Source organism: Danio aesculapii, chromosome 20, assembly GCF_903798145.1.
Source record: "Danio aesculapii chromosome 20, fDanAes4.1, whole genome shotgun sequence".
Classification (NCBI taxonomy): Eukaryota; Metazoa; Chordata; class Actinopteri; order Cypriniformes; family Danionidae; genus Danio; species Danio aesculapii.
The window spans coordinates 20,768,094-20,912,272 of record NC_079454.1 but is presented as its reverse complement, the minus strand read 5'-3'; the positions used below and the strand labels follow the sequence as shown (position 1 = coordinate 20,912,272).

At 35.2% G+C, this 144,179-nt stretch overlaps 3 protein-coding genes across 5 annotated transcripts; 1 reads left to right on the top strand and 2 right to left on the bottom strand.

The window, feature by feature from the left end:
* The first annotated feature begins 60,902 nt into the window (after positions 1-60,902).
* On the top strand, positions 60,903-98,151 carry ptk2bb (protein tyrosine kinase 2 beta, b). 2 transcript variants are annotated; one of them, XM_056480831.1, is made up of 31 exons: positions 60,903-61,043; positions 65,285-65,528; positions 69,061-69,239; positions 70,628-70,715; positions 70,796-70,875; positions 70,995-71,057; positions 71,173-71,227; positions 73,057-73,197; positions 74,018-74,092; positions 74,182-74,283; positions 74,549-74,678; positions 74,960-74,999; positions 76,851-76,879; positions 76,966-77,013; positions 77,136-77,230; positions 77,438-77,519; positions 77,923-78,023; positions 78,752-78,867; positions 81,686-81,786; positions 81,989-82,078; positions 84,340-84,544; positions 87,640-87,748; positions 87,846-87,905; positions 89,495-89,617; positions 90,373-90,522; positions 90,614-90,649; positions 91,578-91,602; positions 91,754-91,800; positions 91,921-92,055; positions 95,221-95,301; positions 95,431-98,151. In XM_056480831.1, exons 2-31 carry the CDS (start codon positions 65,337-65,339, stop codon positions 95,665-95,667), a joined length of 3,015 nt encoding a protein of 1,004 aa, XP_056336806.1. In that variant the 5' UTR covers positions 60,903-61,043; positions 65,285-65,336; the 3' UTR covers positions 95,668-98,151. The 2 variants fall into 2 exon arrangements, with proteins under 2 accessions (XP_056336806.1, XP_056336807.1); XM_056480832.1 differs by lacking the exon at positions 60,903-61,043 and adding an exon at positions 61,452-61,615.
* Positions 98,152-98,747: 596 nt separating this feature from the next.
* chrna2b (cholinergic receptor, nicotinic, alpha 2b (neuronal)) lies at positions 98,748-121,242 on the bottom strand. 2 transcript variants are annotated; one of them, XM_056445266.1, is made up of 6 exons: positions 120,182-121,242; positions 107,246-107,397; positions 105,276-105,320; positions 104,993-105,102; positions 101,583-102,741; positions 98,748-100,986 (listed from the first exon to the last, which is right to left on the bottom strand). In XM_056445266.1, exons 1-6 carry the CDS (start codon positions 120,249-120,251, stop codon positions 100,861-100,863), a joined length of 1,662 nt encoding a protein of 553 aa, XP_056301241.1. In that variant the 5' UTR covers positions 120,252-121,242; the 3' UTR covers positions 98,748-100,860. The 2 variants fall into 2 exon arrangements, with proteins under 2 accessions (XP_056301241.1, XP_056301242.1); XM_056445267.1 differs by having other exon boundaries at positions 120,191-121,242.
* A 1,979-nt stretch (positions 121,243-123,221) lies between these two features.
* On the bottom strand, positions 123,222-134,739 carry si:ch211-142k18.1 (uncharacterized). Its single transcript, XM_056445520.1, has 3 exons — positions 134,544-134,739; positions 127,734-128,374; positions 123,222-124,953 (listed from the first exon to the last, which is right to left on the bottom strand). The coding sequence occupies exons 2-3, from the start codon at positions 128,243-128,245 to the stop codon at positions 124,815-124,817; spliced, it is 651 nt and encodes a 216-aa protein (XP_056301495.1). The 5' UTR covers positions 128,246-128,374; positions 134,544-134,739; the 3' UTR covers positions 123,222-124,814.
* Between the last annotated feature and the right edge of the window lie 9,440 nt (positions 134,740-144,179).

The window sequence follows — 144,179 nt, the reverse complement described above, 5'->3', positions numbered from 1 at the left end:
TGCTACCACTGTATTGCTTTAAAATTCCTCTCCATTTTGTGATGACAATGCTTTTTTGGTGCTGTACAACAATAATTACTGTTTTAGGAGCATTACTGTAAGGAATAGGTTTTGAGCTAAGTGTAGACATTAATAAAACAATAAAACACAGTAGGTTCAACTTGGTCATGGAAAAGACATAAAAATTAACAATAATCAAAAGCCCTAGGAGGTTTGTGAAGGAGGGATACTGTATAATGGTTTCTGTAACCGCATCAGCAGTTACACTTTTTTGGCAAAAGGTTGCATGCAGGCTAGCCTCCCAGTGGCTTTGGCACACATTCTGAGAGCTACTACTGTACACCATCTGACAAATTTATTTATGATTTCAAATTGCATTATGGTACTGTTGAAAATGTAACTAAATTAGCAGTTTAACATAGTGATATATATTCCCGTCTTTTATACTGTAGTTTGAAAGAATATATTGTTTAACCCCCCTTTAGACCCGGTTCCTTAACAATGGACATCACAAGTTTTGGATAAAGGATTTTTTTATCAAATATATCTGTCCATTAGGATGTTCAATGGGTTAAAAATTTGTTACTGAAATTAAATTGATTGACTTTATAATATATATATATATATATATATATATATATATATATATATATATATATATATATATATATATATATATATATATATATATATATATATGGTGTAATGAGAAAGATGAAGATGAAGTTTGTTATAAACAAGATGCAATCTATACAACAAAAACCTCAGAATTCAATGTTACAATGTTAATGTTTGTGATTTTGAAAATAAATTTCAAGATTATACCAGCAATCATGTATGTTTATTTTGTATTCTATATTGGTATAATGTTTGTGAAGTACAACTGTTCAGACAAATATATATACTTAAAAGGTATTGAATTTTTATTATTATAATTTGGTCTCATTTATAGGAGCCTCAAGAACTGTGAAAACATACTTTTTACATTTTTCAGAAACTTGGAACATAATTCAGGTCTGAAGGGTTTAAGTTGGGCATGTAAAGAACAGTACAAAAACCATGAACTGAGCTATCAGTACATTTTCTGATATTTGAATACACTAAAAAATGTTGGGTTACACACAATCAATTTTTGTTGGGACAACATGAAGGAACTAATTTAACTTATTAGTTTTTAGGCAGCATGGTGGCTTAGTGGTTATCACTGCTGCCTCACAGGAAGAAGGTCACTGGTTCAAGTCCTGGCTGTACCAATTGGCAATTTTGTATGGAGTTTGCATGTTCTCCCCGTGTTCGCATGGGTTTCCTCCAGGTGCTCCAGTTTCCCCCACAGTCCAAAGACATGTGGTTTAGGTGAATCGGATAAGCTAATTTTGTTATAGTGTTTGAGTGTGCGTGAATGAGTGTATATGGGTGATTCCCAATTCTGGATTGCAGCTGGAAGGGCATCCGCTGTGTAAAACAAATGCCGGAATAGGTGGCGTTTCATTCTGCTGTAGCGACCCCTGATAAATAAGGAACTAAGCCGAAGGAAAAAGGTGAATTTAAGTGGATTGTACATAGAAAAATTAGGTGGTCCCCAAAAAACTCAATGGAAAACTCATTTAGCTCATTTTAAATAAGTAGTTTGAACAAACAGCTAATGCCATTTTTTTTTTCAAGAAATAATCTGTAAAAGTACCTTTTTAAAGTGTAGATCTGAAATCTGAATGATTAACATCCCGCCTCCGTTTCTCTCACCTGCAGCATTGAGAGCAGGCCATTCCTCTGCATATCGACGGCAAATGTTTTAGCACAGCGAGCACAATTTCTCTGGTACAGTCAAACGATCCGCTTCTCCTCTGTTTTAAATGTAATCATTTAAATGGACCGTTTATTATTTACTTGCTGTTGTTCACTATCACAGAGATTTTAGTGACAGCAGTCTGCCAGCGATCAGAGCAGAGGAGTAGAGTGTGCAAGAGTGAGAATTTTGAGAACATTTGTGGGGAAAAAAGTTGAAATACGTCTTAGTTTGTGAACTTGTTTTTTTTTTATTAGTGAATTTCTTTTTTCAATTTTACATTAGGAAGGTTCCTTTAATATATATACAGTATATATATATATATATATATATATATATATATATATATATATATATACATATATGTGTGTGTGTGTGTGTGTGTGCACAATGTTTATTAAAATTTTAAATAACTGCTTGCTTATCGTATGTAGTTTCAAATAAAACTATAACTCTAGTCATTATTGCTTTTATTACTATTACAATTAATAATAATAATAAATAATAGTAATAATATCAATAATTGATATTAGAGGGATTTGTGAAGGATCATGTGACTGAAGAATGGAATAATGATCACTGGAATAAATGGTTAAATTAAGTTATAAACTACTTTTGAACAGTTATTTTTGTAGTATAATAACATTTTAGAAAATAATTGTACTATTTTTACTGTATTCTTGATCAAATAAATGCAGCCATGGTGAGCAGGAGAAGCATATTTAAAATTCCTACTAACCCCATGTTGACCAGTAGTGTGTGTATTATATATATATATATAATATATATATATATATATATATATATATATATATATATATATATATATATATATTATATTATATATTTATATATATACTTTTTAACATGAAGTTTATTTTTCAACAATGCTAGGGCCCCATGCCTGGAATAGCTTTGGGCCCCCAAATCACTACATCCACCTCTTACTGCACGTTTAAATGTACTCCAAAACATAACAAAACAACTGACACCTTGCAAATCCAAAGACATGACTCATGTGAAGGCAAAAGAAAGGCACAGATTCTAACCTCTGACTTCACAGAGTTATGTAAAAGTACAGTAAATCTGTGGGAGATGGGTTATTACTGCAAACATATAGCTATAACATATTAAAAGGTCTCAATCTTTCAGTAACTTTATTATTTCTCAATTTTATGAAATCACACATGCTGACTGGTTGCCCAGGCAACAGGGCACCTGCTGCCAACCAACAGTGCTGAATTTCTATAACTAACTTCTGCTTTAACCCCAGTCTCCCAAGAGAATCAGTGCAGGACTGCAAACCCAGAACATTTCCTTGCAGCTATTTTTAGGATTCTTGACAGGGGAGAGTCTAATCAATGAATGAGAATAGGAAAGAAAGGAAAGCCATAGACACAATTGACGGTTTATCACGTTTAAATCAAGAAAATGCATCAGTAAGCGCATTCCAATTTCCATTGGTGTCAAATCTTCATAAGGAACATGCAAAGACAGCATGAAACACTGAGTAAAATTGCATTAACACACAGGCTGACAGTACTGCAGGAGTAAGCGCTGAGGAAAGTACATTAGGAATAAAATATTGAATGGCCTTTGCCAATGTTTGTGCAGGGGGAATGTTTGTGTGGTCGTAATGTTGATTTACATGACAACTTGCAAAAACTCGCAAAGCTTGCAGCAAAAAGCGTGAGACCCGAGTAAAATGTAGGTGCATGTTTGCATATGTTGTAAAAAAGACTTTGAGGTGCTGCTAATAAACACTATTCAGTGGCATATTGGAAGAAAAATATTTCCAGTGTCTTGTCTGTCATATATTTTTAACTAATTGCCCAGTTCTTCCAGGACTGCATGCAATTACTTTCTTCTTTTGAAAGAAAAACAAATTAACTGTGTGAACAGTCTCCAGTTTTAACAAACAACCAAGAGAAGAAAAAGGACATTGTTTTTGTTCTCAAAGTTCATGTTTTTTTTTTTTGTTTGTTTATACAGTATGCAAAAAAGTAGCTTAATATCTCAGTATAGCACTTTTTACTTACACAGTTTTGTTACATTCTCAGCTAGCACATTAAGATTCCCAACAGTTAATATGACAGAATTTTTTGCTTAAAGGGCACCTATGATGAAAATCTTTTTGTAAGCTGTTTGAACAGAGCTGTGTGTAGGTATAGTGTGTCCACAGTCATATTGGGGTGATATAAACACGATAAGTGTCTTTTTTAAAATTTCCTGATGCTAAAATAGAATCCAAAACCCTCCCATTTTGAGGCCCACCACAACGTGTTGTAGGAATGCGGTTTCCCCACTCACCGAATTGTTTGACAGCCACGTATTAACATGTCTCCCTAGTAGCGCTTATAATCATATCAACAAGACAAAACGTGTGCAACCGGGATTAAAAGATCTGTTCAGCTCCCTGTGATCATCATCAAATGTGATGATGAGAGTTTTACAAGTTTAAAATGTGTTTAAAACAGTACCTGTTTGTAATGAATTTCAGCGATTTTACAGTTTTTATCAACACACAGCCACATGCCAGTACAACTATATAAGAAGACGCTACATAACCGATTTGTGGACATTAAATCAGGTTTATTTAGTACGGCAGTATACAGCATTGGAAATTAACATGTAGTCTGTCACATTTGCCGTGCAAAAACAGTGCAAAATCAAACACGTGCTCTGTGTGTGTGTATATCTGCTGTGTGGTGTGTGTGTGCGTGAACTTTGTAACGACTTTGCAGAAAGGCTTGAATTACCTTCACATCAAATAACCATTGGAAAAGTTCTTACTGTAGTGTTTCTCCCAACTTTAAATGAGATCTGCTTCATGTCTGTCACTGTGCTGTTTATCTGACGCAGCCGAGGTGGAGACTGAGGCACACTCTGACAGACACATGGAACGTGGGCAGGAAGAACTAACATTACACAGTACAGGCAACAAAAATAGCTACGATGTGTTCAGAGAAGAAAATTCTAATGTTCTGGAAGGTATAATAAAATAATCTGATGGGTGTTTTGAGCTGAAACTTTACAGACACATTCTGGAGACACAAAGGCTTATCTTAGTGGTAAAATATGTGCCCTTTAATGGAAATATATTATTAGTTTAGTAAGTTTATACATTGTAATACGTGTATAATATTATAAAGTTAAAAAGGTTAGATTACTTTTTAGTTTTCATATTACACATTACATTATCAATATTTTTCTGTAAATTATCCACCATTTTAACTCATTTTTACATCTGAATCATTAATGCTGTATGCACTGATTCAGTGATGTAATTTAGCAAATGCAATCCATATGGCTTATAGTTAGTTAATATAGCTATTTAAAAAATCACAACTAAAATGAACCTTTTGGGAATGTACAGAGAAAGTTATATTTAGGCTGTAAAAACAGTGACCTACAGTATCATAAGTCGATAGCTATTAGGGAATGTTCTGTATACTACAGTTTTTTATTATTTTTTTTATTTTTTAGGCCATTTAAAATTTCAACACTTGTGATAAAAAGTGATAACACTAAACACTTAAAATTATGGTCTATTTTTAGTTAAGTGGTTTATGAACAATGCAGAGCATTTAGTAACCATAGTTCAGCATTTACTAATGCATTATTAAAATGAAAATTCATGCTTGTTAACATTATTTAATGAACACACTGAGTTAACATAAACTAATAATGAACAACTTAAATGTTTATTAACTAATGGTAACATGAACGAATAAATGTTGTAATGTTTCAATCATTATTTATTTATGTTAGTAAATACAATAACTAACACTAATGGACTGGCAGCTATAGCTCTCTGCAACTCTCACATAGTCTCCCACAAAAGCTAAGCAGGGCTGTCCCCGGTCAGTATCTGGATGGGAAACCACACGGGAAAGCTAGGTTACTTCTGGAAGTGGTTACTGAGTCCAGCAGAGGGCACTCAACCATGATCTGTGTGGTTCCTAACGTCCCAGTGTTGATGGGGACTTGGAGACCTTCAATGGGTTGAACCCCGGCATCCTGGTCAAATTTACCCACTGACCTCTGACCATCATGGCCTCCTAAACATCCCCATATCATAATTGGCTTCATTACTCTGTTTCCGCTGGTGAGTGGTGTGGCACAATATGGCTGCCATCGTGTCCACCAGGTGCATGCTGCACACTGGTGGTGGATGAGGTGATTCCCCCGGAACATGCGTAAAGCTCTTTGAGTGTCCAGAAAAGTGCTATATAAATGAAGGGATTATTACTATTAATATAAAGTGTTACTCTAACAAAACAAGAACAAAAACAAAAACAAAAAAAGGGGAAGATTACATGTCTGTGGATGCTTTTTATATAAATAAATATTATTAAAGACATGAACAATAATTATCTTACAATAAAATGTGCTCATCATCCACCAGCCACATTTCAAACGTCCCCCAATAATGAAGCCTTTTCCCCTCTCAGCTACAGTCAAACTGGACAATAGCAAATCATATAGTTTCCTCCTTCATTTTTAAAGATGTCAATTCACCTTAAACTTTAATGATGTTTAATTGCAGTGGGGGAGTCTGGGCGCAGTCGTCTGTGAAAGTAATCACTCTGTTTTGATTGTCCCATTCGTTTACTCCTGGGAGAACAAACGGAATGCTGGGAAAGGTCAGGGTCCATTGCAGAGACCCCGACTGTGTTTTCAGTGAACGGATCAGCAGAATGAAAGAAAGTACTGTACATTTACTGGCTCAAGAAAATGAGGAGAGCTCAGTCAGGCTTAGCTTTTGAGATTATTCCATAATACTGACACCGCTGACTGACGGACTCCCCTCGGCTCCTGTCTCTGTGGTGAAAAAATAAAGAGAATGACGTTAGTAGCTTACAACAGAAATCTATTTTATTTTATTTTACTTATTTTTATATTTATTATTTTATTTATTTTTATTTAATTTAATTTTTCTTATCTCATTTTATTTTATTTATTTATTTTGTTTATTTTATTACATTTTATTTTGAGTTTTATTTTGTTTATTTTATTTCTGAATTACTTTTTTAATAACATCTACTTGAACAAGCTTAAAGATATTTAAAATATTAACTAATAAATATTGTTTAAAAGACATTGACCAATGTTTATTGTGAATAGCGTATGTATGTACAGTATGTGTGAATAGCAATGTATTGTGTGCAGCTCATAAAAAAGACAATTCATTCCACAACAAGAATATTTAATCTCACCTAAATTGTTTATATATATATTATATATATATATATATATATATATATATATATATATATATATATATATATATATATATATATATATATATTACAAAAACATATTTCTTTGGGTTACCTCTTGACCAGCACTTCAAAAATAAAGAAACAAACTACTACTAATTCTTATGAGTACATTATTTGTAAATTAAATGTTTTTTAAACATAATATCATTTATTTGTAATTATTTTAAACTGTCTAGCAACAAAGAGAAATTTTTTTAACTCAGCTTGAACACAACACAAAACGTACAGCACTTTGGAGGAAAAAATGTTAATCTGTTGCAAAATTCATGTGGATTCTTACATGTTGACTGAAACGACTGAATTTCTGTCTAAATATAATCTCACAACCAAAAGATTCCACACTTTTGTCTGCTAATATATCAATGTTTCCTCCAAAATAGCTGTACCATCCTATTGTAAAGTTACCATATACAGTAGGTTTTAATTTATATGAACTACAATGTACAAAAATATACAAAGGTTGTGATGTATTGGTATTGTTTAAAGCCGTAAATACTTAAATTAACTTTTGAACACACTCAAAACTTTTTGTTTTGACTTCCACTGAGACTCTGGTCTTAATTAAAACATTTTCATTTAATAATAGGGAGAGAAACTGGCACAAAAGGAGTAGAAAAACAGAACAAGTAATTGCCCTAAACTTGTCCAAGCTTGATATAATTACCTTGCGTAATTGCAGTGGTGTTGTTAAGGTGGTATTGAATGTCAACAACGAAGATGAAAGAGACGAATATGAACAGACATGCTGTCATCATTATCAAACCATTCAAATTCATTTCAAACAGCAGAGGTTTCACATGCGTGATGCACAACAATATAGCTAAATCAAAGATCTATTAGTGAACAACAGATTAATTTAAAACTTTGATCATGCCAGTTGTGAGGGATATGTGATGTATAAGTAAAAAATGTAACTTTCAATAAAAGAAAAGTGAGAGTTTGTCTCTTATATCTGATAAACATTAGAGTGATTTGAAGACATGATAATCCTTGGACAACAGAAAGATTTTTAATATTAAATCAAAAATAAACGAGTGACATACTTTTTTAATCACTAATATTAATTAATGCCTTAATTATAATAAATAACACCTTATTGCTTTATGGATTTGTGAATTCGAAACATAAATTTTTAAATTCCTACATAAAAAGAATCCTGATTTTTGACTGTTAATCGTAAAAAAATACACTGTTACTGATTCTAGAGAATTACAAATCATTTAACTTTAATTTGAACTGTATTTTACTGTAGGACAGTTATGCATATGTTACTGTATTTTAAAGTTGCATTGTGAATATTACTGTATATTTTACTTTAAATTATATACAATACTGCAAATGCACATACAGCACGGTTAATGGTGCTGTAAATATAAATACATGATTTTTACTGTAATTTTTCACAGTAAGTTAACGGCAGACGGCTGTACTACAGAACGACTACACTGTTTACGATTTTTTTAACGACAGTATTTAACTGTAATTAAACTGTATTTTACTGTAGGACAGTTTATGTGGTATGTTACTGTATTTTAAAGTTGCATAAATCATATATCACAAAATATGTTGTATATATGTCACAAAAACTGCCTTCTTTCATCTGAGAAATATTGCTAAGTTACGAAGTATGTTATCAATCTCAGAAAAGCTAGTCCATGCTTTTTATGACTTCTAGGCAGGATTACTGTAATGCTCTGTTTGCTGGTTGCTCAGCATCCTCTATTAACAAATTTCAGCTAGTACAAAAGCAGCTGCCAGAGTTCTTACCAGGTCTGGAAAATATGATCATATCACCCCAATTTTATCCTCCTTACACTGGCTGCCTGTTAAGTTTCATATTGATTTTATAATATTACTTCTAACCTATAAAGCTTTAAATAATCTAGCTCCTGTTTATCTAACCAACCTCCTGTCTCACTACAATCCAACCCGCTCTTTGAGATCTCAAAACTCAGGGCTTCTGGTAGTACCAAGAAAAGCAAAGTCGAGTAAAGGAGGTTGAGCCTTCTCATTTATGGCTCCTAAACTCTGGGGAATAGCCTTCCTGATAATGTCTGAGCTCAGACACACTCTCGCAGTTCAAACATTTTAGCAAAGCATACAATCAATGCATCACATAGCGGTATGATGCATGAATGTGCTCCACGCAGGTTTTTGCATCTCGTTAATATGCCCTATGAACAGCAGCTACGCTAATTATTCTCTTTATTCTCTATTTCCACCAGGGGATACTCATCCCGAGGCCCCCAGAGATTATGCAGTGCCACTGAAGACCTGTGAAAAGATGATCCCATGGTTCCACTTTCCCGGACCATGCTGTATTCTGAGCAGCTTCTGTGGTGGTCATAGAGGAGTAAGAGCATGCGTCTGATTCCTGTGAGACTCCAGGGACACGAGTCTTTACTGATGTCCAGCGTTCACCAGCCTCTGGCGTCTAGACTGCAGCTCTCCACAAGACATTTGGGCATAGGAGAAATGGTCGTGCCCAAGTGTGTCACGATTGTGGATCTGTCTGTTCCTCTTTGATGAGTCTGTGTGGGTGTGTTGTATGTATGTTGTTGTGTGAATCGCGTGGCTGTCAGTTGTGTTTACATGTCATCAGTCAAATTCAAGACTTCCTCTCTCACAGTTCTGCTCTGTTGGATCAACAGGACAACAAATGATGACACCAGTCAGGCCATTCAGGCCTTGGTCACGCAAGTTTCGGAGTTCACGACGCAAGTTCAGAGACTAGGTGCTGGATTTAGCTCCGATGCCACCCTGCAAGCCCCTCCAACCAATCCAAGGAGAGAATCTCACAGGGAACTTCACTCGCAACATTTGGTCTCACAGGCCTGCCTCTCCGCTTCTCCTGAGATGACGCCTCAGAAAAACAGATGAAGATCCCTGTTTTTCCTCTTTCCTTACCCATTGCTGTACACGCCCTTAGTGGTCTGTCTCTTCCTACCATTTCACTGGTCCCATAAAACTCATTACCTCCGGTAACCACACTGAACTTATTACATTTTTTTTAACAGAGACAATCGCCACCCCTGTGATCCTGGGGCACCCCTGGTCACTCTGGTCTTTCGCATTCATGGCCTCCCAATGGACGTGGTTTCTGACAGGGAGCCTCAGTTTATCTCTAAATTTTGGAGGGAATTCTGTTGCTTATTGGGGGCCACTGTTAGTCTTTCGTCTGGTTTTCATCCCCAGAGTAACGGTCAGACCGAGAGAGCCAATTAGGATCTTGAACGCACATTGCTATGTTTGGTTTCTCAGAATCCCTTCTCTTGGAGTCAGCAACTGACTTGTGGGTTGAGTACACACCATTCATTACCAGTGTCAGCTACGGGTCTCTCTCCGTTTCAGTGTAGTTTAGGTTACCAGCCACCAGTTTTTCCAAGTCTGGAATCTAAAGTCGCGGTTCCCTCTGTTCACGCCTTTGTCCAGAGGTGCCGCCACACTGGGAGCAGGGCCAGACAGACCCTCCTCCAGGTGGGTGTTCGCACCAAGGCTAAAGCTGATCGCCACCGGTTTCTAAGCCTCCCGTTTACTCTGTCGGTCAAAAAGTGTGGCTTTCTTCAAAGAACATTCCTCTCCGCACCGTTTGTAATAAGCTAGCTCCTAAAATTTATTGGCCCATTTATTGTCACTAAAATCATTAGTCCTGTGGCAATCCGCCTTAAATTACCTCTAGCGTACAGGAGAATTCATCCCATATTTCATGTATCTAAAGTAAAGCCCATTTTTCATACGGCAATTAATCCGCAATTAATCCGCATTGCCCAGTCCCCCCCCCCCCCATCTCATAGCTGAGGAGACTGCTTATTCGGTTAAGCGCTTCTGGACTCTAGATGGAGGGGACGAGGATTCCAGTACTTGGTGGACTGGGAAGGTTACAGTCCTGTAACTGTCAGTAAGAAAGTTTAACATCTTCTATTTTCTGTCTGAAACCTTTTATTTTATCACTGAAAAAATTTATAAAGTCATCCGAACTCATTTGTGGTGGGGGCATTGTGTTTCAAAGATGACTGATTGTATGTTAATTTAGCAATGGTGTTAGATATAAATCTAGGATTGTTATGATTTGTGGAGGTGCTCCGCCTTTATAATAATAATTCATCTTTTTACAGTACTGAGACAGTTGGGTTTAGGGTTGGGGTAGAGGTAGACGTTAATAAAATACAATTAATGGGAAGTTTAATAAATTATCTAAATAATTCTCATGTTAATCAGCTATACTAATAGTGGAGACTCCAGATCCAGATCTGTTTTTACATTACTGTGACGCTTGGGTTTAGGGTTAATTGTTGTTAACTTCTGGCCACAATCGTATCTGATCTAGCAACAACCCCCTTTTTCACTTTACTTGACTAAGCTTAGATATTGGCTTTTAATTATACATATTATACATATTAGTTAGAGTTTTTTTCTTCTGCTAAACACAAATTTATATATTTTAAAGAAATAGATGTCAGTGTGTCAGTAACTGGGAAGGTTACGGTCCTGAGGAGAGAAGTTGGGTTCCGGCTTGGGACATACTGGATCATTCTCTTATCGATGATTACAATCGCCAGGTAAGCTCGTCTGGGAATACCAGGAGGCGTTCCTAGGAGAAGGGGGTATTGTCACGATTGTGGATCTGTCTGTTCCTCTTTGATGAGTCTGTGTGGGTGTGTTTGTGTGTGTGTGTGTGTGTGTGTGTGCGTGTGTGTGTCTGTGCGTGTGTGTGTGTGTGTGTGTGTGTGTGTGTGAATCGCGTGGCTGTTAGTTGTGTTTACATGTCATCAGCTAGGTGGTCACATGAACGCCTTTCACCGGCACTTGCCGTTGCAGCGCATTACTGCGCCTTTATCTGTTTAGCGTTCCTATGTCACATTGTCAGTTCGTTGTCGTCACGTTTATGTCTGTGTTTTTGTCAGGCTCCCGTCGCTAAGTTGCTGGTGGTGAGTTGCTGAGTGAGCTTTGTGTCATTGGACTTTGGGTCTTCTCTGTTGACTGCTCCATGAACTCTTGTATTCTGTTTGATTCGATTGAGATATCCATCGACTGCTGGCTTCGCTTACCTGTCATCTTCTAGGGATCATCACACCACTGTTGTGCTCTGTTTGATTCCAATAAATCATCTGTTATACTTGCTATTGGGTTCCCTTGATTTCATGACACAACAGAGCCTGGTTTCTCTCTAGGTTTTTTTTTTTTCCTTCACTTGCACCTATTGGTGAAGTTTTGTTCCTCGCCACTGGCTTGCATAGTTCGGGACTTGTAGAGCTGTGCATCGATGGATTACTCTTCAGTGTTTGGACTCTCAGCAGTGAATATTCAAACACATGAACTGAACTAAACAGAACTGAACTTAAACTCTGAAGTTTCAATTCACTATACTTTTCTGTGTGAAGCTGCTTTGACACAATATATATCGTAAAGCGCTATACAAATAAAGATGAATTGAATTTAATTATACTTTAGACTTTAAAATTTATGGCCATTATTGAACATTTTAAAGACTAATGTATGCAGTTAATGTAACCAGGTTCAAACTTTACTAATTGACCAAATGTTTTTAGCAATGCTGCAAGAGCATCAATCTGTGATTTATCACACAGCTGAAGTACAGCAGTCATTTACTGTAAATGTTTTAAAGCACTTTTGAAATGTTCAACATAAAAGCTACTACCCAACAACATTATACAGCATGGAGGAGCCAGGATAAAATTTTTAAAATGCCAACTATGTTTATTTGATAGAAAAAAGTCATATTTGTAACGCCTGGGTTCACTTCAGGAAGGCACAGGATCCCACCAGTATTAACACTCCATAGAACACTCAGGAATGACATGGGGTGAAACAAGCATCAACGTAGAGAGAGAATACTGGAAAATGAATGACTAAACACAGGCCTCTATAAATACACTGGGGATGATGTGACTGATTACATACAGGGGTGAGACACAGGTGGAAATAATGAACATGGAATGGTGGGAAACAGAACAAAGGAGCACATAGAGAGGGTCACATGGTGAAAAACAAACATACATGGAAGACAGAGCCTGACAGTACCCCCCCCCCCCCCTTTAAAAGGCGAGTCCTTGCGCCTTAATAAAATGAAGGGTGAGAGGTGGTCAGGGAAGAGTCTGTGAGGGAGGGAGCATGAGATGAATTGGAAGGTGAGGAAAGGAGGTGGCAAGGCAGGAGTCACACGAGGGAGGAGGCGGGAAGGGAGGTAAAGCAGGAGAAGAAGGACCCAGGACACAGCCAGGAGGACACCCAGAATGGAGTCGACAGAAGGAGAAGCCATGGAGGAAGAGGAGTCGCCGACTCAGGGGTCAATTGTGGGAGATGCCGCAGCTGGAGGAGGAGCCCAAGGAGGAGATGGAGAGGCATAAGGTGAAGGTGACGTCGAGGTCCTAGAGGGCCGAGGTGGAGGGGACAGCTCAGCCGACCAAGCAATGACACAGGTCTGGATGCCTGCGGGTGGAGCCCGAGCGACAGAGGACTGAGGCGTAGCTGGAAGGAAGGAGCTCAACGGATCTGGCAGAATTGAGGAACGAGGCGCGGAGTCCACAGGTGGAGGCGGGGGCTATGACTGACAGAGGCGGAGCTGGGGGGACGAGGGAGCCTAGTGGAGCTGGTGGAACTGGTGGGCTGGCGGTCCACGGAGGAGATGAGGGAGGAGAGAGCTAACGTGGAGCCATTGAGTCGAAGGGCCGAGGCGGAGTCCATAGCTCGGAGGGTGGAGGAGGTGACGCCGGGCAACAACCTCTGGTCGGCGAAACAGGTAAGCAGGACCTCATGTAAACACTTACATGGAAGGACATAGAAGACTCAGGAATGACATGGGGTGAAACAAGCATCAACATAGAGAGAGAATACTGGAAAATGAATGCCTAAACACAGGGACTAAAAATACACTGGGGATGATGAGACTGATTACATACAGGGGTAAGACACAGGTGGAAATAATGAACATGATGGAATGGCGGGTAAACAGAACAAAGGAGCACATGGAGAGGGTCACAGGGTGAAAAACAAACATGCTGTACATGGAAGACAGGATCTGACAATTTGCAGGGCTTAAATGTGAGTAATTTTTTAAAATTTCCTCAAAGACCACAAACCTTTAGATAAATGACAACTAATTAATCTGTCGCCTATATTAAGTAAACACACTTTAAGATCATCTAACAATAATCCATTTTTTTCTGAAAAGTTAGATAAACTGAAATGTTTTTTTTTTATAATAAGCCAGTTATATAAAAATAGATCATGTCATGGAAGGAAACAGCAGCATGTCAACAACCCAAAGCTGCACAATTATCAACATATGGCTGGTGTCGCTTGAAGAACCGTTAATGACAGAAGATTTTTTTTTGTCTGCTTTACTAAACATGCCTCAGTAGCAACCTTTACAAAACTTTTCAGAGGAAGATCAATTTACAGCTCTATTTTTAACATGTCTCTGTCTTATGGATAGTAGATGCCTGACATTTTTAAACCAATTTTAAACCAGCGCTCATAATTCATGCTTCATATTTCAGCCATCATCTTGTCTTCTTAAGTCAGTCTCAGGACTAGCCACTTTGTGAAGGCAATGAATGTAATGCTGCGATGTGTTTTATTTTAGCTTGTCATGGCTTGACACTGTAGAGCCTTATGTTTAGAGAATGATGGAAAGCATCCTCACACCATCATCCATTTATACACCAGTGAAAAAAACAGATTACCCACTATTAAAATATTATTTGCAAATGTAAGCATTCATGGTAAAAACAAAGTGGGGTTCCACAAACTTCCTTTATGTTGTCCCAACACAAGTTAATTTAATCCTTTTTACACATTTAAGTGGATTGAACATAAAACAATAACGTTGTCCCCCCAAAAACTTAAGAGTTGTGTTATTTCAGCTAATTTAAGTGAAGTTTCGCAAACGAGATATGATTGATCGTCTCTCATCTGTAATCATTAGTAACCCAATCAGATCATTCCAAACTCACTATAAATAGCCCGACTAGCATTACTCCGTTATCTTCATTTTTTAAAGAATCCCCCCATTCACCCCATCTCCACCTTTCATCCTTTACCAAGGGGGAGCTCTCGAGAACTACCTGATCTCGTTCCCCCTCACATGTTCATTGACCAGGCAGGAGCCCAGGGCTCAATTACCTCCGAGCTCAGGGTTCTCCCAAACCTGCTATTATTACCAAGCATATCTAAGTGTAAACTCTTGAAATTAAGAAGTTTGAACAAGCAGCAAAGAGTTTTGGTGATGAAAATGCATGAAATGCATCATCTAAATGCAAACTAGCTTTAATAGGTATACCTTGTTAGTACCAGGTTGGATGTTGCCTTCAGACCTACCAATGTTATTTTACCCAAATAACGAAAATTAAATTATTAACACTTGACGATAACTAACGAGACGATAATTTTGACTGTTTTCAAATTTTGGAATTTAATAACTTTGTTTAAATAAAACCTGCAAATCTATAATACCCTGACGTTTCCTAAATTTCTGTATATATATAATTTTTGTAGCATTGTTATTTTATTTTAACTTACAAAACACAAAAGTTCAGAGTATTTTTACCTTGAACTACAGAATCATATCAGTCAAAATGGCCACATCAGTTTTAGTTTTAGGTGCTATTTCTCCTATGCCCCTGATAGGCGCACCTCTGTTGGCTAGGCTAGGATCTTTCTGCTTACATACACATAACTTTCTGATAGCAAAAAACACACATAACTTCAGATATGTCTTTCAAAACAACATACAGTGGGGGAATTAAGCATTCAAAATGTCGCTATTTTTTTCAGAAAACTTATTTGTAAATGTGCAATTTACTTGAAATTTTCATCAGATGTTGATAACGAACAAATAAATACATGTATGTAAAGAAACCAAATTGAATTAGTTTACAAATTAAGTTATGTGTAATACAATGAAATTACAGAGGAAAAAAGTATTGAACACATGAAGAAAGTGAGGTGTAGAAAGACAGTGAAAGCCCAGACAGCAGCTGAAATCTCTCAGTAATTATTCAGCAGCCCCCTGCCCTTCGTCACTGTAAATTAATATCAGCTGCTTCAGTACATCATCTACCTGCACATTACCAGGATGATAAAGATGAAACCAGGGTAGACATTTCAGCAAGAAAATGATCCTAAACACAGCCAAGAAAACTCTAAAATGTTTTCAGAGAAAGAAAATATAGTTGTAGAATGGCCCAGCTAATCACCTGACTTGTATCCAACAGAAAATACAAAATAAAGATCAGATTTGATAGAAGAGACCCACAAAACTATCATGATTTTTACACACTGTTCAAGTCTGGGAAAAAAAAATCACACCTGAGCAATGCATTCATTCTACATATGAGAGGTATCTTTAAGCTGCCTTTTATATAAAGTATTAAATACATTTCAGTAGTTCAGTACATTCTCCTTGTGTCGCTCCATTGTTATTACACATACAATTTTTTCAGATTTTTTGTTTTGTTTATATTTAAGGTTTTTTTTTTTATATCAAAATCTTGTTCAATCCCATGTCAACAGCATCTAGAAATATTATTTCACAGGAAAAAACAAGACATGTCGAATACTTTTCCCCCCCACTGTATTCAATGCAGTGAAAAAAAAACCTTGCTTGTGCAAATACAAATGTGAAAGTGAAGTGCGAAAGCTAAACCTTCGTAGGCGGTATAATAACTCATACGCATTTATATGCTGCATTGTCAAAAAGTTTGTATTTTTAAGGTAATGACTTTAAGGTAATGATACGAATATGAAAATTCTTATTATTCAAAGTTTCATTCTTTTACTGCAATAGAAGCTTTGAATGTAAATATGACATGACAATATGATGTCTTATTTGAAAATGGTCAGAATGACCACTATGGCCATCCTAGTAGTTCGAGAGTTCTTGTAGTTCCACTGTTAATTACAAACATGATATCTTCGTCCATCTTTAGAAAACAAATTAAGATATTTTAGATGAAATCCAAGAGCTCTCTCATCCTCCATAGACAGCAACAGTCCCAAGACATGCAAAGTCCAGAAAATCCAAAAACATTGCCAAAGGGATCTATGTGACTTCAGAGGATCAACTGTAATAATTTGAAACTCCAAGAACACTTTTATGTGCCAAAAAACTGCAAAATCATTTTTTCATTCGGTTTTGTCCCTTTATTAATGCAACGTTTACCATTGTCTTCTCTACCACATCATATCAAGGTGTGTGTTTTCTGCAGGCAATACGGTGATTGTGTGTTGCCACTGTTGACTTGAATGGCAATGTGTCGCATTGCCCTTAGTAAACATGCTCCCTGACGACATAGGTGAAAAAAGTCATATTTAGCATTTTTCTGGAGCTTCGTAAATGGAAAACAAAACACTAACAACTAATGCAAACATCCTCCCCTGCAAACATATGCACATCTCTCAATTTTTTCAAAGTGTAATTAAAGTCCAAGGTATGTATACAGTATGTCATACTGAATATTTAGTACCATTTTATACTGACTGGCTAAAAACAACACAGCTCTCCTTGTACAGTATAAGCCACTTGAATGCTTTTACCTGCGAGACTGATTTAATTATGCCCAGAGGGAAATGTGAGCGCTCTTGAGGACGGCCTTCATAGCTTGACTTCTGACAAGATAGTGAAAGAATTCATCCCTCCACTTCTAAAGCCACTCGAGCATGTCTTCTCTTTTTTTCCAGTGTGTTGAGATACCTAGGAAATCTGAAGGTGATCTGCAGGGGAATATAAATTGTGGGACACAGATAAGTATACATTGGCAGATGAGGCACGGTGGGTCTGCTGGCTTCTTACATTCCTGGGGGCTGTTACCTTCCCTGCTTTATTACCCTCTGGACAAAAAAAGAAAAAAAATGGGAGAAAAAAATCCAATAATAAGCCTTCTGCCAGAGCTCAGAGAAACTGCTTTACTCTTGCAGAAGAGCTGAGTTCATCCATGCAGGTGTTCACTTTTTTTAATACAGTTCAATTTTGAGTGTATCACTGTGCTGCTCTTGTTATATTTAGGAACAACAATTCTACATGGTTCCCTTGGTCTCGAGAGTAGACTGAACTGAAGGAGCGCAGACAGAAAACATTTTTATTTCTTCTGCTGTGAAAGGTCTGATGTGGTCTGAAAGAAGAAAGCAATGGGTCACTGACACTGCTGGTACTGTCACATGATTAAACAGGGGGAAACATATTTGAGTAATATTATTCGAGCATACTGCTGTGGCTGTTAGTGATATTGTTTTCATACAACAGTATAATACATAAATTGAAACAAAGTTTTAAAGCTATATGAATAAAATAGAGCAAATTCCATTGACTTTTATTTCAGTCGATTATAACAGCCCTAGATAAAGCGCACCACAGCATAGTGGTGTTTAACTCCAGAATTTTGCTCTTTAATCTGATGCTCCCTTTCTGCCATTTTGTTGAATTTACAGTTTGAGTAGTCATTAGGGATGTGACAAGATCTCGTATGATGAGATCTTGTGAGATTAAATCATGACGAGATTTCTCATCGAGGTGAAAAGTTGTCTCGTGAGTTGTGATGTAATGAATGAAACATGAGGGTGAATTAGCTCTGAAAATTACAGGCAGGATTTGATTTGAACTGCAAATCAAGTGGTTTGCACACACCTGGCAACCAAGGCTGAGCTCGGGAGTTGCGCATGTTGCCTGGTCGAGTGTGATGTAACCACTTTTTTTACCGGAGTTCAGCAGCTGCCGCGTACAACTGCAGCCACACACATTAACTGTGCTTCATATCCAAGTGATAGTATAGCACTAAAGATATGCTTAATTCCATTTGTTTTTATGACAATTGTGACTTTAAGATATGTGGAGTAGTCCTATTTCAGTGGCATTATTGAAGAGCTAAGTGCAGAGTAAAGACCGTAATTATACTATTACCGTCATGTAGTCTTTTATCTGCATTTTGCGACAGGATAGTCTATACACACGGCTGTTTGACAATATTCTCTGCACCCTACCGAGTCAAAGACCACAGACACATCTTTAAGCATGCGCTCACACTCACACACACACAGTGAACTTCTGGAGACTCGAGACACACACCTTCATCATCACCGAACACACATGTATGCTGTCTGCGTGCGGTATCAAATTACATTAAACAACTCAGAGCTCAGAGTTTGTGATGGAGGCATGAATGAAATCTTGCTTAATGAAAGTAAAACTGCTGAAACATTAACAATGAAATACCAATATTACACGAGTTTTAAGGTCTATTTGTGAAGGAGTTTGATTCCTTATGTGAAATTGTACAGGGGAGAAACCAGTCAGTACAGTTTATAGCTAAATATTTAGCAGTGTTTGCTTGTCCTTTTCTGCATAGAATTAATTAAAATAGAAAAAACATAAATAAAATAAAATATAAATAAAATACCATTTGTTGAATTATTTTTAAAAAGCACCTAATTTTTTTTTCAGTTGAATAAAATATATTTTTCATTAATATATTAGCCAATATTTAGCTAATATTTAAAATTCTATATAAAAAGAAACATCCATTCATGTAGGCTATTAGCAAATATTTTGCAGTGTTTACAGAATTCTTTAAAATAGAAGTTAAATAATCATTAGAAGTTGATTTTAAAAAAGCACCTAAGTAGTTTTGCAATTTGTGATTTTCATTTTCAGTTGAATAAAAAAACTATTTTCCATTTATATATTTCATTATTGAAGATTTTTTAAAACAACTGTAAAAATCTTGTCTCGTCTCAGTCTCGTGAACCCAACCACATGTCTCGTCTCGCCTTGTGGAGTAAGTGTCTCGTCACACCTCTATTAGGCATATTTTGAGTAGAGCTCTCACGGTTCGGTTACGATTATCATGCCATCGATTCGGTTCAATTCGATATTTCGGTGGCTTTCTGCTGTAAGTGCTAGTGAAAGACTTTCCAGAAACATACACACAGTGAAATGTTTAAGTAGTTGCCGTCTGTAGTGTTGTAAATACCCGTGCTCGCCTCCCTCGCGACAGAGCGCATGTGAGATAAATGACGTCAGTACATAATAACCGGTTATGATTATTACTCAATCGATACCGAATTGTCTGCATCACGGTGCACCGAAAGAAACAATTTTGACACCCCTAATTATGAGGCTTTTTCACGGCACAATTTTTTAATGTGAACTGAAAACTTTTAATGTTTTTTTTATTGCTGCTGAATATGCTCATTTTGAAAATGAAATTCCAATTGAAATTTTGGAAACTGTTGAAAAACGGATTTTGTGAAAATTGCTCTCCTATTACGTTCGGGTCTATACTGTACTACACAAACACTTGACAACTGTTGGACTTTTCCTAGTCCTCCCAAGTTAAAACATCAGTCAGAGGTTATAAAAATCAAGTTTAATCAATTTAATTAAGTAGATGAATAAAGCATACAGAGCTCTGGGTGTCTGAGAACAGCAGCACAACCCCCCCCCCCCCCCCTCCATATTTATCGTCACCTCTCTTCAGCCCCGCCAAGGTTTTCTCAACCAATTGTAGGCGACCTATCACAAGATGTAAAGTAGAACAGCTAATCTGCACAGAAGAATTTGCACACACATAGAGCACACAGAGGGAGCCTGCACCCCTCCCATCAGTGTTTCTTCTCCTAAACTCTTGCTAGTTGGAAAAAAACAAAAAACAAATACACTGTGAAAGACAATGTTACATTTTACTGAGAGAGAGTTCTCAGAATTTAACTTTTCCTTTATCAGTCACACGATGGCACAGCTGTTATGAAGCAAGGTTATATAGAGGTTAAGCACATGAGATTATATGAAGACAACACATCAGCATATGTTCATGTAATTACTTAGAAACAGAATTAAACTAGTAATGCAAGGATTAGTTTAATAATGCATAGGACAAAGTTAAATCATCAAAATTCCTTCAACCAAAACAGCACTAGTGCGTTTGTGCTTTTGAAGATACTGAGTGACATCGGCAGCATACGTAAGACAGCTGTCACCTTTCTTTCACCTGTAGGTGAACAGCTCCTCTAGGTGTGGCCATGGGCATTCATCCTCTGCTATTTCTTTGTCATTTCAGCATTCATCAGATTCATTATTGCTGTCTTGAATCTCCATATGTCAATCGATAACTTTGTGATTGTATGATGACGGTCAGCTCACGTAAATCTTGCAGTAGCCTGAACTTGTTTTTCTGTTCAAATAATGTACCAGCCTTTTTATTGGTCCGTTAAGATGAGATTTGTTTTTTATTGGCTACCGAAATGCTGGTCAGTGGTTGAAATAATAATTTAATTAGAGTTCTCTGTAATGAATTGTGATTTTAAAATAACAAAGTAAATTACTCAGCTTAATTTGTACTCAAGTACAAGTAAAATTACAGACTTAAATTATACTCATGAAAGTACAAATACCCAAGAAATGTACTTAATTACAGTAACGTGAGTAGTTCGTTATTCATTACCTCCACTACTGACAGTGACATTTAAAATATTGTGGTCTTGTCTCCTTGGAGCATTAGCTTTAGCTGTTACTCTTTTTTTGGCTAAAGGTTACTGGCTTGTCTTTTAACTTTTAGGCAGGTTTGTTGGAGTTTTGCAGGAAATTGGACTCTCAATCCCAAATGGCCCCCTAAATCCTTGTGGTCTTCCTCTGAGTTTGCACTTTCATGAAATTATTCCGCTATGACTCCTAAGAAATCTGCTGGGAGCTTGCCTCAGTGTGTGCAGATGTGCACCAAGGTTCATAGAGGCTACAAGGAGGTCAATCGCTAGCATAATTTAAGAATCCTGATATCAAATTTACTTATTTTTTTGTGAACTAAATGAACTCTTTTCTTGCCTTCTTTAAAAGATAATAGCCAGTTTAGGATTTATTTGATCAAATCATTCAAATATTTGTTAAGGTTAATTTGAGGAAAAAGACGCCAGGGTGCTCAAAGGGAAAGGATGCGAACTGACAGAAATACACAGTAGCTGTAAATACCCTGCTGCTTGTAAGTGAAGATGAATAATGAAACAAAGCATTATAATTCCTTCATTAATCATTCAAAAAAACTGGTTAACAAGCTTTATTTTCATTGTAAACTTGTTATGTGCAACAAGGATTCATTTTGGAAATTGAAACAAAAGAAATAAGACAACAAAAATGAAAGTACAAACATAAATAAATAAATAAATAAATAAATAAATAAATAAATAAAGCAGTGTTTAGCCTAAATATAGAGAGATCTTGTTATTTAAAGTGATAGCAATTTTGTAAATTTTCATTTACATTTTCTTTGTTGATTATTTTTTACTTTTTCATTTTATGCCTTAATTATTGTACGTAAATAATAAATGAATAATTAAATAGGGCTAAAGAATTATTTAATTTAATTATTAGCATTAATTTTAATTAGTGCAGATTTCTTTTATCATTTTATAACATTTTTGATAGGCTAGTTTAATGATTTCAATTTTATTTAAAAAATTTAAGTTAATTTTGCATATTTATTATGCACTCCCTTGAGGTCCGCTGGGGGTTCCTGGACCCCTGTTTGAAAACCCCATTAAAAAACCTAGGACCCTGATTAAAACTGTTTTGCTCACCATAAAATCACAACAATTGTTCTGTATTCATTTCTCCCCAAAGCATTTCTTATACATACAGTATACTCTCATGAGCTCTTGTTCCAATTAAACAAATCTAAAATCTCTTTAGTAATTAGATGCCTTTGGACCTCATACATGGAAATGCTTGGTTGGTTTTAAAAGCTACTACAGACAGCTGAGAAGACAGTGTTTTTGAGAGTATACCATCTGCTCATATGAATGAAATATCTTCTGAGCCATTAATAGCTTTTATTTGAGTTGTTTTGTGTAACTGTTCACAAACTGGAACTATGAAAATTTGAAATATTTAAAATATTCTGAGCTTCAGGTACTCTTACTTATATTCAGGTTACTTACAACTTTTGTAAAGAAAAATTATTTGCTAAATCTTTGAAAAAATATATCATTAATGTGTGGCACTATTTGTTTCTGCTGAAATAGCCTCTTGCATGGATTGGAAAAAGAGATGAGCCTGGTTCAGATGTGAGTTCAGATTCCCCATCACAGAAAGTGGAGCTGTCATGAGTATCATTTGATGAGACTGTGTGTGAGTGTGTGTGTGCGTGTGAGTGCATAGAAGCATGAATATACAGTAAGTCTGTGTAGAGACGTGCCTGCAGTATGTGATGAGGGTTGTTTTGTTGTGCAAGGGTTTCCAAGTGTTACACACTTTGGATCCCAGAGGGTTTCAGTGATGCCCCCGGCATGTTTTAATATCTGGGAAACAGAATTTTCTCCTCTACCCAAAGGATAACCTAATAAATCCATGTTTTATATATTCTGAGTTCAGCTTAAGACTTATGACTTATTTGTGGACACTGCCACACTGGTCACTGTTGTTACATGGGGGTCAAAGTCTGGCTAGTAGGAATGATCTTGTAAACCCCTGCTGATAGATGTCATAACTGCATCAAAGAGGTTATTTCTCCATTGATGATTCATACGTCAAACCATTCGTTCACAGAATAAAAAGGCCATTCATCGTTGTCTCCCTGCAAGTAAAGCTTTCTAAAAGAATAGATCATACAGCATACAAAGAATCCTATTTTTTACCTTGCTGTTGTATGTGTAATTTATCAAAGTATTTTTATTTAGGAAACTATTATTTCACTACATTTCAAAACAATAATTTGTACCTTTACATTTCATCAATCTAGCAGTGTAAAATGTTCTTCTCAAATATGTGAAAAATATTTAATAACTCACTGTAAAAATATCAGTTAATTAACAATTTCCATATTTTGTGATTTCCAGGTCTTTTCCATTGATTTATGGCTATGAATCGCATTATGGAACCTTGATCTCTGTTTTGTTGATTTCGATGTTGAAAATCCAACTGCAGTTTAACAAAGTGACATTTATTGACATTTTAGTGGCTTAAAAACTACATTTTCTTTGATAAATAATATAGAATGTCTGTAAAATAACAAAGCAGTACTTGCATACCATACACTGTTAACAATTTTTTTTGTAAACTACACAGTATTTAACAGAAATATGAACTGTATTTTACTGAAGGACAGTATGTTACTGTATTTTAAAGTTGCATTGTGAATATTACAGTAAATCTTACAGCAAAGATTTACAATACTGTAATTACATATGAGTAGGATAAATGGCGCTGTAAATTTAAATACAACATTTTTGCTGTAATTGATTTACAGTAAGTTAAAGGTGAACTGCTGTCAGTAAGTTACTGTAGATTTTACAGGAAATTATTAACAGTGTAATTTATATGACATGCATGCAGGCAAAATATGGCTTCAAACTATTAAACATTTCAATAAAAGTAACTTTTTCAAACTTTTCAACATCAAATGTTGTTGGCGCAAAGATCAAGCTCCCATAATGACATTCAAAAGTATAAATAAATGGAAATAAAAATTCCAAGATAGGCTCATTCTGAAAACGTAGCCCTATATGCGTTTCTGGAGATCGTGAGTTATGTAGCAAGAGATACGTATGGCTGCATTTTGTCTTTAAAACGAAAGCTACAAATGCGGTATGACGCCGTTTCTTTTCTCGCATACATGATCAGTTACCTGCATGTTGATAGCTTTTCCGCTGTTACCAGTTTGTTCGTTAGCTCGACACGTATGTTGATAGACTTGAGATGCAGAGCGGAGTTGACTGTGACAATGGGGTTCAAGTCTGGTGAAGAACAGTTCCAGAAAGCGGAGAATTTCAGAGTTTCCAGAAGAGAACTTCAGTTAATTGTGGATTGGACAGATCTGACTGGATCTGTTCCTGTGTTAGCAAGTTACTGATTTAAATGTGTTGGATGTAAGTTTTTGACTCTTCTAAAGCATAAAAATACCATAATATGTTTGCAGATATTTAAGAAACATGCCAAGTGAACATACTTGTTTATCTGAAAAACAATGCTGTCAGACATTCTGCTTTGAAAATGTTTGAAAATATTTTTTTTCTGTGCCGGAACACTGTCTTTGTTTTCAGTCTTTTAACCTGCCCAATGCCAGTTTAGCCAATTATATTTCAGCACCCTGAGTTGCCTTGGTGGAAAACCACGTATTTCATTCATTCATTCATTCAGAAAGGCTCTAAAAGCATGCGTGCGTGAACAAAATGCGACCTTCGGTGGACAGTAGCAGATTCAGACAGGAAGTTATTCATTGGCAAATGATTTAAATATTATGAGCGTAAACATTAAGTGAGCAGGTTACATTGTAACCGCATGTCCTAACACCACGCTTCATGACGAGATACGCAAGGATAAGCAAGCAAATTGGCTGTTGCACCAGACGAAACATGACAGAAATTTAAATACGGCCATTCATAAGCACAGACTATACACTAACTCACGAAATGGTAAGGTTTATAATCTATTTAATACATTTTAAACCTCTTTAACATTATTAAATGTACATGCTTAAACACTGATATGTGTTTAGTTCTAAAGTTCCATTTCAAATGGTTTATTCTGAGGTGAACTATCTGCTGTTGCTTTCAGTATATAGCAATAAATGTCATGTAAAATGGCATTCAAAGTCACATTGTTAGCATTTAACAGTGAATAAAACACATGAGGTTTACCTGAGGTGATCATTGTCATGTTGTTCACCTGTGAGTAATAGAAGCGGTTTCTAAAATATCAATTTAAGGTGTTTGTACGGACAAAAACTCCTTTTAATTTGGAAAATGTTCCTTCTATAGGTGCCGTTGCTTTTATTTAGAACACGGTTTAAATCACTCACTCCTGTTCTCAATCAGGCAACCGGCGCTTCCGTTTGTTTAGATCAATGAGTGCAATACCTAGTTCAACCACTGGGTCTCAAACTTACGTACTGTACCTTTAAATCAGTGGTTCTCAAACTGGGGGTCGCGACCCCTGCGGGGGTCGCAGAATAATTTCAAGGGGTCGCGAGAGTGATTTAAAAATTGTGTAATTTTCAGTGATTATAATAAATATTTTTCAGTATTACAAGTGAAAGCTAATATTTTCAGATTTTTTAAAAAAGATATTACTGATTCATAAAGTATTTAGGACACATTCAGGCAGAATGCATCTTTGTACTTGAAACGCAGCGCTCAGGAACAGTTAAAAACTTGTCATGTCAACTTGCCGCAATAAACAAAGCCTTCAACGCGTGCCCCGCCTTCGCGCTCTTCTTATTGACCCACTGCTCTAAGAACTGAACACGAATGATTGCTTAAAATCAGCTGTCAATCACTCAGTCAACGCCTCCTGTTTTCAGATGACATGAGCTACAACCGCGAAAATCTAAAGTTCTAAGGTGAGAATGAAAACAACACTGACAGATTTTGTCTTAGAAACACCTAAAGCTACAAATTATAGCACATCTGATTACTGATCATGTGCTGAATGTAAATCCACCATCTACACTTATTGAAGAGTGGATAAAAGACTTCCATTGGCTATGTCCGCTATGAAAATAACAAAAGCGTTAACTGTAAAGTGTGTGGGACGGAATTTTCAGGTAACAGTTTGCCACACCTACACATTTTAAGCACGAGAGTTTCTGTTTAATCCTTCATTTAATCACCAGTCGCTGTCAGCCGTGCAGCTATATGTAAAATTTAACACCACGTTCACCATCGCAAAAGGGCTTGCGCTGACTAAGATTAAACTAATATTGCAGCTCATGAAAAGAGCGGTATTGCTATTAAAATGACGTACAGTATGCAAATAATGAGGTATATGTCAAAAGCATCTGTGCAATGTCAGACACCAGGCGTGAGAACACAGCACAGTTATCGTTAACAGATTCATTAATAAATTCATGTCAAGCAGTGCGTGCAGGGCCGGTGAGCGGTCCGTTCGTGATATCTTTTGGTCACTCAATTATGTAATAAAAATGTATTTTCGTGTGATAACGGGATTTCATTGAGACATATTTTCTTCACGCATGCATATATATTTTTTTGCTTGTTAGTTTTGATTAGTGCAATATTAGTGCATTATTTCAAATGCAATAAATCTGTTTATAAAATTTGTAGTAAATGGTAATAATTATAATTGGTTGGTGCCACTAAATTTTAGCTGGTGCGCCTACATTTTTAAAGTTAGGAGCACCAGTACTACCAAGCAAAAATTTAAATTTCGAGCCCTGTAATGTATAGTAAATATAGTTAAAAAATTGTGATCAGCTTAAAAAAAAAACATTTTATTTGTTTGTATATGCTTTGGTAGTGGGGGGTCGCGAGTTCTTGACGATCTTACATTGGGGGTCGCTGGTTTAAAAGTTTGAGAACCACTGCTTTAAATGATTCATTTAAAGTGAATCTCCTGTTAATAAGTTAACTCATTGTTTCAAATAATCTGGCTTCAATAAATGATTTTACAAGCAGTGACATAAATTTTGTGGTTATTCATTTGGTCACTTTATTGTAAGGTAAAATTCTTGCTGTTGACAAACACTTAACTGTGACTTTTACTTCAATTGACTCCTATATTGTTTCTTATTAATAGTTATTAATGTAGTGAGGTTTATGTATTAGGATTAGGGATGTAAAATAAAATAAAAACTAAAATGCAATATCTTAATAATGTTATGAAGCGGACAGGAGACAGAGGTAAGGAAACGTTAGGGTGTTTATTGAATGACAACAAGGAGCACATGAAGGATAGCCAGGAGGATCAGGAATGATGTTGGGGTCTTTTCCTCCGTGGCTGGGTAACAGGAATACACGAGGATGGACAGCACACACCAGATACAGCTGACAGAGGATGACACAGACTTGGAAGGACTGGAAGACAGGACGATTCGGGAGGACCAGGAAGACTAGGAGGAATACAAAGAGAACAGGTAAGTAAATCGTTTGTTTAGCTGAGGATGACTACGCTGAGTGGTCGCTCAGTTGTCCGCTTTCGTCGAGACGAGCCCGGACAATGAGCGACTGGAGTGCTGTGCTTTTATCTGGTGCTCGTGAATGTGATGCAGCTGTGTGCTCATTAGAAGTCAGGTGATGGTGATCTTCGTGAGTGGGGGTCGTGAGAGCCTGACCAATCCATGACAGTACCCCCCTCCCCAGGGCCCGCTCCTGAGGGCCGACACCTCCGACGCCGTGGTGGTCTCCCTCTGCCTCTAGGCGCTGGGAACTCAGGGTGGCTCTCATGAAACTCCACCATGAGACTAGGATCGAGAATATCAGCTCTGGGAACCCATGTCCTTTCTTCGGGGCCGTACCCTTCCCAGTCCACCAGGTACTCCAACTGGCCACCACGACGTCGGGAACGCAAGATCTCCTTCACTGCGTAGACGGCTCCTTCTTCTAGGAGCAGTGGAGGAGGGGGTTCCTCTTCGTGGTCAGGCTCTGTGGAGGGAAGAACAGGATCGTGATAGGGTTTCAGGAGTGATACGTGGAATGTAGGGTGAATACGGTAGTGAGAGGGTAATTGTAGTTTGTAGGTGACGGGGTTAACCTGTTCCACGATGGTGAAGGGACCAACAAATCGGGGACTTAACTTGCGAGAGGGCAGTCGCATGCGTATGTCCCGGGTGGATAGCCACACCTTTTGTCCGGGTGTGTATCTGGGTTCTTCAGACCTTCTTCTATCGGCGGTTACCTTGCTTCGACGGACTGCCCTCTGCAGATGTTGATGAGCCTCGTCCCAGACTCTCTCGCTCTGCCTGAGTAGGGCGCTGGTCGGGCCATGGGACTGGAAGGAAGGGCCGAAGAAGAAACTGTGGAGGCGGAAGTGCTCGGTGCTGGTGGTGCGTTGGAAAGTGGAGCTGGTGGCTGTAGAATCCGCTTCAACTGGTCCACCAGCTCTTGAAAGTGATCGAGGGTGCTCATGTTGTCGTCGTTATGGGTCCGGGCTTCTGTTATGAAGCGGACAGGAGACAGAGGTAAGGAAACGTTAGGGTGTTTATTGAATGACAACAAGGAGCACATGAAGGATAGCCAGGAGGATCAGGAATGATGTTGGGGTCTTTTCCTCCGTGGCTGGGTAACAGGAATACACGAGGATGGACAGCACACACCAGATACAGCTGACAGAGGATGACACAGACTTGGAAGGACTGGAAGACAGGACGATTCGGGAGGACCAGGAAGACTAGGAGGAATACAAAGAGAACAGGTAAGTAAATCGTTTGTTTAGCTGAGGATGACTACGCTGAGTGGTCGCTCAGTTGTCCGCTTTCGTCGAGACGAGCCCGGACAATGAGCGACTGGAGTGCTGTGCTTTTATCTGGTGCTCGTGAATGTGATGCAGCTGTGTGCTCATTAGAAGTCAGGTGATGGTGATCTTCGTGAGTGGGGGTCGTGAGAGCCTGACCAATCCATGACAAATAACAGGTAATAGTTAATAGTAAGAATTGATACATTTTTGTAGAATAAAGTATATATTTATTTTTATTTATTATTTTCACTTGTTTGCACAATTGAAATAGCATTAATTATCAGTATGTTTTTAAGACAGTGACAAGTTTTGTTAATGCAATTAGACATATCAATTACACTCAATTGAATAAAGAAATCAATTGAGAAAAACTTTACCAGAGTAATATTTTATTAGGATGTCTGTACTTTTACTCGAGAGCTTGATTTGTGTAATTTGTCCAGTGCAGGAGAGAGCCGTCAGAATATATTGGCATGTGTATCCTGGCAATAACAGCTCAATGTGTGGCCTGATTGATGAGGCATGTCTGTGTGGTTCCTCTCTATTTACCTGCTTCAGTAAACAGAATTCCATCTTTATGGAGCCACTCACCCAGATGCAGAAAAAGCTTGCGTGTTCAGCTCCATTAAACGGACTCATCCCTTGAGTCAGATTTATCTGGCCCGGCACAGGAGGCACAAGTCAGTAAACCTCCAGTGGGACGAATGTGCTTGAGTTGTGTCATATCTGATCTAGAAAAGTCAGCAAATGGTAGTTAGGTAAGACCTAGGTTTAAGTTTTATTCAACTAATGATTTCAATTTGAAATTGCTCTGATTGAGGGATTCAATTCAATTCATATTCATTTCTATAGCACTTTTACAATATAGATTGTGTTAAAGCAGCTTAACATAGAAGTTGAAAAGCTGAAAGTCCAAACACTGAAGAGAAAATCCATAAATGCGCAGCTCTACAAGTACCAAACCAAACAAGCCAGTGGCGTGTGAGTAACCTGGATTCAGTCAGAGGGATCATGAACTGAGAAATTAAGTCTTTTTATTATTTGATATCATATAAGAGGTCATCACTGTAAAGTAATCAGGACTCAAAACATTCTAATTAGTCTGAAGCCATTCTGCCAAAACCACAGGTTGTGGAATGACCCATTTTATGACATACTGTAAAAGGCAGTCTAAACTCCGCCTTCATAGAAGATCAATACTGCTTCTACAGTACATTACTTCCTTTTAGGCTCCACCCACCAATTATTGCATATACACAGAAACCAAATGATGAATATGCTCTAGGAATGCCTACAAACTTTTTAGTTATTATAAGTATTATAAGAATTTTCTCCTTTTTTAACTGAATTTTACCACAGATTTATTTACAAAAAAGAATATTATTTGAGGATTACAGTAAGAGTATGTTGTACTGACTATATTGGACCCGACAGAAATTTTCCGCCATACAATTATTTGTTTTTAATGGGTATTATTATTTTGTTATAACAGATAATTTCCTTTTGTATTTTAACCTAATTGAAGCACGTAAGCTGTCAAACATGTATAACACATAGAAGGTAACAAATATGGAAATCTGACATAAGGCAATATATGAAAATCACATATACGATTAATTTTCATGTTTCACATTTATGAAAATGTTACATATATATATATATATATATATATATATATACACATATATATATATATATATATATATATATATATATATATATATATATATATATACATATATATATATATATACATATATATATATATATATATATATATATATATATATATATATATATATATATATATATATATATATATATATATATATATATATTGTTGTGACCTTAAGACCCTGTATATATAATGTACATATATGCAACATATATTTCAAAAAATTGCAATAACTTTTATGCCTCTGGATTTCCCTTTTGAGACTATTGGCCCTGCAACTCACCCAAAAGTCTCTTTAAGGAAAGTCATTTCACTAGGTGGCCATCTTTGAAACGCCTCTCGGGCAGTATGCTCTGGCATTGAGCTTAAATAGGGAAACATCAAATTCTCCAAAACTACAGTACTTGCCTAGCTTACAATTACATTTATATTACGAATAACGAATAAAATTAAACAACAACTGTCTCTTTAGTTTCATTTCTAAACGATAGCTGATTGGCTCCTGTACTAGAAGGCGGGGCTGTATTCGCCATATTGACAGTTAGGCACGTCTTGTGTATTCTATAATCTTTGCTCGCCCCCGGATAAGCAGATGAAGCAGGATGAATGTTCAAATATATTAACTATATATAGTTGAAGTCAAAATTATTAGCCTCCCTTTGATTTTTTTTTTTTTCTTATTTTTTAAATATTTTCCAAACTATGTTTAACAGAGCAAGGGAATTTTCACAGTATGTCTAATAATATTTTTTCTTCTGGAGAAAGTCTTTTTTGTTTTATTTCGGCTAGAATAAAAGCAGTTTTACATTTTTTTAAATCCATTTTAAGGTCAAAATTATTAGCCCCTTTAAGCTATTTGTTTCCCCGATAGTCTACAGTACAAACCATCGTTATACAATAACTTGCCTAATTACCCTAACCTGCCTAGTTAACCTAATAAACCGAGTTAAGCCTTTTAATGTCACTTTAAGCTGTAAGTGTCTTGAAAAACATCTAGTCAAATATTATTTATTGTCATCATGACAAAGCTAAAATAAATCAGTTATTAGAAACTAAAAAACTATTATATAAAAATAATAAAACTATTATATTTAGAAATGTGTTGAAAAGATCTTCACTCTGTTAAACAGAAATTGGGGGAAAAATAAACAGGGGGCTAATAATTCTGACTTCAACTGTATACATAATATCTGTCCTTTTTAACTTTCAAAGAATTTTATATGCAAAAACTTTTCCAATCGACCAGTCGACTTTCACTTCCAAATCGTACCCTAAGTACGTTTCTGGAGACCGTGAATTATGTAGCCAGAGGAACATATGGCTGCATTTCATTTTTAAAATGAATGCTATAGTTGGGTTGTATGATATCATTCCTTTTCGTGCTTAACAGCTGACCGCTTACTTCCATATGGATGGCTTTTCCACTGTCTCCCATTTGTCCAGTGGCTTGCCGCGTATGTCGGTGGACTTGAGACGTGAAGTGATGTTGACCACAACGACGGGGTTCGAGTATGGCAAAAAACAGTTCCAGAAAGCAGATAAGACAAAAACAAAAGACAAAAAATTAAATAAACAAATAAATATCAGGGTGAGAATGTGGTAAAATCAAAAAATGTGGTAAAAATCTGGCAGCTGCAAGGACTTTTCTTTTTCTGGATTGCTTTTCAAAACACCGTCAGTTGGGTTTAGAGAAGTGGGAAGGCGGGGCAATCAGTACTTTTGAAAACCCTATCAGTTGGGTTTAGGAAAGCAGAAGGGTGGGTCAGTCGATCAGTCAGTCAGTCAGTTAGTCGACAGCGGCCTCTGGTGGATTTACACAAGAACAGCAGGTGTGATGGGCACTCAAGATAGAAATTTGAGATCTCAAAAATATACACAGCAGCCTCTGGTGGATTCAAGAAAAAAAAAAAAAAAAAAAAAAAAAAAATCTCTTGGGACATATTTGGTGCTCTCCAGAGAGGGTACATAATCAGAATGAGCCAGGGTTCATAATTTGCCATATACAGTAACAGTATGTTCCGATGAAAGAGTCAAAACAAATACATTTAAAAACAGTTCACAATCACTTTAAAGCTGAATATTGTAAAAAAATTGTTAGTGACACTGCAGTTAAAAAATATTTTTCTTGAATGATTCATTCGTCATTTAGTGTACACAAACTGTAGTGTACAGTATGTTTCTTTTGGATTTTCTACTGGTTTGGGGTAATATAATTACATAAATCAGAATATTGTAATCCATAGTTGTTGTGTGGGTCACACAGTTTTGGGGTGTACAGCATTTATTAATCATAGTACAACATGTACTAATGCATTATTAAAATCCAAAGCCTAACTAGAAAGTATATACTACAGTACTTTTCTTAGGCTATTAAAAAAAGGTTACACTTTAAAATAATGGTTCATTAGTTAATGTATTTACTCTGAACAACAATAAATGATTATGAACAATCCGCTGTGTAAAACATATGCTGGATAAATTGGTGGTTCATTCCGCTGTGGTGACCCCAGATTAATATAGGGACTATAATCTGAAAAGAAAATGAATGAATGAACAATAACAAAGATGACTATATACTGTAATAAATGCATTATTTATTGTTTGTCCATGTTAATAAACACTTTATATAACAATAACTAATGGAACCTTATTATAAAGTGTTACCGTTTTTATAGGATAACATTAAATTCAAGTATCTTAAAATATAGTAGAGTTTAAAATTTGAACTTAGGAACTTTACATTTATTAAATTTGATGATATTTCACTGTTTTAAAAATTGTTAAAAGAGAGTTTAACAATCAACCAAATGCTTATAAAATCCACAGAACTACAGTATTGGTGTACAGCTTTCCTTTTTTAAACAACCAGAATAAAAGGTGTTATATTCAAGCATCATTTACAAGCTCTCTTTGCTTCATGCAGGTTTAATGCCACTGAACAATTAACTCATCTCGTGCAATCCAGTTGAAATGTTGATATGCCTGGCTAGTGTTAATGAGCCACAGTGCACTGTACTGCATTTTAAAGAGCAACACATTTACACTGAGCCCAATTTCTGATGACACAGTGTGTGTGAGTCTCTTTGCAGTGATGAATTATGAACCTAAGCCTGGCACAATATGTTTCTGGGATAATGCTGAATAGCATGATGAAGCCTCTGGAAACAATGGCGACATCCTGAAGGTAAACAGAATAAAGATGGATGGCTCATTACATGCCGTTTCTTCAGATTTTCATCCCTCTATTCAGTTGATATATTTGTTTGAAGCTGCTTACTTGGTAGTTGGTAAGTTTTGAGTTATTTTTTTATTTTACATTTTTCCATTGCTGTCCTCAATTCAGCCTCTCATATGAAATGAACGTTCTGCAGTTGTTTCACTTTCACATTCATTTCTATGGCAGATACAGTATATTTACAATAACCAATTACACTGGGTTTGACCATTTGTTGAAATTAATAATTTTAGAATTGCATATACATATATTTGGGTCTGGAATAATAGAGCTTCAATATAAAACAAAACATAGAGCAAAAAATTTGCAAAATGTATATATTTTTTATTAATTTACTTATTTAAGCAGGTCCCATTAAGATACATATTCTACCAGGGAGTCCTGGTCAGGACAGGCAGCCTGGTCAAGACAGGACAGTTATAAAAAAATACATATCACAACACATAGACACACACAAAAATAATTTGAACCATAATAATTTGTTAAAACATGTTCACTGATATAAAAAGACAGTCTTTTAAATATTTTTTAAATATAGCGATAGATGGTACAGATTCCATATGTAGTATATCTTGAAGCTCATTCCATACATATGGAGAATGCAGATCGACCAAACTCTGTATAAAAAGGCATCTTAGGTAATAGAGTATATCTGCTGATCTGGTAATACATGTATTTAAGCAGTACACCAACAAACTTTGGTATATATAGTGTAGTAATTTACCAACTAACGCTTTAAAACTAAAAATGGACATGTTGTCTCCTTGATTATATTAAAGTACATTCTGTCATTTTATATAAATTACTGTGATGTGTGTGTGTTTGTGTGTGTGCCCTTGAACCAGTGACAAATCATAAGGCACTATGATAAACAATATCCATTTAAAAACATACACATGAAGTATGTCTCCATATTGATTCTTTTCTGCACAAACATAATAAAAAAAAAAACTGGAATATGGGGGTTGGGGTTGATTCGCCTAGTTAATAATAATAATAATTCCTTACATTTATATAGCGCTTTTTTAGACACTCAAAGCGCTTTATACATTGGCGGAATCTCCTCATCCACCACCAGTGTGCAGCATCTACCTTGATGACATGATGGCAGCCATATTGCGCCAGACCGCACACCAGCTGTCTTGTGAAGATAAGACAGAAAGATGAAGCCAATTATGATATGGGATGGTTAGGAGGCCATGATGGATAGAGGCCAGTGGGCAAATTTGGCCAGGATTCCTGGGTTAAACCCCTACTCTTTTTCGTAGGACATCCTGGGATTTATAACGACCACAGAGAGTCGGGACCTCGGTTTAATGTCTCATCTGAAAGTCGGCGCTCACTAAGCAGTATAGAATCCCCTTCACTATCCTGGTTAACACTGATAGCAAATCTAGAGGAACGATAGACACCGTAAGTGTTCAAAGGACACTTCTCTAGTAAAATAGGTGTTTGTATCTAGATAGCCTAAAAGAAAAGTCAAAATAGATGCATAGTTTGTATAGTCTGACCTAGAGTAACCTCTGAAATAGCTAATCAGGAAATAGTGTAGGTCAGAAAATAAACATCCGTCAATCACTGGAAACGTAAACATGTTTTGTTAATAAATTCAATGTAATTTAAATAGATACATAAATGTGATTCACTACAGCATGCATTACACAACATTAACAAGAATAGACCCCCCCTCCACACACAACGAAAATCATTTGCACTCTGCTACCACTGTATTGCTTTAAAATTCCTCTCCATTTTGTGATGACAATGCTTTTTTTGGTGCTGTACAACAATAATTACTGTTTTAGGAGCATTACTGTAAGGAATAGGTTTTGAGCTAAGTGTAGACATTAATAAAACAATAAAACACAGTAGGTTCAACTTGGTCATGGAAAAGACATAAAAATTAACAATAATCAAAAGCCCTAGGAGGTTTGTGAAGGAGGGATACTGTATAATGGTTTCTGTAACCGCATCAGCAGTTACACTTTTTTGGCAAAAGGTTGCATGCAGGCTAGCCTCCCAGTGGCTTTGGCACACATTCTGAGAGCTACTACTGTACACCATCTGACAAATTTATTTATGATTTCAAATTGCATTATGGTACTGTTGAAAATGTAACTAAATTAGCAGTTTAACATAGTGATATATATTCCCGTCTTTTATACTGTAGTTTGAAAGAATATATTGTTTAACCCCTTTAGACCCGGTGTCCTTAACAATGGACATCACAAGTTTTGGATAAAGGATTTTTTTATCAAATATATCTGTCCATTAGGATGTTCAATGGGTTAAAAATTTGTTACTGAAATTAAATTGATTGACTTTATAATATATATATATATATATATATATATATATATATATATATATATATATATATATATATATATATATATATATATATATATATATATATATATATGGTGTAATGAGAAAGATGAAGATGAAGTTTGTTATAAACAAGATGCAATCTATACAACAAAAACCTCAGAATTCAATGTTACAATGTTAATGTTTGTGATTTTGAAAATAAATTTCAAGATTATACCAGCAATCATGTATGTTTATTTTGTATTCTATATTGGTATAATGTTTGTGAAGTACAACTGTTCAGACAAATATATATATACTTAAAGGGTGTTGAATTTTTATTATTATAATTTGGTCTCATTTATAGGAGCCTCAAGAACTGTGAAAACATACTTTTTACATTTTTCAGAAACTTGGAACATAATTCAGGTCTGAAGGGTTTAAGTTGGGCATGTAAAGAACAGTACAAAAACCATGAACTGAGCTATCAGTACATTTTCTGATATTTGAATACACTAAAAAATGTTGGGTTACACACAATCAATTTTTGTTGGGACAACATGAAGGAACTAATTTAACTTATTAGTTTTTAGGCAGCATGGTGGCTTAGTGGTTATCACTGCTGCCTCACAGGAAGAAGGTCACTGGTTCAAGTCCTGGCTGTACCAATTGGCAATTTTGTATGGAGTTTGCATGTTCTCCCCGTGTTCGCATGGGTTTCCTCCAGGTGCTCCAGTTTCCCCCACAGTCCAAAGACATGTGGTTTAGGTGAATCGGATAAGCTAATTTTGTTATAGTGTTTGAGTGTGCGTGAATGAGTGTATATGGGTGATTCCCAATTCTGGATTGCAGCTGGAAGGGCATCCGCTGTGTAAAACAAATGCCGGAATAGGTGGCGTTTCATTCTGCTGTAGCGACCCCTGATAAATAAGGAACTAAGCCGAAGGAAAAAGGTGAATTTAAGTGGATTGTACATAGAAAAATTAGGTGGTCCCCAAAAAACTCAATGGAAAACTCATTTAGCTCATTTTAAATAAGTAGTTTGAACAAACAGCTAATGCCATTTTTTTTTTCAAGAAATAATCTGTAAAAGTACCTTTTTTAAAGTGTAGATCTGAAATCTGAATGATTAACATCCCGCCTCCGTTTCTCTCACCTGCAGCATTGAGAGCAGGCCATTCCTCTGCATATCGACGGCAAATGTTTTAGCACAGCGAGCACAATTTCTCTGGTACAGTCAAACGATCCGCTTCTCCTCTGTTTTAAATGTAATCATTTAAATGGACCGTTTATTATTTACTTGCTGTTGTTCACTATCACAGAGATTTTAGTGACAGCAGTCTGCCAGCGATCAGAGCAGAGGAGTAGAGTGTGCAAGAGTGAGAATTTTGAGAACATTTGTGGGGAAAAAAGTTGAAATACGTCTTAGTTTGTGAACTTGTTTTTTTTTTATTAGTGAATTTCTTTTTTTCAATTTTACATTAGGAAGGTTCCTTTAAATATATATACAGTATATATATATATATATATATATATATATATATATATATATATATATATATACATATATGTGTGTGTGTGTGTGTGTGTGCACAATGTTTATTAAAATTTTAAATAACTGCTTGCTTATCGTATGTAGTTTCAAATAAAACTATAACTCTAGTCATTATTGCTTTTATTACTATTACAATTAATAATAATAATAATAATAATAGTAATAATATCAATAATTGATATTAGAGGGATTTGTGAAGGATCATGTGACTGAAGAATGGAATAATGATCACTGGAATAAATGGTTAAATTAAGTTATAAACTACTTTTGAACAGTTATTTTTGTAGTATAATAACATTTTAGAAAATAATTGTACTATTTTTACTGTATTCTTGATCAAATAAATGCAGCCATGGTGAGCAGGAGAAGCATATTTAAAATTCCTACTAACCCCATGTTGACCAGTAGTGTGTGTATATATATATATATATATATATATATATATATATATATATATATATATATATATATATATATATATATATATATATATATATATATATATATTTATATATATACTTTTTAACATGAAGTTTATTTTTCAACAATGCTAGGGCCCCATGCCTGGAATAGCTTTGGGCCCCCAAATCACTACATCCACCTCTTACTGCACGTTTAAATGTACTCCAAAACATAACAAAACAACTGACACCTTGCAAATCCAAAGACATGACTCATGTGAAGGCAAAAGAAAGGCACAGATTCTAACCTCTGACTTCACAGAGTTATGTAAAAGTACAGTAAATCTGTGGGAGATGGGTTATTACTGCAAACATATAGCTATAACATATTAAAAGGTCTCAATCTTTCAGTAACTTTATTATTTCTCAATTTTATGAAATCACACATGCTGACTGGTTGCCCAGGCAACAGGGCACCTGCTGCCAACCAACAGTGCTGAATTTCTATAACTAACTTCTGCTTTAACCCCAGTCTCCCAAGAGAATCAGTGCAGGACTGCAAACCCAGAACATTTCCTTGCAGCTATTTTTAGGATTCTTGACAGGGGAGAGTCTAATCAATGAATGAGAATAGGAAAGAAAGGAAAGCCATAGACACAATTGACGGTTTATCACGTTTAAATCAAGAAAATGCATCAGTAAGCGCATTCCAATTTCCATTGGTGTCAAATCTTCATAAGGAACATGCAAAGACAGCATGAAACACTGAGTAAAATTGCATTAACACACAGGCTGACAGTACTGCAGGAGTAAGCGCTGAGGAAAGTACATTAGGAATAAAATATTGAATGGCCTTTGCCAATGTTTGTGCAGGGGGAATGTTTGTGTGGTCGTAATGTTGATTTACATGACAACTTGCAAAAACTCGCAAAGCTTGCAGCAAAAAGCGTGAGACCCGAGTAAAATGTAGGTGCATGTTTGCATATGTTGTAAAAAAGACTTTGAGGTGCTGCTAATAAACACTATTCAGTGGCATATTGGAAGAAAAATATTTCCAGTGTCTTGTCTGTCATATATTTTTAACTAATTGCCCAGTTCTTCCAGGACTGCATGCAATTACTTTCTTCTTTTGAAAGAAAAACAAATTAACTGTGTGAACAGTCTCCAGTTTTAACAAACAACCAGAAGAAAAAGGACATTGTTTTTGTTCTCAAAGTTCATGTTTTTTTTTTTTTTTGTTTGTTTATACAGTATGCAAAAAAGTAGCTTAATATCTCAGTATAGCACTTTTTACTTACACAGTTTTGTTACATTCTCAGCTAGCACATTAAGATTCCCAACAGTTAATATGACAGAATTTTTTGCTTAAAGGGCACCTATGATGAAAATCTTTTTGTAAGCTGTTTGAACAGAGCTGTGTGTAGGTATAGTGTGTCCACAGTCATATTGGGGTGATATAAACACGATAAGTGTCTTTTTTAAAATTTCCTGATGCTAAAATAGAATCCAAAACCCTCCCATTTTGAGGCCCACCACAACGTGTTGTAGGAATGCGGTTTCCCCACTCACCGAATTGTTTGACAGCCACGTATTAACATGTCTCCCTAGTAGCGCTTATAATCATATCAACAAGACAAAACGTGTGCAACCGGGATTAAAAGATCTGTTCAGCTCCCTGTGATCATCATCAAATGTGATGATGAGAGTTTTACAAGTTTAAAATGTGTTTAAAACAGTACCTGTTTGTAATGAATTTCAGCGATTTTACAGTTTTTATCACCACAGCCACATGCCAGTACAACTATATAAGAAGACGCTACATAACCGATTTGTGGACATTAAATCAGGTTTATTTAGTACGGCAGTATACAGCATTGGAAATTAACATGTAGTCTGTCACATTTGCCGTGCAAAAACAGTGCAAAATCAAACACGTGCTCTGTGTGTGTGTATATCTGCTGTGTGTGTGTGTGTGCGTGAACTTTGTAACGACTTTGCAGAAAGGCTTGAATTACCTTCACATCAAATAACCATTGGAAAAGTTCTTACTGTAGTGTTTCTCCCAAACTTTAAATGAGATCTGCTTCATGTCTGTCACTGTGCTGTTTATCTGACGCAGCCGAGGTGGAGACTGAGGCACACTCTGACAGACACATGGGAACGGTGGGCAGGAAGAACTAACATTACACAGGTACAGGCAACAAAAATAGCTACGATGTGTTCAGAGAAGAAAATTCTAATGTTCTGGAAGGTATAATAAATAATCTGATGGGTGTTTTGAGCTGAAACTTTACAGACACATTCTGGAGACACAAAGGCTTATCTTAGTGGTAAAATATGTGCCCTTTAATGGAAATATATTATTAGTTTAGTAAGTTTATACATTGTAATACGTGTATAATATTATAAAGTTAAAAAGGTTAGATTACTTTTTAGTTTTCATATTACACATTACATTATCAATATTTTTTCTGTAAATTATCCACCATTTTAACTCATTTTTACATCTGAATCATTAATTGCTGTATGCACTGATTTCAGTGATGTAATTTAGCAAATGCAATCCATATGGCTTATAGTTAGTTAATATAGCTATTTAAAAAATCACAACTAAAATGAACCTTTTGGGAATGTACAGAGAAAGTTATATTTAGGCTGTAAAAACAGTGACCTACAGTATCATAAGTCGATAGCTATTAGGGAATGTTCTGTATACTACAGTTTTTTATTATTTTTTTTATTTTTTAGGCCATTTAAAATTCAACACTTGTGATAAAAAGTGATAACACTTTAAAATTATGGTCTATTTTTAGTTAAGTGGTTTATGAACAATGCAGCATTTAGTAACCATAGTTCAGCATTTACTAATGCATTATTAAAATGAAAATTCATGCTTGTTAACATTATTTAATGCACACTGAGTTAACATAAACTAATAATGAACAACTTAAATGTTTATTAACTAATGGTAACATGAACGAATAAATGTTGTAATGTTTCAATCATTATTTATTTATGTTAGTAAATACAATAACTAACACTAATGGACTGGCAGCTATAGCTCTCTGCAACTCTCACATAGTCTCCCACAAAAGCTAAGCAGGGCTGTCCCCGGTCAGTATCTGGATGGGAAACCACACGGGAAAGCTAGGTTACTTCTGGAAGTGGTGTTACTGAGTCCAGCAGAGGGCACTCAACCATGATCTGTGTGGTTCCTAACGTCCCAGTGTGTTGATGGGGACTTGGAGACCTTCAATGGGTTGAACCCCGGCATCCTGGTCAAATTTACCCACTGACCTCTGACCATCATGGCCTCCTAAACATCCCCATATCATAATTGGCTTCATTACTCTGTTTCCGCTGGTGAGTGGTGTGGCACAATATGGCTGCCATCGTGTCATCCAGGTGCATGCTGCACACTGGTGGTGGATGAGGTGATTCCCCCGGAACATGCGTAAAGCTCTTTGAGTGTCCAGAAAAGTGCTATATAAATGAAGGGATTATTACTATTAATATAAAGTGTTACTAACAAAACAAGAACAAAAACAAAACAAAAAAAAGGGGAAGATTACATGTCTGTGGATGCTTTTTATATAAATAAATATTATTAAAGACATGAACAATAATTATCTTACAATAAAATGTGCTCATCATCCACCAGCCACATTTCAAACGTCCCCAATAATGAAGCCTTTTCCCCCTCTCAGCTACAGTCAAACTGGACAATAGCAAATCAATATAGTTTCCTCCTTCATTTTTAAAGATGTCAATTCACCTTAAACTTTAATGATGTTTAATTGCAGTGGGGGAGTCTGGGCGCAGTCGTCTGTGAAAGTAATCACTCTGTTTTGATTGTGTCCCATTCGTTTACTCCTGGGAGAACAAACGGAATGCTGGGAAAGGTCAGGGTCCATTGCAGAGACCCCGACTGTGTTTTCAGTGAACGGATCAGCAGAATGAAAGAAAGTACTGTACATTTACTGGCTCAAGAAAATGAGGAGAGCTCAGTCAGGCTTAGCTTTTGAGATTATTCCATAATACTGACCCGCTGACTGACGGACTCCCCTCGGCTCCTGTCTCTGTGGTGAAAAAATAAAGAGAATGACGTTAGTAGCTTACAACAGAAATCTATTTTATTTTATTTTACTTATTTTTATATTTATTATTTTATTTATTTTTATTTAATTTAATTTTTTCTTATCTCATTTTATTTTATTTATTTATTTTGTTTATTTTATTACATTTTATTTTGAGTTTTATTTTGTTTATTTTATTTCTGAATTACTTTTTTAATAACATCTACTTGAACAAGCTTAAAGATATTTAAAATATTAACTAATAAATATTGTTTAAAAGACATTGACCAATGTTTATTGTGAATAGCGTATGTATGTACAGTATGTGTGAATAGCAATGTATTGTGTGCAGCTCATAAAAAAGACAATTCATTCCACAACAAGAATATTTAATCTCACCTAAATTGTTTATATATATATATATATATATATATATATATATATATATATATATATATATATATATATATATATATATATATATATATATATATTACAAAAACATATTTCTTTGGGTTACCTCTTGACCAGCACTTCAAAAATAAAGAAACAAACTACTACTAAGTTCTTATGAGTACATTATATTTGTAAATTAAATGTTTTTTAAACATAATATCATTTATTTGTAATTATTTTAAACTGTCTAGCAACAAAGAGAACATTTTTTTTAACTCAGCTTGAACACAACACAAAACGTACAGCACTTTGGAGGAAAAAAATGTTAATCTGTTGCAAAATTCATGTGGATTCTTACATGTTGACTGAAACGACTGAATTTCTGTCTAAATATAATCTCACAACCAAAAGATTCCACACTTTTGTCTGCTAATATATCAATGTTTCCTCCAAAATAGCTGTACCATCCTATTGTAAAGTTACCATATACAGTAGGTTTTAATTTATATGAACTACAATGTACAAAAATACAAAAGGTTGTGATGTATTGGTATTGTTTAAAGCCGTAAATACTTAAATTAACTTTTGAACACACTCAAACTTTTTGTTTTGACTTCCACTGAGACTCTGGTCTTAATTAAAAACATTTTCATTTAATAATAGGGAGAGAAACTGGCACAAAAGGAGTAGAAAAACAGAACAAGTAATTGCCCTAAACTTGTCCAAGCTTGATATAATTACCTTGCGTAATTGCAGTGGTGTTGTTAAGGTGGTATTGAATGTCAAGGCAACGAAGAATGAAAGAGACGAATATGAACAGACATGCTGTCATCATTATCAAACCATTCAAATTCATTTCAAACAGCAGAGGTTTCACATGCGTGATGCACAACAATATAGCTAAATCAAAGATCTATTAGTGAACAACAGATTAATTTAAAACTTTGATCATGCCAGTTGTGAGGGATATGTGATGTATAAGTAAAAAATGTAACTTTCAATAAAAGAAAAGTGAGAGTTTGTCTCTTATATCTGATAAACATTAGAGTGATTTGAAGACATGATAATCCTTGGACAACAGAAAGATTTTTAATATTAAATCAAAAATAAATACGAGTGACATACTTTTTTAATCACTAATATTAATTAATGCCTTAATTATAATAAATAACACCTTATTGCTTTATGGATTTGTGAATTCGAAACATAAATTTTTAAATTCCTACATAAAAAGAAATCCTGATTTTTGACTGTTAATCGTAAAAAAATACACTGTTACTGATTCTAGAGAATTACAAATCATTTAACTTTAATTTGAACTGTATTTTACTGTAGGACAGTTATGCAGTATGTTACTGTATTTTAAAGTTGCATTGTGAATATTACTGTATATTTTACTTTAAATATATACAATACTGCAAATGCACATACAGCACGGTTAATGGTGCTGTAAATATAAATACATGATTTTTACTGTAATTTATTCACAGTAAGTTAACGGCAGACGGCTGTACTACAGAACGACTACACTGTTTACGATTTTTTTAACGACAGTATTTAACTGTAATTTAAACTGTATTTTACTGTAGGACAGTTATGTGGTATGTTACTGTATTTTAAAGTTGCATTGTGAATATTACAGTTATATTTTACTTTAAAGATATACAATACTGCTTATACACATAAAGCATGGTTAATGGTGCTGTAAAGGTAAATACAGGATTTTAGTTGTGATTTATTCACAATAAGTTAATGGCAGATTGCACTACATTACAACTACACTGTTTATGTTTTTTATGATAGTATTTCACTGTAATTTGAACTGTATTTTACTGTAGGACAGTTACGTCGTATGTTACTATATTTTAAAGTTGATATGTGAATATTACTGTATATTTTACTTTAAATATATACACTACTGGTTATCTATATATAGCATGGTAAATGGTACTGTAAATGTAAATACAAGATTTTTGCTGTTATTTATTCAGAGTAAGTTAATGGCAGACGGCTGCACTACAACTAGACTTAACTATTTTTGTAAATTACACAGTATTTACCTGTGAGGTTAACTGTATTTTACCGAAGGACTGTTATGCGGTATGTTACTGTATTTTAAAGTTGCATTATGAATATTACTGTATATTTTACATTAAAGATATACACTACTGTTATTATATATACAGCACGATAAATGGTGCTGTAAATGTAAATACAAGATTTTTGCTGTAATTTATTAACGGTAAGTTGATGGCAGACAGCTGCACTATAGTACAACTACACTGTTAACGATTTTTTTAAATGACAGTATTTAACTGTAATGTATATACAGCATGGTATATAAAGCTGTAAGTGTAAATACAGGATTTTTGCTGTAATTTTATTTACAGTAAGTTAATGGCAGACGGCTGCACTACAACTACACTGTTAGCGATTTTTGTAAATTACACAGTATTGAACTGTAATGTGAACTGTATTTTGCTGTTGGACAGTTATACAGTATGTTACTGTATTTTAAAGTTGCATTGTGAATATTACTGTGAATTTTACTTTAAAGCATTTTAGTCCTTATAGCCTAAATGGGCTGGAGTGTGGAACATTATTATAAAGAATTCACCCTCTATTAACATCACACAACATTAACAATTAAACAGACATTTACTTAGGCATCTCATTACCGCATTGTATATTTTAATATGATCCAATCCATTATGCAGCAGTGTTTAAAGTGTAAGATTTCTTATCACCATTTCTCCTAATTGCTCCAATAACAGACATGCCCTTTCTCTTTCATAAGCAGCTCAATATATTAATGCATGCGCTACAGTTTCTGCTGATCCGCATGCTGTATGCTGCAACTCCCACAGTCATGCTTGTTCTTTCTATATAGGGAAAAATTTAGAGCTGTGTGCCCAAATCTTGTAATGATCGTGTCTTCTCTTCTATTACCGAGATTCTCTCTTTCACCCCAGCTTGATTTTGAAAATGATAAAGATGTCTTTTTCTCTCCTTATTTCAAAGTTCTTGCCAGATTCTTTTTATAGCTCTTCAGATTGTGGCTTTAACAGTGTCTTTACTCAGTGAAATGCATAGGGTGAATCTGAGCACATCACTGCATTCCCTGGCTGATGTTCTCCATCCACTTTATGGCTAATTAAATTGCTACCGTGTATGATGAGTGTACTGTAAACCTCTACTTGGCTTAAAGGGCATTTTTAAGCAAATTTAAGTTGAATATGTGGAGCAATTACAGCAGCGGAAACTCAACCTGCTTTGGGATCTAAGTGCTATTTAACCATTCAGTCCTCTGATGTTACTATATTTGTACCATTATCCATTTCTCACATCTACTGAAATAATAATGGCAAAGGAAATATCAAAGGGAAAACTTCTGACACTGTATAGAGTTGACAATTTTATTAGCTCTCCACTGAAATTGTAATCATTATTTCTAAAGTTATGTTTAACGCGGTAAGGCAACTTTCATCATATTTTTCATAGTTTTTTCTATTTTATATATATATATATATATATATATATATATATATATATATATATATATATATATATATATATATATATATATATATATATATATATATATGTATGAAAAAAAAATTAAGGTATTAGCCCCCTTAAGAAATTATATATATTTTTCTCAATTGGATAACAACTGTTGGACAATGACTTGTCTAATTAACCTTACTTGCCCAGTTAACCTAATTAACTTAAGCATTACAACATAAGCTGTATACTAGTATCTTGAAAAACAATAGTAAAATATTACATACTGTGACTTTTATATACTGGGACTGAAACTTTGGGACTTGTGGTGCTGCACATCTTTGAACTTGCTCTTCAGTGTTTGGACTTTCAGCAGTGAAAATGAAACCACACTGAACTGAACTGAACCAAACTTGAACTCTGAAAACTGGACTGACACAGTTTCAATTTACTAAAACTTCTAGGTTGAGCTGCTTGGACACAATCTACATTGTAAAAGCACTATAGAAATAAACATGAATTGAACGGAATACTGTCATCTATTTTAAAAAAATGGGTTAAAAATAAGTCTCTCTGTTAAAAGTCCCTTGAGAAATATGTGACGTTCACAGGAGGGCTAATCTTTTGCCTTTAACACTCATTATTACTTAACACTCATTAACACACTTATTATTTTTTTTAATTCCTGCAATCCACCCAAAACATTTAACATTATCTAACTCTTATTTCCATCAGTTTACAAATAACTTTTGAACTTTGCAAGCAACAGGAAAGTATTTTTGAGCTTGTGTTTATGTTTACAATATCTTAAACAGAAATCATTTAAAATATATTTAATTCACATTTTATTTTATGCTTAAAAAAAGTCCCTTATCTATCAGGGATCGCCACAGCAGAGTGACCCGCCCATATTCCAACATATGTTACACAGCGGATGCCCTTCCAGCCTCAACCCAGTACGGCCAATTTGGTTAATTCAATTCACCTGTACCGCATGTCTTTGGACTGTGGGGGAAACTGGAGCACCCGGAGGAAACCCACACAAACACGGGGAGAACATGCAAACTCCACACAGAAATGCCAACTGGCCCAGCCGGGACTCGAACATGCGACCTTCCTACTGTGAGCAATGTTTCGACTGAGGCAACAGTGATAACCACTGTGCCACTATGCCACCTAATGCAGAATATATACTTTATAATTACTAATAAACAGGTAATATTTTAGCAATATGCAGGTAATAAGCCACTAATTAATATTCAGAATGGTTACTTAAACTAAAGTTTTACTAATATTTCTTCTGTTAAATGTACTTCACGCACATTGAGAAGAATTGCTTTGACAGAAGGAAGTGAATGCGATGATCTAAAAATTATAGTAGTTGACCAAAGGATAAAAATTATATTGTGAATTACTCTAATGCCCATAGGTGCAAAACAAAAGGTTTATTTACATGTAAATAATAAGTATATAATAAAAGTGTTATTAGGTGTAGCTTTGTATGATTACATTTAAATCATTGAGGCCACATGAACTGTTCTGATCATGTTTTTCTGAACTTTAAATGTCTCTGGACCGTTGATGTCTATGGAGAACAGAATAGTTCTTGGATTTCATCTAAAATATCTAAATTTGTGTTCAGAAGATGAACAAAAGTCTAATGGGATTCGAACAACATGAGGGTGAGTAATGATACAAAAATGTTCTTTTTGTGATGAGCTAATCCTATAAAGGGGAATGATGCAAAAAATACACTCATACTCAAATACACTCGGGGTCACTTAATCAACAGATGTCTTAATCAACCGGTGACTTAATCAACAGATGTCATGTTATAGTTAAACACTGTTGAGTGATTCACTGAGAGACTCTGCGCTCGCTGCCTGTAATGTTAACTTACATTATGCTAGCTCTCTATACTCGGCCCGTTCTTAATTTTGATTCTGTAAAATGTCCAAGAAACACAGCGAAAATGCACCTAATTAAGTCTCAACCTTTATTACAGCTCATGACAGACATTTCTCAAAGAGGGAATAACAGAAATCTTGCCCGAGACAGTGCGTGTGGAGCTCGAGTGCCCAGCAGGCGCGCCGTTGTGATCGATGACTATCGCTTGTTTATTAATGCCTGTGACAGCAGTGACGTAATTTTGACAGTGAAGTGTCGCTGTTTGATTCGTACTCCTAATCAGGACTTCATGTCCATGGAGAAACTGTAATTCGTGTGTGTAAAGTACACCCATCATAAATTTATCAGTCATATACAAACAGACAAAGAAAATGTCGTATCTGTGTCTGTTCTAATCGCAGGTTTTGAAATTGAACCCTCGTAAAATTAGGAGTACGTTCCGTTTTCCTTTACGATTTTATAATTACGGATGCGTGAATTTTATTTACGCACGAAATATTTATGACAGCGATTTTATTCCATAGTTACTACACCCATACACAGCGCTGAAGTCCAGCATCTTCAGATTGGCTTTAGTCTTGACTAGTGCGGTTGAATGACATTTGTCCTGGGAGCACACAAATATGTCGGCGGTATTGACGCATAATCAGGGACCGTATGCGATATCTATTGTATATATATATATATATATATATATATATATATATATATATATATATATATATATATATATATATATATATATATATATATTTATGAATTTTAATATTTCACTCCTCCTGTCTGAAATCAAACTGTGCATCTATGTGTGCCTACATCTAAAGCAGGGACTTGTAACTAGTTTGATACACATTTTGAACATTTGAAACTGGCTTAAAAGATCTCAAAGACACAGGAAGAAATATATTTAAAAGAATTTACAACTATCCCCGGTCTCCTCTAGTTTTATTTTATGTACTGCGCTTCAGTTTGGTTAGTTATTTTTTTAAACATACTTTATAATTACCGTATTCTTACTGTATAAAGTATCTGGCACCATACAGCTCAGGGTAAGAAATTCAGAGAAGTAGACTTTACTGAGAACTTTGCCAGCAGATACACACACTTGGGCCCTTGTGTTATGGAGGGAGGAGCATTCAGTGCTGATACACATCAGTGCATTTCAGGTCCCCAGTGTGTATGTGTGCGTCTCAAGGCATGACTGAGTCTCTCAGCCATATTCCTTCTATAGTCTCTGAATCCTCTGTCCCAGAAGTCCCACTACTGTCTAATCCATCCAGGCAGACACCAGAACATTGAGAAATAAAACTGTTTTATATCTCAGAACTGACTCGGTAGGGATCGAGGTTTGCCAAATGTTTGTTTAGCCTTTGTCTATGTGAAAACTGCTTGGGGCAGGACAGTTTCCTGCATGCCTTGCTTCAAATTCAAGTAAGGGTCAGTCTGTTTCTTCTAGATATCTTTTTCCGCATATAAAATACTAGTAAAAGTTGTTCATCTGTCAATCTCTGTGTGTTTTTTTTAGCCCATGCTAGCAGCCAAATACTATAGTAAGTTAGAGTAAATGCTTTTTGAACCATATAATAGTAAAGTGTATTATGCTGTATATACAGTGATGTATTTATTTACAACTCTTTGCTAATGAGTGCTTGGGTATGAACTATGGGTAACTGATACTGTAATAAATACTGTAGTATACTTTAGTTTATACACAGTAAACTGTGATGAATTGTAGTTTATGCAGTAGTGTTAGAAAACCTATTTTACTTTATACTAGTTTACTTGCTGAACAGTCACTATAGAATTTCCACAACAGATTAATTCAAGTAATTGTTCAAATACTATACAGTAGATTACTAAAAATACTATAGTATTTTTTTCATGTGGGTTGTGTTAGCAATTTGTCAAGAATGAGTTTAAGGTGCAGTACAGAAACACATATAATCTGTTATGAGGGAAAATGGGCTTCACCCTGTGTCTTGTTTTTGTTAACATTAATGTGGCCCGATGTGTTAAATCAACTGTGCTTTTTGGTGTGAACTGTCTGTCTATAAGCATCACTGATGATGGGAGCATGTCAGCTAACATTTTGCCCCTACACTCATAACAAATAGCAAGACTGCCAAATGTGGGGTCTACATTTTCCATTTTATTCATGTTTGGTGTTATGTGCTGAGTGGTGACCATGTGCTGGAGTTTGTGGCAAAGTGTTATACTGAGGTGTGCAGATACAATTCAGCTTTAAATAGAAGTCCTGAGCTCATCATAATGAAAAAGAGTTTAAAATATAAATTTAGACACGGTCCTACACAACTTTAGTGTCTGGAAATAATAAGAAAGAAGTTATTTTAAATAGTTATATGTTATAATATGATCATACAGCCTGATCTCACGAGAAAACGTAAATATTTTACGTTTTGTCAGTTTAGTGGCTAATTCGTACGAGTTCAGTCGTACGAAATTGTACGATTTTAAAAAGGAGGCGTGGCACCTAACCCCACCCCTAAACCCAACCGTCATTGGGGGATGAGCAAATCGTATGAAAATGTATTAATTAGATCGTACGAATTCATACGAATTAGCCACTGAATCAAAAAGTTACGAATTGCCATGAGATTGTGTTGGATCATACCTGTCAACTCTCCTGTTTTTCCCGGGATTATACCGTATTTCTATCCTGCTATCATGCTGTAAAGGTATTTTCCCATATTTCTCCTGTATTTTTAAGCTTTCTATGAAGGGTTGCAATAAACATTAAAGAGCCGATTCTCCATATATGCAACCCATACTGCCAAAGCATCAGGAGACGGCCCTTGCTCTTAAATGTGAATTTGTTCTGTGCTTTCGCTTTGTTTAGGCATAAAAGCATTTTAAAAATTAAATAGAAAAATGGAGGGATCCCTATCTTTCCATTACAGGCGCCATTGCCCCTCCAACGCAATCCTCAAAACAGTCAAGTAGCGGTGCGTGACTGTCAGCTGACACACTCCATAGTGATAAATACACACTGTTTCCCAAATGGATTCTGTCCACACGATTTGAATCGAAGCGAAAGTCTGGGTTTTGTGTGCATGTCGACCTTGGTGTTTTTTTGCTAATTAAAACAAATTTTGTGCTAAATGAGCATAAAAGGTTAGAACAGCAATCAAATGCTTTCATTATAATGTTAAATCTGTGCATGTTATTTATTGTAATCAAATGAAAATCTAAATGAGAGATTCATTTATTGCTCATTGCTGTTTCTTTATAATAGCGATAAATTTTAATAGGCTAAACTGTTTGCAAATTTATTTGCAGCTTTTTTTAATGTATACTATTTATTCTATCCTTTGTGAGTAATAATAATAATAATAATAATAATAATAATAATAATAATAATAATAAAACATAGTACTGACCTTTTGCCTGTTTATTTACAATCAAACAGCTCCAGATGAACATATCTAGTAATTTGTGTTTTTTAATATTTATTTATTCATTTTTGGGTGGGGGGTGGGCTGGGGTTATGGGCATATCAATGCATATGAAATAGTTCAAAAGAAAGGTTTCATGATATATTTTTGCTCACAAAGGCTGCATTTATTTGATTATAAATACAGTGATATTTTGAAATATCACTGCCACGTAAAGCATTTTCTTTCTATTTAAATATAATTTAATAAGAATATTTATTTTCTTAATGAAGCTGAATAGTTTTGTTTAATCATTCAAAAATAATTATAAATTGCTGACTTTTTGCTTAAAAGAAATTATCATCTTCATAAATATCATTTATTCATGTATTCATTTAATATAAATTATTTTCAACATTATTATATATTTTCGTTCTTAAAAATATCAGAGGAAAGAGTGATACTGTTAATTTAGGTTTTGTAACACAAAACCAAAACATTATGTTAATATTTCACACTATTCCCATATTTATTTTATTTATGATAAAATAAATGCACTTTTTTAAAAACATTTCTTTTAATATTTTCACATATTACAACATTTTTTTCTTTTTTGTGACTTCTTTAAGTACCTCAAAGTTTAATAAAAAGGAAGTAAAAAAAGAATTTAAATGAAGAGTTAAATGACGTTTAATTTGTTTACAAGCATGGTTCTTTATTTATTAGTAATTATTTAGATTTAATAATTTTGCTACACTGCATAGTTTTTTATACATTTATTTTATTTATTTATTATCAGTAAAGCATAATGTTAAATTGTTGCACAACATAATTAACGTTCTAATAAATATTTTTTGACAAGTTAATTACTGAGAGTTTTACACGCAACAACACAGCTGGCAGATGTGAGCTCTCATTAATCCATTGATGCTTGACATTTAAGTGCACGTGTGTGTCTGTTTGTATGTGTGTGTGTGTGCGTGATCTTAAGCTTGATGTCACTGTAATAAAGCCTAATTTAATTATGACACAGGCGACCCAGCACAGCCCTCTCTGCCCTCAGCGGTGCAGCGTGAAGCACCAATAATAGTGGCTCTGCTCTTTTATAAGCAGGAAAGCAGTAATTGGGGTGTCATGAGCCACAGGTGAGACGTCCTCCCACATGTGTCTCTTTGAGAAATGATCTGGTGTGTGAAGAGATCAGCTACCTGACCCTAATTAAAAGAGCTTACCGTTTGTTGCGAAACGGTACATGGATTGCTTACACATACAGTATCTAATGCATTTACATTTTTGCATTTGGCAGATGTTTTCATCCACATTGACTTAAATTGCATTAAAGGTATACATTTCATCAGTTCTTGCTTGAACCCACAATGATGAATATGCATTGTGTGCATGTGTCTCAACATTTCAACAATTTACCACACGAGGTCACTGCACTGTAAAAAACAACAACAACTAATATATATATATATATATATATATATATATATATATATATATATATATATATATATATATATATATATATATATATATATATATAATATAATATATGTGTCCTGATTAGCAGTAAGTATCCTTACTATATATGGTGAATAAATATAAACAAATATAAAAATAAAATATAAATAAATGTAAACTGAGTTTAATTTCTTGCATGAGTCTTCACTTTTTTCCCTACTACGGTTCTTTTTAATTATTTTCTCATCAGTTTTGTATTAGAGTTTAATTGTATATCTAATGTTGACAAGCAAGGTTTATTGCATTACTTTTTTATTATAAAATTTTGGAAACCACGGCTGCCATTTTTTTTACCATAATTATTTCAGAATTAGCTTTTACAGCATTCTACTGTATATGAATTTGTCCTAAATGGAGCTATATGAAATTTTGACGATGAACATATACAATGCTCAGCAAAATTACACCCCTCACAAATCTATTTTGTAAATTTATATTTTAATAGGCAGCTATACAATATTATATTTGTCCATATACATTAGATTAGTCAGTAATGACGCCAAATCTGGAGCTTATCTAACAAAATAACTTACGATGATGGTCCAAAAACTAGTACACCCAAATTTATATGTTATAGAAAAATATTAAAAACTAATTTTAAAAAGAGAAAAAATCAAGAGAAGCAAAAAATGGAAAGATTTAGTTGAAATTTTGTAGGCTGTAATTTTTATTTTATTTTTTTTTGCAACATTTTGCTTGAATTTAATTGTATTATCTTTCAATTTCTAAATATGTTTGGTGACTAAAATATTATTTTATTAAATATATCTGTTTAATAAATCTGTTTTTAAATGCACCAGAATACATTGCCTATGTATGTATATAAAAAAAATATGTGTATGTGTATGTGTGTGTGTGTGTGTGTGTGTGTGTGTGTGTGTGTGTGTGTGTGTGTGTGTGTGTGTGCGTGTTTGTGTGTGTGTGTGTGTGTGTATGTATGAAACAAAACAAACAAAAGTTACAGAAAAATCTGTTTCCTGATTAACAGTAACTATACCTACTATATATGGTGATTAAATATAAACAAATATTAAAAAACATTAAAAATGTATAAACTCAATATAAGTTTAATTCCTTGCATTCAACTCCAAGTTCAACTCCAAGTCTTCACTTTTTTCCTTTTTTCCTACTACGGTTTTTTTTAATTATTTTCTCATCAGTTTTGTACATTAGAGTTTAATGTTATATCTAATGTTAACAGCTAATGTTTATTGCATTACTTTTTTTACTGTCAAATTTTGGAAACCACAGCTGCCACTTTTTACCATAATTACTTCAGAATTAGCTTTTACAGCATTCTATATGAATTTGTCCTAAAAGGAGCTAAGATATTTTGTCGATGAATATGTATACGCATACATATTGGGCACTGACGAATGAAAATGAAAGTTATTTAAGATATTTAATTTGTTTATTTTGTTGGGTAATAATTCTGTTGTTTTGTTAAAAATAAATACAGTATTTTTCAATTTTAAATATATTATATGCCATTTATTATAGAATTATATATTTATTATATAAATTATATATACCAGATTTAACTACATTAGAATAAATAGAATACTGTAGCATGTTTTTTTCTTCATAGCATGTGCAAAAGATCTCTCAATTATTTACATTGTAAAAATTGTGAAATAGTAACTGTCACAGGACTAACGATTCACTGCTCAAACGTCCCAGATAACAGTGAACATTATCAGAACATTCTGTAATGTTTCCTAAAAGTTTTACTAAAATACTGTTTTGGAAAATTGTTGCAACGTTGATAGAAAATGTTTTTAGAACATAATGAAATGAAGTTGGAATCTTCCAACAATGTTTTAAATAACTAAATAAATAAATAATTTTTAATTCTGAGAACACTAATACAACACGAGACTGTAATGGTAGGAAAACATTTTGAATAACATTATTATAACCAAAACATAATGCTAATGCATCGTCTAAAAACTGTGTGCTTTGAATGTTCTAAGAACAGTCAAATAATAATGTTTTATAACTTAATGGAAACGTCTAGGGAACATTTTTAGAACCTAAAATTGTTAGCTGCATAACCTCCCGTCTGTGAACAACACTGAATTAAAATTCACTCATAAATGTGAGATTTCTGAACAGATATACAAAATAATACATATGAACTCGTTTTATAACAATGCAAAAACAGCTGATTTAGAAATAAACAGATTTTGACAAAATACCTGTGAAAAATCATATCTACATTATACTGTACATTATGCCCTATTGTACAGCAAAAGTGTTATTCACCGTAAACCTTAAAGTGACGCTATACTCTCAGAAATATAGGTATGCGAGCTGTCACTGGGGTGGTACCTTTTCAAAAGGTACACATTTGTACTTGATGGTTCCATATTGGTACCTCAAAAGTATATATTAGTACCTACAAGTAATACCCTTTCATACCCTTGAGGTATTAAAGTGGACCTTTAAGGTACAAATTTTTGTAAAGGTACCAGTGACAGCTCGCATACCTTTATTTCTGAGAGCGTATAGACGCTATGACTGTAGCACACTGCATGCATATAAAATACTGAAAAGGAGTAAAGGCTCCTGTATGTCTTTAATTGTCTTTTACGCCATACCACTTGAGAAAGAGCTTGTTTGCATAGATAAATGACCACTCAACCTCTTTCTGTCAATGCAGAGACAGGATGACAGCAAAAAGAGCAATAGGTGTGACCATCATTATAATGAGCATTTAAATGTGTCCCATTAGGCTAAAGCCTCTCAGTTGGAACTCTTCTTGGTTGAATTACTGGAGAACAGGCCGCCAATGCAAAACCTCTGATGCAGGAATGGCTCTATTTTTATAGCCATTATATCCAACTTTTTTTGCACGTGACATGTTTGAAACTACAGCTTGCATTTCCATTTTTGGCATCTAAAGCAAAATATATGCAACCACTGATGCCCATAGGAAAAACAATACTATGGAGTTCAATGGTTACGAGTTTCCAGCATTCTTCAAAGTATTGTGTTCAACCAAAGAGAGAAACTCAAACAGGTTTGGAACAAGTGAAGGGTGAAGAAATAAGGACAGAATTTTTAGTTTTGGGGGAAACTTTATCCTTTCTCTCCTCCTTTAGAGAGATTATTTTCTCTTTATATTCCCTACAGTACAGTAATATTCAACATTTGTCTGTTATATTGCTGCCAAAATACGTCTTTGGAGTTTTTAGGGTTGTTCATGTTCTGTTGAAGTAATTTGTTAATTTCAATATTTTTTTATATTTGATCTATGAACTGTGAAGAGCATACTGATGGAAGTTACGGAAGTGCGGATCATTTAAAGACAGTGCTAAGTATAATCAGTTACAAAAGTAATTACTGTAATTAATGTACATTTCCACTTAAAAAGTGAAGTAAGTTAATTTTAGGTAATTTAAGTTTACGTATTGTACTTACTCTATATATTGTAGCAGTTCTGTATAAATAATGATGGTATTTTTGTGGTCATTGAAATATTTTCAGAATAAATAAAGTTGAAGTTGAAGAAATTATTAAACCCCCTTTGAATTTTTTTTCTTTTTAAAATTTTTCTTAAATGATGCTTAACAGAGCAAGGACATTTTCACAGTATGTCTGATAATATTTTTTCTTCTGGAGAAAGTCTTATTTGTTTTATTTCGGCTAGAATAAAAGCAGGTTTAGATTTTTTAAAAGCCATTTTAAGGTCATAATTATTAGCCTCTTTAAGCTATATATTTTTTTTTCGATAGTCTTCAGAACAAACCATCATAATACAATAAGTTGCATAATTACTTTAACCTGCCTAGTTAACCTAATGAAGCTAGTTAAGCTGTTAAAATGTCGCTTTAAGCTGTATAGAAGTATCTTGAAAAATATCTAGTAAAAAAATATTTACTGTCATCATGGCAAAGATAAAATAAATCAGTTATTAGAAATGAGTTATAAAAACTATTATGTTTATAAATGTGTTGAAAAAATTTTCTCTCCTTTATTGGGGGAAAAAATAAACAGAGGGGCTAATAATTCAACTGTATATGTTACCAAAAAAGATTACATTTGTCTGACAATTTAATTTGCTTAATGACGATGTATTATGTGTTCATATATTTCTGAAATATGATGCCATTGCTTTGAAATGTTTAATGTTTTGATGCATAATGTTCTTTTCTCTTTTTAGTTTAGTGTAAAATTTATTGTCCGTTCTGCTTGGCATAGAAAGGAAATTTGTCTTTAACACTGGATTCAAGACAGCAACTGCATACAACAATCTCACAATAACAACATTCATCAAGACAAAAACCTAAGTTAAAACTTTAAAACCCAAATAAGCCCCATACATATTACTGCACATCATTCTTGACAACCACCCCATTCACATCAAACAGCGATCCGATTTAAGACAACAACTGCAATTGGGATACATGACTTTTTATAAACATTTCTTCTAGCTCTAGGAATTTTAAAGCAGCGTCCTGATGGGAACACTTCAAAAACAGAGTAAAGGTTTTCCATTAAGGAGTCAAATAGAATCTGCAGTGAATGTTGTTTGTGACCAGTAATCTTATTTGCCTGATTGATAATTTGTGATAATTTCTTCTTCTGTTTAAGTGTTGTGTTAACCATGAAACAATATTAAATGTAAGAACACTCTCTATCAATGATCTATATGTCATGTTTAAAGTCTGTGTACTAACATTAAAACTTCTCAACTTGCGGAGGAGACTTAGACGCTGACTTGCCTTATTTTAAACAGCCTGTACATTCAAAATTAAAAATCATATCAAAATTCAGTTTATTGTCAACAATTGTGTCTAAATACTTCAAATTTGAGACCTTCTCTACTATTTGTCCATTTATGATGACTGGTTTATAAAATGTAGTATCTACTGCTCTTGTTTGACTTCCCAGACATAGCTCGCTTGTTTTTCCAATTTTAAGATGTATTGAACTTTTGCCAAACCAATCTGTGATACTATTAATATATTTAAAATTATTTTATTTTTTTTATGTGAATTTTTATTTTGTGGAGCAATTCTGCTTGTTAAATGAAAATATTGTTTGTTGTAAAAATGCAATATTGCAATACAAATTTTGACACAAATTTAAAGAGTTTATATTATGATATATACATTTACATGGGTTTTAATTAGTATCGCTTTTAAATAATTAAGTAAATAAATTACTTTTAAACATACTGTAGTATTTGTAAAGTCATTTAAATAAAATTATGTTGTAGTAATTACGCATCATGGTGGCACAGTGGGTAGCACGATCGCCTCACAGCAAGAAGATCGCTGGTTCAAGCCCCGGCTGGGCCAGTTGGCATTTCTGTGTGGAGTTTGCATGTTCTCCCCGTGTTCGCATGGGTTTTCTCCGGGTGCTCTGGTTATCCCCACAGTCCAAGGACATGCACTTAAGGTGAATTGAATAAACTAAATTGGCCGTAGTGTTTGAGTGTGTGAATGCAAGAGTGTATGGGTGTTTCCCAGTGTTGGGTTGCGGCTGGAAGGGCATCTGCTGCTATAAAACATATGCTGGATAAGTTGGCGGTTTATTCCGCTGTGGTGACTCCTGCCCTGATTAATAAAGGGACTAAGCCAAAAAGAAAATGAATGAATGAATGTAGTAATGATTTACTTTTTGAAGTAACTTACCCAACAATGCTTGCATAGATATTTTTTAAAATTTTAAAAAGCTGAAATTTATGACCTAAAAATCATAAAGCGGTCTGAAAGTGAGGTAAAACGAGTCTACTCTTGATGTGCGTGTCTGCACTGTGATTCTTCTGCACATTAAACAGTCTGATTATTAATGTGTGATCAGTGTAACTTCCATCTGCCCACACTGGTTCATTCATCCTGAAGGGGTCAAGCTGTCAGAACAAAGTTTGAGATCTTTGCTGTGTCTGTGACCAGGAAATCAACCACATTGCCATTTTCTAGACACTGCACATAGAATTATGTTCAGTTGTTTTGCAGTGGCTGATGGTGACTCTAGTTTTCACTCTTTCGCTGTTTTTCAATGTTCCTGTGAATATACTGCCATCTGCTGAGGCTGACAGTTTTTCGCTCAAGTAAGAAATCCAAGTGCAATTTTTTTTATTGAGCTTTTGTGGTGTGCATATATTCCAGGAATAAACTAATATTACATAACTCCGCTGTCTTTTAGATGCCAAAACCTCCAAAACATAAGTCTGTGGGCAATCCCGAACCTAAAACATAAAAACCATGCTATAGTTTCTTGAGTTTACACATGAACTCATGTGACTTATGTTGTGGTTAAAGTTAATTAATGATTAGTGCAATAAAGTAATGTTTAGTTTACATATTAATACATCATTATTCATGTACTGTTATTGTAAAAGGTTACAGTTTCTTATAGAAAATAACTAATTGATACTGTGATCATATTTGGACAATGCTTACATTCATTAATTTTATTTTCAGCTTAGTCCCTTTATTAATCTGGGGCCGCCACAGTGGAGTGAATCACCAAATGAATCGGGAAACATTCATACACCACGGACAATTTAGCCTTCCCAGTTCACCCGGAGGAAACCCACACAAACTCCACACAGAAATGCCAACTGACCCAGCCGATGCTCGAACCACCAACTTCTTGCTGTGAGGCAACAGCACTACCTACTGCGCTACTGCATCACCCACAATGCTTACTTTTTTATAAATTTTCCCATTGTAATATTTATTCATTTATTATGAAACAGATAGTTTACTTAAAAAAAGGTGAAATATGTCCACATTTACTGAACTCTCCTTGTTTTTTTGAGTTTCTTTTTTAGGATTTACTGAAATATATATATATATATATATATATATATATATATATATATATATATATATATATATATATATAGTTTGAAAAAAAGAAGAAGCTGGAAACCTGTTACCACTTACTTCCATATAGTATTTATTTATTTATTTATTTATTTATTTATTACTATGGACAATGACTATCAGTATCCAACATTCTTTAAAATATTTTCCTTTGTGTTTAATGAAAAAAATAAATAAACTCATAAAGGGTTGGAACCACAAGAGGTGGAGTAAATGGAATATATTTTCCTTTTTGGGTGCTGTTTTTTGTTATTTATTTTATATTTTCTGTAATCATTTTAGTCTATTTTTTGTATTACAAATTGTATAATAATATTTCGTTTTGTTCAACCTTTTAAAATTACAGTATGCTACTACTACTATTAATAGTATTGTTAGTAATAATGGTAAGGTTAAATCTAATCTTTTGCATTATTTCATATGTAAAAGTTTACAAAGTAAATAAACTAGCCTAACGAAAATATTTTACAGGCAAGTAATTTTATTTGCGTTAAAAAGGCTATAGTGTGTTTCTATTCTTGACCACTAGATGGCAGCGGTGTCTAATTCAAATGAAATAAAATGATTCACAAGTGAAGGTGACAGTACTGTAAAATGTTTGAGGAAAATATTCCCGCGGAAAAAGACGACTTTATTTATTAGAAATAAGACAGTGACAGTTGTGAGGTGCAGTGCTTTTGTTGTTGTTGTTTTTACTCCTACCTAAAATATGCTCCAGAATGTAACGACTTTTGAAAACTGAGGGGAGTTTGAAATCAAATTTAAGAAGAACGAGTTATTAACAAAGTGTTTTCTCCCACTACTACTTTCTGCATTTGTGGCTGTCAGGATAGGAGTAGGAAGTGCAGTAAAGCGCAGGGAGTGGCTTTAAACCCCCTCTCCATCTACCTGACTCTCAGAGCTGGACTTTGACTGGGGAACTTAAAGGAAATAGGAAAACACCAGGAGCACAGCATTGCAAGGTTAGTAAACGACTCAAACACAGGGTTGGCGGCAGTAGCAAAACTACACACTAGCTGCTCAGCCTATCTTACAAAAAAAAAAAAAAAAGTCACATTAACAAGTCGATAAGCCTAAATATGCTAGTTGTTCGCTCATTATAATCACACAAGATGCTATGTATATTAGAGAACAATTTCCGGAGTTTCGTAATGTATTGACAAACACATACTTGGTTATTAACTGTGTTTTACACTTATTTGTGAATGTTACAGTGTGTGGTGTGTTGTGGAGGGCAAGTCTGTGCAGGTACACGTACGTGCACGCGCATTCCAGTGTCTTCACCGAGCGTGTAGATATTATTATTTTGTCCACGCAACACGCTTTCTAGGATTTGATAGTTCTGTCCGCCTCTGTTTGGTGTTTGTTTTGTCTTCAGGATGGTTTCTGGTTGTCAGTTTCTTAAGTAGTTCAGCCTGTGATAGGCGTTAACCCAACGCAATACTTCATTTGGCCTGTTTGGTGTTAGGAGGATTAAGTTTCTGGAAACTTCATACAGTTATGACCTATAATTAAAGCCTAGCAGTATATACAGGTAGGTGTATTATACTTAATACGAAGAGTAGCGTTTAGTAAGTGCTACATTTATCTTTGTTAGAGAACTTTAGAAAAAATAAAACTATTTTAAATAGTAAAACTATTTACATTCTAAAACGAATAAGATTGTCCACTGCATTTACATGTTTTAGTCTTGTTTTTACTGTCAGCTTTTTGGAATGATAAAGGTCTTTTTCAACATTAACAACAGTATAAGAACCATTAATAATTCGTGGTTAATAGTTAGATTGAGAATGATTTCTGAAGACACTTGTGGCACTGAAGGCTGGAGTAATGAAGAAATAGTAGCTTTTCCATCAGTACCTAATTGTAAACCTTCAACTGCCCCACCAAGAAATACATTTTGGATAGAATTTCTTAACTCCTAATGTCACTAGTTAACACACTCAATGCATTTTTTCAACACATACCATACTTCCTAAAGTTTCACCCTCTACCAAATGGTTGATATGTCGGTTTATGGAAAAGGACTGGAATTAATACATATACTATGAAAAATCTGAAAATATGCAGTGTAAGACCATTTTATTTAAAAACATAATCAAAATAAAACATTATTAAATAAATCATGTTTATTTTTTAAGTATGCCATAAAATATTTCAGATTCTCATTTAACATGTTTTCATGTTTTGTTTTTTGTTTTGTTTTTTGCAATAAAACCAAAATCAAGTGTAGTAGTGCAACAGGATTATGTTTAAATAATTTCTTGTAAACCAACAAAGCTGTGTGTGTAAACCATTATTTAAAACACATATTCTTTAAATGACTTTAACAGTCATTATTTAAAACAGTCAAAAAATGGTCAACAATTTGGTAAAGCAGGCAGTTAAAGAGTTAAAACTGTATTTAAATAAAACTCTTATTTATTTGAAAAAAAAAAATAACAATATAAATGTTTTACTGCATTTTGATTGGGATTTGTGAGCAGAAGAGACTTCAAAATGTAATTCCAAAACGTTGACAACCAGTGTATTAATATAATAGTATATTTTATTAAAGTGTCCTGGGCTTGCTTTCTGCCCTCAGTCAAGGAAAGTGTGCTTCATTATGTAAACAACAAGTAAAACATACTGTAGGCTATATATGAAGTACTGTATATAATACAGCAAAAAATAAGTAAAACATGTATTCAAAATTTATCACTTAGCAAAAACTAAAATTCAAAAACATAAAATAGGAAAAACATTATGATTTTTTAAAATATGCAGTTTTAAAGTAACATTTAAAGATATAAATTTTCCATGTTCTGAAAATATTTTCATTTGGGCTTCTCCCTTCATATGGGCTAGATCTGTTTTCAGTGTCTTCTTTAGCTCCGAGCTAGTGTTAGCTTGTAAAAACTATTACTGTACCTCCAGAGGTCAAATCCCACATACTTGTTATCCGTTAGCTTAACCATTTCAGAACAACTAGTCAAGTCATTCTGGTTGCTACATTGCTACTTTAACCTAATTTAACTAAACAAACTTTTAAAACAACGTCCACTTAACTCAGAAACTTCTGTTTAATAGTCACTTAGAAACAAAGACCTGAAACCAAAAAAGCTGACACCTTTTTTTGCCATTCATGATTATTTAAACAGTAGCACTAGGAATTATGATTCATATTATTATTTATTATTATTATTATTATTATTATTATTATTATTATTGCAAAGAAACTGTCATAGTACAAAACTGGTTTAGTTTCATGTACACAAATACAGGTAGCGTGACAGTCTTGCTTGAATGAGTTAAAAAAAGACATGTATCCTTCTAGGAATTCATTGCCTCAGGGCAACAAAACAGCAAGACAGGCTGTAAAAGAGAAACATGCTCACATACATGCACAAACCTCCTATAAACTAGCATCTTGCAGTTCTTTGGATTTTAAGTCAAACACTGAAACTGCAAGACACTCTACTGCAAATCAGTCATTTATAATGTATCAGCATTTCAGGAAATACAGTCACATGGGTGTGAGGACAGGCTTGTGATCAAACAAAGTGTATACTTTAGTCTAATGGATAATTTAGTTGTAAGTGGATGTACAGTAAAATGATGTTTTAGGAAGCAAGTGAATGGAGTATGTGAAGGTTTTTTTATTTTTATAAATTGGATTATGTTTAATAAGGATATGCAGTGTATGGGTGTGAAATCAATTATCTGAGGTGTTTAATTGATTCAAAAAACATTTTTATACAGTACTTTTTACTTTTCATACACATTTATGTGTACATACAATAAGCAAAGAATATTTCTGCATTAATCTAATTCTTACTTAACATTGTTAGAGTGATAGTTTGCCTAGAAATGAACATTTTATCATCATACTCTCCATCATCAAGATGACAAAAATAAAGGAAATAATGAGTTGAAGCAGTGATGAATAAAGGTAGCACGTTATATGGAAGTAGTTTGGCTATCAGAAGTATGACAAGGAGCAGATTAAAACGATCTGTAAAGTATGTCAATGGTTTGTGAAAACCAAGTCTGGCAACACAACCAACCTATTTAATCACCTACAAATGTATAACACCCCCCCCCCAATCAAAACAAAACCTTGACAGTTTTGGTTGTATTTTTATTGTTTATATTTTGCACATTTAATTTACCTCCTAACGCCAGATTAATCTTTTAAAAATGTATTTTACCATTTGTTTTAATTTAAGGCCAAATGTGTAATCTGTTTTTAAACAATATTTTAAATAGTAATTTATTGAACCCTCTAATTATTGTTGCATCAGTTGGGAGGAGGACTTTTAAAGCTGGAAGCATTACCAACTTATATAGAAATTTATCGTTATTGTTTAATATGGAAAAATAATTATCGACTTTGCATTTTTGCCATATCGCCCAGCCTTATACGGAAGTCAATGACTTTTTCCAACATTCTTTAAAAAATCTTCTTTTGTGTTTAACAGTTAAAAAAAGAGAAACTTATACAGTTTTGAAACAAGTGGAGGGAGTGATGACAATTTAAAATTTGGGTGAATTATCCCTTTAAATAAGTACAAAAAAGTATTAATAATTAATAACATGAACAGTTATATTTAATATTTTGAAAATCAGAATTAATGTAGCATTTTCTTTTTTAGTGTTTTATTTTAAAATCACTTAAAAATCGTTTAATTTTCATAAATCAAAAGTGTTATATGGGTCAAAAATAAAGAGGATGTCGGATTGTTTTTCATGGATCAAATTAATAAATATGTAATACAGCTTTAATACACTCTCACCCCCACCCAATATGTGTCCAATGAGTAAAATAGAGCTAATTCACTGTATAATTCACTGTCATTTTAATTAACCATCCCTGTGTTGGGTTGTGGCTAGAAGGGCGTAAAACATATGCTGGATAAGTTGGCGGTTCTTTCTGCTGTGGCCACCATAGAAAACGAATAAATGAATGTATACTGTACCACTATCCTTTAAACCACTACTGTTTACCCATTTGTTAGTAATTGAAAATGTAATGTAAATGTATTATGATCATGCTTGCTTAAGAAGACATTGTATGTATTTTAAATCAATGTTGATTGCAGTTTTCAAAAATGGGATCCTTCTATCCATATACAGTGTCATGAATTACAGTAAAAAAGCTTTAGCACATGTCATGAATGCTTCAACTAACTCCAAACCCTGTTCTTGTTTTCCAAACTACCAGATGAGATGACTGTGTAATGGTGTGTGGATTTCTCTGAGGACGTTTCTAGGACATGGCAAGTGATGCAAGCACCCTCTCCTGGAAGGTACCCGCTCAGGACTGGGATGGGGGCATCAAAAGCCCCGACCTGGGTCCTGTTGGAGACGGCGGCCCTGTGAAGATCATCAAAGTGTGCTTCAGTAGCAGCAACAACCTCAGCAAGAACTTCAAATTGGTCAAATGTGACAGCTCATGGCAGATCAAGGTACTGGGCGCATTCTGCACACTGTTGGCAACATTTTTCATGTTCTCAAAAGAAAGTATTTCATGCAGAATATGCAACACACACATATACAGCTGATGAAAAAGAGACCACTTTAACCTTTGTGTGTATTTACTGGATTAACAGTTATATTATAAATATTTGAAATCTTTTTAATATTTTGAACAATTGTCATCAGTTGAATCATTGAATCATTTTTATTTTAAATTTGGAAGAAAAAATATATATATAAAAATTATGTCCTTATACTGGTGACGCGGTGGTGCAGTAGGTAGTGCTGTCGCCTCACAGCAAGAAGGTTGCTGGTTCGAGCCTCGGCTGGGTCAGTTGGCGTTTCTATTTCTGGCTATGACAGGACACCTGTTCTAGAGGCACTCCGGCCTGTAGGAATGAGGGGTCGTTCCAAGGGCTGAGGGCGCAGCGATACAGCGCAGTAATAGTGACTCAGTGTGTGTCCACATGCCATGCGCGTCTGGGGACTCGATCGTGAAGCCAGTGCTGAAGTGGTCTCATATGGAGTAATCCGAGTGGCGTGACAGGGACTGCGGATGCCATATGCCCCAGAAGCCTCTGAAATAATTTCAGTGGGACCACTATTTTGCTGTCGAACTCTCTCAGACAGTTCAGCATTAGCTGAGCGCGCTCTCCGGAGAGGTGCCTGTCATGGTGACCGAGTCCAGCTCCAGCCCAAGAAAAGAGATCCTCTGCATGGGGGCGAGTTTGCTCTTTTCTCGGTTGACCTGAAGCCCCAACAGGTGGAGGTGCTGGAGCACCTTGTCTCTGTGCATAATCAGTTGCTCCCGAGAGTGGGCTGAAATCAGCCAGTCGTTGAGATAATTGATAATCGAGAAATAGTGCCTGAAGGGGCACTAAGGCACCCTCCGCGAGCTTGGTAAAGACCCGCGGAGACAGAGAGAGCCCGAAGGGGAGGACTTTGTATTGCCAGGCTCGACCTTCAAACGCAAACCACAGAAACTGACAGTGGCGTGGAAGAATGGAGAGATGGAAGTATGTGTCCTTCAGGTCTATCGCTGAAAACCAATCCAGAGGACGAACGCACCTGAGGATGCGTTTCTGCGTGAGCATTCTGTACGGCAGCTTGTGCAGATAGCGGTTCAAAACACGCAGATCTAGAATTGGTCGTGACCCACCGCTCTTTTTGGGCACGATAAAGTACAGGCTGTAAAACCTGCTCTCCATCTCGGCTGGAGGGACCAGCTCGATTACATCCTTCGCCAGGAGGAAAGCAATCTCCTCTCGCAAGACAGGGGCGGACAGGGGGCTGACCCTGGTGAAATACATACCTGTGAACTTTGGGGGTCGTTTCGCGAACTGAATCGCATAGCCAAGTCTGATTGTGTGTATGAGCCACCGCGAAGGGCTGGCCCGCGCTGACCAAGCAGGCAGAGCTCTCGCTAATGGACTCATCGCTACAATTGCTGACGTGCCAGCGTGGAGTGCTCATCCGGGAAGCGTGAGGGTCCCGCAGAAGAGCTGGAGGTGAGAGATTCACTCTCACCTCGCACCCAAGCTCCGGAGGGGGGGCTTGAGGTGTGGGAGAAAGGAGAGCGTCCTCCCAGAACCTGTGAGCCACTGGCGAAATGGACAGAACCTGCGAGCTGGAAGGCATAGCGTCCCAGACTGGCAGAGTTCGGGCTGTCACATCCGGGGAAGTGGAAATGTGCTCTTTCATTGATGTTTTCGTGGCACTGAAAAGTGCTGTTGGAAATGAGGCCCGGCCCTCTAGCGGGGAAAGAGCAAATTCCCTCTTCTCCCGATGACCTGTCTCAGGGAAGCTTTGTGGTCCATTTAACGGACTTAACAGCGCCCTGGGCAGGGGGGGGGGCTGCCTATTCCAAGACGGGGGCAGGGAAGCTCTCGTAGGTGGGAGCAGCTACGGAGCAGCAGATGTGGATGGCTCAGCGCGCTGAGAGGGCTCACGGCCGCGCCGATAGATGACATTACCCATTGCATCAGACTGCTCTCTCACCACCTTGAATTCCTGGGTGAATTCATCGATGGTGACGCTGAACAGGCCAGCCTGGCATATGGGGGAGTCAAGAAAGCGGACTTTGTCCTACCATCTGGTTAGACAGATCGCTCGAAGCTTGGATGGAGCGCTTGGAGGAGGGTGAGGTCCACGAGCCAGGAGGCGACGGATAATCTCCCACTGGAACCCTCAGACCTGCCCGAGTGCCCGCTGCAGTGCAGGGGACAGCTGGGGTGGTTCGCCCTTTTGCAAGGGCTAGCTGTGATTTAGTTGCGCAACAGACATGCCATTGCAATGATGACATGAACTGCCCGCGAGCACCGCATTAACATGCTGGACCCCCAGACATGCAACGCAGTGCTCGTACCCATCATCCGGGGACAGGAAACCACTGCATCCAGAAACGCACAGTCAGAGCGCCATCTTGAAAAGGACGTGCTGCACGACTGTGTTACTTTTTTACGAAATTTGCAACTATTGGCACCGTTCTGGAGGACCGGATCCATAGAACGCCAGGCAAGGGTGAGGCCCAGCTCAACCGTCTGCCACTACTTGTGCACACTCTGGACCGGGAGACCGCTCTCGTTTGCTCGAAATCGCTGGAAATCAGCAGGAGGAACCCTCATCGACTCTCTCAGAAGTCTGTAGAAGTCTCTGAAGCGAAAAGGATGCCTCTCCTTGCTTTCCTTATGCTTTTATTGCTAAATTGATTACAACAAGCATCAGGTACGCAAGCTGACGCTGCCGATTCATTGGCATTTCATTGGCCTGTTTACATACTCTTTCAGACAATTGCCTTTCTGAACGAAATTCCCATAAGTGGATTAAATTCACTATAGCATTGAAGTTCCCCATCTGAAGGGGAACCCATTGTTGCAATGTGCTAAATAAATATTTTCATAATTTGTAACAGATTTATTCTTTGAAACTTTATTATTAATTTATGCAATTGCAACGTCTTGATTTTAGTAATGTTAGTACATAGGCAAAGCCAAAAATGCAATGGTACTAATAACTGCCATAATTTATTTCGGTGTTTCGGTTTTCAGCCTTGGTTTCCTCTTTTTCAGTTTTCGGTTTCGGCCAAGAATTTTCATTTCATTTCATCTCCAATCATTACTGTGTGCCACAAAAGAGCTTGCACTTCAGAGTTTTGTTAACCCACTCAGGGCCATTTGCTTAGACTGTTAATTAAAGGTAAAAATGTTGTAAATACTGTTCCGTTTCTTACACAAACTTATCATTTCAGTTCATTAGACTTCATTGTATGGCCAGGTACCATGGTTATTAGTTTTGTTTATCCTGCATATGTTATTTTTGACTCTCACACTGTCTGTAATCATTGACCCTCATTTTATGAATTACCCAGTTACCATCAAAAAGTCTTCTGTATTAAAGATGACTAAATTTACTCAAAAAAAAATAATAATAATTTAGTGTGGAATGTGAACAGAATCCTTTTTAATAATATCCCAAATGTTGTATTATATTGTGTGAACACATGGTATTTTGCTTACCCATTAGACTATCATCCAGTCTATTCTTATCAGTGGGCGTTTGGGCCCAAATGTGCAAAACCCGGGTTGCTTTGGCCTGAGGCTCAAACACCTCAAATCTGAGGAGCTTCACTGGCTGCACCCAGACCTGACTGTAGGAGAGGTGGAGCAGCGCTACGAGAGTCATCACGCAGAGGCAGAGTGGAGGTGAGGGACCACAAAACCACTGTTGCCTATTCAGCAATTTTGTTGCTAGATTTAGCAACATTTCAGACTACACTAGCAACATTTTTTTCAAAAAGCAATGACGCAACTGTCAGCTATTAAAAAATATATATTTGGCAACTTTTGGAGTCAAAATGATGAAAAAAAGGATGTTTTGCAGTTAAAGGATGTGCACCAGTCAAAGTGAGATGAAAAGAAGCAATACACAGATCATTTGGAAAGCTGCTGCTTTTTTTCACACAGTAAATCTCACTGTTACATCATTATGCTACTTGTTATTAGTATGCACCTATAATTGACCAGGCAGGGAGACTGTATGATAGCAATATTAAAACAAAAATAGTAATATGGCACACTGTCCTTTTTTAAGAAGTTTTTGTATAAAACAAGCTGGTCAAATATTAACCACGTACAGTTGAAGTCAGAATTATTAGCCCCCCTGAATTATTAGCCCCCTGTTCATTTTTTCCCCAATTTCTGTTTAACGGAGATACAAAATTTTAAACACATTTCTAAACATAATAGTCTTAATAACTCATTTCTAATAACTGACTTATTTTATCTTTGCCATGATATGACAGTAAATAATATTTTAGATATTTTTCAAGACACTTCTATACGGCTTAAAGTGACATTTAAAGGCTTAAGTAGGTTAATTAGGTTAACTAGGCAGTTTAGGGTAATTAGACAAGTTATTGCATAATGATGGTTTGTTCTGAAGACAGTCGAAAAAAATTAGCTTAAAAGGGCTAATAATTTTGTCCTTAAAATGGTTCATTAAAAAAAATTTAAAACTGCTTTTATCCTAGTCAAAATAAAACAAAAACTGGACTTTCTCCAGAAGAAAAAAATATGATCAGACGTACTGTGAAAATTTCCTTGCTCTGTTAAACATCATTTGTGAAATATTTAAAAAAGAAAAAAATCTGACTTCAACTGTAGGTACCTACTTGTATACACTAAGCTTTAACTGGTCAGAATGTGTATTGTTAATAGTTATTAAACAAATGTAATCTTTCAAACATTAATTTTTTTTGTTTAATATAGTATTCAGAAATACATAAATATATATAATGTACAGTATTACAATTTTTACTTATGTTTTAAATACTTTATACATTTTCTAAACATAAAAGCAGCAAAATGTGGTTTTGCTAAGATGGCTGCTCGATGTATTTTTTTTTGGACAATGACAATTTTGCTTCATGGTTGCGTAATGACACAATCACACAATTGCACCACAAAATCATTTAGGAACTTCTACAAGAAATTTTATCAGCAGCTTAATCTGAAAATTTGTTTTCAACACTGATTGACTGATGTATTTGACATCAAAAATATTCCGAATTTTGCATTTCCGTTTCTTTTAGGTATGACCTCAGAATCCGCTACATTCCCATTGATTATATGAAGAGGTTAAGAGAAGATAGAACGTTTCTGCTGTATTTCTATCAACAGGTCAGCAAATATCTGCAGATTTGCTTTCCGTCTGTGGTTGCATGCAGAAACCTTTTAATGAAAACTTCATCTTATGGCAGGTGCGCAGTGACTACATGCAGCATCATGCTAGCAAAGTTAGTGATGGCATGGCTTTACAGTTGGGCTGTTTGGAAATCAGGTAAAGAACAGTAGACTCTGTTTGCTTTTATTGATGTTGTTTGCTGCTTGACCAATACATTATTACTAGAGTGAAAAGTAATTTAATTTGTAATAAAATAAAGTCATTTGGTCTTTCAGGAGATTTTATAAAGACATGAATGCCAAAGGTCTAGAGAAAAAGTCCAATTTTGACCTGCTCGAGTAAGTTCATATTGAATTCAAGTTTATTTGCATAGCATTTTTCACCATAATTATCATTCTAAATTTTTATTTTCGTTTGTGAATAAAATTGTGTTTTTTATTTATTTATTATTAGAAAGGACGTTGGTCTCGACCTGTTCTTTCCAAAAGGACTCATTGACAGTATGAAGGTTAGTTTTATTTTTTGCTTTTCTGTGGTGTCAATTGAAAGTTGAAGTTGTAAACTGTGGTAAAATACTGTAAAGTGCTTTCTGGGTACTAGAACACCATGAAATTTATTCTCTTTTGTGTCAAATTCTGTTTAATGTGTTGCTGCTTTTTTAAAAATTTTATTTTAATTATTCAATTAAATTATAGCAATCAAAAAGCTTGAAATTACATTTAAAGGTTCAAAACACCCTGCAGTGCTTTTATTGAGATTTTAACAGATTTGTGTGTGTTGAGCATAATTTAAGACAACTTTAGCACCTGTCATCTTTAACTGTGGGGAAAACTGGATAATTTTGAGCTTTTGTCAGCTAATTTCATCTTTCGGTTTTAAAATATTTTTTGCTGCGGGAACAAAATCGTGACGTAGCGCGAATCTGCTAGTGGAGTGATGACACGTTGGTTTCTCATTATTATTCATAGCAGAGTTTTCTTATCCTATGAGAAGACCCTGCTTCTTAATTATTCATGAGAGCACATGCTTTTTGAAGGCAAGGCAGATCTGCCAAACTGTGAGAATGGTTGCATCTGTTTGTTTCCATGATGCACTGGGTTTGTTGCATGTTTTTCCCCACGATGCTGTCAAGGCCGATACAGCAAAGCTGTTGGTTTGCAAGCGTTTTTGTCGGGAGAGCTGTACGAGAATTGAAAATGGCAGACTTTGTCTTTTATCAGTTGAGTTTGTTACCATTCAGACACATTTAATGGGTTAATGGTTGGAATAGACATTGCAAGAGACCTGCTGCACTGCTATACACTGTGTCTGCATTATACATATGTGTCTGCATTCAGACCCGGGGATTAAGGAGGAGAGAAGTCCTCCTCATTTATAGTGTTTATATAAACATGATTATCTAATGATAATATAACAAATTGTGGTTATGTGTATATGAAATTACGAATAACAAATGTAGCAGAACATTAAATTACTTGCTGTTTATTTCTTTGCATTTTAACTTTGTAAACTATAAAATCATGGGTCTCTTCATGGTTTGTGCCAACTTTTGTGAGCTAACTGACAACAGTTGTTCGCTTCCCTCTTTTACCCCTGCTCTGCCGGCCACACCCACTGCTCCCTCTGCTCTCAGCACTCCACGACCATCTCGGAGCATTTTTGGAAAAAAATTCGGAGGTAGACCTGAACCAAAATGGGTGGGGGGCTGTTCATGGCCCTTTAAGTAAATTTTACATTAAAGAAACTATGAAATATGTTTTTCCATTGTAAAATTCCATTGTATTCCTATTAAAAAAATCACTTTGAGTGTATTTTACTGTACAACTTCATCAAGTTAAACTAAGCAATGGGTTGTCATGAAGATGCTTGAGATTCTACAGTATGTACTGTATGTATCTTTGTATGTACATGATATGATATTGAATGGAAAAAGTGAATTTCAGGGCATCGAATGATAAAATTTATGTGTTCATGTCTTCATAGTGATTACTCAAAAACCACATAAGCATCATGTGCTTTAGAATGTGTGAAGTATAGAAACTGTACATACACGCAGACTTTCTTTGTGTGGTTTACCACTAGTCTATATCATAAGTTTGAGAAGGTGTACAGAGCTACAGTACAGTGCTTAGATTTTTTTCCATCCTAACTTTGCCAAATTCCATTTTAACTACTGAATTCCAAATTTCTCCTACATTTTTCACATCGCTTGTTAACCAATCAAATGATAGTAATCAGCCACTACCACAAATCAAACCCGTGCTAAAACAGAAAAATAAGAAAGTGCCACTGTGACAACGGAATTACATCTAAAGTGTAACATTTTGCTTCCAACAGCAGAAGCAGTTCAGAAAACTCATACAACAGACATTTCAGCAGTATGCCATACTAAAAGAGGACGACTGTATGGTCAAGTTCTTTGAGACCTATGGAGAATTCTCCAACTTTGATGAGGAAATATTCCCCTGCGAGTTAGTGGTGAGTTCAATAACTTTGATATTTACAAATGATGGGAATAGGTAATAAACTTAAGCCCTTCTTATAAGGATAGTTGACTCTGAAATGACATTTTGCTTTTAATTTACTCACCCTCCGAAATTTGTAATGCATGTCTTATTACATATACTTGCAATGTTTAGTCAATAAAACATGTACATATAAAACTAAATCGTTACCTGTGGATGCTGATGATGCTGTATGTTGAGGTCTTATGAGGTGAAATTCACACTTCTTCTCTCTATTAAAGGTAATAATGTTGTAAATAATGCTCGGACTCTGACACAGGCAGAGTGCTATGCTGTTACACCCATGGACCATGAGTGTTAAAAGAAAAGTTCACCCAAAAATTAAAATAACCTCAACTTGCCCTCCCCCAAACCTTTATGAAATGCTTTCTTGTTGAACACAAAAGAAGACATTTTGAAGAAGTCTCTTTGATGGAACCAAATTGGCTTCCATAGCAAAACAACAAAAAACAATATGGAAGTCAATGGGTGCAATCAACCAGCATTCTTTAAAATGACTTCTTTTGTGCTCAACGGAGGAAAGAAAAGGTTTTGAACAAGTGAAGGCTGAGTAAATGATGACAGAGTTTATTTTTGGATTAACTATCCCTTTAATAGTTTTTTTTTTCACTCTCAAAGGTGTAAATAGCCATTTCCTTGCATTTTAAAAAATCACAAAGGAAGGATCATGATTTCAGTTTGAAATCTTGAAGAAAAAAAGTCACTTGACATCTTTGATGGAATACTAGCAAAACTGTGCTTTTGGATGAACTATCCCTTTTATATCCACACAGCAAGGTTGGAGTTTAGCAGTGGATTTAGTCATTGGTCCTAAAGGCATTCGTCAGAGAACCAAAGCAGATTCCACGGTGAGCTACTTAATATTCTATATTCTATTAGTCAATCAACATCCAAATGTTAAAACGTCCAAAAGTTCATTCTGTTTTATATTCCCCAGGCTGTCTGCCTTGCTGAATACAAACAAATCCGAAGTATCAAGTACAATGCACAGAATGATGGCAGAACATTGTTATTTATTGAAATCGAGGGTGCAAAACAGGCAAGAGCATTCCCACGTCAATATTCTGTTCTTACTTTATATTTTATCCATCAGTTTCCAAGACAAGGCTTAAGGCTAGTCCTCGACTAAATTATAAGTATGTGCCATAATGTAGTTGCAAATACACACCAGTAATGTGTGTAATTTTTCTTAGTTTAGTGAAGGCCTAGTCTTGGCTTAACCTAAGCCCTGTTTGAGAAAAAATCCCTATATGTTCATTGGTATTTGTGTACTAAACTACCTGTGACCTTTTCTCCATTCCTAGCCTCTCTCTGTCAGCGTGGCATCTCTGACCATTGCGGAGAACATGGCGGATCTGATTGATGGCTACTGTCGACTGTTTAACCACACAGACTCATCAGTGATAGCTGGACCAAATAAAAGTAAATCTCAAGGTAAACCCAATTAATGTACGTCTTAGAATGCCAATAGCTGTCTTATAGAGTGTCAATTAAAACAGTCTGAACCTGTGTGAGCTTGTCCCTGAAGCGTTGAACTTTATTCATTGCCTAAAGTTTTCTTTAAACTGCTGGAAGTTTTACAGTTGATCTAATAATAGCAGCTTTGTTCTTCTGCATTGATTGTTGTGCCTTTTGAATCATGCCTTTTGTTATTTCTGTGGTTTTGGCCGTATTTCTCTGTGTTGGAAGCTGAGATTTATCATTGCTCGTCTTAGGTGTGCAGTTGCGCAATTCCCTTCCTGAAATTCCCTCCGGGTGAGTACATCAGCATTCCTCTCTCTGTTTCTTCGCCTCACGATAACAACACAAAATAAATATTAATGACTGTAACTCTGGAGTGATCTAATATAGAATGATTTACAAAAAAGTGAAATGATTCTGGATGTGAATATTAAAACATTGTACTGTTTTCTGATATCTAAAGTGTTAGTCAACACAGAATGAAAATTCTGACATAATTTTTTTTCATTCTCAGAAATATAGGTTTTTCCATTAAAAGTCTATTTACTATGACTATTCAGTATGTTCACAAAAACACTGATGGTCCAAATGTCTAAAATAAATAAATAAATAAATAAATAAATAAATAAGTAAATAAATAAATAAATAAGTCATCTGCACTGTAAACCCAAATAAGTTGAGACTACTCTAATGATTTGAGGAATATGATTCCCTCAGTTCGTTTGAATAATAGGAAATCGACAACTCGATTAAGTTCACTAAATGTGGTCTCTTCATTGAATTAAGTTAAACATTTAGGTTATCTGTAATTAAACTTTTAAGTACAGATAATTTAAAATGGCTAATAGAGTAAACTTCCACATTTTTCAGCTTTTACATTCTTTACTTACTCACAGGACCGTTTATATCAAAGTTGGAATTTAGCCGCATCAGGTTGGTATTTCATAACATCTAATTTTTACGAGGTGGGTTGTTAGCCCAACGCTCAACCCCCAACCAGGACATGCATGTATACACTACGGATAATTTAGCTTACCCCATTCACCTATAGCACATGTCTTTGGACTTGTGTGGGAAACTGGAGCACCTGGAGGAAACCCACACCAACACAGGGAGAACATGCAAACTTCACACAGAGACGGCAACTGAACCAGCCGGGACTTGAACCAGCGACCTTCTTGCTGTGAGGCGAAAGCAATACCCACCGTGTTGCCCCTGTGTGTATTTAAATTAAGAAAAATGTATCTAAGCATTTAAACATCTACTTACTAATTGACCTTTTCTCTGTCGTCAGATGGGTTCAGATAGTGCCTCTGTCCACAAGCAAAATGACCACCTTGTGTCATATAACATATATCGACCAATCAGCGCAGTTGTCAGAATTTCAAGCATTTTAAATTTTTAAAGAATTTCAGAATTTCAATCATTTTAAACAGAGACATGGTGTCTCATTTATAGAAATTAAAATATTAAGTTCAGAGAACTTAAAATATAAATCAAAAGTTTTTCACTGCCTAATGAGTAAGTTAAACACACCAGTTCTGATGTTAAAATGTGGTATTTTAAGTTTAAGTTATATTAACTTAATTTCTTTGATAATGACTACAGCGGGGTTTACAGTATAAAGAGACATGATCACTTTATGTGATGGATTTAAAGGGGTAGTTCACTCAAATACTAGTTGATTCTGTAATCTTTTTGTTACCCTCTACCTTTTCTAAACCTTTATAAATTTTTTTATTTTTGTTGAACATAACAGAAGATATTTTGTAGAATGTTGCAAACTGATAGCCATTGTATCCATATTGCAATTTCCACAGTATCTTTTGTACTGATAGTTTTTAACATTCTTTAAAATAGCTTGTTACATAGAAATTTGGAACCAATTAAGGGTGAGTAAATTTAAAGTAAATTTAAACTTTTGGGTGAACTATCCCTTTAATTTAGTTTCTTCAGCTCATTGAACCTCAGTGCTTGATTAATACTCATTTTTTACTCATACATTAATACTTCATTTTTATGTATCATATGGCATATTTAAGCTTCTGCGAGAACCAATGAACATAAGAACGTCTTAATCTGTTTTAAAGGACATAGCATTAAGAAATGATAACATACTGTAATTTGTTAAAAATCTGTTGACAGGAAGAAGACAGACAGCTTCAGATACAGCAGTGAGTATCAAACCTTAACAGAACTTGATATTTACTGAATTATTATAGTTACTCACAATCTCAATAACATCAACTCTCTCTGTTAGACTCTGATATATACTGTGAAATCCCAGATGAAAAGCCGCCCCCACCTGGTATGTAAAGGAAATGTTCCTTTGCATGTACTTTACATGTTCACATTGAAGTGCACTTGATTACTGTATATATTTTACTGATGTCTAAATCCTCTCATGGTTTTTCATATGTTTCACAAAAGCAAAGGTTGGACTCTCCAGGAAAGATATTAGCCTGAAACGGATGCTGGGTGAAGGGTTCTTCGGGGAGGTTCATGAAGGAGTTTACCAAAAAAAGGCAAGGCATCCAGACACTTTAGTCATGTTATGATGCAACTGACAGCTAAAGTTTTTGTTGGTAGAGTCTTGATTATTCCTTTTACATTTAACTTAATGTTAGCAAATCTAATCATTATTGACTTAACTCAGCTAATCTGATTCTAAATGTTTTTCATAGATTTATACACTTTAATAGATTTACTTTTTTAATATTTTCTTGGTTCAGAATGGAGAAAAGGTCAATGTAGCAGTGAAGACTTGTAAAGAATGTGCACCTGACATCAGAGAAAAGTTTGTGGGTGAAGCAGGTATGTGTAGGAAAACTCAAAATAATTAATAGGAGTTATTAATACTTATCAATAACCTGGCTTTTTGGAATACTTGATTCTAATTAGTCAATTACGACATTCCAAAGCATATTATTTATTAGCATATTATTCATTCGCATATTAATCATAAGGAATAATAATAATAATAATAATAATAATAATAAATAGTTTAATGTAGGCTGCATTCTGTCATGTATGACGAATGGTTTTGTTTCTACAAGCTAAGTTGTATTAAAGAGCTAGTAAATTTTCAATAAATGTGTGTGTACACTTGTTTATGCTATATTGTGGGGACCAGTCCTTTAGTCCTGTAGAGGAAATAACTGGCTAGTGACCTTTTGCACCAGATTCTTATTTACTTTATATCATCACACCTGTCTAGTCATCATGAAGAACCTGGATCATCCACACATAGTGCGACTGATAGGAGTCATTGAGGAAGACCCTGTATGGATCGTGATGGAGCTCTGTCAACAAGGGGAGGTACTTTAAATAACAGCTCTTAGTTTTTATCTTATCACTCTGTTAGTGAACTCTGCCTTCCACTCATCACTGTCTCTTTATTATTGAGATCTGTTGTTTCATTATTTCTTTTTCATATTCACACAGACACACACAGACATACAAATGTTTACGAACACATGTGCAATCACGTGATTGTGGTCGTAAAGTTGTATGAATTTATAGCTACTATTTACTGTTGTATTTAATGTCAAATTGCGACTTTTGGAAAAATGCTGGACCCATGAATCTTGTCACTATGAGTGATTATTTGGGGGTGTATGTTAATATATTTGATGAGATAGAGGGGTTTACGTAACTTTAAAATGAAATCAATAAAATCCCCTTTCAATCCATAGTCTAATTCCATTTGCTGGAAAGACTGTGATTGATGTAGCAGGCTCAATTAAGTGAATGCCAGAGATATGGCTTGGTTAACATTTATGGTCCATGTAAAACCCTCATAAACTGTTTACAAACTCACAGGAGTTTGAATATTGAATGAATCAACAAAATAGAGTCTTGTCAAAATGACCAGCCTGAGCTCTCAGCATGGCTGTGATTTAAACCATTAGAGCAGCTGAAAATGCAATTCAGGACAGAAGAAAGCCTGTATTCCTATATGATACGTAATGCTCAACTTTAACAAAGCAGACATTTTATTTTGCTTTACTAATCATCATCTTAAAATATTTACTTTCTACTTGCAGCTGGGGAAGTACTTGACGAAAAATCAGCAGAGTTTGACCAGCGTGACTCTGGTTCTGTTTAGCCTACAGCTCTGCAAAGCATTGGTTTACCTACAGGGAATGAACATGGTCCACCGGTGCGACATTTAATTCAGTATTCATGAATGTTTTCTATTATTGCTGTTGTAGACACCACTGTCAAAATGTTTGTGGTCAATATGATTTTTTGAAGAATTTTATTTATTAAGGTTTTATTTAACAGTAATATTGTCAAAAATAAGTGCCAGCTTTGTAATTTACTATATTTAAAATGTAATCCATTCTTGTTATAGCAAAGCTTGTTATAGCAAAGCATGATTCTTCAGAAATGATGCTAATATTGTCAAGAAACATTTGTCACTGTTGAAATGTCATGCAATTTTCTTTTTAAAAGAAATTTCATAAGAACAGAATATATTAAAAATATTTACTTACTCCCAGGGCCGTTTATATCAAAGTTAATATATAGCCGTACCAGATTGGTGTTTTGTAACATTGAATTTTTAGATGAGTCGTTAGCCCAACGCTCAACCCCCCTACCTGGAGGACCTGGACATACACACATTCACTATGGACAGTTTAGCTTACAAAAAACAAAACAAAACAAAACAAAAAAAATCTTAACAAACAAAAACAACAAAAAATCATATTGACCACTCTTTGTTTTAGTTTTTTTTTTTTTTTTTTTTACTGTTTTTTTAATGGCCAATTATTATTTTGGGTAATCAGTCCGAGATCACTCTGAGATATAAATATATATACAAGGTTGAAGTCAGAATTCTTAGCCCCCTTTCTGATTTTTTTTTTCTTTTTTCATTTCCCAAATGATGTTTAATAGAGCAAGGAAATTTTCACAGTATGTCTGATAATATCTTTTCTTCTGGAGAAAGTCTTATTTATTTTATTTCGGCTAGAATAAAAAGGTTTTTAATTTTTTTAAAACAGTTATAGGGACTAAATTATTAGCCCTTTTAAGCTATTTTTTTGATAGTCTACAGAACAAAACATTGTTATACAATAACTTGCCTAATTACCCTAACCTGCCAAGTTAACCTAATTAACCTAGTTAAGCCTTTAAATGTCACTTTAAGCTGTATAGAATGTCTTGAAAAATATCCAGTCAAATATTATTTACTGTCATCATGGCAAAGAGAAAATAAATCAGTTATTAGAAATGAGTTATTAAACCTATTATGTTTAGAAATGTGTTGACAAAATCTTCTCTTCGTTAAACAGAAATTGGGGAAAAAATAAACAGGGGGGCTGATAATTCAGGGGAGCTAATAATTTTGACTTCAACTGATATATACTCTTTTTATTAGTGTGGTTCTCTTTGTTTGTTTGGTGAATGTTTTTCTCCAGGAGAATATAAGAGATGATTTTAGCTGAAACAGTGGACCGCAGTGATTCATAAAATGCAAGTCAACAGTTACCAGCATTTTGAGAGTAAAAACAAACATCCACAAACAAAACTAAACATACTTATGGTTCCTGCTGATATATCAGGGTCTAATGAAGCAAAACTATTATTTTTTCCAAGAAATTGAACCTAATTTACCATTAATACAGCCTCAGGCAAACAGCTTGTTAATGCAAATTTCTAATCAGCCAATCACTTGGCAGCAGCTCAATGCATTTAGGCATGTAGACTTGGTCGAGACGATCTGTTGCAGTTCAAACCGAGCATCAGAATGGAGAAGAAAGGTGATTTAAAGGTGATTAAAGTGACTTTGAAAGTGGCATGGTTGTTGAAGCCAGACAGGCTGATCTGAGCATTTCAGAAACTGCTGATCTACTGGTATTTTCACACACAACCATATCTATAGTTTACAGAGATTGGTCCGAAAAAAGAAAATATCCAGTGAGCGGCAATTTTGTGGGTGCAAATGCCTTGTTGATGCCAGAGGTCAGAGGAGAATGGCCAGACTGGTTCCAGCTAATAGAAAGGCAACAGTAACTCAAAAAACCACTCGTTACAAACAAGGTATGCAGAAGAGCATCTCTGAACGCACAACACGTCCAACCTTGAGGCGGATGGGCTACAGCAGCAGAAGACCACATTGGGTGCCACTGCTGTTCACACAGAATTCACACAGGCTCACCAAAATTAGACAATAGAAGATTGGAAAAATGTTGCCTGGTCTGATGAGTCTTAATTTCTGCTGTGACATTTGGATGGTAGGGTTAGAACTTGACATCAACAACATGAAAGCATGCTATCCTGCCTTGTATCAATGGTTCAGCTGGTGGTGGTGTAATGGTGTGGGGGATATTTTTTTGGCACACTTTGTGCCCATTAGTACCAATTGAGCATTGTGTCAACGCCACAGCCAACCTGAGCATTGCTGCTGACCATGTCCATCCCTTTTTGTCCATCCCTTTATGGCCACAATGTGCACAATGTGCTCTACTGGGTACTGCACCATGTCATAAAACGTGAATCATCTCAGACTGGTTTCTTGAACATGACAATGAGTTCACTGTACTGAATTGGCCTACACAGTCACCAGAACTCAATCCAATAGAGCACCTTTGGGATGTGGTGGAATGAGAGATTCGCATCATACATGTGCAGCCAACAAATCGACATCAACTGCGTGATGCTATCTTGTCAATATGTACCAAACTCTCTGAGAAATATTTCCAGTACCCTGTTGAATCTCTGCCACGAATTATTAAGGCAATTCTGAAGGCAAAAGGGGCGTCCAACCCGGTATTAGTAAGGTGTACCTAATAAAGTGGCCGGTGAGTGTATAATACTATAAATGAATGATCAAGGTCTATAGTTTAAGCTAAAAATCATCAATGTTTTTACATCTTAGATGGCCTGGCAGCTGAATTACAAACAAATTCATATATTTTTGGATGGTCCATGTTGGTTGTTTTCATATTTGTTTTGTGTGATTCTTTTGACAGAGACATCGCTGTACGAAATGTGCTTGTTGCCACACCGGAGTGTGTGAAGCTGGGTGACTTCGGTCTTTCCAGATACATTGAGGATGAAGAATATTACAAAGGTTACCTCAGCTGTTTTTACACACTCAGAATGCTTATGAAAACATATCATTTTAAGATTGATCTCTTAACCCCTTTTAAAATTACAACAACCTAATCTCCACTAACAACACGTTATATAAATCTTCTAAAGTGTTCTTTGTTGTGTTTATTTTTTGTTCAGCAAGCATTGAATTTTCTCATTATCTTGCATTTTGTCTGCAGCATCTGTTACTCGTTTACCAATCAAATGGATGGCTCCTGAATCCATTAACTTCAGACGCTTCACTGCGGCAAGTGATGTGTGGATGTTTGGTAAGTGAAACTCCTCAAAAAAAACTGAAAATCCTCAAATTTGAAAACATGATCATTGTACCAATAAAATTATAACCATTTTAGAATGACATTCACTTGTTTGGCTGACAAACGTAGGCATTTTTAGTATATATAGTCATACTTTAAGTCTGAAGGGTGTTTAGAAGCCATTATTTCTAAAATTGCCTCCATGGCTCTTTATTAGTCATCATAAAGTTCTCGGTGGGCACATAATTCATTTTTATGAATCCAATTTCCTGTTTTGGCATGCTCTGCTTACAAACATTATTCATTGCTCCAGGGCCATTATTAAACTTAATTTATACAAATTATCATACGATAACTGACTTTCATTTTCTTCATGACTTTTCACAGTTTGCCAGTACATTTTAAATCAATGCTATAGTAAAACTGTTCACGAAACATTCTGATATAGGCAAAACTGTAATATTTTTTAAAAATAAACTAACATCTTATCTTGACAAATCAACAGGTTATTCTTTTATTAGTTGAGCCCTTCACATTACACATAATTAGACGAACAGAAAGCAGTCTGTTTCTGGAGCTCATCTGTCATGTTCTCTGAATCATGAGCTTTCTCACTGATAGATGGCTTAGCGTAAGAGTGTGGATTCTTCATCATCAGTACTGAAGTGAGGAGAAAGTGCACTAAAGACGATCCCAGCACAGACAATACGACTTTATTAGTTTTCCTTCGGCTTAGTTCCTGATTTATCAGGGGTCACCACAGACAGCACAACTTTTGGCTTTGCTTTTTTCTCAGTAGCTTTTTTTATTGTTCTGAAATGAATGTCCAATCAATCTTTTGCATATTTGGCAAAAATATGAATTTATAAAATATAAAAAAAACGGACTCAAGCATTTTTAAAAAACAGTTAAGCTGCGGTCACACTAGAATTTTTCCATGTGAAATTCTGTAGTATGGCACTGCGAAAAAGGGTGATTAAACAATATGATTAGACAGAAAATAAAAATGGTCCATATTTTAAATTTCTGTCCAGAGAGGCCATGTTTTGATCCTTGGTTGGTCTCACACAGTCAAGTGATGCGATTTCGCAGGTCAGAGTTCACCAAGCTTGTACTTTGCAACATGAACTGCGAAACTTGTCGCACGAGCTTGCGTTTCCGGTCTGATTTGCATGCGGATAAATGGAAGACTATGGAGAGAAAAGTACAGCATGACCGCACCTTTAATGTAGGGCAGGGGTGTCAAACTCAGTTTCTGGAGGGCCGCAGACCTGCATCGTTTAGTTCTAACCCTACTTCAACACACTAACCTGGAAGTTTAAAACAAGCCTGAAGGACTCAATAAGTTGGATTAGGTGTGTTTAATTAGGGCTAAAGTTAAACTGTGCAGAGCTGTGACCCTCCAGGAACTGAATTTGACAACTGTGATGTAGGGTAATGCTTTGACATGTTCAATACACAGAGCATTCTGGAAGCTTGTTTACATACTGTGGTTCGAAAAGTCTCACATCATAAATCTAGTTTCATTCTGAGAGAATGTTAACATTTGCTTTTCCTGAACTTTTCGTAAACTTTACAGAATCCTGTTATTTTTTTCTATACATGGACCTCACTTATACAAAGTATAGATATAAATTGGTGTATATAAATTACATTTGTGCTGAAATTATTGTACATTTGATCGAAGATAATTTGTATTTACAAATGTGTCTACCTAAACATATACTGTACAGTATGTTTTACTGTAGCTAAAACAAGGCTAAATTTGGGCTGTCATCGAAAATATAATGGATGTCTAAGAATAGCCCAAAGCTTGACTAGTCATCAGATAGACAGATTAGACAGACTTGACTTATGTAAACATCATTCATTCCATATTTGATGACTAGACTAACTTTGAGCTATTATTAAACATCTATAAGATGTTCACTAACAGCCCAAATTTAGTCTTATTTTAGCCAAGACTTCGATGTTTGGATGTATATTAGCGATCTATTAAACTTCTTGCACAACAATAACAAACAAATAAACACACAAATACACCTGTCTTCCAGATTTGATATGTGTATATATATCACAAACGATCTTGAAATTGTGCACAGTTAGCTTTATTAACTGAATGATTCAATGGTGCACAAATAAAAGTGTGTACAGATGATTTGAACACTATTAGATCAAATCTGTACACATATTTATACTTTACACACAGAATAATACACGTTTGTCATTCCCCCAATGCTCATTTGATCCTTTTTTGTTTTTCTGTCATCCAGCTGTGTGTGTTTGGGAGATTATGAATCGAGGTAAACAGCCGTTCCACTGGCTGGACAACCGTGATGTGATAAACCAGCTGGAACAGGGCAACAGGCTGCCCAAACCTGAGCAGTGCCCTCCTGCCCTGTACTCACTCATGACCCGCTGCTGGAGCTACGACCCGCGCGAGAGACCCACCTTCACTGAACTAGCCTGCAATATCAGGTTTCTGACCCATAGTAGAAGACTTTAATCCAACGAGGTTTACATGCGCACTTTTAACCTGATTAAAAGCTGACAAGGCACTTGGTTTTTTACCTGTTTGCCTTCAGAGTAATGGGTTCTATGCACAGTTAGTGTTTTTCAGCTAATGATGAACTTCCGGTGAAAGCTCAATGTAACTATTTTCAATTTCATAAGGTTCCTTTTACAGCATCGATGCTGTAATGTCATTAAATTACATTCAGTTAAATAGACTTAAGCATCTATTTAGTTTTTCAAGTATAAAGAGATGAAAGACCGTTTAAACACAGAACAGCACAGAAATTCCATTGTAAGTACAGGGGTAAAAATTTCCATATTTTAAAGACATGGTGCGGAAAAATAGAATTTAATTCAGTGCTTCTTGTGCATTCTGAGACCCACTTTATATCGTATGTCAGCCAGGCAGTGTAGATTGCTGTTTTTTTTAAAGAAATCAGATCTTACACATGCTGATTTTTGCATTTGATCACAATTAACCGGAAGCCTTGGGGCTGGCTGACTGAAATTAAAAGTCTTTGTGCATATACCCCATTGGCCTAATCATACATTGATCACAAATTTTTACCATTACACAGATTTCGCCCAGCATGTAAACACATTAACCGACTGTCTGTTTATTAGTTTAACTCTGTTTTTATTGATGTTTGTCAATCAGAGAGACAGAATTTTTTTTAAGAGACAAGAAGACATAATCTGTTCTAGTCTGTTTACAGAGATGAAAATTAGTTTAAATTTTCTTTTACTTTTTTTTTTCTTATTTTCTTTACTCTCTAAATGGAATTTAAAGAATTCTAGCACCAAAAACAACATTACAAACAGAAACACATACAAAATAATAAAATTAAACAAAATAATAAAAGGAAACTAAAATGAAATACAAATAAAAATATTTATAGAAAATATGTACATAAAATTTTAAAATAGTTTTTTTTTTAATGCAGAAAGGGTTGCCAAGTAAATTAAATCAGATCTTTTCTATTTGGAAAAACTGCATCAGTTTATTTCAAGCAGATTTTTGAGAGTTATCTGCAAAGTGCCATTACTACCTATGTTTCCATCCAAAAATACAAAATAACTTGGAAAACTGGATTATCGCATAAAAGACATGCGAATAAAGCAGCGTTTCCATCCAACGAGTCAAAGCGAACAAAATCGGCATTTCCTGATTATCTGGTGCCAAATATCAACAGTAAAAACTGAATTTGCTGTGATAGGAGAAGCTGCGTGAATCTTTTCCTCATCTAATAAATGACTTGGACCTCAAAAGGCAATTCTGACACGCAGTGAACGCGCTATGGCGTTTGAGGGCGTTAGATGCGGACGCTCTTGATCCTGGAGGTTATTAATAATATAATAATACTAATACTGAAACGGTTAAGGCATTTTAGAATGACCAAAACAACAGTTCAGATGATTTACAATGGGCTCAGCTTGCTGGTTTGTCCATTTGCACACATTTTTATCACCACATGATCTCTTATAACAAAATCCCATGACCTTTTTTAATGCGCATACTGGAATTTGTTTGGTAAAAGTGTTTCCATTGTAGTTTATGCACATCTTATCGAACAAAAAGTTTATCCTACTCAGTTATGCGCATATTTTTTTTTATGCGTATTTTCAAAATTTATGGGCATTTTGGCGTTTCCATCATCCATTTTTTTTTGTGCATATCCAAAATGTGCATAAAAATAGGTGGATGAAAACGTAGCTATTGTCTGTCTTTGAATTTTACTGATTAAAACACTGCACGGACACTGACATTTTTCAGTCTTGTTTTACCATTGTTTTGACCAGGGCTTGACATTAACACTCACCAAATGCAGGTAGATTTCAGCTGTGGCAGGTTAGAGAGCCGCTCCCACCAGCCACTTTGGCTGGTTGAAAATATTGGTTAAATTGCCAATGCTGGCTCATCACTAAAGATTAGAGTTTTAGTTTATGACTGTTTGTCAATATGCATGCAAATGCGATGTTAGAATTGAGAAACAACACGACTAATAATTGTATGGGTGAGCAAAAGAAAGCAGGTGAATAATAAATGAGAGGATAACCAGGCGCAGGGTGAGACAGGCGATCCTTACTCACTGACGAGGGCTTTAGTGTTGCGCGCACAGCAGATGTGATGTGCGCGATTGCTTAAAGGCTCCTGTGTCCTGTTTCCTTGTGTAAAGCAACCGTGCCTGAAAACCCAACGGGTGCGATCGGTTCTCTTTTAAATAGACTGGAAAAAAGCTGTGCTCGTGCACCCACAGTCCTGCTGTTTTAAAGAGCTGGAGATGTTTTGTAAGCAACAGTGGTTACCGCTTTCACTTCAACCATTCTTTGAACAGATAATTGATATGCTGATAACAGATAATTGATATATAACGTTAACCGTCTGATCATCCTTTTACTATCGCACACAGAATGTTTTACATAAGTTTTCTTTCTTACAGCTATTTTTATTAATATGGTTTAATTATTGTCCTTTACAATAACACTGTTTAACTATACATAAACTCTCCATTTATGTATAGTTAACTGGTGATCTGGGACCTTCAGCCAGGACAGACTACTGTGTATAGTTTTAGATGCATTTTTAAATGTCAACTGTTTTTTAAGAACATTTTTGTTGAATAAAAAGTGTATACTGCTATAATTTGCTTGTTTTGACACATTATTTAAAAATTTTGGCAAGAAAATAATTAGTTTGGTGTGGCTAGAGAGAAAATTGGTGAATCCTTATTGTTGAGTCCTAAAATGTCATGTGAAATAAAACTAATTGCAATGCAATACTATGAAACCCCAACACATTTGCTCATCCTCATTGAGCAAGGTCACAACAACATACAAAAAAGTAAAATGAATGAGGAGGCACGTGGACAAAACACATAATTTAAATCAAGAACTGAAGAGTCAAATTTATGCATAGAAAATAAATTTACTAAACTGTGGCTAGTGAAACTGCCAGGTGGCTAGTAACGTTGTAAAACTACTAGCCACAGTGGCTGGTGATCAAAAAGGTTAATGTCAAGCCCTGGTTTTGACATTCATTTACTGACCCTTGTTAACAGTGATGTTCACCAAATGGAGAAGGAGTTGGAGGGTGAGAGAGAGCGAGACAAGGCTCGTAACATCCGGACCCTGGAGCCCAAGATTAACATTAGTGAACCTCCACCAAAGGTAGCAGTCAGCCTTCATATGCCGTTTGTTTGCTCTTAGCACTCAGTTGCGGATTCAGGTTCCTCTTAACAAGCAGTGTGTTTTTTTACTCTTCCAGCCCTCCAGAGTCAACACTACTCGCTTTGGAAATACCCTCGGAGTCGGCCTGCATCTTCAGGTAGTGTATTCATTTTATTTTAAGTCAGCAAGAAATTGAAGTTGCAAAAGTCTTTTCACAAAAGTGTTTTATGATGCAAATCTGAGTGAAATGCTATCTGAAATAAGGAAAAGGCAGAGCTTTATTTTGTTCATCAGGAATTGATTGGATGGTTGTGGTTTGCTATATCTTTGCTGATTTCAAGTTAGAAACAGGTTGTTCCACCCTCTTGCCAGTTAATGTCATCAGAGAAGAGAAGATTGTTATTATTAGAGGGAGGCCAAATTATTTTAAGTAAGGAATGAAAGGGCACATTAGTAATAAATTATATATTACACACCCTGTATGGAAAAAAAACAAGAAACCGCTTGAAATTTCTACATTTCTCTGGATTTATTGGAAAATAAATATTATATAAAGGTATCATAACATCTGTTGTTACATTTGGAATACTAAGCACCAAAGTGTTATTCAATATATGTAAATGCATGCAAATTATCACTAATATAGCATATAATTATTCATTTAATAGTATTTTTTTGTTTATTAAATATTACATATGGGTCATCGACAATATTTTATTGTCTGCATAAAATTGCATTTATAAAAGTGTTTCTGTATGCATAGACTGCATTTTCAATTCAAGCAAAGGATTTAAATAACATTTGTGAAAGTAAAACGTCAAACTCTTGAAATCTTGTTCATTTAGCATCATCATTCAGCATAATATATATATATATATATATATATATATATATATATATATATATATATATATATATATATATATATATATATATATATATATTTGGATTAAAAAAACATGCAGTATGTATACTAATCTGCATTTATTAAAATATATCAAATAAATAGTGATCATACTAAATTAGAAAAATCTATTAATGTCATGAAATGTTTTAAATTGTCACGATCATCAGCGATCATAACTCCCAGATCGCTGGGTCTCACACACAAACACACATGGACTACAATTCCTCCATTAATGGACTACATATTCAGTCGTGCCACAAACATACTCACACCTGCTCCAAGTCTCTACTGATTACACTCGCACCACCTGAGCATTGTCAAAGACTGATTACAGACACTACTTAAGCTGCACACACTCTCATTTCCATTGCCGAGTCTTGTTTTCTGTAAAGTGACATTACAACGCAGTTCCCTTAGTCTTGTTCCTCCGTGTTTTTGATCTTTGCCTGGTTTCCCTTTCTCCTTGTCTGCCGCCTGTCTACCGACCTCTTGCCTGTGTTTGACTACGATTCTGGACTGCCTTTATACATCTGTTTGCACCTGTGTTGACCAATGCCTCCCTGACTTTGAATAAACCTGCACGTGGATTCTAAACCTCAGTTGTCTCTGTCACTCCCCGTGTTACATAAATATGCCTTAAACATTATTTGTATATAAATAAATGATTTGTTTATTGCTATTAAATTAAACATTATTATTATTAAGCATGTAATTACCTTTCAGTGCACTTTTCTACATTTTGTATAATGGTTGTTGTTGTTTTTTTGAGTAAAGATTCAATAGCTAAATAAACATAAGATATTTTCATATTAATGTGCATCTTCTTCTCTTTTCACCAGCTTAATGAGGCTTTATGTGCAAGTTCACCAGATCTGGCCAGTCCGTGTGATTATCAGTCACCTGTGGACTCAACTAACCTCCTGTCCATCCCGAAGACTCCAAATAGGCGGCTTAGTCTTGGGGTAAAATTTTGCCTTGATTGCTATTTTCAGTTTTCTTTATTTTTTCTTTGTTTTATTTTAATACAAGTTAAATAATTAGACTTTTTTCAACAATTTCCCTATTTTTAAGTGAAGTTTTTTTATAAAGTAACTTCGAGAGGATCACGTGCTGATTGCTTGCGGCAGGTCCTGCTTTATTCAATTTATGATTCATCAATTAGACGATTCCTAAGCCACTATAAATACCCTAAGTTCCATATGACACCAATCTTTGTTTTGAAGAATCCCCCTTCCACCCCTCCTCCTCCTCCTTTCCTAGATGGGTGACACGGTGGCACAGTGCTTAGAACTGTTGCCTCACAGCAAGAACATCACTGGTTCTAGTCCTTACCAAGCCAGCCGACGTTTCTATGTGGAGTTTACACGTTCTCCCCATGCTCACATGGGTTTCCCCCAGGTTCCCCGGTTTCCTCCCACCGTCCAAAAACATGCAACTTAAGTTAATTGATTAATCCAATTCGGCACCATAGACATGCACCGAGTAAGTAGTTATCTCTTAAGAGCAATCACTATCTGTTCATTAGCTACTTCAGCAGGGAAGTTCTACGTCGAGATCTACCTGAGCTACTGAACTTCAAATTGGAGGAAGCCCTGGGCTCGGGGGTCTTATGAGCTCAGGCTCTCCCCTGGGACAGCATGCCAAAAAAGCTTTATAATCAATCATCAGCAAAGTGTGAACTTTTCTGTTTGGGTGTGTATATGTGTATCTGGTGTAGGAGGGAGACTTCAGCTTTGGGCCGTCCAGTAAAGAAGATGCACAGCGGCTGTGGCAGATGGAGAAGGATCGATTACAGGACACACTGAAGATGCAGAAAGAGCAAATGGAGGAGGACACCAAATGGTTAAAGAAGGAAGAGAAACTTCTAGTAAGGATTATACCCTATTTGCCATATTTGTTCCGTTTGTGTATTGAAATATTTTCATAAAACAAATTGAATACTTGCTATTCTTTTTCAGGACCCAATGGTTCATGAAGGCACTAAAGTTCCTGAGGTGTGTTCTTTTTTCTTAAAGTTCATATTACATATTACAAAAGTTCAGATACAAAAACATCTACTAAAAAATTAGCTTTTTTTGGTCTCTGTCCGGTGTGTAACTTCAGTAATTTCACAATTATTGCAAATAATTGGTTCTTTTCATTGCTTATAAAATGAAATAACTGAACATAAACGAAGGAGGCTGAGAAAAAATGCTCATTTTGGAAGAAGATTTTAGACGGCACTTCTGATTTCTTCATTCTGTTTTATCGGTTTATAGATCTAATGTAAAATGTAATCATAGAATACTAGAGGTGAAGGCAAAATTATTGACCTCTTGTAAATTTTTTATCTTTTTCAAATATTTCCCACGTGGTGTTTAACAGAGCAAGGACATTTTCACAGTATTTAATATTATTTGTCCTTCTGTAGAAAATCTTTTTTTTTTTTTTGTTTAGTTTGGCTGAAATAAAAACAGTTTTTAATTTTATTAAATATAATTTTTAATGTCAAAATTATTATCCCCAAGTTTTTTTTTTTTTCAAATTGGCTACAGAACAATCCACTGTTGTCCATTGCCTATAATTAACTGAGTTAAGCCTTTAAATTGCACTTTAAGCTTAATTCTAGTGTATTGTAAAATAACCAGTAAAATATTATGTACTGTCATTGATGCAAAGAAATTAGTTATTAAAAATAACTATTAAAACTATTGTTTAAAATGTATTGAAAAAAAGTCTGTTAAACAGCACTCATTGAAAATTTGTAAAAGTATTAAAATTTTACATGGGTCCTAATAGTTTTTATATATATATATATATATATATATATATATATATATATATATATATATATATATATATATATATATATATATATATATATATATATATATTTATATAATTTTATATATTAATTTTATATGTATATATATTTTTCCCCAGCCACCTGAACCACCACTCAGCTATGGTGAGTCCTTTGTATTCGACAAACTATTATTTATTTGATTTTAAATTCTATGAATATATCATATACTGTATTTAATGAGAACAAAAATATAATTATAGTGTTGGATTAATGTTTTAACTTCCATACTGTTTTTTCCTGCATTCGCTCAAAGCTGAACTCCATCATCCTCCTTCGAAACCACCCAGAATTGCAGTGCAGGTTAGGACTCAATTTGCCCATGCTCTTATGTACAGTATACATGTTTGATATGTAAATAAATATATTTGTCTTCACAATGATAAGATCCATGATGTTTTGTGTCTGTTGGGTCTCTGTCAGCCTGCACCTACAGCTGAACTGGACCGTTCAGAGGACACCGTGTACCAATGTGTCATGGACGTGGTCAAAGTGGTGGTGCAGCTGAAAAACGACATTAACACACTGTCATCTACTGAATACATTTCTCCTGTCAAGGTGACAATCTGATAATTTCATTTTTATTTACTCACCCTCAGGTCATCAAAGTTGTAGTTGACTTTTTACTTCAGTTACAGCATTGAAGATTTTTTTAGCTGAAATTGTAAACGGATGACTTGTAAAATGCAAGTCAAAAGCTAAGAACACCAACAATAAAAAGTGTTGCATGCAGTGCATTTGTGCTCTCTCAGTCACTGTAATATGGAGGTTGAGGCTTTATCTAATTATCATAAACTTCCCATCAAATATTTCTTCATTTGACAGGAAGATACACTCACCGGCCACTTTATTAGGTACACCTGTCCAACTGCTCATTAACATATATCAGCCTATCACATGGCAGCAACTCAATGCATTTAGGCATGTAGACATGGTCAAGACGGTCTGCTGCAGTTCAAACAGCATCAGAATGGGGAAGAAAGATGATTTAAGTGACTTTGAATGTGGCATGGTTGTTGGTGCCAGTTAGGCTGGTCTAAGTATTTCTGCTGATCTACTGCATTTTCACAAGCAACCATCTCTAGGGTTTACAGAGAATGGTCGAACAAAGAAAAAACATCCAGTGAGCGGCAGTTCTGTGGGTGCAAATGTCTTGTTGATGCCAGAGCTCAGAGGAGAATGGCTAGACTGGTTCGAGCTGATAGAAAGACAACAGTAACTCAAATAAGCACTCGTTACAACCTTGTGCAGAAGAGCATCTGTGAACGCACAACACGTCCAACCTTGAGACGGATGGGCTACAACAGCAGAAGACCACACCAGGTGCCACTTCTGTCAACTAAGAACAGGAAACTGAGGCTACAATTGACACAGGCTCACCAAAATTGCACCACAGAATATTGGAAAAACATTGCCTGGTCTGATGAATTTTGATTTCTGCTGCAACATTCGGATGGTAGGGTCGGAATTTGGCGTCAACAACATGAAAGCATGGATCCATCTTGCCTTGTATCAACAGTTCAGGCTGGTGGTGTAATGGTGTGGGGGATATATTCTTTGCACACTTTGGGCCCATTAGTATCAATTGAACATCGTATCAACACCACAGTCTACCAAAGTATTACTGCTGACCATGGCTTCTGATGGCTACTTCCAGCAGAATAATGTGCCATGTCATAAAGAGCGAATCATCGCAGGCTCCATTTACACTTATACATTTTCGTTTTAAAACGCATAAGTTGTCCACACTATGCTGAAATTTTCGAGCACCGAAAATGGAGCGTTTTAAAAACGCTGAGGAGGCTGTTTTCATTCTAAAATGCTGCTGCTCCATCTCACTGTGGATGGGGGAAAACAGAGACATCTGAAAACAGAGGTGGGGCTGCAGACATTTGCATGGTTGGGGCTTTTTCCTCAATATTGCGTTGCCTACACAAAGTTCAGTCTTGCATCCTCTCCTCGTAAGTTCGCAAATTTGATATGAAATACAAACTCCCGAGGACACGGGTAAATCTTCAAAGGGAACAGTGTACTTTATAACCTCATTCACATCACCCTGGCTACTGTTTCACTTTCTTGACAATAAAATGAAAACATGATATAAGGAACTACCTATTTTCATTTTTATATTAGCAACTTAACAGACACCAAAAATGTTGAGGCGTCATTAAATATAAGTTTTAATAATCAATAATGGCCATTATAAATTATAACGTACAATAAGTTTATACGATATAGGAAATAAAGGCAAGCAATCAGTCAATATGCAGAACCAGTGTCCGCAGTTACATTAATTAATATATTAACCCAACGTATCTTTGCGCTCAGCCAAAACACGTTACCTGAGAACAAGTGATGGATTAGTTTGAAAATGCTGACAGATAGAAAACATGTATGGATGCCAGCAAAATATATGCATGCTCAGTGTGCGTGAATGAGCACGTATCATGCAGGATCATTTTATTCTAAAATGCTATAATAAAATGAAAACACACTAGTGTAAATGCACCCTTAGAAGGTACAAAAAGGTCAACAAGGTGTTGTAAAGTAAATCATGCTGTAAATAAAAGTCATCACATGCTGTAAATAAAAGCTATCACTATCTTAAAACAACTTACTTTATGATTTTTATATAGAATGTTTGGTTTTTACTAGGTTTTTACCAGAGTTCTCAGTTAAAGGGATAGTTCACCCATCTTATAGTTCACCATTTACTTGTTTAAAACCTGAGTTTCTTTCTTATGTTGAACACAAAAGAAGATATTTTTAATTAAACTTGGAAAACAGTAACCATTGACTTCCATAATATTAGTTTACTTATGGATGTTTGGTGTTTACAGGTTTTCAGCTTCTTCAAAAATAAAACTGAAGAAAATATATAGCAATTTAGTTTTAACCATTTGAGGGTGAGTAAATAATGTATACATTTTTATTTTGGGGTGAACTATATCCTTTTAAGGCATAAAAAACATTTCATGTTTCATTTAAAAATATCAAATATTAAATTCAATACATATACTCAGGAGATGTGTAGTTTTTGACCTATTACTTTTCTGTATTGCTCCAGGACTAATTTCATGTATTTTTATGAAATATCAAACTGTTTAGTGCGGTGCAAGTTTTTTTACAGTACTTAGGCATCTATAACATTTTTTCATTTTGAGCATTCAAAACTCTAGATGATGGTAATAAAGCCCAAAGTGTCTTCTTTCTAGCAAATCGTTCAGCAACTGTTAATGTTTTAGTTAGGGAAGGTCATTTTTGAGAAGGTGCCCCGGGGGGTTAGGAAAAAAAGGACACCGATATAGTCTCAGAAAACATTTTACAGAAACCTCATTTTGCATTCTATCTTAATCAAATTGTATATATAAACTCATGAAACACTTGGCTTTCAAGTCATATTTTTATAGGACATTACATTAATGTTTTCCTTTGTATATGGAAAAACAAATATTGAACACAATACAATTTTTTTTTTCCTCATGACTTTATAATGTATAACTTTTTAAAGCTTGTATAACTTTTTTGAGCATGTAACTTCCCCTTTTACCACAGTAAAGCTAAAAGTGTCTTCTTTCCAAGATACCTAATTTGTGTTTGTAGCTTACTGGAGTCAGGAACTGTTACTATTTAATGTTAGGTAGGTGTAAATCCCCAAAAGTGATTGCTGCGTAACAGGTTAATTTGAATTTTGAATATTAAACTTTTTTTTTTTTTTTGCAGACTGTCGGACTCTCATTACGAGATCTGATCAACAGTGTGGATGATATACTACCAACTCTGCACATTTCTTGTAGAACAGAGGTATCAATCTGATTTGATGACTTTTTGCCAAGTGTGATGTTGCCAAAGTGGTGCTAAGAGCGAGTCAAATCTTCTCCAATACAGATAAGTGCAAATGTGAACTCAACATGCCTTTGTCTCTGCTCTCAGATCGAAGGCACTCAGAAGCTGTTAAATAAAGACATGGCTGAGCTCATCAGTAAGATGCGCCTTGCCCAGCAGAACGCCATCACCTCGCTGAAGGAGGAGTGCAAGAAACAGATGCTGACAGCGGCACACACTTTGGCCATGGATGCCAAGAACCTGTTAGATGCTGTGGATCAGGCTCGGGTGCGCTCTAACCTGGCCAAACCCAAGCCTGATGATCCAGACTCACCAGCAGACTAGCTGATTCAGAGATGAGTGCAGGACAAACTTATTCATCTGTTTGATAAGATTGTAATGCAGAATTAGGGCAATGCCAACACCAGAATGGGGCATGAAACAGCCAATAGAAATTCAGGATAGTTTTACTGATGCATGTTCAGTGCTCCATGTAAACTTTTATAATGTAGAAAGCCAAGTAAACCTGAGGGGTATTCCAGAAAGTAGAGTTAAAGGGTTAGTTCACCCAAAAATAAAAAAATCTGTTATTAATTACTATTAATTTTCATTTTGGGGTAAATTAACCATTTAACTTACTGTCACATTAACCATAAATTTTCAGTTGATTAACCTAAAACTTTTTTTTATTACTGTGAACAGTTATATTGTTTGTTTTATGCTAAATACATAATTTTAAAAAAGAAATAATGATTAAAAACAGTTTGTGCTTTGGAAGAAAGTATTGCTGTGTAGGTTTTTGTAAACAAGTTGTTATGGGTACACTTAAAGTAACCTCTTTTTTTTGGGAACCGATCTTATGTGTGATTTCTGTATAATGCTGAGTTCAGACTGCATGATTTGAGCCTCGATTTTGGCTCACCGATAGCTTTTGAGAAATCACAGGTAAATCGGTGCTCGTTCACGTGAACAACAATCACACAGTATAAACTATTAAAGAGGTGAACTGAGAGAATTGTGGATGAGTTGCTGACACCCGTCAGATATTTGGCATGCTAAATATCTGGAGCTGTCGGCGATTCAAATCTGTGAAATGTGTTCTGATTGAATATAACATCGGTGATCACCTACAGCCAATGAGAGAGCAGCATCCACCAGTATGGGTATCTGCAGGCCAGCGGGAGGATGAGGGAGAAGTTAAAAACGCTCATTTTCAGTTTATTTGGACCCAAGAAATGGAGGAAAAAACTAGTGTAAATTTGGCAGGAGCACCCATGTGCGTTTGACGTGTCATCTGAGCAAATATCACCACCGGGTCGAAAAAGAAACAAAGTTGAGGAGAAATTGCTAATTCCCTTCAAAAGCCAGGTAAAAAGAATAAGCACATTTTCTAGCCCACTAAAGGCTTCTTCTCATTATATAGTTAATAACAAAAGATTTACTACATAACCTCGCGATGTTTATGTCACTTCTTGCGTGTGTTTGGTTGTAAGATGTAGTTTGCAGACTGAGTCAAAGTTGTCTGTGATTCTTTCTATTTTAAAGTCATGCAGTGTCAAACCCTGTTGCCGATCCATCTTGCAGTGTAAGCAGAGCAGCGATGAAACGCTACCCCAGATAGTCATGCAGTGTGAAAACATCTGTGACATGACTACTTTAAAAATCCTGCAGTCTGAAATCGACATTAAGGTTGTGTAATTCCTGGTGTATAACATGCACTGCTTTATGGAAAATATCATAAGCGTTTTAATTTATAATGATTTGAGGGAGGAAACGTATAAATGCTAACAATTAGCTTGCAGAATAATTTAAGTTCTTTAGTCTTATTAATGAAGTTTGTGCACTATAGACAAAAGCTTTAGGAGAGAATCCCGAACAGCATTACAATACAATATGATCATACTGCTAAATTTGACTTTCAAAATCACCACAAGACATTATAAGAAATGTGACTGTCAGCCTGATTTTGGCATAATTCATTTGACATGTGGTAATGTGATTTGTAAGAATTAAGCATTTAAAGGGTTAAAGCATGTAAAGAATTAAGCATTTAAACTCATCATCTGTTGTTGATAACTCACCCACATGCCATTCCAAACCCCTGATACATTCGTTCATCTTTGTACTACAAATTAAGATATTTTGGGGGAAATCTGAGAGCTCCCTCATGCATAGACAGCAAGGGTCCCGGCTTGTGCAAAGTTAAGAAAAATACCTAAAATACTCCTCAAAACAGACCATGCTGCATGCCTTCAGTGAATCAATTGGAATATTATCAATAGTAATAGCTAGTGTCAGTAGCTATGTTTCCATTCAAAAATGCGACTTAACTTTATGCGCAGAACTGGATTTTCGCATAAAAGACGTGCGAATAAAGCAACATTTGCATCCAACGAGTCAAAGAGAACAAAATCGTCACTTTGTGATTGTCGCCAAATATCAACAGTAAAAATGGAATTTGCTGTGGTAGGAGAAGCTGCGAGAATCTTTTCTTCATTTAAGAAATGGCTTGCACCTCAGAAGGCAGACACACAGTGAACGTGCTATGGCGTTTGAAGGCGTGAGACGCTGAGCACAGACATTTTTTGGAGATTTTGGAGGTCATTAATAATATAATAACACTAATACTGAAATGGTTAAGGCATTTTAGAATTAACAAAACAACAGTTCAGATGTTTTACAATGTGCTCAGCCTGCTGGTTTATCCAATCACTTACATTTTATCATTGCATTTTATAACAAAATCACATGACCTCTTTTAATGTGCATACTGGAATTTGTTCGGTAAAAGTGTTTCCATCATAGTTTATGCGCATCTTGTCATTTCCAGGAACCGAATTTTTTGTTTTTTTATGCGCATATCCTATATGCGCATAAAAATAGGTGGATGGAAACGTAGCTAGTGTCAAAATGTAAATCCACCACTGGATTTTCTTTATTTTCATTAAAAATTTGGTTACTCTCTTGTTCCTTTAAGTCAGTTCCTTTCATTCATTCTTCATTCACTTATTTTTCATTAATTTATTCATCCTTGGGTCATTCTGAACCTGTACGATTGACTTTCTGCTGAAAATCAAAATGAGAAGTTAAAGAATATTCGTAACCATATAATTTTAGTTATTTTCCTTCTATTGCATTGACTTAAAATACCAAGACATTTCTGAAGTCTGCAGTCTGTTTCTGCATTTCAAACAGGATAGGCCCAAGTCCAAATGTCCCACTTCATGTGCACTCGCAGTCTTGATTCACTGCTGTGTGTGAGTCCGTGAGGTGTCCCATTCTTCATTTTAGCTTTCAGAACAATGAAAGTTGAGAAGTCTTCTATGTCTACCGACTGTAAGGCTTTTTGGGTGCCATTTGGGATTTGACTATAAGAGCAGTTTGAGTGGGAACATTTATAGACGACATGAGGAATACCAACCCTAGTGATTTTATTAATGTAGTCAGTTACAGTACATCACTGAGCCTCTCATCCAGTTGGCACCTTTAATTTGAACAACAATCAAGGTTATACAGTACATTCAAATACAAGCATTTTAATAAATAAACTTCTTTCAATTTTGGCTCCTCTGTCCTTAGAAAATACCTGGCATTTGGAGAAATTCCTCTTCTAAAAAAACTAATTTGTTTGTTTGTGCAAGCAACAATTTATGACCTAGAGTGCCATCCAGATTATTAATAATCCAATCAAAATTACCAATCAAAATACAGACTATTTGAAAATTTTAGTGTGTGGACTTTTTAGATGATCCCATACTAAAGCAAAAGTTGAAAAATCAATCGAGAAACTGATTCGGCATCGATACTAATATTTTACAAAGGCATCGCTATTCTTTTTTGAATTGATTCTGAGCTTAGTTTTTAACAGCAGATGGCGCTCTAGGCTACCTTTTAACCGTGCACTCAAACACTCATGAGTAAGAGCCTCATGTAAGTTAGCTTTTACACAAGATTAATGTAGATAATGTGCACACTGTGAACACAAATTTTATTAAAGATTAGCTTAGGTTCAAGTAGTATTTGTAAGGAATTAGTTGCCATAGATATTTACATTAGATGTCGCCAACCCTGTTGTTGTCTATTGGAAGGAATGCATCAACAGAGCAGCCATTTTAGTACAGTGTAGCGCTCCTTTGAAATGAATGCCGGACCAAGGTGCAGCGGAGGACTGGCCATCCAGAGCTAGAAATATATATACATATATATCTATGATTAGGAGTTTTTCCTGTGGTCAGTATGCAAATAAATATATATTTTAAATTCCATCACTTTTCTACATCAAAGGATAAGTGACTGTACGGGCCGGACTATTGCAGACAAAGAACATGTGTTTGTGTGAATAAAAATGTATTATCCTCCCTCCCTGTTAAATTAGATCTAATCCATGTCCTGAAACACACCTCCTCTCCTGCTTTCACTTCTCATTATAATGGAGGTAGTGATTCGTTTGTGAATGAATCCCCGTTATGAATGACTCGTTCACTTAGCCGACAATAATACCAGTTTCGAGCACCGCAGCATCTTGTTATCATATTTAATTCATATTGTTTGATTTTTATTCAAGAAAACTAGCATAAGCCTAGTATTTAGTGCGAGTTGGTGCTACTTTGCCTTATGGTGAATGCCGTAAGTGACTGTATTAACATCAATAACGTTACTTGTTTAGCACAAAAGTTAACATACAAAAACCTAAAAAACGAAATCTTACCTATGAATTGTTCTGTCTTTGTGCTTTGTTTTCTTTGTTTTCTCGTTACTACACCCGTTCACAGTCCAGCATTTTCACATTGGAACCGTGTCTTGACTAGTGCGGTTGAATGACTTTTGTCGTGGGAGCACCGTACAACTGTACACTGTACAAATGTGGCGCTAATGACACATGCTCAGGGTCCGTATGCGATATCTAGTGTATATATCTATGATAAGTTGCAAGCAGAGTACTGCTATTTGTTAAGCATATAGTGTCAACTAAACTCAGAATCGATTTAATAGGGAATAGTGATAAGTTTTAAAAATCTCAGAAAGGATTTCTCAAAACATCACCATAGCTATATCCCATGTTTTAACCAATATTTGTACGTTACCTCTTTCCAATTACCAAAATTTGGCAAATGGAACACAATTTAGTTTATTCAAGGTTTACATTTTAACAATGCGTGTGTTCTCTGGTATTAAACCCAAGTTTGTTGCGCTACCATAATGCAATTCTCTATCAATTTAGATTTTTACGTAGATAAAGGTTCACAATGAATGCCGTGCCTTACTCTCAGTCGGGGCACTATTTTAGTGAACACTCCTGTGGGTCATATTTCAGGAAAGGGACAAAGAACCTGTATAGATTGGTGGACAGATCAGGTGATTGGTGCCACATTCCAGTTCTCAGACATGCATGTTACCCTATATGCAGGAGAAATTTCACCATTACTGCTTGCCGATCACTGCAAAGAGGGTCGTTTGTGTCCCCATGCTGGTTCTTCCTGTGGAAGCCAATGAATTAAAAGTCCTCAATGTTCTTAGAAGATACTCAGTGCTGTGTTTCTAGATCATGCCTGCGAGCCATGGTGGGAGAAAGAGCCCAATTGTACCCAGCAAACATACAATGATGAACATCCATAGGAAGATTCTGTCTATTACCATCGCAACATACTTCCAGTCTTCTTTTACCTGTGTGAAGACATAAGATGAATGTGGATTTTTATAGTACATGTAGCATAAGGTACCTAGAAAACAACAGTTTGAATTTGACTTGACATATCCTTGCTTCAAGGTTTAAAAACGAACTGAAAAGGCTGTAGGTCTGTGTTAAGTTTTATGGATCTACTGTACTGTGGGTATATAAAAATGTTTATATACATTTTTATTTTCATGTAAGGTAAGGGGTAGGCAAGTTTAGACCTGGAGAGTTAGTTGAGTAGTAATGCAGAGTTTATCTCCAATCAGCATAGCAATGTTAGGAAATTGCATGTTTCTGAATAACAGACCAAATAGATGGAGAAGAGAAGTGGTCCTAGGACAGAACCCTAAGTAGATTTTGCAGCTCGGGTACTGCACCTCTCCTAGACACCTTGAGAGGTAAGAGTTGAACCACTGTGTGTGTGGATCCCGAGATATTAGTAACACTCTTACTATCAATTGTTGAAAAGTCACTGGTTGGTGCAAGTGACTTTTCAATCAAACCTTGGATTACAACTCTGCTGGACTGCGGGTCTCCAGGACTGAACTTGCGTACCCCTGTGCTAGTAAATCTGAAAGAAACTTACGCTAAAATCAGCATCTTCGGCTCTCAGGTGGTCTGCAATATAGTGGACCCCTTCCAAAGCTTGAAGGACGCTGGGGGACAGAGGGAACCCTGGGTTGTCATAGGGTATCATGTTGTCAAGCCTCTTTGTAACATTAGATCTTCCACAGGGCTGCCTGGAAGCCACGCCCACCTCCAGTCTAGGGGACGGGCCAAATTTTTGTAGAGGAGGCGGAGTTAAGCCAAGAGGACATGGTGAGCCGGCTTGGAGCGAAAGTGAGATGGCTGAGGATAGTGTCCCTAGTTCTAAGTCCTTATAACTGAAGTGCCTACGGGACTCGTCCTCCCCAGAGTTCTGCCCTCTAAACCAGCTAGTAGATGTACTCAGGGTTGCATTTGCAGGTCCAAGCACCCGTGTTGTCATTCCTGGCACCTGTCGCTGCAGAAGCAAGAGTTTCTGTCTGCGACGGCTGTCCGGTGCTGGTCTGCGCATAAACAGCCAACGGGGGATCAGATCCAAGAAGACAGAATGAACCCAACAGGGCATCTTATGAGTGCTTGGTGACCGGTGATGGACGTTGAGCACAAAAACGGTGATAACGATGGACAAGGTGACGAAGATCATAGTGAAAAGCAGATATTCACCAATGAGTGGGATCACGAGCGAAGTGGATGGGATGATTTCTGTAATAAGCAGGAGGAAGACAGTGAGTGAGAGGAGGACTGAAATACACAGGGTGATCTTTTCACCACAGTCGGACGGAAGGTAGAAGACCAGTACAGTCAAGCAGGAGATGAGCAGGCAGGGGATGATGAGGTTGATGGTGTAGAAGAGCGGCAGACGGCGAATGATGAAGAAGTAGGTGATGTCTGGGTAGATCTCGTGGCAGCAGTCGTACTTCTTGGTGTTGTATGTGCCTACAGCATTGATAATGGCCCACTCTCCACTCTCCCAGTAATCTTTCAAGTCCACTGTGTTCTCGATGCGCTCTAGATCAATCTTGGCTTTGTCGTAAGTCCACGAACCGAATTTCATCTTGCAGTTCTGCTGGTCAAAGGGGAAGAAGGTGACATCGATGCTGCATGAGCTCTTGTAGATGGCAGGTGGAACCCAGCGCACTTTACCTGTGTGGAAGAGGTGGGCTTTGGTCATGTGGGTCACCGCAAACTCTCCATCTGCACTGAAGAGGACAGCAGCATTTATTTGGTCAGTTGCAATTTCAGACTTTTTACACATATTAATTACTATCTAACAAACCAATCAATCAATTGAGTACCTGATAAAAGTTACAATATCTTTTTCCATAATTGCAGCTACAAACACTGATATAATAGATACAGATGTGATGTACAAGTATTATTATTATGGTTCAAACAGCTTTACATGAGTTAAATTATGGCCATTTTATAAACTATTTGTTTTGTTATTTTACTAAAATGATATACATAAAAATAAATAACTGGAATGATAGTGAGTAAATAAACAAATAAATTTGTTATAACTTGTTTATTGTAGTATTTAAGTGTAGACTTTAGACTTTCTGATATTTTTATTTGACTAGACTTTTTTTCACACCGGACACACACACTTATACAGCTATTTTTATGGGGACTTCTCATAAACGTAATCATTTTTATACTGTACAAACTGTACATTCTGTTCCTCTACCCCTAAAACCCAACCCTCACAGGAAATAATCTGCATTCTTACATTTAATTTTTTTCAAGGGGACAAAAAATGTCCCCACAAAGTCAAAATTCACTGGTTTTGCTATACTTATTGGTACATTTGTATTATTATTATATAATTTTATTATCATATCATATTTTGACAGATCCAATAATTAAACAGTGTGTACAGTATATCAGGCCGTAAGGGAGGGGGGAAAGACCTGCTCCTCACTGACAAAAGTCCATAATATGTCCCATACATGAGTTCATTTGTCCTATTTTGACTGTTATGCCATCATAAATAGTGAAAATAACCAATCGAAGAAGGCTTTAAGACCAAGCGGAATCCTCTATTCGCTGTCATTTCGGTGTGACTTCAGCTAATCAGTTTTGGCCAATGTTAATGTTAACATATGTAAACAAAAACGGTGTGAGGCACCAGAAGCGGACCATATTAAGTTAATTTGAATATTATTTTGGCTATTGTAGTCTACAGAACAAACCATCATTGTACAATAACTTGCCTAATTACACTAAACGGCCTACTTAACCTAATTAACCTATTTAAGCCTTTAAATGTCACTTTAAGCTGTATAGAAGTGTCTTGAAAAATATCTAGTAAAATATTATGTACCATCATCATGGCAAAGATAAAATAAATCAATAAATCATTATTAGGGATTAGTTATTAAAACTATTATGATTCAAAATGTGTTGAAAAAAATCTCTCAGTTAAACAGAAATTGAGGAAAAATATAATAATTCTGACTTCAACTTCAATACTGCTTAAAATGTGACTAATTTAAATGTCATAATTAAAGAGAAAATGAGGCGTATAACTGCAAAAAGACCCTTTTTTTTTTTTTTGAGGAAAAAAAGAACCACCCATTTCACCAGGCTGGTAACAGGCCTCTACAGTAGTATATGAACTTCTGAAATCTAAACTGGTATGGTGCCTAAGCAGGTGCATTACTAAATTCAAACAGCAGATGGCAGTCTAAAGAAGTGTGTGAGTTAATTTCAGTTTAAAAACAACTCCAGTGGCATTGGATAACCTATAGTACACCTAATAGATCATGACCTGTGCTTCTGAGAGTTGACATACTACATTAAAAGAGTCTACACAGCATCACACATTTAACATCTCTCCCTCTGCCTTTTGTTGATGCTAAATGATGTTTAACTTTGATCAGGGGTGCCCAAACTTTTTCCTATAAAGATCCGAAAGCTAAATATTGAGAGCCATGGGCCGAAGATAAATATCTCAAGCTACTGTATATTACATTAAAGTTGCCATGGGTATTTCCTAATTTATTTCATAAGACTTAAACGTAAATAGAAAACATTACTTTAAATCATATTAACTAATGCAGTGTAACATTTAAAATGATAACTTACTGCAATAAAAACATAAACAATCACAATTATAACACAGTGGAGGTCAATGATGAATACACTAGTCAAGCAGAATCTGCCTTTACCTTGACTTGTCTTCTATGCGTCAGGTGACAGTAAGTACATTTAAACTAAATCTGATTAATTTACACCATTTAATTAAAACATTCCATTTCATTTACCTTTTAACAATATAAAAAACAAACAGGGTTAGATTAGATTTGAAATGACAACCACTAAACCATGGCCATCCTTCCTCCTCTCTTCTCAGATGGGATGGCGGGCCAAATTAAACGTTACTGTGGGCTAACTTTGGCCAGCGGGCCCTAGTTTGGGCATCCCTGGATAAGATTAACGGTTACTTACTTGTTGTACAAAACTATATCCGGAACCCAGATGAGTTCTGATGGAACCCTGATGGAAGTCACATTGTCGTAGTCTGAAGGCTTCCAGCGCAGTTTATAATCATTCCACTCCTGAATGAGAGGCCACAAAATGTAAGAAATTAAGATTAATTCATTGTAAAATGTAAAATCTTACATTATTTTAGTTTTAGCCAATTTGTAGTTAACACTTATTTACTGTGTGCTAGATTATATAATCAATTTTCTCCCTAAATTCCACATATTTCTTTCATTGCCACTCATACCTGTTTGAGCCAGACGTTTGTTGTCATCATCTGATTCTTTTCGTCCTGCGGAGGAGAAAAATAAGGAAGGACAGATAGTATCAGATGAGTCAGGATGCTGGGTTTGCTCCAGCAGAATGCTTTTGGTTCAGAAAGGTCACAAGAACCTTATAATTTTAATCTTCTGATGGACTTGAGAGACCAAGTACTCTAGTTTATCAAGATTTTAAGATTTAGGGCCCCGTAGAAAGTTAAAGTTAAAAGATCTATAAGAAATCATCTATAAGAAAAAAAAAAACTAAAATTTTGTTATTCATTATTTTAATCATACTTACAATGCACATCATGCTTACAATGTTTTTTAAAAAAACTTTTCACTAACACACTCCAAAACACTTACAATGTGCAGATTTAAACTACCATTTTTTTTTTTTTTAGGAAGTTTTGCTTTTGCTTATCAAATGTGTATTTTTTGATCCAACATAGAGCAAAGACAGTGACATTTTCAAATATTTTTGCTATTTAAAATAACGGCGTCATATTTAACTATGAATTTTATTTAATCCTGTGATTTCAAAGCTGAATCTTTAGCATTATTACTCCATTCACATGATTGTAAAAACTTTTGACCGGTAGTGTACTCGTAGTGTAGGCTAAAACTGTTTAATATATACAGTTAAAGTCAGAATTATTAGCCTCACTTTGATTTTTTCTTTTTCTTTTTTAAATATTTCCCAAATGATGTTTAACAGAGCAAGGAAATTTTCACAGTATGTCTGATAATATATTTTCTTCTGTAAAAAAAAAATTTCTTCTGAAAAAGAAAATATATTTTCTTTTTAATTTTTTAAAAAACATTTTAAGGTCAAAATTATTAGCCCTTTTAAGCTATATTTTTTTCGATAGTCTACAGAACAAAACATCGTTATAAAATAACTTGCCTAATTACCCTAACCTGCCTAGTTTACCTAGTTAAGCCTTTAAATGTCACTTTAAGCTGTATAGAAGTGTCTTGAAAAATATCTAGTAAAATATTATTTACTGTCATCATGGCAAAGATAAAATAAATCAGTTATTAGAAATGAGTTATTAATTAACTATTATGATTAGAAATATGTTAAAGAAATCTTCTCTCCATTAAACAGAAATTGGAGAAAAAAAATAAACAGGGGGGCTAATAATTCTGACTTCAACTGTATAAATGTATTTTTTACTTTTTATTCATCTTTATTTTAATATGAGACATATTGAAATATGACATATACTGTATAAGTATTAGTAGTTCAGTAACGCAGTAACAGTCATATAAATGAACTACCTGTACGTAAAATAATTCATACCAAATCAAATCATCATATTATAGTGATTACTGAAAGATTGTTTGATACTGAAGTCTGGACTAATGGCTTTGCATAAACCTGTCTTAACCATGAATTATAAGCTATGATTAAATATCAGACAACTATATTAATATTAATATTAATAGTAATTGTATTTAATGATATACCACTTTACATTCACACACATTTATTATACATAAGTAATCAAATAAAAAATATATAGTACCGTAAGTTTGTCTTAAACACCATTAAATATATAAAACTTTTCTTATATTATAATGCTTTTGTACACACACACACACACACATACACACATCTATTTTATGCACACTGTAAAAATGTGTTGCTATTTGACATTTTAAGATTCAATTACTGTTCAACTTAATTGAACTGACGCAAAACATCAAATTAAATCAAAACCATGAAACATGGTTAACTTTATTTAATATGGTAAATTATTATACTGCAGTCATGAATTTACATTTTTATTTTTCTACAGTATACAGATACACAGACACACAGTACCTTTAAGCCAATATACAAGTCTAGTATACTTATTAATCATATTCATGTTAAATGGCACAGTTAGGATTTGTCATGCTCGCATGTTGAAATCATGATACATTTCCAAGCAAGATGGTAGTAGCTTACCACATCAATCAGCTGGGCGATGGACAAACCGAACTTGACAATCACAACATCAGAGGTGTTTGGTACAGGCCTTGACCACTTGTTATAGCCATCAAATAACTTTTTAAAGAGTTCATCTTCAGCATGAGAGTGAGTTTTCTCACAACAAGAAACTGCAAGAGAAAAAACAAGAGAGAACATTTTATACAAGCTCAGTCAAAGAAAATGGTTCAAAAGAAAATCTATGTATACAATATTACATTTCATGATGAATACAAGTGTTTTTAATCTATTTATATTGCTATCATTTGGTAAAAGAAAATGTAAACACTTTAGCTTAGCGACCAATTCTGACTATTACTGTAGCTGCACTGTAAAAAAAACCCCTAATTTTACAGAAAATTTCTCTAAATTTTTTACAGTATTTTTTTTGTCATTTCAAATTAAATTCAAAGCTTAGTAAAATGAAAAACAATCTTTCTAAATTAACAGTTTGACTTTCATTTTAGGTACTTTATCATTAAAAACAAATTACTGACATTTTTGTTTTTATACAGGGAAATTACCGTATTATTTATACAGTATTTTTTCTGTTATTTTAAATTATATTCAAAAGTCCGTAAAAATTACAAACAATATTTGTAAATTAACAGCTTGACTGTTATTTTATGTACTATATAATTAATGACACATTCCAGCAATTTTCCTGTTTTATACAATACAATTGCCGTATTATTTACACAGTGTTTTTTCCAGTTTTTTTGAAGTACATTTAAAATTACTAAAAATTAAAGTAATAATTTGTAAATATTTGCTCTGTAAAAAAAATAAAAAATCTTAAAAAAAGGTCAAATGACTGGCAGCTACGGCTGCCAAACAAAAACCATAAAATTATGGTAAAATTTCTTTGCTGAAATAAAGTGCAAAAAATAATAAATCTACAGATATTTTCATTCAAATGTTTACAGAAAAACACTGTTATTTTACAGACTTTTCCCAGATTATTACGATCAAATCTTTTCAAGAAATAAAATAGATAAATTCCGCTCACATGCACCTGTTCCGGATCCCGCTGATTGCGAACACACAGTCGGAGGATCGTTATGAACTGATTACATGGACTTTAAAAGCAGCACAGACGGACGCACCAATTGCTAAGTCTTGTTATACTGATACTGTGAACATTATGATGCATTTCTCTTCTTTTGTCTTGCTTTGTTTGTTAATTGTTTATGTGGTTTGCTGCTGGGACTGACCATTTGGCTGTTATTTGACCATGACTCTGGATTCCCTGCATACATCTGTTTGCCCCTGTGTTGACTGTTGCTTGCCTGACCATCTCTGTGTAATAAACCTGCATTTGGATCTGCACTCCTTTGTCAGCATCCCCTTCACATTACAGTTCCATTTCATTTTAGATTTGTAACTGAATTATTCCATATATCTTAAACCTCTACATGTTTTATATAAATACTATTCAATAAAATGCAACAACTGTAATCTTAAAGTTGTGAGAATTTTAATCAGTTGTATCTCATTTGTTGGTTTTTCCAGACGTTTTTGATCCAAAATAAAACTGTTAAATTACGACCATGAGCATGTCTTGGCATTTTATTAAAGGTGTTTAATTGTTATGGTTGAGAGATAAAATTCTTTTAAATAACATTTTTTCTCTTGAAATTTTAGTGCAGTCACTTTATTGATGGTGTTCGATCATAATAATCTAGGAAAAGTTTGTGAAATAACAGTGTTTCTCTGTAAAACTCTTAGTGTGTAACTTTTTTTAAACGGATTTGATCGTAATAATCTGGGAAAAGTCTGTAAAATAACAGTGTTTTTCTGTAAACATTTTAATGAAAATATCTGTAGATTTATTATTTTTTGCACTTTATTTCAACAAAGAAATTTTACCATAATATAATGGTTTTTGTTTGGCAGCCGTAGCTGCCAGTCATTTGACCTTTTTTTTACGATATTTTTTTTACAGTGTGGTTAAGTGTGATTTTTCCAAGTAAGACATGTAAATGTATTTTTTAATCATAGACTAGTCCTGTAATTAATTTTTACATGTTTTGACGAAAAATGTTAGGTCAAATTGATGTTGTTTTGAAAATCCTAGCAATCTGAACAGACCTTTTATTCCCGGTTTCTTTGTGCACGTCCTGTCTTGTTGATATGATTATACGCATTACTTACGGAGACATAAACTGAACTGAACTTAAACACTACAAACTGAACTACACTGTTCCAATTTACTATCACCTTTTATGTGAAGCTGCTTAAAATCGCTCCAATTGGTCCATTGTTTTTATGTCGTTAAAAAAAGTGGAGACTTCCTACTGTTGTATCCACATTTTGTCTTAAAATTTTACTCAAGCGTATGTTTAAAGAAAACCACCAAATTACACCTACTGATCTATAATGAACTTCCAGCACACCATTATGTATTCGAAGCTCATTTTCACACGCTCAGCATTTTTAAAGTTTTCTAATAGATTTGTGTGTGGCGAAACAAATCATTAAGTGTGTGAGTTCACCAAGGCAAAGCTTAAATACTTAAATGAACTAATGGCACAGGGACTCTTAAAATTTATCTAGGGCTCACTGGTCGCACTATTTGCATATTAAATAACTAAAACCTATAGTAGTAACAGCACTTCATCAGGGGATTAACTCTCATTCATTTCTCTAATCATATATAATAACACGCATCGTCACGTCTCATCCGTCCACTGCCAGTAATGGATTTTCTCAAAAATGTTTCCAGGCAAATTCTTCACACGTTTAAACCTCAGTGATATCACATGAGAAAGATTGCTGTGTTTAAAAAAAAAATAGTGGTGAACAGTATCCGCAGAGTGCCTTAGGTGATTAAAACTCAAAAATAAGGATTTTCCAACCGGTTTTCACAAGGAAACATGACTATTTTACGTATTGTCAGAAAAGTGCATTTGCACAAATTCATTAAATTTCAATTTATTCATTCGATATGATTTTTAAAAGAAGGAATGCCCCCCAAACCCCACCGCTAACCTAAAATCTACAAATGAGGTTGTACAAATTTCAATTAGTCATTAAATAGGAAAGTTATTAACTGCTATGCATGTGTTGGAATTTTCAGGAGCTATGTTGAGTATGCATATCAGTTTAAAAAGCTAACATTGAGAAATTTACATTTAAGGCAACAAATTTGGCAAGTAACTTTTAACTATTTTTACCTCACCGTACACATTAGGCTCGTTTGAGATGGCCAAAATCTGCGTGATCACCGCAAGATACAGTACATGCCAGTTAGAAATGTGTCCGTGTTGCGTCCGCCTCGCTCTTATGTCATGCTGACATGTGCCAAAAAACTCTCGAGACGGCGAGGGGGGTACCTCGGATTGAGCATTCGGCTGCAGTTGCTCTCCAAAGACTGCGCTCACCAAAAGCATGATGGGAAACGACTGGCTGACTGACATACTATACTTTATTCTTTGTACGCTTTCTTGGATACCTTTTTTGTATTTTCGTTGATAATTAAAAAAAAAATGTATAAAGAGCATTACATATGTTTATTTATTTAGATTTACACACAAACAAAAACAAAACACCTTTGTATAATATAATAAGCATGTCAATATAATTAGCCCCTTAAGAATTTCTTCATGTTTACAGAACAAATCACTGTTGTCCAATGGCTTCCCTCATTTTTCTTTAACATAATTAATCTATTGTTAATTATTGTGTCAGGCACTTTAGCCTGAATACTACCATCTTGCAAAAAACGAGTAAAATATGATGTAAATTAAATAATATAATATTGTCGTCATGGCAAAGACTAGACAAATTAGTTAGTAGAAATAAGTTAGTAAAAATAAAACTGTACAAAATCTGTTAAACAACACTTTTACATATTTGATGCAATACCATATTTTCTTTAAACTTCACAAGAGGGTTAATATTTTTAACTTTTTAGGGCTAATATTAATATATATATATATATATATATATATATATATATATATATATATATATATATATATATATATATATATATATATATATATATATATATATATATATATATTTTTTTTTTTTAAATATATATTTGGGCTTCAGTTGTATTTCCCATTATACAGTACCTTCTAATGCTCTCTATAGAAAGTCTGAAATGACTATAGAAATGAACCACTTGTTCGATAAAATGCCAAATTCTAGGGACATTCCTGGCAAAACAAAAAACAAAAACAAACAACAAACATTTGCCATGACTTTAGCATCTTGCTATAGCTACTTAATTTAGAATATAGCCAAATTAGATTTCCTGAAATCTTTCTTGCTCTATAAGCTGTTTATTTTGTTATTCTTTTAACATTTACCATTGTTGATTAAACAGATTTATATTTTAAATACACCATTTTAAGTATGAGCTGTTCATCTTCTGTGATTCTGACCATCTTTTTGTAAAAAAACAGTGTTATTTCAATTGCATCCACTCCCACATTATAAAATACTATAGTAATTTATAGGAATACTAGTGTTTTTGAACCATATTATAAAAATAGCCTATTTAAATTCTATAGTTGCTCTGGTATCACAACAACTATAAACATAACCCAATGCTGAAAAAAAACATGTTCAAAAACACTATAACATAACAACTATAAATTACCATAGTATTTTTCATGAGGTCATTCATCCGTGAGAAAAAAGGCGAACGCGATCTCCACCACTGGTGACATTTCCAGGCGGCAAAATAGCGAGATTTGTGAAGTGTTCGACTTCTGATGTATTTTTTGAGCCCTCCTCTTACTGCAGCCGCCTGCTCTCGTCTACATTGCAGTCAAGGCGAGCCGCACCTCAAACAAGACCATTGATGCATCCGCCATCTTGGAACAGACAGCGTTTGAGTTAACATTTTTGTTAAATGCCACAGCATTGGTTGTAAAATCACAAAATTTAAATTCCAAAGTTAATGGGATGGATACACTTTAACAGGATATGACTTCTGTCTGCATTTCTAATTTCAGGCTTTTATAAATGACAATGCTAGCTAGCTAAAGCCTCCTTGTAATATGCGTATTAATAGATATTTTTGTGTGCGTAATAGTTGCAGATGCAAAGCAGTTAATAGGAACAGCATTAATATTTATGTTTATCTACACTGTAAAAAATCTTAATTTTTTTCCAGCAGTCGACGGGCGTAAAAAAAAAGAAGGTAAAATAACAGCTGTAAAATTTACTGTAAAAAGACAGACGTTAAATTACAGAAATTTATCAGAAATTTAAATTTAATGAAATTTCTGTAATTTAACGTCCGCTATTTTATGGTAAATTACTTTAAATTAACATCTGTTATTTTATGGTAAGTTTCTGTAATTTAACATCTGTTATTTTATGGTAAATTTCTGTAATTTAACGTCCGTTATTTTATTGTAAATTTCTGTAATTTAACATACGTTATTTTATGGTAAATTTCTTTAATTTAATGTCCATCATTTTATGGTAAATTTCTGTAATTTAACAACCATTATTTAATGTTTTTTCCGGCACCCCAGCTGCCAGAAAGAAAAGTAAAATAACGGAATTTGTTTACAGTGTATGACTCTAGTTTTAAAAATTCCAAACGAAGAACACAAGTCAACACACAGACACTTCATTCCTGATTTAATAAATTAGATTATAATTTAAAATTTTAAAATGACTGAACGTCAATGATTGAATTTGAAATATCACACTGTCAGAAAATTTTTTTGTCTTATTTTGACAAATCTTTCAAATCGTTTTTTTTTTTTTTAACCAACATACACTTCAATGTACAATAATATCAGAATGGATTTCAAAAGAAATTGCATGCATACAAAATTCACCCATTTGTCATGAACCTTAGTACAATCTAGACCACGCTGGAAAACAATGGACAGTGCAGCATTAGAAGAAGCGATCAAAATGGGACAGACTTTGTCATGCTGCAGGAAAATTCTATATACTGTACAGTGCTCAGCATATGCAATTGCACCCCCACATTTAAATAATATCTTCTATAGGAGTTAGTACTAAATCCAAATCTGGAGCAAATCTAATATAATAACTTACAATAACAGTCAAAAAATAAGTAGACCCAATTTTATATGTTAAGGAAAAATATTTTTTAAAAGTTCAAAAAAGAAGAAAAATCAAGAAAATGAAACAATTTATAATTTTTGTTTTGTAATTTTGTAGTTTTTTTTTTTTGTCTTTTTTGTTTTTGCAATATTTCACTTGAGTTTAAATGTATTATCTTTCTATTTCTAAAGATGTTTGATGACAAAAATATTATTTTAATAAACATATACTACCAGTCAAAAGTTTGGGGTCAGTATGATTTTTAAATATTTTAAAATAAGCTTCTCCTGCTCACCAAGGCTGCTTTCATTTAATCAAAAATACAGAACAAATTGTTAAATTGTGAAATGTTATTGCACTATAAACTAACTGTTCAAAGGTAGCTTATAACTTAATTTAATCATTTATTCCAGTGATTTTAAAGATTAATATTTAGCTTCCTTACTCCAGTCCTCAGAGTCACATGATCCTTCAGCAATCACTGTAATATTAATAATAATAATTATTATTACTAATGGTAATAGTAATAAAAGCAATAATGACTGGAGTAATAATTTCATTTGAAACTACATACAATAAGGAATAAATAAATATTTAAAAATGTAAAAAAAAATTTTTACAATTAATAAATGTCGTCTTGATGAACAGAATACTTTTATTTAAATTCATTCATTCATTCATTTTCTTTTCGGCTTAGTCCCTTTATAAATCTGGGGTCGCCACAGCAGAATGAACCGCAAACTTATCTATGTTAACTTAAATATGTTTTTACACAGCTGATGCCCTTCCAGCTGCAACCCATAACTGGGAAACACTCATACACTCTCATTCACACACATAAACTACGGACAATTTTAGCTACCCAATTCATCTGAACCGCATGCCTTTGGGCTGTGGGGGTAACCGGAGCACCCGGAGGAAACCCACACGAAACACGGGGAGAACATGCAAACTCCATACAGCAATGCCAACTGACCCAGCCGAGGCACAAACCAGCGACTTTCTTGCTGTGAGGCGACCACACTACCTTCTATCTAATTATTAAATAAAATAAATAATAAAAATAAACCTGACCCCATATTTTTGACCGATAGTGTATATTTAATAAGTCTGTTTGTTAAAATGCACCAAATATATTACCTGTATTTACTGAGAAATTAATGAACATATTCATTTTCAAAATGGGGTGTGCTAGTTATTACTCAGCACTGTACAGTAGTCAACATTTGAAGTGGTTTATCAAAGTTGTCCTAAAACTATTGAACAACACCCATTCTTGCCTTAGGACAATTTTGAAATCCTTTTTTTGATCCACTTCAATTGTTGACTACTGTATATGTATAAAAAGGGTGAGGTTAAAGTGGAAAAAAAGTTCTTTGTTTAGTTTTTTTTCACTACCGTGCTTCTCACATTTACATGTACATTTTAAATGTATGCAAAAAAAGACTGACTAACTGAATAACTAACGGCTGGTAAATGCAAACATCAACAGTAAAACGTTCCAGTGCTGCCTAATATTGCTGAATGGCTCAAAAACTAAAATAAATAAATTCATCATACTCTATTTAAGTTACCTCAGACCTATCCACATAGCATCCCAGACACACACAAACACCTGATCTCCATGAAGCCAGCAGTTTAATGATATTGTACAGTATGTGGACCAGAGTGGCTATACAGCAACTAAATAATGATTGATTCTCCAGTTTTTTTTTTGCCCTGGTGTCCTGAAATCCCTGCAACATTTGGCTGACACCTGTGCAGGACAGACCCTTGACACCATTAAGCCAGTGGTCTCATCTCTGAGCTGACGGGACATTAGCACTGAACCCAGAGGACAGGGTTTGCACCTAGCATGTGTCAGCCTGGCTATTTAAGTGCTGTATAGCGTGGCTGGGAAAGTGATCTCCCGCGGGTCCTGCTGGCACAATGAGTCACACTCTGGGCCAGTGACAACATGCCATTAACAAGTCAGATTTAGGGTCTGCACCACAGGGCATTAGCACAGTGGGACATGATATGAAACGCAAGCACTGTCAGCGAATGCAGTCTGCAGACGGGCAGACAAATATTTTCTCACCTCTGGCACATTTCTTGCTTTTTATAAGCATATTGTGGCCAGGACATGCGGTCCAAAGCTATTATTACTCAGAGGCTGGCTGGGAATGGTGTATTTTTAGAAGAAAACACCCCATCTGAGGCATATAACTCAAATAATGAATTCATAGATTATTGTAAAAGATTGAAATTTAGGCGTCACAGTGGTGCAGTGGGTAGCACGATCGCCTCACAGCAAGAAGGTCGCTGCTTTGAGCCTTGGCTGGGTCAGTTAGCATTTCTGTGTGGAGTTTGCATGTTCTCCCCGTGTTTGTGTGTGTTTCCTCCGGGTGCTCCCGTTTCCCTTACAGTTTAAAGACATGCGGTATAGGTAAACTGGGTTATAAGCTGTATGGGTGTTTCCCATTTATGGGTTGCATCCGCTGTGTAAAACATATGCTGGATAAATTGGTGGTTCATTCCGCTGTGGCGACCCCAGATTAACCCTCTACAGCATAGCGTTGCCCTCAGGCAACAGAAAGTTTTCTTAAGGCTTGTGCAAAGCACAGATTTCTTAAGAGCAAAATTCAACAGAAACAAAAAAATATATAAAATTTAGATGAAATTTTGTAATTTATATATATTTTTTTCAATATTTCACATTAATTTAAAATGTATTATCTTCCATTTCAAAAGATGTTTGATGTATAAAATATTATTTTACTAAATATATCAGTTTAATAAATCTGTTTTGTTCAAATGCACCAAAACATGACCTATATTCACTGTGAAATGGATAAAAATATTCATTTTCAAAATAGGGTGTACTCAGTTATGCTGAGCACTGTATATGTTTTATGTGTTCTTCCCTATTTCCTCAATGATTCTGTTACAATTTGAAAAAGATTAGTAAATTATTATTTCTCTCTGATCACTGACTCACAATATTTATATATAATATGTGAAAAATTTCCGCTGTGAATTTGTACCATTGTTGCATAACGTTGCCTTAAGGCAACAAAAAATATTTTGGGGCAGGGGTGGGGGGTAACACCAAAAACAACTTTTAACAATGAAATGTTCCCAAAAGAACCCGAAAATCATGTGGAATCATTTTTGTTATGTACCATTAAAATATGTGCAGTAGAGGGTTAATAAAGGGACTAAGGCGATAAGAAAATGAATCAATGAATGAGATTGAAATTTAAATGAAATTATTAACCGATCAGCGAATTGATCAAATTGTATAATAATATTTAACTAAATTATATTTTAAATTCATTCATTTTCCTTCGCTTAGTCCCTTTATTCACCAGGGGTCACCACAGCGGAATGAACCGCCAACTTATCCAGCATATGCCCTTCCAGCTGCAACTCAGTACTGGAAAACATCCATACACACTTATTTACACACTACGGAAATTTAGTTTGTTCAATTCCCCTATAGCTCATGTCTTTGGACTGTGGGGACAACCAGAGCACCCGGAGGAAACCCACACGAGCATGAGGAGAACATGCAAACCCCACACAGAAATGCCAACTGGCCCAGCCAGGACTCAAACCAGCAACCTTCATGCTGTGAGGTGACAGTGCTAACCACTGAGTCACTAGGTCGCCCCGCTAAACAAATTGTAAAATTAAAAAGTAAATTTAGACTAGTAAAATCTATCAATAAATGGTCAAATGTGTAGGTGTTTTAGGATCAAAATCTCCACATCATTCATTTATTCATTTCTAGTTTACTTCTAACAGTAATAAAATGTGAAAAGTTAGTTTTCCTTTTTCTTTAATTGTGATTATATGTAGGTGTTTTCTTATAGCCATTTCTCTTTTATAGTAGTAGTATAAGAGTATAGTATAACAGAGCATAATAGGTTGTAATAGTAGTAATATTAAAAACATTAATAAAAAAAATAATATGGTACCACTTTATATTAAGTAACCTTAATAACTATGCACTTACATTTAAATTAGTCACTTGGTACAAGGCACTTGTTATGCGCATATACAGTTGAAGTCAGAATTATTAGCCCCCCTGTTTATTTTTTGCCCAGTTTCTGTTTAACAAAGAGAATATTTTGTCAACACATTTCTTAACATAATAGTTTTAATAACTCATTTGTAATAACTGATTTATTTTCTCTTTGCCATGATGACAGTAAATAATATTTGACAAGATATTTTTCAAGACACTTCTATGCAGCTTAAAGTGACTTTTAAAGGCTTAACTAGGTTAACTAGGCAGGTTAGGGTAATTAGGCAAGTTATTGTACAACAATGGTTTGTTCTGTAGACTATAGTACATAGTACATGCCTTTGGACTTGTGGGGGAAACCGGAGCACCCGGAGGAAACGCACACGAACACAGGGAGAACATGAAAACTCCACACAGAAATGCCAACTGAACCAGTCGAGACTCAAACCAGCGACCTTCTTGCTGTGAGGCGATCAAGCTACCCACTGTGCCACCGTGACACCCTTTCGCAATATATATCGTAAAATAAAAATATATCGCAATGTTAGATTTTTCCAATATCGTGCAGCCCTACCCGTATCCCACCTAAGTGTACAACATGTGTTCTGCAATATAATATGAACACATTAAGTTCATTGAAGCCTGCTTATATTTTAAGTAGCTTTTTAGATATTTTTAAGTAGTTTTAAGGTCACTTATAATAAAGATAGACCCATAATGTTAAATTGAATGATTAACATAAACAAAACTTAGACCTTAAAGAGACATTTCTCCTTTATATGTCTTCTTTACTTACTTACTCCCAGGGCCATTTATATCGAAGTTAATATTTAGATGCACCATGTTGGTGTTTCGTAACATCTCATTTTTACGAGGTGGGTTGTTAGCCCAACAGTCAACCCCTAACCTGGAGGACCAATTCTTAGCTTACCCAATTCACTTACTATATAGCGCATGTCTTTGGACTTGTGGGGAACATACAAACTAAACACAAAAATGCCAACTGACCCAGCTGATGCTCGAAACAGTGACCTTCTTGCTGTGAGGCAACAGCGCTACCCACTGCACCACCATATGTCTTCTTATACTATGTAAAAGTCCATTAGTTGTATAGCCTTGTAGTTTAGAGTAGTTCAGCCTCTCAAACTGCATCTGTTGTCTGAAAGCAGCAGAGCGGGTGCACGGGTTACACTTTTACAGGCTGTATCAAAGCTCAGACCTGAAACTGGACCTGCTTCTTCAGGTCTCCTCATTCAACTCTCGATCTTAAGTAGATTGGATGCAAACAGCAGCACTAGAGTAAAGGAGCAGATGCGCAGCTGAAAATCACTGCGATGTTCATTCATCGTGAGTCCAGTGCTGCTGACAGCAAGCGGCCACACAAATAAAGAGATGCTCGTGGTGAAGTGAAGAGATGTAAACGCAGAGTGATGAGCAAAGCCCAATAAATCTGCTTTGATTTAAGCGCCAGTTTGGCAAGAGAGGACATTTCATTTTACTGCCAATCGTGCGTGCCATTCTAATCACTGGATGTGGATGTGAAAGCCAATCAGACTGTACTGTACCCCTGAATCTCACTCTGCATGGTGATTTGGTGGTCTAAGCTGATTTAAGACGCTCTTTCTAGAAGTTTGTTTGTTTGTTTGTTTGCTGTGATGCCATATAAGCCTATCAGTGGTTCTTCGGAGAACCTTTCAGTGAACAGTTCTTAAAAGATCAAATGTTTATATTATTTATTGATTTTTCACGTGTTTATCCAAAGTGAAGTGATAAAGAGGAACATTTGTGAAGAATATTTTTAAATCCAAAAAACCACAGTAAAAAAACTTTTTTAAAAGGTACAATCACGATGAATTAAAGGTTCTTCATGGATCCATCGATGCAAATAAAGATGACTTTTTTTTGTAAGCTGGTCTCTCAGTCTGAACCAGCTAAAAACCAGAGCTTTTAAATTCCAGAAGGTGACTGACGGTGAATCAAATTGATAAAGCTGAAACTTTGTATCATAAAAATAAAGTTTCCAAAATTAGGATGTTAGTAGTGATACCAAAAAAGAAAAAAATGTTGGTTCCACAAATAACATTTTTTAAAAGAACAAATAAAGACATTACTATTAATATTGTTCTGTTTTTTTCACTATTAATTAAGTCTTGTGAAATGGAAAGCTTATATTGTTGTTAAAGTAAATGAAAGAATGCTTATGCTATTAGGTTGGATTTTGTGTTTCAAGGTGGCTACAAGCTTACAAACCTACTGTATATATATATATATATATATATATATATATATATATATATATATATATATATATATATATATATACTGTATATTAAACCATATATGGTATATACATAAACATAACAACATAATGAGACCTGATATTATGAGCTATATATATATATATATATATATATATATATATATATATATATATATATATATATATATATGTATATAGCTGATTATATCGGGTCATTATGTTGTTATGTTTATGCATGAATGTGTATGTATTTATTTATTTATGACTGACCGACTACAGTGCATGATGCATATTGCCAGCTACTGTACCTCACTTCTACTGTAAATAATTTTTTAAACCACTGTTAAAAATAAGTTGTTTATTGATGGTTCTATGAAGAACTTACAAAGTCCATGGAACATTTTTTATTCAACTAAAGTCATTTTATATATGAAGAACCTTTTACTAAAGTTTCTTTGAAGAGCCAGACAATGTTCTGCTATGGCAAAACTTTAAAAACAAAAATCGCCCTTTATTTTCAATGTTGGCTATTTGTGGAGGGAAAAAGTGATTTAATTAGTGATGATATTGAAGTGATGAAATTAGAGGAGAAACTTACTTGACTCACATAGGATAGTACAGAGAAGAGTAATTCTCAGGAAGACCAGCTGATTCTTAAAGCTTGCCATTATACAGCCATACACTTTTAAACCATTTCTATTTTCAGCTGGATTCCACGCTCGTTTCCGTATAATTCGGCTGTTTTCATGGCTTCTGTTTTTCCCGTTGTTCACATGCACCTGCTGGTTGTAATATTTAAGGTGAGATGTTCTTTTCAAGTGTTTTTCGTAAAGATGTTTTAATTAAGTTGCATAAATCCAGTGTTTATCCATTCTTATTATCCCAACTCGGAAGTTCCGTCCAAAAAAAGAGGGAAAAGCCACGCTGAGAATCTTTAGTTTGGCGCACCTGTTCAGCTGTAAATCAAAAACACAGATTCCGTGCTGCAAAAGTATTATTTATTTCCACGTCCATCCAAAAATAATTATTGCTATAGAAGCAGATATTTTCCAAAGTGACTCCATTCATGTCAGAAAGTGCAGGTCTGCACTCCTGACCGGGCTCCTGCTATTTTCAGGGTTTACTCCAGACTGAGCATCTTTCTCTCCCTCTCTCTGTCCGCCTCTACACTTTCATGTCAGGCAGACGGAGAGGGAGGAGGGGTCTATCACAGCATTTCAATTAGGCCGAATTCAATTAGCAACCCATCTAAACGCGTTTTTTTTTCTTGTTAGAAAAACAACATAACTCAGACTACATCAGAAATACTGACCAAAATAAATAAATAAAAATAAATAAATACTTAAAATCTGTACAACCACTTTTAGCATTTAAACGATTTGCTATTGCAGCTGGAAACCGCTAGAGGTCAGGATAGCTGAATGAACGCTGAAGGGAAACAAGAGCTCAGCTCAACAGCTGAATGTGACAAACTCCGGGTGACTTTCCATTCATAACAATAATTCAGTTAAATACATGGCTTATGTAAACATACAGCGCCAAAAGCCTGAAGGCCTGTATATGTCTGAGAACGTGAAAAAGAGTCGAATTTCTACAATTGGCTAATATGCAAGGTAACAATAAGCGTATATTTGTATTTGCCATAGCCTTATCAATTTTTTAAACACGTTTTTGTTTTTTTATAAAAAAAAAGTGAAAGCATGGATTTTAATGCATGGAAAACTATGGGTATTTATTCATTCATTCATTCATTCATTTTCTTTTCAGCTTAGTCCCTTTATTAATCTGGGGTAACCACAGCGGAATGAACCGCCAACTTATCCAGCACATGTTTTACTCAGCGGATGCCTTTCCAGCTGCAACCCATCACTGGAAAACACTCATACACTCTCATTCACACACATACACTACAGACAATTTTAGCTACCCAATTCACCTGAACCGAATGTCTTTGGACTGCGAGGGAAACTAAAGCACCCAGAGAAAATCCACGCGAATGCGGGGAGAACATGCAAACTCCAAACAGAAACGCCAACTGACCCAGCCAAGGCTCGAACCAACGACAGCACTATTAAAGTCATTTTCGTAGTAGGCCTACATATAATACATATAATTAATTATTTCCCTTCATGTTTGTTTTCAGCTTTATTTATAAATATGATAAAAGTGATTTTGATATGATTTTACAAAAATGATACAAATATAAGCAGCTTATATTCAGTTCATTGTTGTACATTCATAGCAGTTTAGGGTTTCCACACCTTATTTTCATTGACTTTAAGGTTTGTGTTAACTGGATTTTATCCTTAATCAATGTACAGAGTTTACAATCACACAGAACAATTTCTAGCTGAGGAATAATCTTTATTGACTACAACTCCCTCATAATTAACAGGTTTTCAAGTAAGCTGTGAGAACCCACATATTTCCTACATTGTCCAAAAATATCTTCAGCTTCTCACAAGAGTAAAGGCTATTCATTCAAATCTGAACAGATTTGAATAAGCTTACACACACTGCATGCCAATAATGATTGTTGTTATACATACTGTACATGTGCTACTGTTTTTTGTTGTCTGCCACTTTAAATGCTTGAGGTCTTTAAAATCTCTGATTAGCTGCCAATGTTTATACAGTTCGTCAACTGAAAAAATACCCTCTCAAAAATTTACCATGGTTTTATTATATTAAAAAGGAATTGATTAGCATTTGGACACACATTTGATAACCACAACTGTACAACAAATAGGATGGTGTAGCAAAACCATTGTTAATTTGTGATTTCCATGGTTCACAACCATGTTTGTTGGTTTTATTTGTAATAAATTTTGCGTGGTTATCTTTCATTTGTGACGTTATTCATAAGAGTTTTGTTGTGTGTATTTGTTTGACCACACAGTATTATCAGCGATGTAGCAACTGTTGTGGGGGGGATACCCTTACTTTTAGAGACAGACCATTTAGAAACTGGTGATTAGGAGGGTAAACCTTTGTATTTCATATAGCTGTCCCCCTACTTTTAAAATGTTCGCTACGCCTCTGTTATTATCACTTTAGATACTGTAAAAAGCGATTAATAACTTCACTTTAAAAAGTAAGTAAACCCATTCCCTTAAAAGCAATGTTGACTTTACGTAATTAACTTAACTTAGTTTTTTAATTATGCACTTTGTAGAATTTACAGAAATATAAGTAACCCTCACCTTACTCTTCCACTTTTCCTCTCCCCCCCCCCCTCTCTCTCTCTCTCTCTCTCTCTCTCTCTAATGTATATGAGTTGCTGCTTGCGATTTTCAAAGCCTCATACAGTCTTTTCACCATCTGCTCCCGAGCGCCGAGACAGCCAGACCATTGCTGCGGGGTTGTCTGTGTTTGGAAAGAGAATATTTTTTTTAAGATGTCACCTTACTGCCAAGACCATTTTTTTCAGTTTTCTTGTAGACAAAGCCATTATGTTTTCATTATGGCTCACAAATGAACATCAGACATGGGAGAAAAATATAGTTTGAGTCTATTCTCTAGGCTGTTTGCAGGAAAACAGTGTTAGAAGAGAAGAGGAGATGACGTTAATACTGTAAATTCCGGTCAAAAGTATGAGAAAATTGAAAAAACTCATTTTATGTGTTGGAATGAAGTCCTTTCAGCTCAACAGGGCTTTATTTGTTCAACAAAAAATACAATAAAATGGTATCATTGTGAAATTATGTTTTTCTGCTTCATATGACATGAAAACAGTCTACGTTTCTGGCTTCTTTGATAGCATTTATTTGAATAAAACATAAACTACTTAAATATATTTTTTAACATTACACTGTAAAACCCAACACTCAACTTTATCAAACGAAATGAGTGTAGTTAACTCAAAATTGACTGAAAGTTAATTCTACTCATTAAAAAAAGAGTTTTGAACATAGTGTTGAAGTATGTGTTAATTAAATACCTCATTACTTCAACTTAAATGGAGTAAGTTCACAGTACTCTTATAGATTCGTTTTTGAACTAAATGATTTGTAGCAATCGATTTCTTCAAACGGTTTGAGTTGCCTTAACTTACTGGGTTTTACAGTACTTAGTTGGTTTAAATTCTATTCATTTATTGGGTTTTACTGTGCTTAAATTGCTTCATTTACTCAAATGGATTCAGTTCACATTACTCATTAGGATTAGTTTTTGAACTTAAATGGTTTGTTGCAATTGATTTCCTCAAGGGCGACGCAGTGGCGCAGTAGCTACTGTTGCCTCACAGCAGGAAGGTTGCTGGTTCGAGCCTCGGCTGGGTGAGTTGGCGTTTCTGTGTGGAGTTTGCATGTTCTCCCTGCGTTCGCGTGGGTTACCTCTGGGTGCTCCGGTTTCCCCCACAGTCCAAAGACATGTGGTATAGGTGAATTGGGTAGGCTAAATTGTCCGTAGTGTATGTGTGTGAATGAGTGTGTATGGAGTGTGTATGGATGTACGGCTGGAAGGGCATGCGCTGTATAAAACATGTGCTGGATAAGTTGGCAGTTCATTCTGCTGTGGCGACCCCAGATTAATAAAGGGACTAAGCTGAAAAGAAAATGAATGAATGAATGGTTTCCTCAAACGATTTGAGTTACCTTAACTTTTTGGGTTTGACAGAGTACCTTCTTTGAATACTACGTTCTACAAATATATTAGGCACCACAACATTTTTTACTGTTGATAATAATCAAAAATATTTATTAAGTAAAAAAGCATGACATTTTAATTATTTTTTAAAGATCACGTAAATGACATTACTTTTTTTTTTTTAATTGAGACAATATTTCACAAAATTACTGCTTATATTTATTTTATTATTTATTTATTTTTTAATAACTACTATTAGAGAGCAAAAGAGACTTTTAAATGTATTTAACTTTTTTTAATCCTCTGGCTTTTGACCTCTAGTTAACACCCAGCAGGCACATGACGTCCAATGTCCAATGATTTTAGGTTGGACGTTGCGCATTATTGTTGGCCTGACGTTGGGTTCTGACGTCAACCCAATTATCATTTCCAAACAATATGCAACATCCCCACGACGTGGGGGTGTAACTTCAATCTGAGGTCATGTTTACGTCTTGTGCCTGCTGGACATAATTTAGAAACATTCATGCAGGGGATTCTTTAAGGTGACAGCATTGCTATTAAAACATTATGCATAAATATGGTTGTGACATGCCATATAACACTTTTATTGTATTTTTCCAGGTCGGATGGCTTCATTTAGCTCAGCGTGGCTGTCTGGTGTTCTTCCTCAGCTGTTCCATCATCTCCACATGCAGGGCTCGTGATGTGCTCTCCAGTCGAGTGGCAATGTCCGACGCGGCACGCAACAGTTCTTCAAAGGCAAGAGACTCTTCTTTTATTCTTAAAAACATAAAGAAGAAAAAACAATATATCAGAAAATATCCAGGACAGAGAGAGAGAGAGAGAGAGAGAGAGAGAGAGGGAGAGAGAGAGAGAGAGAGAGAGAGAGAGAGCATGCAGGAGAGCAAGAAACAGAAGGGAAAGAAGGAAATGAACAGGGGCCTCTTAGTATTTTTTAAACCAGGGGCCTCACAGGGGCTGAAATTTACATTCCTTCCTGCTGTCCAGGCTGGTGATGGAAAACTAAAAACCAGAATATACGCAGCATCACTGTGGCTTGTTTGAGGCCCTCCATTTTTATTTTTTGTTATTCACTGCCTTTTAACTTGAAAATGTTATTTTATGTATGCAGCCATGACACTTAAGCTGCAATAATAAGGTATTTACTGGGAAGAAAATGTATATAAATAATAAATAAATGTATATAAAATGTATGAATTAAATACAAAATAAAATACAGTATGTTTATATTACAAAAATTTATTAATAAATGAATACAATTTTAGATATCGTACTTTAGATTTAAAACATTTTAGATATATAAATCATTGATTTTCCTTCAGCTTAGTCTGTTTATTTATCAGGGTCACCACAGCTGAATGAACCTCCAACTTATTCAGCATATATTTTACACAGCAGATGCCCTTCCAGCTGCAACCCAGTATTGGGAAACACCCATATACACTAATTCACACACATACACTACGGCTACTTTAGCTTATTCAGTTCACCTATACTGCATGTCTTTGGACCGTGGGAGGAAACCCATGCCAAAATGGGGAGAACATGCTAACTCCACACAGAAATGCCAACTGGCCCAGCTGGAACTCGAACAGACGTCCTTCTTGTGGTGAGGCAACAGTGCTAACCGCTGAGCAACTGCGTCGCCGAATTTTAGAAATATAAATCATTATTGAATTAAAATGTTCTAAAAATGAATAGTATTGTCTAACTGAACATAAACTATGACAGCGGTTCTTAAAGTTTTTTCATCAAGTACCACCTGAGAAGAAAATTGTCTCTCCAAGTACCACCATAATGACCAGTATTGAAATCCAGTAGCGTAGTAGGCCAAATGAAGCAGTTACAGCTCTGCACAGTTTAAAAACAAGGCTGATTAATTCCTATTATTAAGAATATTTATTATTGTCAGACACTTTAAACAGTATAAATAGTTGGAACATTAACAGTGTACTGTGCGCAAAGTTAAAAACAAACAAACAAACAAACAAACAAACAAAATAAAATGTCAACGTTTAAATAAAAATGTGCTTTTTAAAGCTACTTAAAAATGGTAGGCTACTGTTCTTAAAAAGTACCAAAAATAAACCTCCTGTACTTAATTGTAAAACATTAACATATAGTAGCCTATTCGTCAAAACCTGGATATGTTGCTTGGACCTCATAAATATAGTCTATATGTCATCATATTCATTTATAAATCATTTTTAATAAATTTTGCAATATATGTTGCATGTACCACAGTTTAAGAACCACTAAACTATGAGTCATAAGCATTATATGCAATATTTATTTGGAAAAATTAAAATAAAAATTAAATTAAATTTAAAAATCTTAATATAATGTAATATTTTAATATATTTTTTACATTTTAAAAATATTTGGGATACATAGTATTTTAAAACAAAATATAGAGTTTTTCATGTCAATCATTATGATATCAGTGTATCTATAATGCAGCGGTTACTAACAGGGGGGTCCTGGCCCTGGCAAGCTCTGTGGAGGGTCGTGTCATATTTTAAAAGTTTTTTAGCTGTGGAGAATTAGGAGAACGATCATGTTGCCCTAGTTCATTTCATTCCCTGGCTGACCAAAAAAAGGAAATATTTGTAATTCGTTCTCCACAAAAAAGACAGAATCTCACTGATTCGCATTCAGCAGCTAATACTAATGACCAAAGCATACTGGACCCAGGTGAGGAAGCTCTTAACATTTTGTGTCGCAGCGCTAGCAATACTGGAAACACGAAACGCAGGAAATACCAAGATAGTTACCTGAACTATTATTCAATTTTTTCTAAGCAAAGAGTCCCAGACCCAGCCACAGTGTATTTATCTCCACCAAAGTTCTTGCTAATGATTGCATGAGGCCATACAAATTTATAAGACAACTGCAGACGACTCATCCCAAATACCACTACAAGCCCAGAGCATTTTTTGCAAAAGAATTGACACCCAAAATAAGATGAGGAGCATCACAGTGACTGACAAGAAACTTTTTTTTTTTAATTAAAAAATTAGCAACTAATTGGCAACTAACATACAGGGCCTATTTGTAGGGTCTATTTAAAGGTCAAAGGCTTACATTTTTCAGTTACAAATGGCCCACTTATGTTTTCCTTTTATATTTTACATTAGGCTATTATTTGTGCATAAACCTAACAAGATATAGTAATAAACATACTGTTTGTTTGAAAACTACATTTTTTGTCATCCTTACTGCAAACTTTTATGAGCGATAATATCATTAAATGTTACCTTTCAAGGCCCTTACAATATTTTTGGGGAAAAGGGGGTCTCAGGTAAAAAAAAAAGTTGGGAACCACTGACAATGTACAGTAAGGGACATTTTTCAGTACATTAAAAATGTCTAAACCATAATTTATCTTGACAAACCTTAAATAATAGGCATACTATATGTCAAATATCATTTTCAATGTGTGTGACAGTTGAATAGTTAAATAACAGTTAAATAACCTTTGACCTTCGCCTTGAATATTAGAGCAACTGACTGTCCTATTAAGATTAAACTCCCCTCACTTCTGAATTCCAGCCAAAGTGGCCTGAGCGTCTCCTTCCAACTGATTCTCCATCTCCTCTGCTGCTTTCGTCACCACACTCCCACAGCTCCCATGATCCTCCCTTATCCCGACAATGTTCTCTTGGATCACCTCCTCATATCGCTGATCCCCCATTTCTGCTCCTACAAACTGGACCAGATTCTCCATCACTGCCTGGTTCCCATGCTGGAGGGCCTTCAGATATGAAACATCTTCTCTAAAAGCTCGTAACCGCCGTGACATGACTTGGCTGGTGTGGAAATTGACATTACAGTCGCCGCTTTCCGTCTCTGGAAGAGTCTGAAAAAGCGGCCTGTTCTTGTCTGGCTCGTCACCGACCGTATGGAGGATTGAGGCTGAGGAGCTGCCATTGACCAAAGGCCCAGAAACGTCACCGGATCCCACTTCTCCATCATCACCGCTCTGACTGTAAACTGGCATCGCTAGCAGTGTGAAAAGCCATGAGAAATGTGTCCAGCACAGCTTCATCATGACCAGAATTTAGCGAGTGATGGAACAGAAGAACCCAAGTGATGGTAAATATAAGGTCCCTCTTTAGCCGTGCAAAACTGGACAGAGATTTTCCACACAATCACCACTGTTGCAAAACTCTGAACTCATCTGTGGACAAAATAAACAAAAGCTCAGATCTTGTTCTTTGAGAACATGCCCAAATTCAGACTGTTAAACGTTTTAGGAATGTTGTTTAGTTTCAGAAATGCATTATTAGAGATTGACCAATCACAACACTGAGCCATGTGACCAGTCAGGACAGAGTATGCACTTGGATGTGCGTGACACTGACATATGAACTTTCTAACAAAAAAAGTGTATCACAACTGTATATTTACTAGGGATGCACCGTACAGCCCAGCAGTTTTCAGTGCACTGGTTTCACTCTCCCTCCAATCATGACCGTGCAAGGTTGAACTGGTACTTAACTGATGCATATAGCGCTGTGCTCGGAATCCCATTCATTTCAATGGGATGTCTCGTGCAACGGTAGTTTGATCAAGGTGTAAGAACAGTGTAGTGCACTGTTGACGAGCTTACATGCATGGTGCGATCAAAGTTTAAAATAGCTTAATATTCCACTCATGTACACTTATACAGTTATGCATGAATCGCAAATGCTCACCTGAAAAGTAAAGTTTGGTCAAATAATAATACAAAAACAACACAGTCCATTTCTATACTTGTCCCTGCTTGCAATAACTTCTCTGTGCTGTTATGGCAAAACTGGTTATTAATCTGTGCCAGTAAATCCACTGAACACTGAATTGTTTTGGTAATCTTCAATCAAAGGCTGATCATTTGCTTCCATGTTATGAATGGCGGTCCTTCTGTTGACATCTATATATATATATATATATATATATATAGAGAGAGAGAGAGAGAGAGAGAGAGAGAGAGAGAGAGAGAGAGAGAGAGAGAGAGAGATGTCAACAGAAGGACCGCCATTCATATATATACAGTATATATATATAAATATGTCATTAGTTTGCTACTAGGAAATGATGCGCAAAAGATACTAGATATGCCATTTCAGTTTAAAGTACATTAAAATGCTGAAAAAAGTCTCAGTAACATCCGGTTTGTGCAGGCTAATAAAACGTACAAAATTACATCAGATTATTTCATGAAATAAAATATAAATATTATAAAATATTTTAAGTTGTTTTTGTCCAAATTGTTGTCTGAATTGTTTTTGGTTAAGTGCATACAGAATTTTTTGACTTCGACCAAGAATATTATTTTCGGTGCATCCCCTAATATTTACTCTCTGTTTGCAAGACCACATCTTTGACTTAAATGTATCTAAGTTCACACTTAGAAATGCTTGGCTTTAATAGCAGGTTTGGCATGCTGTCCCAGGCGAGAACCCTGAGCTCGGAGATAATTGAGCTTAAGGCTCCCACCTGGTCAATAAGCATATGAAGTGGGTCCGAGATCAGGTAGGTCTTGAGAGCGGAAAAGGGAGGTAAAGGAGGAGATGGGGTGGAAGGGGGAATTCTACCAAAACAAAGATAAGACAGTAGGGTAAAATCTGTGTATTTATTGTAAGCTTGGATCAATCTGATTGGATTATTACTGATTACGGATGAGAAATTAGTTCATAAAACGTCACTTAAAATATCATGAGAGAGGAACTTTAAAAAAAATCTCACTTTTATGTTTAGTTATATTTTTTAAAGGCATTTGAATTGCATCTAAAGAGTCCAAATGCTTTTTTGGGGTGGGTGGGGGGGGGGGGGGGTGTTATATTAAACTAGTAAAGAAATACTCCCATAATTTCCTGTAGCACTTGTTAAAACATGAGGATAATAAGAGGTCAGGGGATGAAAGCAGTTACTGCATTTGCTAAACTAGACTGTCTGCCAGCTGTTATGTGAAAGCTAAATGAAGCAGCACACTTTTACAGGGTTTTCTGGAGCACGTGGAGGGGGTCGTCCTGCACATTCATTTATGTGAGGGCCCTGAGGTGGAGCACATGACCCCTCTGAGGAAGTGAAGCTGTTTGTTTAGTCTTAGGCTCTCCACCTCTCTCTCACGCTCTCCTTTTTTTGCCTTTTTAAATCAGTACTGTTGATTAATGTTGTATGGCAATGAGTTTTGTTTTTTACATGGTATATATTAAAAAGCTTTCCATTTGATGTATAACTCTTAAAGTGCCCATATTGTGCAATTGTATTTCATTTTGGAGGTCTCCTACATAAGGGGTAGACTCATTCAAGGCCAAAAACAAACTGTAATTTTCTCATAAAATACATTTAGGCATTGACTCCTTTATTTCATTGCCTGAAATGATTAGTTCAAGTATTCAGTCTTCCTAAACCCCGCCTTCAGAGAATCTACTCTGATTGGTCAGATGGCCCAGTGTTTGAGATTGTGATTGGTCTAATACGTAGTATTAGTTCTCATCAGAATCCAAATGTAAACTCCATGTCAAAATTTCAGCTTAAGTCAGTTTTATAGCCTCAATTCCAATTGGCAGTGATAGTAGGAAAAATTACATTAGCTGATCAACCTAAAAATCTGCGCAAGCTTAACTTGAGCTGGATGTTTTGCTGTAAGCATCAAGGTAAACAGTTTACGGACAACTAGTAAAGTGTGTTAATAAAGGCTGTGATATATTTCAAGTAAAGTTCTTTTTCATTCTTTATTTTATGGCAAAAGGAAATTCAAAGAGGATGATTGACAGCACACTGATGTTGAACTCTCTAAACAGCCACCAATTGGGTAAACACAATAGACCAATGGTAGCATGAGGGTTCTTTCACACATAGACTTTTGTTTCGTAACCTGTCACGTTTCCTCAGTTAGTTTGTTTAAAATATTTGAATCCAGCAATAGCACTCGAATCCACGCCAAAACAATTGGCCCAAGATTACCTGAATGAGGTGGTCTCGGCTCGATTGAAACGAACTGTGGAGCAGATCGATTGTAGTGAGAAAGCAAAACCATCCAACGAACTAAAGAATCAGGCTATATCACAGTGTTTTTTGGTTATGTAATAGGCATATGTGAAGAGAGAATTATGAGTAGTGCGGGATGTCATCATTTCTACCGGTAAATGTGCATTTCATGTCAAATGCGAAAGTGAAAGCATGCTGATTTATAACCGAGAGCTGTTTATCCGTTAGGAAAATTGACCGAACTGCAGTCTTGGTTTATCTGTTATTTCTCTCTATAATGTAAAGCCTATAATGCATAATTCTAGCCAACGGCTATGTATGAGAAAGTCTTACCTCTGATACCTCCTATATTTAGTGATGATGTCTGTGGGTGTCACCATTCAAAGTGCAGCTTTTCGCTTGTAAAGTCTTATTGCTCATTGCCAAAAATTAAAGTAAGGACGCATGACAGCTGAGAGGGACTCTACAAAATAAACCCTGAAACCACATTGGTCAGTGTTTCATTGGTCATAAACCCTGAAACACTGACCAATGTGAGAAGAGTTCACTCGCATGTGACTTGTTTTAGCTATTTTGGTCCATTTAGAAACTTTGCCGTATAAAAGCGAACTGCACCAAGAACAAATAGCAACATTCTAACAATTTGAATCCCTGTTTTGGAACAAAAGAATCGATCCAAAGGTGTGAAAGCATCCTGAAAGTGTTTAGGAGTTTGTTTTGATGAGCTGTTTCAAAATGCTCTAACTCAACAAGAACTTGATTGTGAACAGATTTTGCTTAGAATTATGCCATGTCAGATCATTCTGCAAATACTGGCATCTCATTTCAGGGAGTTCATAGTTGGTTATTTCTTTTTGAGAGACAACAATTTATTGGTCTTCAAAAATCTGCAGAACTTTAACATTCACAGTTAACACACTACACGAAAGGTATAGTGCAAAAAATAAAACATAAAGGGGACTAATTAACTAAAAAAAAACAAAGTTGAGGATTATTTTTAGCAGTATTTTAGAGAAGAAAAAGTGTGATAATTTTGTATTTTTGTTTTACAACTTCTACTCATTCAGTCGTGATAGATAATGGTAAACAAACTTGGCTTTCTGTCCTTGAAGGAGGCTCGACTTGAGCTTAAAATTATAACCTGAGAGGATATTTTGAAAATGAAAAAGGAAATAGGGAGGTGGATATTTTGCTAAAAACTGTCACTTGGACAATGCAATGGGCGCTACCTATATTTGCATGTGATAATGATTGACATCTGAATAAAAATAAAAAGCTAAAAAATGTATAATATCTGAAAGACAAGTCTTACATATTCAGTTAATTTTGTCATTGGCTCTGCAAGTAATTTTTTGCTAAAAAACAGCAGTGCTGTTATAATATCATGGAGAGGACTCATCGCCTCATCTCTCAAGTCTCCAGATGTGACTGAACTGACAATTCACGCAGTTTTCTTCAGTGCCCTGTCAATTCCCGGCCGTCCCAACACTCTCAACATCTGGAAATGTGTGAAATGCGATATCTGTCTTTGAGGGAAGACGGCTGCTCTTTTTCCATGGGGTTAGCACATTTAGGTTCTTCCACACTTTGCCTCAAGAAATATAAATAAATAAGTACAATTATAAATATACAGTTGAAGTCAGAATTATTAGCCCCCTTTTGAATTTGTTTTCTTTTTTAAATATATTTCCCAAATGATGTTTAACAGAGCAAGGGAATTTTCACAGTATGTCTGATAAAATTTTTTCTTCTAGAGAAAGTCTTTTTATTTGTTTTATTTTGGCTAGAATAAAAGCAGTTTTTAAATTTTTTAATAGACATGTTAAGGTCAAAATTATTAGCCCCTTTAAGATATATATTTTTTCAATAGTCTACAGAACAAGCCATCGATATACAATAACTTGCCTAATTACACTAAGCTGCCTAGTTAACCTATTTAACCTAGTTAAGCCTTTAAATATCACTTTAAGCTGTATAATGTAGAAGTGTCTTGAAAAATATCTAGTCAAATATAATTTACTGTCATCATGCCAAAGATAAAAGAAATCAGCTATTAGAAATGAGTTACTAAAACTATTATAATTAAAAATGTGTTGTATATATATATATATATATATATATATATATTTATTTATTTATTGTGCATTAAAATAGAATATTAAATCTTCAGTCACCTTCATTTAACGGTGGGGATGCATTCATAAAAATAAAAATTTTATTATTCCTGTATCAATGTTTATCAAGCTTTTTTTACTAAGAACAATTTAAACAAGTATAATCAGGAGCATCTTTGCCTCTTCACAGCAGTAATTAGTTGTTCATGCTCGCTGATTGACATTTGTGCTCCATAGAGGAATGATAATATCTGTAACTCAGCAGACCGACACAGCCTGTAATGAACTTCTGCTCTGCAGTGCATGCAGTGATGAAAGCAGGGATTTATTTCTCATTTAGTCCTGAAACATTTCGAGAAAATAAATGAATCTTTTTCATCACTGTGAATTAAATGCTGAAGCACATTTAGCATTTTTTAAGTCTGAATGAGAAACATTGCAACTTTTGCAAAGACGCATATCATTCTTAAACCAGCAGATTTACTGATCAACACTGTGAATGAACAATGGTTTTGATTACATTTTCGTCTGCACATGATCATCTGCACTGCCAGTCCAGATCTTTTAATGTTTTACAACAGAGAAAACAATTAAACTTATTAGACATCTAAACGATAGAGTTGGAAGCCCGTTCAAACAGTACATTTGACCTTTACAATTGCTTCAGGCATCTTTTTAGTAGTATTCTGTCATTCCTAAAAATAAATGCCAAAACCAGTTTAAAGTCGAGGAAGTGTAGTACCATTATAATGAAAAAGCCTGATGCCCAAATAAAAAGTCAAGATTAATGGCAAGTGTCTGGAACTCATCGCGCTCAACCAAAACTCATGCAACATTTGGAAGTTTAATGCAAAAAATGCCACCGTTTTTGTTGAATTAAAAGTATACACTTGCTTTCCTAGATTTAGGTTTATTTCTGACTTATGTAATTGAGAAATTGAGATATTATAAAAAAAATAGCAGTGGCAAAGAGAATACGTTTTAGTGCATCTTGCATCTCCCCCTGAAAAGAGCAATTGCCAAGACTAAAAGAATGTCATAAAGATATATTTCCAGAAATCACTGAAGCATTGAGTCATGCCCTCAAATCAGAGATCAGTTTAATATTTAGACCATGAAAGCATGCAAAATGGATAAACTAGCTTCATCAGTGCTTATGTCTGGTTTTATAAAGGAAAAAGTATGAATACAATAAAACACACAAAGCCCCCCCCCCCCCCCCCCCCCCCCCCAAAAAAAAAAAAAAATTGCAGAACTCACCAGAATCTTCTGGCATGTCACAAGGTAGAGCCATGTATCTGGTCAAAACGTTCACAGCTCTGTTCTCTGCTTTGCCATTCAGAGGCAGAGAAGTGGAGCACACATAATCAGCCTGCCCTAAACTTCTTTTCGCTTCTTGCAGCAAAGTTTGGGAACCTAAAAGTCTGTGCCCCTATTTGGAGACTACTGGAAGGGGAGGGAGTGTTTAAAAAAAAAGTGGAGAAACCCAATGATTTCTTTCTTTTGTGGTCAGGAGGGAGAGAGAGAGAGAGAGAGAGAGAGAGAGAGAGAGAGAGAGAGAGAAAGAGAGAGAGAGCAGAATATTTAGGGGGAGTGTGGGGTAATTTACTTCACATCTGTGCCCTGATGTCTGATAAAGTACCATAGTTTTGCAGAAAAGGGGAAAATACTTTTCATGACCATACCTAATTCATACTCATTCATTTAAATTAATAGCAAACACAACAAAATATAAGTGAAAGGAATGAAAGCTGCTTAAAACAATACAATTTAATTCATAAAATAGTCAAGGCATAAATGATTCTGGTGAAGCACGATTCCTCAAAAGAGATGAAATATACTATGTTATACTATGAGATGAAATATACTATGTTGTGATGAACATTTTCCTATGTTTGCTTTTGAAGAAAAAAACTATTGGTTGGGTTTAGGGAAGGGTTTTGGTCAAGCTGAACTGCTGCTCTAGGCAAAGGGGGGGGGGGGGGGGGGGGGGGGGTGACAGTCACTGGGATCACACAAAGTGTGTGTCTGTGGGGGGGTGACGGTGTGTCCCCATTATCATGCAGGCCCCTCCCCCGTCACTGGTTTTGGTAAGTGTTTTGCTGGTTTAGATAATCTTACAACAACCCCCGCTTTCTCGTGGACGTGAACAAGAAGGATATTAATCTAAAACATAAACAAATTGTACCTACACTGTGGAAAAAAATCTGTAAATTTGCGGTTTTCTCTATTTTGTGATTCACATTTTTATTTAGTATTTTTCCCATAGACTGTAAAATATATGGACGTAGTACCCGTGACGTCACCCATAGGTTTCTAAAGAGCGCAAAAGAAGCTACAATTAGGCGTGGCCAACCGTTGCCATTTTGTTCGCATGTCATCGCACCCACGGCGGGATACCAAACAAGGGCAAAGAGGCGGAGAGTAAGCGGAGCTACAGACACCTGCTGGCACTTTGCTTAGACCTGGCAGACAGACTTTACTTTGGGAGAAACGCTTGATACTTTATTACCTGCGACTCGTTTGTGTTCGGACCACATGTGCTTGGCTGTACACTATATCAATAAAGTGTTTAGACTTTTAAAAACACTGTAGTAATACATTGAGCCACTAAACAATGCTCTTATGACGTTTTTCTACAGGAGGAAAACGCATATTACTTCCAAACACTTAAAATGTAGTGTGTGTTAGTAAATGCAAGACTATTGATGAACTCCAGCATAACAATGTATGACAACGCTTCAGATGACTGTTCTAGAGCCTACAGCTAATCAATCTGTCAGATTCTGGAGTGCTTTACGAGTCTAAAGAAAAATATTAATGATAAATGATCTTAAATAAAACAAATACATTTATAGAGATGATATACAAGTATATAACTTTACTCACATGGGAAACGGAGACCACGTGAATGGTTTGTGAGCACAATTAAATGCACACGGCATCCCATATCATCTGATAATTGTAAGAAATAAGTCCAAAAGGCAACTGACTGTGTAAAGCCACATAAAACAACACAAAAATACGATGAATATGCCGAGATCAGTGGCTAATCTGGCGGATTCAGCGGAGGTGAAGTGACGGCGACCAGCGAGACCTAGCTGTCACTCAAGTGGCCACGCCCTTAATTATGCAAACTTAATATAACCTAATATAAAGGAAATGGATGAGTTATAAAAAAAATTCACCCCCCTCACAGTTGTCATGGAGGGTAATAATAGCTATATGAACCAAAATCGTTCTTTGTACCAGGCTGTAAACACATTTTTTTCTGCTGTAAAGTTGGCCATTCTAACAGTGGGCTCAATTGCAATTTGCTCTATTATGGAGCCAGGACTAGCGGAATTTTGATGAATTGCTGTTTCAGTTACTTCCGTATTGGCTTCCCGAGGGAGAGCGGGAGGTTGCCGCTTGATTTTTCCGTTTATTTAAGCTTTAGAATTGCATTATGGTCCTTTGATCTTTCTTCCAAAAACTTTTAACCTTGAAAAGTTTTAAAAAGTTACTAAGGCCCTTCTCCCCCGATCACTAAGTGTAGATGGCCGGTCAGGTCTATGAAGATTCCTGGTGGTTCCAAACATCTTCCACTTACGGATGATGAAGGCCACTGTGCTGATTGGAACTTTCATTGCAGCAGATATTTTTCTGTAACCTTCCCCAGCCTCGAGACAACCCTGTCTCGGAGGTCTACACATAATTCCTTTGTCTTCATGCTTGGTTTGTGCTTTGACATGCACTGTCAACCCTGGGACCTTATATAGACAGGTGTATGCCTTTATAAATCATATCCAATCAACTGAATTTACCACAGGTGAACTCCAATTAAGCTGCTAAATCATCTCAAGAATGATCAGTGGAAACAGAATGTACCTGAGCTCAATTTAGAGCTTCACAGCAAAAAAAAGTGATTTTTCAGGGTTTTATTTAATAAACTTACAACACTTTCGAAAAATATTTTTCACATGGTCATTATGGGGTATTGAGTGTAGAATTTTAAGGAAATAAATGAATTTAATTCATTTTGCAATAAGGCTGTAACATAAAAAAATGTGTAGAAAGTGAAGCGCTACGAATACTGTCCGGATGCACTGTAATGCTTCTTACACATTATACAGCATTTTCAAGGTGAAATGACCACCGTTTTCCATTTATAGCACAATTTTATGTATATATGATATATATATATATATATATATATATATATATATATATATATATATATATATATATATATATATATATATATATATATGATATTATGATATATATATTATGATAATAATGGTATTGTGCTCAAAAACGTGCAGGTTCAAAGCATTTTCAAAACCTTGTTTTTAGGATCAGCCATAGCCATTGCACCTAGGTTAGCCCTTTTTTTCAGATTTAATATAAGTGTTTTGCGTGTCCAGAATGTGTCTGTAAGTTTCATCTCAAAACACCCATCAGATTTTTCATTATACCTTTTGCAAGATTCTATTTTATACATTTTTGCACCAGGAGGCTGTTTTGTTGTACTGCACCTTTAAGGTTAGTCCTTCCCGCCTACCGTTACTACGTGCCTTTCAGCATGCCTTAATTCCTCCCTCGGCTGCGTCAGACAACAGACAGACTTACTGTGCGTTCACACCAAAAGAGGTGAGAGCGTCCAAGGTCGCTCTGGCCGCCCTGGCGGCAACGATGTCTGCCTTTTGCTCCAGCGGCGAAAGTGTCAAAATTTGCTACATTGATCTCATATTTAAAGGAGCCGTTGCAGCATGTCAGTTACATTCCTGCATAAAACAAGCTTTCTAGCATGAAAATGTTGCGCACTTCTTATCAAATTCATTTAACAATGGAAGATCAAGTTGCATGTGTTGTGGCTTTGCTCCACTTAATTATCCAATGTGTCCATATGTCTGAAATATCCTGAAGCAGCAATACTGTTTTGTAGTGTCCCGTGAGATTCCCGCTTTTTTAAAGATAAACATATATAACATTAATGCACATCAGTAACTCGCCAGTAACTGATTTAATGCATGTTCCTGTAAGAAAACATTGTAAATAAATGAAAATCCGGCGATCGTAATAATCAAACCCCTGGGAACAACTGTGGTCGGAACCAAAGCTCACAGGTCTGTGTTCTCTGAACTCCTCTCAAGCGGTGGACTTCTTCATTCTGATTACTTGCCGTCGAACCGCGTCATTACCATAAAGTTGATTTGATTTCAACTGTCCTCGACGCCCACACCGGTGAAGACGCCCCGTGCTGCTCCTTGCCGCTAATCGCCGCCGGCTCTCATTGAAAATGAATGAATTCCGGCTACTTTGACGCTCTCGCCGCTTTCGGTGTGAACGTACGGTTAGAGGAAGAAGATCTCACGTAGCGTTTGTGAGAAATACTACAGTAAGAACTTTACCAATGAGTATTTGTGTCACACACAATGTCGTTACAAAGTTGCACAGCTCAGGCAGACACACACACAAAAACAGAGACAGACAGAGTGTGTTTAGCTTTGCACTCTTTTTGCACGCAAATGTGACAGGCTACAGGTTAATCTCCGCTGCTGTATGGATATCTGTTATGTTAATGTACAACCGCACTCCTACGTCCAGTTGCGGTTGGTTTGAAAACCGCTCCAATTGGTCCACTGTTTTTATGTTGTTAAATTGAAGAAAAAAAAAAAGGACCGGATGTGTTTATATCACTCCAATATGATGGTCTATACACTATATCTACACATACTGTATGTCTGTCCAAACAGCTTGAAAAGTAGATTTTTCACCATAGGTGCCCTTTAGTGGTCAAAACACAAAAAGATTTACATTTTTAGCTGAAAATGGTGTTTCGCATAAATTCAACCTGTAATTTAAAATCTGCTATATGTACATAATCCAATTTAATAAAACATTGCACTGTTTCATGATCAAAAGATACAAACTTTACCGTTAAAGGAGTAGTTCACCCAAAAATGAAAAAATTCTCTTGCGCAATTATTAACTCTTGTGTGGTTTCAAACCTTTATGAGTTTTTTCATATGAAGACAAAACAAGATATTTTAAAGTAAGCTAAAAACCTGTAACCTGTAGACTTCCATAGTAGAAAAAACAAATATTACGAAAGCCACAGGTTTCCAGCTTTCTTCAAAATATCTTCTTTTGTGTTTAACAGAAAAAAAAAGTCAAACAGGTTTGGAAAAAGTAAAGGGTGAATAAATGATTACAGAATTGTCATTTTTGGGTGAATGATCCCTTCAAGCAAAATTCCCCATTTTATATAAAACATTGTTTATCTTTGAGAATTACATGTCCCTAACATATCAGTGTAGGTCAGAATCTTCTCATTACCCCTCATTACAAAAAAATCATCAATAAATGAGATGTAATTGAATTAAACATGAATTTGGTTAACTGAAGCATGCATGACACTAAAAACTGCCTCTAGTATTCATTACAGGTGAAAAGTGCATCAAATTGTGTGTATAGATACGATTTTCGAGTTGTCAAAATGTTAATACTGGAACATTTTATTTTCCACAAGCCTGCTTAGCCAACTGAACGGCACAATGCATTTCCCTCAACTTCACAAGGGATAAAAGCAGTTATAAAAAAAATAGCAAGAGCTTCTAAAACCCCAAAGTTTATTGTTACCCTTCAAAAGATAAAAAAGCATAAAGCTCTCTTTCAACAAAACCTCACTGAAGGGATTTAGTGCTCATTCTGTCAGCCAATGCACACGTCAGTCTGAAGGTCAGATGTTTTACCACCCTGAAATACTTTCAAACAAACAATCCCATGTCAATCACCTTTTTTTCAGTTGTATATTTAGTCTTTTCTCCTTCACATATTGCACATTTCCAGTAAGCAGCTCTTGAAAACTCAGCGTGCAATTTCTGTAAGTTTGTATCTGACTCCTCAGCTCTCATTGCTTGGGCTGAAAACAGGACATAAAGAGCTTATTCATGAAAAACAAGAACACACACTAGAGGAAATACTTCAGAGGTTAGAAAGTGTTTTTTTTTTTTTTTTCGGATGTACTGTAATATTATTCTTACCATAGATCTCACTATCAATAGTGCTGTTCGGGCCATGACGTCAGTTCCTAATGTGGGTGTTTTTTTGGAAGAGAGGGTTTTGATTTATGGGTAAGATAATGCCTGTGGTGAACATTACTTGAAAAGACTTTCCTGTTTTTTTTGTTTTTGTTTTTTTTTTCAACTCAGTCAGCAAGATTTTTAAACAGAAGTCCTTACTTATATTCAGCAATGATTCATGAATTGACTCTTAAAAACAGAGGTCCAAAAATAGAGTTTATTGTCATTTACTTTATTAGAGTTCCTTTTATAAGCCTTTCAGTTAAAAAATAAAATAAAATTTGTTTAGAAAAATCTAAAAAACTTTATGACACTGCACCGTAAAATATCAGAAATTAGCATTTTTCCATATTTTGTAGTTCATGTTTTTATTTATGTTCTCCCATTCATTTACGCTTTTTAAATTACATATGGTACCTGATCTTTCTTCCAACGATTTTTAACCTTTAAAAGTTGGAACAATTTAAAATATTAACAATTTAATAGTAAAAAGGTCACTGGTTCGTGCCTCAGCTGGGTCAGTTGGCGTTTCTGTGTGGAGTTTGCATGTTCTCCCCGTGTTCGTGTGGGTTTTCCCCACAGTTCAAAGATGTGGTATAGGTGAATTGGGTTGGCTAAATTGTCCATAGTGTATGTGTGTGAATGAGTGTGTATGGATGTTTTCCAGTGATGGGTTGCAGCTGGAAGGGCATCCGCTGCATAAAACTGAATAAATAAATTTTCAACATCAAAAGTTGACAAAGCATCAAGGTCCCATAATGCAATTCAAAACCGAAAACAGACCAATAAACAAAAAACAGATATTTTTTACAGTGTGAAAAGGAGCTTTTGTGAAATGAAAAGGTTCTTTGGATGTGTTTCTTTATGGAACCATCAATGCCAATAAAGAACCTATATTTTTTAAGAACATGAGGGACATTTTAGGCATTCATTATTTCACAAAATGATTGGAGTAATTATGGTCATCAAATCATCAACCATATGAATAAATTATAAATTAAAATATATTCAAATAAAAAAAATTTGACATTTAAACTAAAATATTTCACAAAAGTATGTTTTTATTGTATTTTTAATCAAACAAATGCAAAATACAAAATATGAAAATTGAAACACTTTAGTTGAAGTACCAATTCCCTTAGGTATCAAACTCAATTCCTGGAGGGCCGCAGCTTTGCACAGTTTTGCTCTAACCCTACTCTGAGACAGCTGATCCAGCTAATCCAGCTACTCTGTTCCAGAGTAGTCTTGAACACCTTGATTAGTTGTATCGGGTGTGTCTGATTATTAGGGCTTGAGCAAAACTGTGCAGAGATGCGTCCTCTGAGACCTAACTACAAGCTTATTACCTGTATATTCTCAAGATATTGGCTGTTTATTAGAACTCATAAAGCATGATCGTATTCTACACCCCTAATCCTAACCAATACTCAAACAAAATTAAGCTGCAAATTAGAACTTAATTAACCTAAATATTTAATGTTTTGTTAATAGCTTACAGAGTTTTGCCTAAAAATAAAGTGACCATAAAATTTTTTTACACTGTTAAACCCAACAGTCAATGTTTTCAAATGAAATGAGTGTAGTTAACTCAGAATTTACTGAAATTTTCTTGCCTTCTCTTCTTTTTCATTCTTTTATAACCTGTTTTAACACATTTTTATCTGTTTTTTTAATCATTTTTATTATTTTTTTTATTTTCTTATACTTGTCTCTTTTATTCCTGTGTATATAAAGCACTTTAAATTGCCACTGTGTATGAAATGTGCTATATAAATAAACTTGCCTTGCCTTGCCTTTAAAGTTAATTCTACTCATTTGAAAAGAGTTTTGAACTCAGTGTTGAAGGTAATGAGTTGATTAAATACCTCATTAATTCAACTTAAATGGAGTAAGTTCACAGTACTCTTATATATTAGTTTTTAACTCAAAAGGATTGTAGCATTTTGTTTCCTCAAACGGTTTGAGTTGCCTTAACTCAGTTTGAGTTCTCTACATTTACTGGGTTTTACTGTGCTCAAATTGCTTCGTTTACTCAAATGGATTAGGTTCACAGTACTTATTAGGATTAGTTTTTGAACTTAAATGGTTTGTTGCAATTGGTTTGCTCAAATGGTTTGAGTTACCTTAGCTTTTTGGGTTTTACAGTGTAAGTTTCATGTAATATAAGAACGACAAAGATGTTGCCGTATAAGACTCATAATCTCATATCTTTGTGGAGTTATAATCCCTACACTACTTGATCAGAAAGTCTCATTTCAGATGACTTTAAAATGTAGATTCAAGCATGAAAGTTTCTTTAAGTACACTGTAAAACCCAACAGTCACTTTATCCAATGAAATAGTTAACTCAAAAACTACAGAAAGTTAATTCTACTCATTTGAAAAGAGTTTTGAACTCAGTGTTGAAGGAAATGAGTTAATTAAATACCTCATTACTTCAACTTAAATGGAGTAAGTACACAGTATAGATTAGTTTTTTAACTCAAATGGCTTGTTGCAATCAGTTTCCTCAAACGGTTTGAGTTGTCTTAACTTATTGGGTTTTACAGTACTCAGTTGGTTTGAGTTCTCTACATTTATTGGGTTTTACTGTGCTCAAATTGCTTCGTTTACTCAAATGGATTAGGTTCACAGTTCTCTTTAGGATTAGTTTTTGTACTTAAATGGTTTGTTGCAGTCGGTTTCCTCAAATGGTTTGAGTTACCTTAACTTTTTGGGTTTTGCAGTGTACTCTTGACCACAGACTTACTCTTTGTAAATTGAAAACCCCCCTGTTTTTAAAAAATGATGGTGCTACAGTTTATACTGAGAAAAAAAGGGCCATTAAAAATAATGAACTAGCTCTCTACAGTATGTCGATGCGGGATGGAAACAGGATAAAATCTTGTTCTTCTCCTCATGGTTTATATTCGTCATCACTCTGCAAAATATGTCTGGCAGTTACAGAAGGACACTGTTTATTCATTGTGTAAACTTGCCAATGTGCTTTAGATTTGGTTGAGAAATACATATGAACGCCAGTAAATAATGTTCTCAGTGCGGAGAATTAAACAAATGAAACAATATTCTATAAACTACATTCTTTCAACACAGTTAATGCAGGTCAAACGCAGGGCGTCGGTTAGATGAATGAAAACACAAGAAAAGCTTTTTGTCAACACTTAAAAACTTTGTGAACTCTAGCTTCATTTGGAAACTGTAACAAATCAGCAGTAGAACTGATTAATGAAAGATGTTAAGAGTTTCTTTCTCTTTTTGTATTCCAGTATACTGACAAAAATGCTATAATGAATCAATAACGCAGTTTAAAGTAGTCAGACTTCAGTAAGCAGCAATAAACATCTCAAAAATAAAATATAGTATTGCTAGCAGATGCTTATATGAGCTGATCTATAGTTTTCCAATCTTTTTTTTCTTTTTGAATATTACAAGTATTTAAGTATTAAACATGCAAATCTTAATTTTCTCCTACATGGGAAACAAGTCGTACATGTTTACTTGTTATGGAGGTGTTTCTAATGCTGTTACTAATAAATTCATTTTTATTTGTATTAACTAAATCATTATTATTAGGACATATTCACTGGCAGCTATCTTTCTTCAACTTTCCCATGGTTGCCCACTGAAGCTAAGCAGGGCTGTGCCCAGTCAAAACCTGGACGGGAGACCACATGGGAAAGCTAGGTTGCTGCTGGAAGTGGTGTTAGTGAGACCAGCAGGGAGCACTCAACCTGTGAACTGTGTGGGTCCTAACACCCCAGTATATTGATGGGGACTCTATATACTGCTCAGTGAGTGCCATTTTTCAAAATTAGACGTTAAA

Coding starts and splice junctions, on each gene's coding strand:
- ptk2bb (XM_056480831.1), top strand. CDS start 65,337: ATGGCAAGTGATGCAAGCACCCTCTCCTGGAAGGTACCCGCTCAGGAC. Junction 69,240..70,627: donor CACGCAGAGGCAGAGTGGAG/GTGAGGGACCAC, acceptor CGTTTCTTTTAG/GTATGACCTCAGAATCCGCT. Junction 84,545..87,639: donor GAACTAGCCTGCAATATCAG/GTTTCTGACCCA, acceptor CCTTGTTAACAG/TGATGTTCACCAAATGGAGA.
- chrna2b (XM_056445266.1), bottom strand. CDS start 120,251: ATGGCAAGCTTTAAGAATCAGCTGGTCTTCCTGAGAATTACTCTTCTC. Junction 105,321..107,245: donor TCGCCCAGCTGATTGATGTG/GTAAGCTACTAC, acceptor TCTCCTCCGCAG/GACGAAAAGAATCAGATGAT. Junction 102,742..104,992: donor GATATAGTTTTGTACAACAA/GTAAGTAACCGT, acceptor TGTCCTCTTCAG/TGCAGATGGAGAGTTTGCGG.
- si:ch211-142k18.1 (XM_056445520.1), bottom strand. CDS start 128,245: ATGATGAAGCTGTGCTGGACACATTTCTCATGGCTTTTCACACTGCTA. Junction 124,954..127,733: donor ACTTTGGCTGGAATTCAGAA/GTGAGGGGAGTT, acceptor TATGTTTTTAAG/AATAAAAGAAGAGTCTCTTG.